This window comes from Onychomys torridus, chromosome 6 (assembly GCF_903995425.1).
Source record: "Onychomys torridus chromosome 6, mOncTor1.1, whole genome shotgun sequence".
Lineage (NCBI taxonomy): Eukaryota > Metazoa > Chordata > Mammalia > Rodentia > Cricetidae > Onychomys > Onychomys torridus.
The window spans coordinates 77,603,044-77,720,861 of NC_050448.1; the positions used below are offsets into that span (position 1 = coordinate 77,603,044).

Here is a 117,818-nt window from a genome sequence, read left to right on the forward strand (position 1 = left end):
TGATCCTTTACTTTCTAATAGGAATTTTCATGGTTTAGCAAATTCCTCACCACCACTGTGCTCCTCAGTGCTAATGCTGGAACCATTCATGTGGGGTTTGCATTCCTAAAGGCTACCTTTTTAGAGTGTTGCTCAGTCATCTTCCTGAAACTGCTGAGGCCATCTCCTTGGCATGTTTTGTTTTAATGTTTGTGTGACTGGTGATGTATACCTAAAAGGTCTATTAAACTTAGTGTCCAGTTAGGGAGAAAGTTACTCCTCTTGGCTGCTTTTGATCATATCTCTTGTATGTATATGTCTATAGCTGTTCTGAGCACAGAAGTACATACACATTGAGCCAATTCAGGTTTCAGATGTTCTTGGTAGCTTATGTCCCACAGGGTATGGATTTTTGCACAACAGTGACAGACTTAAAAGCTGAGTAAGTTGAGTTGGTGTGGTATCAAAAAGTGGATTTAGAATGTGATTACTAAAGATAGTTCTGGTTTACCTCAAAATTGCAAAGCTTCTCCCTGAATTCAAGTGCCTGGCCAGCTGTCACAAATGATCGTATTCCTTTAAGGCAGTTAGTTATTTTAAGCTTTGTTCACACATTGGCAAGTATGAAAATAAATGAAGTGTTTTAAGAGCTATGAGTCTGTGTAAACCCATTAAATGCTGTTCGATGCAGCGCTTAAGAGTATGTGCGCTGGTAATGCAGTACTGTTTACTCGTGTCCCGAAAGAGTGTGAAGTGATGTGGGTTGGTTTTAGCCAACCTCCTGTAGGATCAGCCTTTGAACTGCTGTGAACTTTTCCATGACTTGAATATGGACACAGACAAAACATTATAAGGAGAAACGTTTGTTTTTCCCATTCCAGAATGTGGGAGCTTAGTCTTATTTTTGTGTTTAGTCATAAACTCTCAAGTTGGCAGCTACAACCAAGGGTCAGAAAATGGTGCATTCCACCTCATGTAATTATCTCTGCTAATTAGGAGAAGCAGAGTTAATGACAGAAAACATTTTGCTTGGGTGGTTTCTTAAAAAAAAAAAAAAAAGAGAGAGTGAGAGATGATAATTCTTAAACATTAGTTTTTATTTTTGCTATTTTTTTTTTTTTTGAGCTGGGGATCGAACCCAGGGCCTTGCGCTTGCTAGGCGAGCACTCTACCATTGAGCTAAATCCCCAACCCATATTTTTGCTATTTCTTTAAGCTGTCTGATGTGCCACAAATTTATTTTAAGGTGTTTGTTTTTTATAATAATTGTCTTAAGAGTGTTCTCATGAGATTAGTTGTAGATATTTTTCAAAATACAGCTGGGTTCTAAAAGTCTGAGTACTGCTCTAGGCAAGTATGTGAGCTCTGGAGAGAAGGGAGGTTGTGGAAGTTGTTGACTTTTGTATCTCCATGCTGTCAAATAAAGGTCAGAACATAACTGTGCATATCTGCTGTTCCAACAAGAACTGTGGCTTCTGTGGCCCTAAGTGAAGGGCTGATGTTGTAAGTTGACTGTTTTATTGTAAATTAATCCATTCTAATTTTTAAAATCTTGATTGTTTTCCTTGTGAAATAATTTTAAAAAATAAACTGGAAGTTCTTTGCTTACCTGTATTTTTCCCACCAAGGTCCTTTATAGAAAATGTATATTAATTTCAAATATTGATGTGCTATTTGGACAGTGTTGGGGGGGGTCTCAAGTTCATTTCAGCTCAATACACAGTAAGGGACCTTCTGGGTCCTTCACTGAGGCTTCTCTTTCTGTGGTTTTGTTACTCCAGGGCCCCATATGTTAAAGGAAACCTTCTTTTCTGAGTAGCAAGATGAAGTTAGACAGGGTCCCCCTCCACCCTGCCAGAACATGAATCTTCCTTTCACGCCACACTGCCACACTGTCATTACCTACTCTGGAGTCCTTTGTCTCAGTGACTGGATCAGTAGCACAGTTCACCTACAGGTTCAACGTGAGAGAAGAGTGTAGCAACACATACAGTTTATTGTGAGCTGTCAAGCTCTTACTGTGGCCACTTTACCATACCTGCATATGTGCATCTGTCCAGGAAGAAACAGTACACATACAGGGTAAAGTTTTGTGTTGCTCCCTGCAGTTGTAGGAAGACTTAGGTTCTGCCTTCCTGGGCAGATGGAGACCACTATATAAAATAAGTCAAGGTTTGCTGGGGGGCAGGAGCGGCGTTATTCAAGACTATTTGGCATACTCTCAATCATGAATAAGAAGCAAACTACTGTTGGGCCAGGATGAGGTAACACACATTTCTAATCCTAGCACCTGGGAGGTAGAGGCAGGAGGAGAAAAACAAAAGTGACAAAACACTGCTAAGTAGGACCACTCAGGAACTGCACCTAAAGAAGCTAGGTCGCTAGGGTTCAGCTCTGCAGCTCTGTCATGTGGGCTTCACCTTTGAAAACAAGCAATACTTAAGGTCATCGAAAGGCCAGTGTGGTTGCATGAGTTACTTGATACCCATAAATATGTGAAGAGAGGCCAAGAGGCTCTGCGTGATCATTTTGCAAAACTGCCTTAAGAAGGCTTTGTAATGCTTTTAAAATAACCAGGCAATAGCACGTGGTCCTTAACCTTACTGAATGAAAACCAAATTGAAGAATATACCAAAATAGATAACAAGTGTGCTTTTCAGTGTCAAAATGAATTGAAATGGTTGGCACTGAGCTGAAGCTGGCCTACAGTACTGATGATTCTTGGCTTGGAGACTTATTTCCATCACATGGATCACCATCACTTTAAATCATTTGGGAATGGGAACTAGTTACTTCTCAACCCAAAGGCAGAATCTAGTCTTTGCTTAGCAAGTATAAATTCCAGTGGCCACCACTGTAGGAGCTTTTGGGGGTGGAACTGTTCCTGATGGCTTCTAAAGCTAGAGGCAGATGCATGCCTGACTGGGGCAGATGTGGTTGGAAGCTGTCAGTTGTCAGAGAATGGGGTCTTGCCCAATTTAGAAAAAGCATTCTTCCAGAATGGTTGCTGTGGATGTGACTAAATTAACAGTGTTAGCATTTTCTGTAGGCACTTGCGAGTATGGATTATGTATGATATTTAAGTCGGAAAAAGAAAAGCCTTACACACCATTCTAAACAGTTTGGTATAAAGTCAGTTCTCCACATTTACAGCAGAGACCAAACATGCCTGATCTGGATGTTTTTTTAAGTCTATAGTAGATAGGATTTAAAGACATCTTGAAAGAGAGGTCAAGAGACCTTGTAAATGTATGCTTGTTTTGCCTGTAAAATTTGAGGAGTTTGATGTTTAACATTGAAGTTCAAAAATGAAACCCTAGCATGGCATATGAACCAAGTTAGCAAAGCCTGTGTTCCTCCCTGAGAAGAGCATCTGGGCCCTGCTGGGAAGCATGGCACAGTCCTAACTGAGTGTTCCACTTTCAGGAGAGCCCAATGCGCTTTGCTTTAGCAAGGTTCTTTTAGTGCCTGTTTTGTGCCAAGGCTCTCCTGCTTTGGACACGTGAGAGTGAGCCAGGTAATGCCCATATTTCACTGGGAACAAATAGCCAAAACAAGTTTCTTCGTTGCAATTTGGAAACTACTTCCAAAGGGCCCAGCTTCCTTAGCCTCTGGTTGGGGCTGCTGTCTTCAGGCAGTGCCCACAGTCCCCTCTGGGTTTTCTGAGGACACTGGGAACTGTCCATGATGTCCCAAATGTGGTCTAACCTCACTGCCATTTTTCTCCTTTGGGGCTTTTTGAGACAGCTGCTCTTCACCACACATCCTTTAGTCCACACAGTGATGAATGGCTCAGACCATGCATATCGGTGAGGCCCGGGTATTGGTGTGGTTTGTAGCCCTAAGGCCTGGTCCTCAAGGTAACTGGTATTGAGAGATGGTGGAATTTCTGAGCGGTAAAACCAGAGAGGAGCTAACTGGGTTATGAGGGCAGCGCCTCCAGCAGCAATTAATGCCCATCTCAAGGGAGTGAGTAAGGTGTTGAGAAACTGGACTTGCCACTGACAGAACAGGTTGTTAGAAAGTGAGGTAGCCCCACCAGATGGGCCTCTTCCTCATGCAATCCTGCCATCTTATGATGCAGCATAAGGCCCTTTGCAAACTTGTCAGACTCCCAAACAGTATATGTTCATACCTGCAGAGTGTCAGCTGCTTCCGCCAGAGCCTCAGCTCACAAACGAGCTGTTGAACAATACAGTATCATTGTATTGTATGTATTTGCCGGAGGGTGTGTGTGTGTGTGTGTGTGTGTGTGTGTGTGTGTGTGTGTGTGAGAGAGAGAGAGAGAGAGAGAGAGAGAGAGAGAGAGAGAGAGAGAGAGAGAGATGATCAGGACAATTGATATCAACATTTTTACTGTGTCTGTAGTGTGTGTTTATATGGGGGGTGTCTGTGGTGTGTATATATGTGTTTACGTGTGGGGCTCCCCTAAGTGCCTTTACTCACCATATCATCTTGTCAGTACCTCAAAAATAATAATACTGCTATTCTAAAAACTAATCAGAAATAGAATTAAATGAAGACGACTTTACATTCTTTCCATACTTAAAGAAAAGCAGGATTAATTAGAAAAGATGCAAAAGACAAAGACATCCTTTTGCTAAGGATTTCTGGGCAATTTCCCTAAAGTTGAGAGATGATAGGCCTAGGGCCTATTGTATTTTGCTTTAAAATTTAGGGCTCCCAGCACCCAAACCCCACCTTGGAGACAGGCTGGGACCTGACCTTGATTCAAGTGTAGCTAAGGCTGACCTTGAATTCTATTCTGCCCCTTCCTCTGCCAACTGCTGGGACTACAAATGTGTGCAGGGCATTTGTTTCTTACAATAGAAATAATATTTGTGCTGGGTGATGGTGGCACATACTTTAATCCCAGCACTCAGGAGGCAGAGGCAGGTGGATCTCCGTGAGTTCGAGGCCAGCCTGGTCTACAGAGCTAGTCCAGGATAGGCTTCAAAGCTACAGAGAAACCCTGTCTCAAAAAACAAAACAAGGGGCTGGAGAGATGGCTCAGAGGATAAGAGCACTGACTGCTCTTCCAGAGGTCCTGAGTTCAATTCCCAGCAACCACATGGTGGCTCGGAACCATCTGTAATGAGATCTGGTGCCCTCTTCTGGCCTGCAGTCATATATGCTGTATACATAATAAATAAATAAATCTTAAAAAAAACAAAAGTTCAACGTGGAAACCCCGGGAGGTCACTCTCCCCAGGATACCCTGGGAGGTCACTCCCCTCAGGCTCTGTCCTAGTGGCATAGGGGAGCATAGTGCTCTGCCCCGTGATGTACAGTCCCTTTCCACAACGTTGGAGATGAAGCTGGGCTTCGAGTCTGCGTCTGCATATTCCTACGACTTCTCAGAGTCCTGTGGATGATGACTGAGGAGACAAACCATGCAGGAAACAGTCTTAAATCTCGAAATCTGGGAGTGAGTCTGACGGGTTTGTTTCTAAAGTTGCTTTAGAATTTTACTTACTGAAAAAAAATGCGATAAAAATTTAAAAAAAAAAAAAAAAGGTGAGACTCACTATCAACTCACTACTCAGAAGGGTCAAGCTGTAAGTTGCCTAAGGCAGTTTTCAATGTCTTTACCATATGTAAATTAGTAACCTTTCACAAAAACAAACTTATACTACATATACATCTTTGTTATGATTTTCACTAATAAAATTCCTTGAATATTTTCCATGTTAATAATACTCATCCACACCAGCACTTGAATAGCTACTGGTATTTATTTTATAGTGTGCTGTACTTCAGTCAATCAGTTCCTTATAGAGATCATGGAGCATTCCTACTTGTTGGCTATGGTTTAACATTGTTGAAGTTGGGTGTGGTCATCACAACCAGTCCTAGCACTTGAGAGGCTGAGGACCGAGTTCGACAACAGCCTGGGCTGTATAGAGAGATCTTGTCTCAAGAAAGCAGATTCCGCCAGATCTCTGTTTAACAGCTGGCTGTCCTGGAACTCACTCTGTAGACCAGGCTGGCTTCAAACTCACAGAGATCCACCTGCCTCTGCCTCCTGAGTGCTGGGATCAAAGGCATTCACCACCATTGCCTGGCTGTTTTTGGAAAGCAAATCTGTGAGTTTGAGGCCAGCCTGGTTTACAGACCAAGTTCCAGGCCAGGCCGAGGTACATTGTCAGACCCAGTCTGTAAAAAACAAACAGTAATAACAACAAAGATAGTTCAGTCATTAAAAGCACTTATTGCTTTGCAGAGGACCCAGATTTGATTCACAGCACCCACATGGCAGCTCACAGTTTCCTATGACAGTAACACCTTTTTCTGGAGTACAGAGAAAGGCACCACCCATACACCACACATGGTGCACATTTGTATGTGCATATAAATACTCAAAATACATGAGCTAAAAATAAATCTTAAAAAAAGAGAGATGTATTTCTGACCTGCATCAGGTTTAATTTGCAAAAGGAGACTTTCTCTTGAAATGCACCCATTTATAGTTTGCTTTGATTTTAAATTTTACTTACTAATTTTTTTCTAAGGGTTTTTTTTTTTTTTTTTTTGAGCTGAGGATCAAACCCAGGGTCTTGCACTTGCTAGACAAGTGCTCTACCACTGAGCTAAATCCCCAACTCATACTTACTAATTTTTTAAAAAAGCTTTTATGTATGAGTGTTTTACCTGTTTGTATGTCTGTATGCCATGTGCGTGCCTGATGCCCTCAGAAGCCAGAAGAGACTGATCATCTGGGACTGAAATTACAAACCATTGTGCCTTCATGTGGTGCTAGGAATTAAACCCAGGTCTTCTGAAAGAGCAGCCGGTGTTTTTAACCACTGAGCCATCTCTTTAGCCCCAAGATGTGTGTGTGTGTGTGTGTGTGTGTGTGTGTGTGTGTGTGTGTGTGTGTTCATGAATACCATGTGTGTCAGTGCCCACAGAAGCCAGAAAAAGGGAAAGGTAATGGATCCCTTGGCATTGTTATTACAGGTGTTGTTAATCACGAAGTATAGGTGCTGGGAACCAAACTGTGGTCCTCTGGAAGAGCAGCAAGGGCCCTTCATTACCTAGCCACCTCCCCAGCCTGTTCCAAAGCTGGTTTGGACGAACATGGCTGGCTGACAGTGTCTAGCTGCTTCATCTTTTTTATCTGCAGATCTGAGACACTGTCTGTCGCTGCCTTCTGTGCCCCACACTCAGTGCTGAACAGAATGGGTACCGGAGGTGGGCTAAGTCTGCTCTCTGTAGGACTCTGCTAACAGGAAATCTTTTTCTGGAGAATTCCTTGCTGGCTTGGTTGGACACACTTGTCAGGGGCTCTCCTACCTACTCAGCCTTTCCATCATTTTCTCCTATGTCAGACCTGTACTAGGTGATCTGAAGGTCCTCCCAACTATTCGGCTCTCTCCCTTTTATCTGTCACAGGCCCTGCCCGCCCCCCTCCCCCAATTTCTTGGGTGTCTAATCTAACTAAGCATCACACTAAGTTACCCAGGCTTCTCTGGTTCTATAGTCCAGGTGGGCCTTGAGTTTATAATTCTCCTGCCTCAGTTCTTGAGTAGTTTGAAATACAGGCTCAAACCTGGGTTTGAGAGACAGAGAGATATACATACATGAGTGTATGCACCCAAGGAGACAAGAAGAGGGTGTCAGAGCTGGAGCTAGAGTTGCAGGGGGTTGGGAGTCATCTGCTGTGGGGGCTGGGAATCAAACTTAGGTCCCCTGCAAGCACTCTTAACCAATGGGCCATCCCTCCAGCCCCAACTGTTTTTGAGAGAGGAGTAGGTGATCTGAGAGTGCACTATGCCATTCATGGGTGGAGTCATTGAAATGTGTGCAGTATCCAAACTCCATACTAGTAACAATTCTGGGGGCCCTGAAACAGCTCAGCAGGAAAAGGAACGCGCTGCCGAGCCTGACCACCTGAGCCCCATACCTGGAACTCACATCGTAGAAGCAGAGAACTGACTCTCAAAAGTTGTCCTCTGTTTTCCATACAGCACAAATACATTTAAAAATGTAATTTCCCAGTTGGTTCCAGCTTCATCAGTCATAGCCAATATGTCCAGAACTCTCCCCCTGACTATTATCACCTCTTACACACTTTGCTTCCAATTTCACAAATAACTATTGGGTCATTGTCACCACAACAGCCAGTGTGTTTGTCATTGTGTCCCAGGTCTTCCCATGTCTGAGGGATGGCACCATAGCTCCCGATGTATAAGGGAATACATTTGCAACGTAATGGAGCTTTAGAATAAATTTTTTTTTAAAAAAAAAAAAGTAATTTCGCCGGTGGCGGCGGTGGCGCACGACTTTAATCCCAGCACTCGAGAGGCAGACCCAGGCGGATCTCTGTGAGTTCGAGGCCAGCTTGGTCTACAGGGCAAGATCCAGGACAGACACCAAAACTACACAGAGAAACCCTGTCTCGAAAAAACAAAAACAAAAATGTAATTTCAAGATTGTTTTGAGATTTGAAACAAAGTTTAATGTGTTTGTGTTGTGCCTGTGTGTATATGTGTTCTCTGTGTGTAGACTGGGTGCCCTAAGAGGCCAGAAGAGAACATTCAATCTCCTGGGGTTGAAATTCCAGAAGGTTGTGAGCTGTCATATGCAGGCCAGAAATCAAACCCAGGACCTTTGCAAGAGCAAGTGCTCTGAACCTCGGAGCCAGCTCCAGCCCCCAATTTTCTTTAAGCACTAAGGAGTGGGCTGCACCTGTCCTAAGTCACAGCATTAACTGAAAGTCGCCTTTCACCTTTAGAAATCAGTGTGTTTTGCTTTCTTCACAGTACACTATGTTAACACCTGATAACTACCTTAGAAATTTGTTTCTGAGATGGTGTTTCATGTACCTTGAGTTAACATAGTCTTAACTTGCTATGTAGCTAAGGATGGCCATGAACTTCTGATCCCGTCTCTACTTCCTGTGTGCAGGTGTACTCCATCATGCTTGGTTTGAAAAAGTGTTTTCTTGGATATTGTTTGTTAGAATTTCAGTAGGAGCTTTCTCTTCCTTGCTCACTATCTGCTACTGCCCAGGTCAGTCACAGTTAGCCATTCAAATAATGAGCCCACACAGATAGTAACAGTGTGTGGGGGTGATGTGTAAGTGTGTGGATGTGTGTGCTGAGGACTTGATGAATGTACCAGGGCATTCACCAACACAGAAATCTCTTCTGGTGTTAGGGAACCTGTTTTCAGAGCCCAGGAGACTGTGATGTAAGTGGGATTAAAAAAAAAAAAATAGATACAGGTCACATCATCTGAGAAAGCCACACTTGATGAGAAGGCATGTTGTATGGTGGGTGTTGAATTTGATTTCCGGCCACTACAGCTACCTTCTCTAAAATCCCAAGATGAAGACTGGAGGCTTCCCCTGTTTGTCACTGTCATTGCCTAAAGCTATAAATAGGTCTGAAGCTCATCTCTCCTTTTAGCAGAGAAGGGTCAGGTTACAGGGGGCAAAACAAAATAATAAAATGAGTGTCCCAGTATTTCAAAGTGCCAGTCAGTCACCCCAACGGTCCCTCTCACCTTCCTCTGCTGTGTTCTCCTACAGTCAAGGATCCCAGCCACAATGCCTCTGTTCAAACTCACAGGTAGGTGTGCAGAAAGTGTTTGGAGAACGCAGGGATTTATTTTCCACATGCAACTGTTCCTTGAAGCCGTGTCGGCTGCGGTAACTCTTTGTTTAGGTCCATGATAACTGCAGATGTGCACGGCAGAGGGAGGTAAAGCATCTTCAAGTTGGCCTTCTTTCTGGTTGTAGGAAGAGGGTTATTTTCTCCAACTATGTCTTTGAATCCCTTAGAAAGCTGAGCTGTCTATTTGACTACTCTGAGCGAAAGCTAGGGTTTTACAGACCAGAGAAGGGCTGTTTGTCTACAGTGTACGGAAGATCATGAGCAGGAACTTTAACCCAGAATGTTCCAGTGCCTAACAGGCCACACTTGCACTCAGAGGATTTAAAAAAAAAAAAAAAATCAATTGTACGTATGTTTCACTATAAAAAGCCAGGCATGTGAAATAAAAAGAATAATTACACTAAAAGTTAAAGTAATAAACCCCCAGAGAAATTAGAAAGCAGTAGCTTTAAAGGTCATATTGTCTTGCCAGTGGTTCAAGGACCCACTCAACATTTTGGAATTCAGCTTCTGCATCTGTGTCCAATGTAAAAGTAAAGATGCTTTTAAGAACACAGTTGTCTTTGCGTTGCCCCTGTGATTATATAGCCTTTGGGCAGCAGTATACTTTAGCTTACTGTTATAATGTGACATTACGTATTGATTCCAAACACTTCCTAAAACCATTTGAAATAGCTGTATGATATTCCAGTTTTCTTAATTTTTTTTTACCATATTTTATATGCATAAATGTCCCCTTGACCTTGTGCATCTAAAACTTTCTCTGTATTTCCATGGAACTGGGTCTCAGAAACGGTGGTTCAGTGGGTGCTGCCAGCTGGCTTACTAAATAAGCTGGTTTTGTGTACCTGTTCCAGCACTGTTGGAGAGTACCAGGCCGTCCTCATCAGGTTCCTCTGTTTTGTGTTCTTTTCCATTTCCACCCTACAAAAAATACCTTTAGGGGAATGTGGCTCAGTAGTGGAGTGTGAGCTTGACATTTGCATGTGCAAGGCCCCAGGTTCAACTCCCAGCACCGCAGCCCCCCGCCCCCACAAAGAAGCACTTTTTAAAAGAGTAATATGTGCTTAAATACACGTTAGTAGGAAGGGGATGAACGTATGTACCGATCTCATTTTTCCCTGTGATGTCCTTGGGCAGCACAGGGTGAGCCCGGAAGATGGGCGGGAACAGCGCTTTGCCCCACTCTTTCCGTGGAGCCATTGTGCCGTTTCCCAAAGCCCGAGTTCACGACCACGAGGGCTCAGAGTGGTTCACATGTTCTCTCTTGTTGTCTGTCTTCACACAGGTCAAGGAGAACGTGAGTATCTTGGACTGTTTTTCCTGCCACTTGCAAGTATCTGTAAAAGAAATGACAGTGTTTCTTAATTCACAAAGGTGCTTATTTCTCAGCAGTGTTTACAGATGGAACCGGCAAAAGCCAGTAGCAATGAATAACAACCACAGCCAGCAAATAGCCTTCATGGGTTCCCTAGGTTTCCAAAACACAAACACCAAATCTAAAACACCCACTATCCTTTCTCCCACTAAAGGAAACATGAGCCTGACATGATGCCGAACACCTGTAATCTCAACCCTAGGGAGGCTGAGGCAGGAGAATGGAGAGTTCAAGGCCAGCCTGGCCTACACAGGGAGACCCTGTTTTAAAATACAAAAAGCACACATTCAGATAAAGGCTACCTCCCAAGTCGCTTGTTTGCTACTGCGAAATAAAACATACAGATGAGTCAGCAGAAGTCTGCTAAACCTTGCCTTATATGATCCTCAACTCCAGTGGGGGCGGGGGGGGGGGGGGGGGGAGAGGAAAGGTTGTGAATTTTTTTGGCCAGAGAAAACATGATTTTAGATAAACTAGCTTTAGTTGTGTGTGCCACCCTCTCTCAGAGTCTACTGTTCTTTTGCTGACTGATGCAGTTCTGCCTCCAAGTTCCTGTAAGATGAGATGTGGGAGGCCTGCAAGCTGGCCTTCCCCACACACGGATAACTGCTGGAAAATAAACCTGGGTTTCTGGGTCGGCCGCTCGGGTGTGGAGACAAGCATGGAGACCTTTTGCTCGGGAAGCTGTGTACTTCCTGATTAGTAATCCCAAATGTTAGGGAGAGCATCTGCAGAGTTAAATCCGTCATGCATGACCTCCAGAGCAGCGTTCTGGGGCTGACTTCTTACTAACGTTCCCCTTTTATGATGATGAACCTGAGGCTCCTAGTGACTGTGGCTTGCCCCAGGCTACCCAGATGTCATGGACACTCTTTCTCACCTTGATCCGGTGCCCTGGTTTGTTCTTTCTCCTATTTGTCCTGATGAAGATGTCCTGCCCCCCGACACCACCCTCAGATGTCCCATGATCTCCCACAACATGCTCAGAAGGAGTCAGCAGTTATCTAAACAAGCCTGAGGAGATAGATCATTTCTCCTTCCTGATTTGGGTTGTCTTCACATTTTATCTACTTACTTTTAAAGTACTAGTTCCATTTTTACTTCCCACAGCCACCATGCCCTGAGGTAGTTGGAATGGCAAAGCTCCTGAATTAGAGATCAAATTTCAGCTGTGCTAGCATGGAGTCAAAACAGCTGTTTAATTCTGTGGAACCAAATATCAACCGTATCATTTTGGTCATCATGTAAGCTACTTAAGATTATAACGTTTACTTTCAACTGTTGTAGTGGTTTAGAGAGATACACCCTTAGTAAAAGATTATGTGTGTGTGTTATGTATATTATGCATATATATATGTATGTATATATATATATATATATATATATGTATGTATATGAGACACATGGAAACGAACAGTCCCAGATAACAAAGGCTGCTCTAGAAGATTTCGTTTCTGTCCTTCCTGAGGTCTTCAGAAGCACTGCCACAGACCCAGCACGACAAGCCACGGCATTGTCCCCTCCTTATCATCATCATAACTGACTGGCCTGTTTCCATTTGCCCTTCAGGAAGCATGAAGTGTCTTCTAACTTCTGCCTGCCACTCAGCTCTGAGGTGCCAGTGATGTGATGGGAGGAAGGATGCTATTTCTAGGGATCAGCTGGTGGCGGGCTGGGGGCATGCTCAGCCATCACTTCTATCTACTCAGTGTTCCATTTGTTGTATTATGGACCGATGTGCTTGCCAAAGAACCACTAATAACATCCAAGCATGCTTCTCGGTTTCAGGAGGTGTTTGTGCTTAACAGGGCAAACAGATGCTCGAGGTTCAGGCGACGTAGTCTCTGCCCTGTTAACTCCACCATCGCCAGCCGGGATTTGAAGCTAGCTTACCTGGCAGCATTGGTGAAGTTAGGAGTCACTTGCTAGCATTGCTAATGCATGCTTCATCCCTTACCGTCATAACGTCATATCATCCTTAATGGCCCAAAGCTAAAGCAACTGTCTGCTTGCCCAATGCTGCCAAATTACCTCATCCGGTTTAATCTGATGCTTTGTTTTTCTGGAAGGGTTTCCACGCACATTATCTCACTCATTATGTCACAACAGGCTTGCAAGTGAGGTTAGGTAGGCATTAGTGCCCCCACTTAACACACAAGGGAACTGAAACAGAGGAGGGTGAAGGAGTTGATAAGCGCAGGGCAGAAGCTCGCCACTTATTAGATCATGAAATCAGGCAGGAAATAATCACCATTTGGAGGCCTGCAGAGACGCTGGCCACAGAGGGTGGTTCTCTGTGTGGTGTGCTCTGCCGTTTCTCTGGCAAGTTTCTGTATCAGTGTTGCTCCAGCGGCTAGCTGTTTGCTGTCCTCATTCCTCATTGGCTCTCTTCTGGAAGCACCAAGAGGCTGGTAGAAGTGTTGCAAGTGTGGGGTGTGAGGTGGCTAATAAGGTGTGAGCTGAGCATGTGGAGAAGACAGGGGAACCCAACAAAAACCAGACACGCGTTGACCGTCAATACCTCATATGATGAAACCGGGTCTCACGTCCTGGAGGTTTGGGGATTATCCGTTGCCAGGCTAGTAGAGGTTATCCTTGTTTCTTCTTTTTAAGGATGGGAAAACTTGGACTGGATCCAGTCCCTGGAACCCACCCACATGGCACCCAAGGTGCTCTCTCTCTCTCTCTCTCTCTCTCTCTCTCTCTCTCTCTCTCTCTCACACACACACACACACACACACACACACACACACACACACACGGGATGGAGGAGAGAATAGAATGAGAAAACTTAGGGGCAACAGTGGGTTGGTTTTCTAAGTCACTCGTTGTCAAAGGTCATGCCCACAAGGAATGGACCCCCACCACATGGTCCTACGTTCTGGAAGCTTCCTTTCACCACATAACACCGAATCACAGTTGTTAGGTTTTTAAAAATGGAGGTTGTTATGTGAGAGAAACTTTCCTTAGAAGGGGCTCTCGGGGCCACATTCATTTCCTGTATCTGATTTCTCAGTGATAAGCTCCAGGGATCAGCCGTCCCTCTATTGTGTCTTTTAAACCACCAGGAAGACCCAGATAACCCAGTGGAAAGGACTCTGTTGTGGATGACTATGATATCAAACTTGGCTCTGCCAGGAACAAGTAATCTAACTTTAAGAGTTTGTCCTGTAAGAGTCTAGCTGCATCTTTAGTGCCCTCCAGGAGTGTGCTTCATACACAGAACTCCACCAATGTGAGAGCAGACCTGAGCTCTGGGTGAAGGTTAGCTAAGCCACGGAGCCAACACAAATTATCCCAACCCTTGCGCCTGATACCCAGAGACTCCTGGATGGCTTTTGGACGAGAATGTCAACTAATATGTGAAAAACTTCTTCTAGAAATCGATGATGCAATGCGTAGCTTTGCCGAAAAAGTGTTTGCCTCTGAAGTCAAAGATGAGGGAGGTCGGCATGAGATCTCCCCCTTCGATGTGGATGAGATCTGCCCAATCTCCCTTCATGAGATGCAAGCACACATATTCCACATGGAGAGTCTGTCCACGTCCATGGATGGCAGGAGGTAAGTGGTCAAGGCGAATGTGCAGCTCCTTGGGAGAAAAGGCAGGTCCTGGTGAAGGTCTGTCTGCAGGTCACATGGAAAGGAAGGACTCTGCCAGGCTTCCGGTACTTCCTCCTTTCACTGCCTCTGACCAAAGATGGAAAAAGAAGAGAGCAGTGGGGCCCCTAACCTCATCTACATCTCCTCGAGCTAAATAAAGCCTTTCTGTCTGCCCCAGGGGGACAGAGCCTCCAAAGTGGGCTGACAGCTGCAGCAAACACTGTCAACATAGACACAGCCTGCGGGCAAACTGCAACTCCAATGCCTTCATCTTCACACAAGCCCCTAGTCGACAGCAGTATTCTCCGTTGTGAATCCCTCTCCGGCCAGTCTGAGGGTACCTTGGCCTTGAAGGGACACTTCCTCCCTGCCCATAGTACACCTGTTATCCATGCTCCCCTTCCTCCAGGAGTTATCAGAGATCTTTCATGAAAAGAATTAATTATTCCCCTTTATTTCTAGAACTCCCTAGAGCTTGTTACCACACAGTCTGCAAACCTTTCAGGCCTCCCTGATCCTGCCAGCCTCAGCCTGCTGTCTTTCTCTGGGCTTGTGTCTCTTCAAAGTAGAAACTCAAAAACAACAACAACAAAAATGTCCATATAAGAAAACAGTATCAACCAGGCATGGTGATGCACGCCTTTAATCCTAGCACTAGGGAGGCAGACGCAGGCAGATCTCTGAGTTTAAGGTCAGCCTGGTCTATAGAGGGAGTTCCAGGACAGCCAGGGTTACACTAAGAAACCCTGTCTCAAGCGCTCCACTCCCCACCCACACACACACCCTCAAAATGAAGAAAAAGAAAAGAAAAAAAGAAAGAAAACAATATTAATAAAGTTTCTAATACTGTGCAAGCCATTCTATATACATTAAATCTCACAGAAATCCAATAAGGTAGCTAGCTGTGTGACAAAATACCCAAGACAGATGAACTTAAGGGGAAAAGGCTTATTTGGGTCTGAGTTTCAGAGTTTTCAGTCTGTGATCAGTGGACCCTGTTGCTTTGGCCTGTGATGAGGGGGACATTGTGGAAGGGAATTCATGATAGAACAAAGCTGATGTGTTGCTTTATGGTAGGAGAAGGGAGGAGAGAGACTTGGGGTCTCATGTCCCCCTCAAGAGCATGCACCTGCTGGCTGCTCTCACTCCTTTCCACCAGACCACTTCAAAGCAGTGTGTCTCCACCCTAGTAGTGCCACAGACTGGTGAGCAAGCTGCCAGCACATGTGGGAGGGATTTCAGGTGGAGCCATACCAGAATTATACTAAGCCGTGGTTCTAAGCTGTGGCTCTAATCTATGGTTCTAAGCTATGACTCTAAGCTGTGGTTCTAAACTGTGGCACTAAGCTGTGGTTCTAAGCTGTGGTACTAAGCTGTGGCTCTGTACTACTGGGGGAATGGAAGCTCAGAATTTAAGGAACATGAATAAAATGACACAGGACACAGCTGCCATTACCTGTGTTCACTGTAATAGCTGGATTGCCTATTCTATTCCTGCTAGGCCGTTGGGAAAGAAGGGTGTCATGGTGAAGGTCTTCTAGTATATTCCCTCAGGTATCCTGCTCTAAAAGAAGCTGTCATATTTGTTCAGTACTTTCTTCTCCCATTATGGTGATACCTTGTTTCTGACACCCAATTCATATTTTAGTTCTTACTTTTTTTTGCCTCAAAATAAACTGGCATGGTGAAAACCCATCTATTACAATGACACTTCTGAGGGAGAGCAAACGAATGCCTTTTGTTTGTTAATTTCAAGGAAAAGGCGCTTCCAAGGACGGAAGACTGTTAATTTGTCCATTCCACAAAGTGAAACATCTTCTACCAAACTGTCCCACATCGAAGAATTTATTTCTTCATCCCCGACCTACGAGAGTGTGCCTGACTTCCAGAGGGTGCAGATCACTGGTGACTACGCCTCTGGGGTGAGTGTGCTTGCCACGCCCGACACTTGTAGCTCCGTGCCACCCTCCTTCCTGTGCAGGCAGAGGGAGCCTACCTCCTTTGCCATGCTTCATCCCCATGGCAGAACCAATGCTGAACGTCATGCTTCTGTGCTGCTCACTCATCCCACACAGCACTGTGGGTGGCCCAGGCCACAGGGGACAGACTGGGCAAAAGGACCAAAGAGAGCAGTGACAAACAGCAGTTTGTTCTTGTGGACAGCATCATAAAGAAGAACAGAGGCAAGGGGATGAGGGGGCATTGCAAGATAGCTGAGAAGGCGAAGGTGCTTGATACCAAGGCTGAAACCCAGAGTTCAGTCCCCAGGCCCCATATGGTGGAAAGAGAGAACCAGCCCCTGTAATTGTCTCTGACTTCCACGAGCACCATGGCACATGCACAAAACAAACAAACAAAGGGAAATCTAACGGGCGGGCGGGGTGCTGGAGAAATGGCTTGCAATGGGGAGCACTTGTTGCTGCGGCAGAGGACCTAAGTTCACTTCCCAGCACCCACGTGGCGGCTCATACTGTCTGGAGCTCCAGTTCCAGGGGATCTGACACCTTCTTTTGACCTCTGTGCACACAACTGTGGTGCACACACATGTATGCACGCAAAACATTCACACATAATAAACATTTTAAAAAGGAAAATTCCAATGAGACCGTTGTCTTTAGGCCAGATAAAGTCTCTGGGTTCATTACAGTTGCTTACACCGCAGATGTTGCTCGGAATGGATTCCAGTATGTCACGGAGAGACTGAACTCATGTTACTAACAATTTGTCCTGCTTGTCAATTAATAAATCTCTGCCACGCAGACTTGCAGTATCAGCATCATATTGGTGAAACTGCTATCGAGCCCTCAGTCTGCTCCAAATATAGAATCAATACTGAGCCCCTTTCTCATGTAACGGACCTGGGCAGGGCAAGGCCTAAGACACTCCCAAGGCTCAGGGCGCTGAGATGCAAGTCATTCTTATTTATTTTCTTCAGTATGGTAACCAGGGTGCTGGGCGAACGGCAGGGCAGGGGCACACATTAAAGAATGGATGTGAGGGGCTGGGGATTTAGCTCAGTGGTAGAGCACTTGCCTAGCAAGCACAAGGCCCTGGGTTCGATCCTTAGCTCAAAAAAAAAAAAAAAAAAGAACTGATGGGAAATGTTTAATGAAATGGTACATACGTGAGAAGCACAGACTTCATGGGCTTCAAAGGGCTTAAAAATCAGGAGCAAAGGTAGACATGAGAACAGAAACAGAAAGGGAGATGATTTACAGAAGTCAGGGAAGTGACCCACATCGGAAACATGGGTCCAGGGTCTGGTTGCTTCACTTTGCAGCTGAATACGGCTAAGCTGCTGAGCACTGTTCCACAGGGCTGTGCTCTGTAGCTAACAGGGGCATCCTTGAAATATAAACAGAGATGGAGAGGGTTGTCTCAGGGCTAAAGTCCAGGGCCTTTAGAACCTGATGAACAATTGACTCAATTTAATTGGCCCTTATTGAGGCCAATTGCTAAGGCCTTGAATGCTAAAATGCTAAGGGCTGGGGACACGGTGGGGTGGGGGTGGGGTGGGGGTGGGGTGGGTGAGTGGGGAGGGTGGTGGTGGGAGTGGGTGGTGGTGGTGGTGGTGCATGAGCTTCTTGGCCTGTGAGGAGCTGATCGGCCACTGGTCTACCAGGGCTCCACATGGCAGCAGAATCAGTGTCATTGGAAGCTGACCCCGAGATTTAGCACCTACCCCAGGCTCTTTGGGCTAAAGCTAGCGTCTATCTTTCAAAGCAGACTAACAGGACGTAAGCTGTCTGGCTGTGACTTCTGCCATCCTGCTGATTGCCAGGGTTCGTTTGCCAATCTGGCTGGCTGGCTGGCTGGGGTCTCCTTCCTTACCAGCTCCATATGTGTGCGTCATTCCCTAAGTTACACACTCAGTGTAAGAGGATCTGCCACAGAGGAGCATCCCTCTACAGACAAGGGTGTACAGCAGCTGCACTCCCCCACAGGATTCCAAATGAGCTCTCAAACAGACGGACTGCTCAGGATCTGCCATCTGTATCTCCAGCCTTTGGGATCAGGCTTGTGATGTGTTTCAGAGACAAAGTCTTTGGGGTCTGATAATACAGGAGGTGAGGCAGGGAATCCCCAGCTGCTCAAACCAAGTTTTATTCTAGAAGCTCTCTCTCTTTTTAGACAGAGATAAATTTCTCTAAGGCTATCTAAAAGAAGCTTGGTATGGGAACACATGCCTGTAATTCTAGGACTCGGAAAGATGAGACAGGAATTTGAGGCCATCCTGGGCTACATAGTGAGTTAAAGGCCAGCCAGGGCTACAAAGTGAGACAGTCTCAAAACACTTTTTTTTTTTTTTTTTAAGATAGGCATGTTGGCCAGCAGTGGTGGCTCACATCTTTAACCCCAGCATGCAGAAGGCAGAGACAGGAGGATTTTTCTGAGTTCAGGCCAGCCTGGTCCACAGAGTGATTTCCAGGACAGGCTCCAAAGCTACAGAGAAACCCTCTCTTGAACACCTCCCCCACAAAAAAAGATAGGCATGTTGTCTCAGACCTATACCCACAGCACTTGGGTGGTAGAGGTAGGGGGATAAGGAATTTGGGGCTATCCTTGGCTACATAGTAAGTTGGAGGCCTGCCTGGCTACATGAGACCTTGTCTCTAAGGCAAGAAGATAAAAAGTTGGGAAGTCAAGCCTTAGCTATAAAGTGAGTCCCTGACTTGACTCAACAACTGCTGACCCCTTGTCAATGTATTTTGACAGTCCTAGATACTGGACTCCATTTACATTTTATTTTATTGTTTTGTTTTGTTTTGAGACAAGACCTTGACGTATAGTGCTGGCTGTCTTGGCATGTCTGTGCAGATCAGGCTGGCCTTGAAATTACAGTGCTCCTCCAGCCCCAGCCTCCTAAGTGCTGGGACTAGAGACTTGTGCCATCACACCCAATTTCAGAGGTTTGCACTTTCAATGTGCAAATGTCATGTGAAGGGAAGAATGCATATACAGTGTTAGAATGGGTTCTTCTTAAAAAACAAAATCACAGGGCTTTGGGGCAGGCTCAGTAAGACCACTTAAAGCGAAAGAGGAAGGAACTGAGCTCAAATACCCAGCACCCTTATAAAAGCTGGACATGGCCACACTTGCCTGTAACCCCAATGCTGGGGGTAGCAGAGACAGGAGGGTCTCTGGGTCCCACTGGCTGCCAGACTAGCTCCAGGTTCAGTGAAAGAACCTCTCTCCAGGGATAAGGCAGAGAGTGATGGATACCCTGTGTCCTCCTTGGACACATATACCTGTATGTAACATATGTACCTATTACCCCCCAACACACTATCAATTGTGAAATCTTGACATTTTCAGAAGAGATGCAAATAGAAATCATTATGTTAAGTGCAATAAACCAGACTCATAAAGACAAATATACCATATTTTCTTACAGAAATGCAGAACCTAGATTTAAAATTGTGTGTGACAAAACCAGAAATTGGGAAAGGGACCATGAAATGGGGGAAGAGATCTTAAGAGAAGTGGAGAGGAGAGGACATGCAATAGGAAAGCAGAGGGGGACTAACTGGGTGGGAAAGGGGCACAGCTGTGGGAAGAGGGGGCATGGGAGAGGGCAACAGGCAAAGGAAACGGATAATAAAATATATTGACACATATGAAGACGCCATGATGAAACCCACTACTTCATGGGATAAGCTAAAAATCAAAAACAAAAACAGTGATAAAAAAGTTCTTTTAATCACATTTTTTTTATTTAGATAATCACCGTTATGTAGCAAAAACCAAAATAGAGATTTGGCCTTGGATTTTGAGTCTTAGAACCAAAAACCTCAGAAACAAATGCAAAATTCATAGGAAAGATTCCTATCGCCGGTAAGGTATGGTAGAGTACTAAAAGAGATAGAAAAACTCCAGGAGTCGGTCCTGGAGAGAGTCCCAGGGTCCTGGTCCAGAAGGAAGCAGCCAGGTAGTCAGGAGAGCTCAGCAGGGCTATAGCACACATGACAGAGCTCAGCCTGACCACTTCCCAGGCTCTCACATGCTCCCCTCTGACACTTTCTTGCTAGGTAACAGTTGAGGACTTTGAGGTGGTCTGTAAAGGTCTCTATCGAGCGTTGTGTATACGGGAGAAATACATGCAGAAGTCATTCCAGAGGTTCCCCAAGACGCCCTCCAAGTACCTGAGGAACATCGACGGCGAAGCCTTGGTAGCAAACCAGAGCTTCTATCCAGGTGACCTATTTGCTCATGAATGTGAGGAATACAGCTTTCGGCTTCCCTGCTCAATACGAATTTTAACCTAGGTTCTTGGATTATCAGTGACCCAGCCTTAAAGGTATCATAGTTGCCATTGGCCCCGACCTGTGGCCCATATGTCAATCACTGATTCTGTCCCTACAAGGTCTCAATCTGTTCTTTTTTTAGTGGCTTCAAATGCCAGCTTAGGCCAGTGTGTTTCGGTGGTTCAGTCGTTGTGAAAGTGTCCTAATTCTTTGGCTATGATTCGGTCTCACCATCTTTTGCTTCGCCCTCATTTCTATGTTGGTTATTAAAACACAGATCCAAGCATGTTATTTTCCTGATAAAAACCTTCCGCTGCTCTCCATCTCCTACAGAGCCAGTCCGTATCACCTGCCTCCATCCAAAGGGCATGGCAGCCATTCAGGTTCCTACTTGCTCACTTTACCTGTTTCTACATTGATGATCTCTGCTCCATCCTTGTTAGTCTTTATTATGGATGGGAGTGATCTGTAGCTGAGGATATCCTTGACTCTTAGTGTCCTGTCTTACTCTCTCAAGTTCAGGCACTACAGGCATCTCAACCTCAGCTTTAGTTGGAAGCCTTCCAAGACCGCTGTGTAGCTAAATCAGCACGTCTAGAGTCAGCCTAAGCTTTCAGGGTGCAGCCCATATTCCATCATTTCTTACCTGCCTCTGGCCTCTATATAAAGGGAATCTACAGGGCTGGGGAAATGGTTTGGTGGGTACAGGGGACCTTCTGCTGAGCCTAACGACCTGAGTTTGATCCCCAGACCCACAAGGTGGGAAGAGAAAACTGACTCTCACAAGATGTCCTCACATGTGCTATGGCACACACACACACACACACACACACACACACACACACACACACACATATGAATAGATGTAAAAATAAATAAATTAAATGTAAAAAATAATCTAATGTCCTGACTTTCCTCAGCAGGTCTGTTTCATATAATTACAAAATTTAATAATCAGATTCCAACAATTTTAAGTATTTCTGTTGTATAATTGTATCACAATTAGTTTAGTCAATTCCTATTTTTAGGCATTTAGATTTATAACTTTTTTTTTTTTTGGCTTTGGGCTCATGTAGCCCAGACTGGCCTCAAACTTGTTAATATAGCCAAGATGACCTTAAATTCCTGATCATTTTGCCTTCACCTCCCAAATGCCAGGGTTAGAAAGTGTAATGCCACCAGGTGGTGGTGGCGTACGCCTTTAGTCCCAGCACTCGGGAGGCAGAGCCAGGTGGATCTCTGTGAGTTTGAGGCCAGCCTGGTCTACAGAGAGAGAACCAGGACAGGTACCAAAACTACACAGAGAAACCCTGTCTTGAAAAACCAAAACAAACAAACAAATAAACAACACAAAATAGACCGTCTTGCCAGGGATGGATACATACCTGAAATCTCAGCATTTAGAAGGCTGAAGCAAAGGAAGGCTTGAGGGCAGCCCGAGCAGCAGAGCAAGACCCTGGCACAAAACAAAACAGTTAAGACTCATAAAGGACCTTGTTTTTTTTTTTTTGTTTTTTTTTTTTTTAAAAGTAAATCCTATTTTAAACCTGACTTTATCAGTACTTTATAAGCCAATAAGCTGCTCTAAGCAGAAAGCCTGTGCTGACCAAAAAATATCCATCACCAGTTATGATGACACCCACCTGGAGTTCCAGCACTTGAAGGTAGAAGTGAGAAATCAGGAGTATCCTTAGCTACAGAACGAGTTAGAGACCAGTGTGGGCTGTGAGACTCAGTCTCATAAATCTGACCCCACTCCATCTCCAAAGCTAACTATCTAAATAAACACACACATGAGTAAGTAGAAATAAGAAGTGGCTGCACACACCTGTAATCCCAGCACTGAGGAGGCAGAGGCAGGTGGATCTCTGTGAGTTCTAGGCCAGCCTCGTCTACATTGCAAGTGCCAGGCCAGCCAAGATAATATAATGAGACCTTGTCTCAAAAATAAATTTTAAAAATGTATTTGTAAGTAGTATATTAATTACATTACATAAGTACTACTTCTAAATAACTTGAAACCCATTCTTACTCTAGGTAAAATATTAACAGTTATTTATACTACCCACTTAGTCACTTTTGAAAAAAATCAGTGTGTAAATAAGCTTCATTTAAGAACAAGTCAGGCTAGGCTCCGTGGCACACATCTTTAGTCCTAGCACTCAGGAGGCAGAGGCAAGAGGATCGTTGTGAGTTTGAGGCCAGCCTGATCTACAGAGTGAGATCCAGGACAGCCAGGGCTATATAGTGAGACCCTGTCTTTAAAAAAAAAAGACAAGTTAATAAAGCTGTATAATTATAACTGATGAATCTGAGATGGCAAACTAATGAGATATCACAATATTTCTTATTTGGGTTGTGTTTCCATGGTCCTTTGTCCTACATGCTGATATATTACTCTGTGTTTTATTGAAAAAGTCTTTACCCCTCCTCCGAAGAAGGGAGAAGACCCCTTCCGCACAGATGACCTTCCTGCAAACCTGGGCTACCACCTCAAGATGAAGGGTGGTGTGATTTACATCTACCCTGATGAAGCAGCAGCCAGCAGAGATGAGCCTAAGCCCTACCCTTACCCAAATCTGGATGACTTCCTGGATGACATGAATTTTTTGCTTGCTCTAATTGCACAAGGGCCTGTGTAAGTGTTCACTGAGATCTGAACATCAGCAACCAGTGTTATTGATGATTGTAAGAATGCCATCACATGCTCACTATGTTCAAATACTACATTAAAATCCTTTATTCCTTGTGATGGCCTTATGCAACACATCTGTCTATTTTCTTTCTTTCTTCCTTCCTTTCTTTCTTTCTTTCTATCTATCTATCTATTATCTATCTATCTATCTATCTATCTATCATCTATCTATCCATTATCTGTTTATTTATTTGAAGTGTCTCAAACAGCCCGGGCTAACATTAAACTTGCTATGTAGTCCTGGCTGACCTTGAACTTCTATCCCTCTGCCTTTACCTCCTAAGTGCTGGTACAGGCTTGCACCATCATACTCAATTTATGCAGTGCTGTGGATGGAACACAAGATTTCTTACATGCTAGGCAGGCACTCTATCAATTGAGCTATAGCCCTACTCTGATATACTCTCTTTTTCTTTTAGATTTATTTCATTACTTAATAATATTAATTTGTTTATTAATTAATATTGTTTTGAGGCAGGGTTTCTCTGTGTAGCCCTGGCTGTCCTGGAACTCACTCTGTAGACCAGGCTGGCCTCGAACTCATAGAGATCCGCCTGGCTCTGCCTCCCGAGTGCTGGGACTAAAGGCGTGCGCCACCACCACCCGGCTTATTTTTTTAATTACATGTATATGCAAGTGTCTGTGTGGGGGTATGTGCATGTGAGTGCAGCCCCCATGGTGGCCAGAGGCATCAGATCCCCTGTCCTGGTAGTAACAGTAGAGTCGTGAGATGCCAGAGTTGGGTTCTAGGAACCAAACTCAGGTCTTCTTAACCACTGAGGCATGTCCCCACCCCCACCATACCCTGAGATACTTTAATTACAGTTTAACAAGCTGAAGCATCTGAGAGTTGAGGACTTGAGTAACCAACTCTGTCACACAGTGCTGAAGCAGGATGGTGCCCAGGTCTACTGGCTCCACAGTCAGGGACCTAGCCTTTGACCTAGATGGTCCCCTTAGATTTTTAAACACTTTCCCAGGTCTCCCTCAGTATTATGTCCAGTTTTGCTGAAAAGCTGGGTACTTTAAGCTGGACTAATTGTGGAGGAATAAACAGTATTTCTTCCCACAACTGTTTCCTCCTGGAAGCTTTGAAACTGTTATTTTCCTTATCTGTCTGGAAAGATTTAAGAATACTGTGCATTTATTTTTCACAGCAAGACTTATGCTCACCGGCGTCTGAAGTTCCTCTCCTCCAAGTTCCAGGTCCATCAGATGCTGAACGAGATGGACGAGCTGAAGGAGCTGAAGAACAACCCCCATCGGGACTTCTACAACTGCAGGAAGGTGAGTGCGCCCAGAGCAGAGCTCCTCAGGGAACCGCGACTTCTGATTTCTTCAGGGCAAGAAGCTGTTCGCTGATGAACGCGCGGCTTGTGCATTTTGCAAGGACTGTAGTGAAGGCAGGTAGATCACATCCAGGAGATTTAAAGTGCCATCCTGTTGTTTGCTCAAAAGGAAAAGAAAATGTCACTTGACAGGGGAAAATTATAATTAAGAAGAAGCAGCTCAGTGGCAGAGCAATTGCCCAATCTGAGGTGTGCAAGGTCCTGGGTTTGGGGCCAGTGCTGCAAAAATAAATCATAACTGTTGTCAACAAGAATAAAAAACAAGGGTTGGGGATTTAGCTCAGTGGTAGAGCGCTCGCCTAGCAAGTGCAAGGCCCTGGGTTCAATCCTCATCTCAAAAAAAAAAAAAAAAAGAATAAAAAACAAAAAACAAGCCGGGCGGCAGTGGCGCACTTTAGTCCCAGTACTCGGGAGGCAGAGCCAAGCGGATCTCTGTGAGTTGGAGGCCAGCCAGGACAGGCACCAAAACTATACAGAAAAACCCTGTCTTAAAAAACCAAAATAAGAATAAAACCCAAAGCTTTCAAGAGTTACTTCAAGCTTGGGAAAGCATCCTTCTCACTGTCTTCTGCTACCTGACTATCGAACTTGGGGTGAAGAATTAAATAGCATTTGAGTTCCAGTGTTTTGATTTGTAAAGCTGAGGAATAGGTTTGCTCAACAGAATGCCAGAACATATATGCTCTGATCTTGCAAATGATTTCAAGGAAGTAGAAGTGGAAATATCTAAGCCATGTTTCAGGCTCAAGTCTTGCTTAGCTACCGTCAAATTTTGAGCAAATACTTAGTCTATCAAAAATAAGTTTATTAATAGATTTTTATTTTATTTTTTAAAAAATTCTTCCTTTAAATTTCTTAACTTTATTTAAAGTTGTATGTGAGTGTGTACTTAGGCAAGGGAGAGGGGAGAGATATATACACTGAGGGCAGGTACTCTCAGGGTCTACAGTATGGGATCCCCTGGAAATGGAGTTACAGGCAGCTGTGCACTACAATATGCAGGGAACTGAACTCAGGTCCTCTGCAAGAGGAATAAGCGCTCTCAACTGCTGAGCTATCTCTCCAGCCTTACCTATTGATTTTTGAGACGTGGTCACGTGCAGCCCTGGTTGGCCTGGAACTCGTTATATATACCAGGCTGCCTTCCAGCTCACAGTGATCCTCCTGCCTCTGCCTCCTGAATGCTGGGATTACAGCAAACTGGGCGTGATAAACTAAGTGTGGTGGTCCATCTTTAATCCCAGTACTGGGGAGGCAATGGCAGTGGATCTCTGTGAGTTCAAGGCCAGTCTGATTTACAGTAAAAGTCTGTCTCTAAATAAATACATAAAAATAAATAAATAATGACATGGACTACAGACCTGAAATTCCAGCCCTAGGGAGGTAAAAGCAGGAGTTTGTAATCATCTTCAACTACATATTAAGTCAGGGCCAGCCTGGGCTACATGAGATTGCCTGAAACAGACAGATAATATTATATTTATAAATTATGTTTTTACCTCATCATCATTATCCCAAGACAGTTTTCAGGAGTCAGCTCTCTGCGGACATCAGGGTTGGTGTCAAATGCTTTTACCTGCTGAGTCATCTTCCTGCTCTAACTTTGTTTTGTTTTGAAGCCAGGTCTCATGTAGCTCAGTTTGGCTCAAACTTGATGTATAGTTGAAGATGACTCCTGATCCTCCTGCCTCCTCCTCCCCAGGATTATAGGCATGTGCCAGTGTAGCCAACAAGCCTCATAATTTCAATCTTAATTTCTTTGGGTGCAAAAGCTATGATAGTTACATTGCTTCTCATTGTATTTATGAAGTAGAGACTGAGCTACAAGAATTATGTTTCAGCCGAGGGGGCAGTGCTGCATGCATTTAGTCCCAGCACTTGGGAGGCAGAGCCAGGCGGATCTCTGTGAGTTTGAGGCCAGCCTGGTCTACAGAGGGAGATCCAGGACGGGCTCCAAAACTACATGGAGAAACCCTGTGTCGAAAAACAAAACAAAACAAAAAATAAAAGAAAAGCAAAAAGAATTTTGTTTCAAATGTAGGAAGCACATTGGGTGTGCTGATGTTCGGGAGGAGCAAACATCATCCCTGCACCCAGCTAAACCACTCACACTCTTGCACAGATGCAGAGAGGACACAAACAGGTCTTGACTCCTGGGCCACGTCCATCAGCCATCAGTTCACATCACTATCTGTTCCTTCTCTTTCCTCAGGGGGATCTTCAGGCACTGTGGCCACTAACGGTGGTATAAAGCTATATCTATATCTATATGTATAACTATACACATATATATGTGTATATATATGTATTAGTATATGTAGTGGTATAAAATCTATATATTGCTGGTTTTTCTTTCTCTGAATGTGTACATAGGTGGATACTCACATCCATGCAGCTGCCTGCATGAACCAGAAGCATCTGCTGCGCTTTATTAAGAAGTCTTACCAGACTGATGCTGACAGAGTGGTCCACAGCACTAAAGAAAAGGATCTGACCCTAAAGGAACTTTTTGCTCAATTAAATATGCATCCATATGACCTGACTGTTGACTCCCTGGACGTTCATGCTGTAGGTTGGGAAGATGCTAGCTTTACTTGCTCTAATGACAAGAACCCCAAATGTCCCCATCCATCCCTCCTTTAGCATAGCCCTCTTAACTGCCTTGGCTACTGGGATGAGTGAAGGCACCCCTGATGAGTTTCGAGGTTTACCCACTGTCACTCACCGAACAGAGCCCCTCCTCTTCCCCTGAGATCAGCCCCTGCTCCACCTTGTCATTCCCAGGACTCTGTCCAGGAAGCTCTGGTAATCAGGCCCTTGTTTCCTGATTCAGGGGCGCCAGACATTCCAGCGTTTTGATAAATTCAATGACAAATACAACCCCGTGGGCGCGAGCGAGCTTCGAGACCTCTACCTAAAGACAGACAATTACATTAACGGGGAGTATTTTGCCACTATCATCAAGGTGAGTGAAAAATACTTAGCATGGCTCATGAATAGGGGAGAAGGGAAGGCAGGAAAGAAGGAAGAGGCAGAAAGGGAGGGAGGGAGAGAGAGAGGAAGTATCTCTGGGAAAATGCCTCTGTTTCTAGGGGAGAGAAGTTAAAGTGTGATTTAGGGGGTAAGAACCTGGCCTTTGCGGTTTTGGCAGAGCTAGGAGCATCCCTTGTGATGCTGTGTTTTAAGAAGCAAGGGTAGCATGTGCGGCCAGGGTTTGTGTCCTGGGGGTGGGGGTATACACAGCTGTACTTGTCTTGCAGGCCCCATGGCTACCTCATCATCCTTAGCCTGACCCTTCCCCGGTCTCTGTCACCTCTTCTGAGTCTTTGTCCTCACTAGAGTCTCCTCTGCTCCCTTCCGTCTTTGATACTTCTTGTCTCACCCACCTTCACATTTCCACAGCTCTTTTGAGGATACATTTCCTCTCCCTACATCCCACTGGTCTAGACCTCTGGGAGGACTTGTGGGAATTCCAGGCCTCAGATCCTTCCCTTGGCTTTACAGGAGGTGGGTGCAGACCTGGTGGAGGCCAAGTACCAGCATGCCGAGCCCCGCTTGTCCATCTATGGTCGCAGTCCTGATGAGTGGAGCAAACTCTCCTCTTGGTTTGTCTGCAACCGCATCTATTGCCCCAACATGACATGGATGATCCAAGTCCCCAGGATCTAGTATGTATTTGCCCCTGCCCATGGTGGGGGCGGGCTCTCAAGCCTGTTCTCCTCTGAACCGGAACCAGAAAGCTATAGATCATTTAAATAAATATCAGCTTTCCTGAAGGGGCTATACTGGGAACTAGCTCCCAAATCTCTCTCTCTCCTCTCTCCCCTCTCCCCCGACCATAGCTCTTGGTTATGTAGCCCAGGCTGACCTCAAACTTGAAATCCTCCTGCCTCTGCCATGTAAGTGCAGGAATTATAGGTATGCACCACCAAACCCAATTTAGTTTGATTTTCAAATTAAAAGTAAAGATCTAGTATGTATTTCCACCAGGGGCAAATACTTAGTTCTTACTCTAAGGAAGAACTAAACTAGAATAAAAACCATGTACATAACATCAGTCTTGTCTGTTAGAATAAGAACCATGTACATCACACATTGGTCTTCTCTGAGTCCTTCTGTTCATTCTTTGTCACGTTCGCCTGTACTGGCATATAACTTTATTTTAATTTTTGATACAGAATCTCCCTATATATCCTGGTTGGCCTAGAACTTGCTATGTAGACCAGGCTGGCTTCCAACTTGTATCTACTGCCTCTGCCTCCTTTGTGCTGGGAGGAAAGGCCTATACCACAATACCTGGCCTTTTAAGTTTTCAGACAGGGCCTCACTATATAGCCCAGGCTAGACTTGAACTCATAATCCACCTGTTTCTGTCTCCTGAATGCTGGGATTACAGAATTGTGCCACCATGTCAGAATCCAATTATAGGTGTCTGGTATCCGAAACTTTACCACTACTGGCTGATTCACCCACAAGAGCCTAAGTTCTTTGTCATCAGTATTTGTCAGTAGGGCTGCTGAGGAAGTGTACTCCCTCCCATGGTATGTACAGTCACTCCCTGCCTGCAGGGGTGGCTTCTCTCCTGTGTGCAGTATCATTGATCTTTTATCTAACTTACATGCTTACATGGTCTCTGGCAAGCTGCTTATGTGCCCTATGGCAATGCAAGGTTTCGTTCTTTGGGACTGGAGAGATGGCTCAGCTGGCAAAGTGTTTGCCCCACAGCCCTGAAGCTCGGATCATGAGTTCCGATATCTCAAAATACCTCAAATGGGACCTAATGTATTGAGCTATTATGAGGATTAATGTAGCTAATATTTTGGGCTATTTAGAAAAGTTTCTAGGAGGTGGTGGCACAAGCCTTTAATCACAGCAGAGGCAGAAATCTCTGAGTTCGAGGCCAGCCTGGTCTACAGAGTGAGTTCCAAGATGGCCAGGGCTACACAGAGAATCCCCATCTTAAAAAACAAACAAACAAACAAACAAAAAACAAGAAAAAAAAGTTCCTGGCAAATATAAAGTGGTATAATTTATTGTTACCACAGATGAAGTGTGTGTGTGTGTGTGAGAGAGAGAGACAGAGACAGAGACAGAGACAGAGAGAGAGAGACAGAAAAAGAGAGAGAGAGAGAGAGAGAGAGAGAGAGAGAGAGAGAGAGAGAGACTCTCCCAGAATTATCAAATTCCAGGCATGAGACACCCTTTTTGTCTGGTTTGTGGGGTTCAGGGGATTGAACCCAAGGCTTGGTGCACATTAGGCAAGCACTCTATCAACTGGGCCACATCCCCATGCCCGGAGAGGAACTCTTGATAGCAGCTTCCTGTTTACTGTCTTGTGACCACACATAGATTTGATGGATAAGCTCCCTATGGCACAATTACCATATTCCTCATAGCTGGACTCAGTTGTAAAGGTTGAGTTTTCTTGCCACAGGGAGTTTGTAGAAGAGCTAGGGTACATGGTCCAATGCCCAGCCCAACCCAAACTCCTCTTCATGTGTACGCAAGGAGAATATCTGGGCATGGGTGCAGGATGAACACACTAGGTCCTTTTCTGACACATGACATCTCTGGCTCCCACACAGTGGGTCCTACTACACTTCCTCTCCTCCTAAAGTTCCCTTCCCTCTTGCCTTTAGCGATGTGTTCCGATCCAAGAATTTCCTGCCACACTTTGGAAAGATGCTGGAGAATATTTTCCTTCCCGTGTTTGAGGCCACCGTCAACCCCCAAGCTCATCCAGTCCTCAGTGTCTTTCTCAAGCATGTAAGTATGACCCTTTGGGCTCCTCTGCTCCTTCTCATGGGCCAGCTGTCCTTGCTGGCCACCACTGTCTCTCTGATCTTTATACTGACCTCCCCTTCGGGCCATGGCATGGCTCCCTCTTCTGACAGATCACTGGCTTTGACAGTGTGGATGATGAATCCAAACATAGTGGTCACATGTTTTCCTCCAAGAGTCCCAAGCCTGAGGAGTGGACGATGGAAAACAACCCGTCTTATACTTACTATGCATATTACATGTATGCAAACATCACAGTGCTCAACAGTCTGAGGAAGTAAGTACAGGAGAGACCGGGCTGGAGGACTGTCTTTTGATACATCTGCCTGTGAGTGTATGAATCAGTGTGTGTGTTGGCGCCAGAGAGCAACCGGGGAAGCCAGAGGACAACTTTGGGTGTTGGTTCCCTCTCTCCAAGTTACTGAGGCAGGGCCTCTCTTGTCCCTGGCAGGTCTTGTCTCAGCTTTCCTCCTCACCTCAGGAGTCCTGGGATCTCAGATGCACATCACTGCCTCTTGCTTTTTTTTTTTTTTAATTTAATTCCTTTTAAAGATTTAATTATTTTTATTTTATGTGTATGAGTGTTTTGCCTGCATGTATGTCTATGGACCAGGTGTGTGCTGGTATCCAGGGAGGCAAGCTCTGAAACCAAAGATGTCCCTGCATGGGGTACTCCAGTACTCCATTCTCCATTGCCTCAGTTCCCAACATATCCTCTGCTGCCTCATTTTCTTTAAAAAAAAAAAAAAAAAAAAGCAGGTCTGGAGAGATGGCTCAGAGGTTAAGAGCACCCCAACTGCTCTTCCAGAGGTCCTGAGTTCAATTCCCAGCAACCACATGGTGGCTCACAACCATCTGTAATGAGATCTGGCGCCCTCTTCTGTATACATAATAAAAAAAAAATTAAAAAAAAATTTAAAAAAAAAAAAGCTTGTATTTAGTAAGAATTACAATGAGGTTTGCCGTGATGTTTTGCTGGATCTGTCTGGTGGCAGTTCCCTTCCGAAGTATTAACTCTGCCAATGGATGCTCTTGTAAATCTCTCTACCCAGAACCTGGGTTCCCACAGCACTTTCTTTTTCACAGGGAACGAGGCATGAATACGTTTCTGTTCCGCCCTCACTGTGGGGAGGCAGGAGCTCTCACCCACCTCATGACAGCCTTTATGATAGCAGACAATATTTCTCACGGCCTGAATTTAAAGAAGGTGAGTTCGATGCTTTTTTAATTTAATTTAATTTTGAGACAGGGTGTCATGTAGCCCAGGCTGGACTTGAATTTGCTATGTAGCTAAAGATGATTTTGACTTCTGACTGCTGGGATTTGGGATTACAGGTCAGTGCCAGCATATCTGGCTTAGAGTCTTTTCTTTTTTTGAGACAGGGTTTCTCTGTGTAACAGTCCTGGCTATACTGGAATTCACTCTGTACACAGGCTGGCCTCGAACTCACAGAGACCGGCCTACCTCTGGGATTAAAGGCGTGCGACACCATGCCTGGCCAGAGTATTTTCTTAATAGTAATAACAATTCAATTCCATATTAGAGCCTGTATCAGATAAATCATTAGGGTCCATTTCCAGTCTGAGCTGTACTTTAAGCCCATCAGGGAATCAAGGGTAAGGAGGAAGCATTCCACCCATCTTCTCTAGCTACCAGCTGGCATCTAATAGCCTGAATGCTCTGCACTTCCTCCTTAGGGTTGAAAAGCCCAAGGTATCAGGAGAGAGGAGGGGTGGGCAGACTCAGGCCCCAGGAGGAGGGGGAACTTGGGTTGGGACTGTGCTAGACTACTGGGAACGACCCGGAACTCCTTGGAGAACCCGCGACACACAGGGAGCAGGACAGTTTCATGACCAGGGACTATGGGAACCGCTGCTTCCCAGCAGCCACTGCTGCTCTTTCTCTGGGTTCTTACCCAGCTTTGCAAGGCTGGAACATGAACAATGTCGACTTTGCTACTCTGAGTCTTCAGCACCCTTACTATGAAACGAGGCTATTGAGCACCAAACATTTTGGGGGTTCCTTAGGGAGCTCATTCTATGAGGGTTGCAAAGGGTTTTTCTCAAGGTTACCTTGCTAGTTGCCCTTGGAGATGAATGAACACACACCTCCTGACTTCCATCTTAGAACTCTGACAGGTAAAGTCAGAGCATTTGGCTTCCCTGTAGCTCCTTCTTGCCAGGTTTCTTGTGGTAGCTTGCGTTAAAATGTCTCTTGTGATAGTCATAACTTTCATGTAACAACAAAAAAAAAAAAAAAAAAAAAAAAAGCTGGTTTCGGAGAGACTTTCTTGAGCTATAATTGCCCAGATCATACCATCTAACTTTGATAACTTAATACTCTGGTTAAAAGAACTGACTTTGCCCAGTGCTTCTGAAAGCAATACCAGAACATTTAATTTTAAGTACTTACATTGAAAAACTACAATCAGCCTGGTTAAGAGCAGTGGCTGCTTTTCCAGAGGACCTGGGTTCAATTCCCGGCACCCACATGGCAGCTCACAACTGTCTGTAACTCCAGTTCCAGGGAATTGGCACCCTCATACAGCTATACATGCAGGCAAAACACCAATGCACATTTACAAAAAGAAGAAGAGGAGGAGGAGGAGGAGAAAAGAAAGAAAGAAAAGAAAGATTATAATCACTTTCTAGGAGATTTAAGATAGCTTTGTTGAAAGCTAAAGCCTAAGGTTGCCCATGGGATTTTTAAGGTTTCTAGTGTCTGTTCCCTTTCACTGTCCTCATTGTTACTTTTACTTTCTTTTCAGAGTCCTGTGTTACAGTACTTGTTTTTCTTAGCCCAGATTCCCATCGCCATGTCACCATTAAGTAACAACAGCCTGTTTCTCGAATACGCAAAAAATCCTTTCTTGGATTTCCTCCAGAAAGGCCTGATGATCTCACTGTCAACCGATGACCCCATGCAGTTCCATTTCACCAAGGTACACATGGGAGCCTGTGCCACACGAGTGTGCCTGCTGAGCTGGGAGCCTGTGCAACATGAGTGTGCCTGCTGAGCTGGGAGCCTGTGCCACAAGTGTGCCTGCTGAGCTGGGAGCCTGTGCAACACAGGTGTGCCTGCTGAGCTATCACTCCCACCCGGAAACCGAGAGTCAGACCGAGGCACTTCTTTACTCTCTTTATGTAGGATGTGCACTGCTGCTTTACTAATGCACCCCCTCTCCTTACCTACACTGATAACTACAGGAGCCCCTGATGGAAGAATATGCCATTGCTGCCCAAGTCTTCAAGCTGAGCACCTGCGACATGTGTGAAGTGGCGAGGAACAGTGTTCTGCAGTGTGGGATTTCTCACGAGGTAGACTTGAGTTCTAGACTCTGGCCTTGTCTCTCAGGAATAATATACATTTGATTTCTCGGGAACCATGCACACAGAGGCACTCAATGAACAGGCCGCTGTTTTTCCTTTGGTTTATGAGTGACATGAGGATTACAGTGGGGGTGGTGGTGGTGCAATCACTGTCTAGCTCGGTGTGAAAAGAGACATTGAACATTCTCCTCCTATTGTCTTATAGGAAAAAGCAAAGTTTCTGGGCAACAATTACCTCGAGGAAGGCCCTGTTGGAAATGATATCCGGAGGACAAATGTTGCTCAGATTCGCATGGCCTATCGTTATGAAACTTGGTGTTATGAACTCAATTTAATTGCTGAGGGTCTTAAACCAACAGAATAAATAAAGTAAATAAACTGAATAACACTGTGAGTGGGATTTTCATTGAGAGTTTGAATCCTATAGTACTAATTAAAATAAGCCAAGCACCGTACTGAGCGCTTCACTGATATTTCATCTACTCAGTTCCTTTCCCACCTTTGTACAGTAGATATCATTTCTGTTTTGGTGATAATGAGCAAATGTAAGTTAGCTAGGTAATGTCCTCAAGATAGTCTTCGTGAGGGGCAGCGGTGGGGACATAAATCTGTGTGAGTCCAGAGCCTGCACGACTTTCAGGCAGGACAGTTATCAGAGGTAGCCAAGGACACAAGCCAGTGACTCAATGCTGAGAGAAGAGAAGGTTATTTGCCAAGAACCTGATTTTATGCTGGCTTCCTAATCACCAAAGTAATACAAATCACTAAATATTTTAGCTTCGGTAAGGCACCTGGCCCCATTTTAAAGTTCTTTGACAAAGCTTATGTCAATAGGGGAGTTCTTAGGCAAAGTCAGACCAGTTATGTGAAAGTTGAGAAAATTGGCACTTGTGAATAGTACTGAGGGAAGATTTAGCAGGGGATGCTTGCTGAAGCAGGAGACCTATGGGATTTGTTAGAAATATGCCCGCTAGGTACAGTGGTGCATGCCTTCAGTCCCAACACTCTGGAGGCAGAGGCAGGCACATCTCTATGAGTTCAAACAAGCCTGGTTTACATGGTGAATTTCAGGACAGCCAAAGCTACAAAGGCTCTTGTCTACAGAGAGAGAGAGAGAGACAGACACAAAGATGTAGTTGGAGTTTTTCTGTCTGGCCCAGTCAGGACAAATCTCTCTTACCCACCAGTCCCACAGTCGCTCAGACCCAACCAAGAAAGCATATAAAAACTTATATTGCTTACAAACTGTGTGGCCGTGGCAGGCTGTTTGTTATCTACCTTTTCTATCTTAAATTAACCCATTTCTGTTAGTCTATATTGCTCTGTATAAATAAAGTTCTGATTGGCCAGTGGCCAGGCAGGAAGTATAGACGGGACAAGAGAGAAGAGAATTCTGGGAAGTAGAAGGCTGGGGAGACACTGCCAGCCGCCGCCATGAAAAGCAACATGTAAAAACACTGGTAAGCCACAAGCCATGTGGCAAAGTATAGACTAACAGAAATGGGTTAATTTAAGATAGAAAAGGTAGATAACAAACAGCCTGCCACGGCCACACAGTTTGTAAGCAATATAAGTTTTTGTATGCTTTCTGGGTTGGGTCTGAGCGACTGTGGGACTGGCGGGTAAGAGATTTGTCCTGACTGGGCCAGGCAGGAAAACTCTAGCTACACAAAGACACAGAGAGGATAGAGATGACAGGTACTTCAGGTCAGGAGATGCTCTGGTCACCTAGATTACATTTGTTCACACACACTGTGTTGCCATCTAGTGGTTCAGTTAATATTTCACTCAGGTAATTTTAAAAAGTGGTTATAGATCAAATGTAAACTATCAGATACCACCTTAGATACCAAAAGCAAAAAGATGATTTTCCTTACTCCTGGTCACCTTGTTCACCCTTGAGGCTATAAGAGGTGTGAAAAAGGGAACTCCTCAAGACATCTCAGAACGTAATGAGAGCAAATTCTTGCATGTTTTCACTTTTTTCCCAGGCAGCCGTGAGCTTAGGTGTGTCCCTCAGGACATGTCTGTACCAGCTGTGGTGTAAGACTCCTCTTCCTGATTTCCGAAGTTAAAAATTCTGTTTGAGGAGTATTTATTTGCCAAGACCTTATTTTATGCTGGCTTCCTAATCACCAAAGTAATACAAATCACTAAATATTCTTCGCAGACTTAAACAATAGTAGAACACTCACTATTAGATCCAGCTCCCTCTTACCATGAGAGGGCAGTGGAATACACATGCGAACTAATTTATCCCACTCAGCTGGAATCCTAGTCTCCTTCATTCTGCTAAAGAATCTTCCTGGATGCAAAGGTCAAAACAGAAATTTCAAAAATTCTGTCTTAGTCCCAAATTTCATCTTGTACAACTCATCTGGGATACTTTCCAAACAGATTAGATTAAAAGCCAGTTGTGATAGCTCATGCCTATGCTGGCAATCCAGAGGCAAGGGTAGGAGGATAGGAAGTTTGAGGCAGGCCAGCTTGGGCTACATTGTGAGACCCTGTCTATAAAAAACAATAACACACACATCTATGTATAAAGACATACACTTGCCGGGTGGTGGTGGCTCACGCCTTGGGTGGATCTCTGTGAGTTCGAGGCCAGCCTGGTCTACAGGGTGAGATCCTGGACAGGCTCCAAAGCTACACAGAGAAACCCTGTCTCGAAACAACAACAAAAGACGTACACTTTAGGTAAGGGAGCAATGGAATTCAGAAAGACCAATGCCTACAATTTATTCCAAACAAGATTCACATTTATTTCCTCACTAGAGGTTTTTTGTTTTGTTTTTTGTTTTTTTTTTAAGGCTCTGTTATTACTTCTCTCTCACCATAGAAAGTAATCCTTTTATTGTCCCTATCTCATGGCTTCACAGCGGATTGGGACATGCTGCTTTTTTTATTTTTTTGTCTTAGTTAAGTTGGTGGTGACAGTCCTCTGAGATGTGTAATCAAACACCTCTCTGTGGCAGGCTTCTATTTTGGTACCTCTGTGTGAATAAGCGAAGGAAACTTGGTTACCAGACACAAAGTCGGATGGGGTGGGTGGGGTGGAGTGAGGCAGGGAGAGGTGGGGTGGAGCGGTTAGATAGTACTGGGAACTAGGCTCCACTCGTCCCAGTCTCGCAGAGTGAAACTGGGCTACTCTTGCAGCAGGCACAGAGCCATGTGCATACCTGAGCAAGTTCGTGTTGCAGGCGGGAGCGCTTAAGCGTGAGTCTCAACCGGGTGTGGCGACCGAGTCGGCACCGGGAGTGGGCATCAAAGGCATCTGGCTCGGGATTCCAGACCCGGGGCCAGGTGCGTTATTGGCATCTCTCTACTAACTAACATTCCCGAGGAATGTTTGCTCCTTGAGCTGCTTTATGGTTTTATTAAAGAAGGCACTGTTTGGTTCCTGATTCAACTAGGCTCTCCCTTGCGATGCGGGTCTGTGGCGTGGGGTCGGTCCGACTGCAGATTCGGAAATAGAGCTTTGGATCCAGGCTTGGGCCAAGGTCGCAGCGTGGAACCAACGTGCACTCTCGCGCACCAGAGCCGGGGGCCGGGAGACCGCCAGGCGTGGGTTCTGGGCAGTGAGGAGAGACCTGGGAGGGGCGGGGCCTACTGGAAGGGCTTGGGGGCGTGGCCAGACCGAGAAAGGGGCGTGTCAGAGGGCGGGGACTGCGGACCTGCGGGGGCGGGACGAAGAGGCCAGAGCTGGATCCAGAGGCCACGGACGCGAGTGTCCCATCCCTGCGAGAGGCGGTGTCGCGGCCCAGGCAGGTAGGCGACGGGATGCGGCCGGGGAGTGAGGCAGTGGGTCCTCGGTCGCTCAGCTGTTGGCGTCGCCCCAGGGGCGTCCCGCGTGTCCGTGGTCGGCCGGGAGCTGGGCATTTCGGACCAAGGGAAGGCGGGTGTCAGCCTCCTTGCGAGCGGCAGGCGCGGGCCGGGGCGGGGGCCGAGGAGCCGGGGCGCTCGCCGTGGGGAGGAAACGCGCCTTTCAGGCGGTCTTGAACTTGGACGTGCCCGAACGGAGCACTTCCAACAGCCGGGAAGTGTGTAAGCGCGCACTTTGCCTCCAAACAGCCTGGCAAGCTCAACAGTGGAAGTCGTCAAGTAGTTTTTTTAAGTTAAAAATCCAGGAGTGGACCTGGAAGCACGACTATGGAGTAATCAGGAGAGAAGATGATGGTTAGATTATGAGCCAAAAGGCTCCACTCTGGAGCTCAGACCCGCAAACAAAACGTCGCACCTCTGCCAGGGTAACTTTTCCCAGCTCGTTTTCCCCTAAGTGTAAAACTGGGACGCCCATGACTGTTCTCACGGTCAAAAGAGAGGCGTGACAGCGTTCTGCAAATGTCAGGCATTGTTGTTTGATACACATGCACCCAGGAGCGTGTACAGTCTGTAAAACTACTAAGTGCCTAGCACACAGTAGGTGCCCTGTAAACTTTTATCTCAAAGCTACTGATTCGCCTTCAGTATGTTAGATAAAGTCCTAACTTCTATCTACTATGTGAATAAGTTATTCAAGCTTCTTTTCCACACAATCACCATTGTTTGAAGAGCGAATCTATTCTTAACTGAGTCATGAACTTTTCTAAAATAGCATACTATCTGTACATTGTTGTGGAATCATGTGCCATGAAGTTTGTACCAATCAGAAAATCTTACTTGGCCTTAGATAAGTAGTCAAAGCTGAAAATATCTGATAAAGTGAGCTGAGAGTATTGTAAATTGAAGGGCTGCTTATTGGAAGATCTGAGTTTTCTAAAACAGTTAATATGTGGCTGTGGGGTTTGTATAGTTTTTATTATATACATTTGTGTCCTTTACTTGTGGGTGTGTGTGTATGAATTTTAGGGGGAGATGGGAAATTTAAAAAAGGAATAACAGCCTGTAACCAGGAGGTTTCTACTAGGGATACTTAAGGGTGATCTGGAGTCATTTCAAAGGCAGAAACCAGGAACTGTAGTAATTGTGTCTCATGGCCTTTCATTAGTCTGTTGAATGTGGCAATAGACTTTTTTTAGATGCAGAAATATCAGTGTTTTTGATTGAGAGCAGTAGGCAGTCTTTCCCTTTTCTTATTTAAAATTAGGGATGTGGATGTAGCTGTTGTTGGTATGTTTGCCTACCATGAACAGAGTCCTGGGTGCAATCCCAGTATTTCGTAAACTGGGCATGGAGGTTCATGCCTGCCACCTCCCCCACCTTCCCACTCCCCCACCCCCCTCATATAAGAGGTGCAAGCTGGGGTTCAGAACTTCAGGTCACTCCTTACTATATAGTGAGTTTGAGGCCAGCCTGGAATACATGTGACTCCATAACAAAGCTAAACAAAACAAAGTAAAATAACTCCCCATATTGCCTGACTAGAGAGATGACTTGGGGGCGTAAGAGCATTTGCTGCCAAGTCTGAAGACCTGAGTTCAATCCCCAGGACCTGTAGGAGAGAACCAGCTCATGCAGATTGCCCTCTGACTCCAAATGTGTCCCAACACATTGCCTTCCCCCACAGATTAATAAATGTAATAACATTTATTTATTATGTGTGTGGGCAAACAGGTCACACACACAGGGTGTGTGTATGGAGGTCAGAAGACAATTTGTGAGACTTAATTTTCTCCTTCCATCCTATGGGTTCTGGGGATTGAACTCAGGCTCAGTGGTGAGCTATCTCATTGGCCCTTCTTTTCTCTTGCTTTGTAGTGTCTCTGACTACTAGACAAGTGCTCTACCACTGAGCCACACCCACAGCCAGAAATCCTATTACTTTTAAGTTATCTGTAGTGATCCTTATGCTATAGACAAGGACTTTGGAGTACTGTACAACACAGTGGAATTTAGTGGAGGACTAGAGGGGAAATGAGTAGGAGTAAATAATTTTGTGCTCTTTTTAGAGTTGTATTTTTGAGGCTAGAGAGAAGGCCCGACCCAGTGGTTAAGAGTACTTGATGCTCTTCCAGAGGACCTGAGTTGAGTTCCCAGCACCTATGTCTGGTAGTTTACAACTGCCTGTAACTCCAGCTTTACGGGATCTGACACCCTCTTTTGCCTTCCAAGAACAACCACATATATGCAACATATGCTCACATAGACATACATACATACATACATACATACATACATGTAAATAAGAATAAATCTTCAGCCTAGTGTAATGTGGCATGCCTTTAATCTCATCACATGGGAGGCAGAGGCAAGTGGATCTCTATGAGGTCAAGGCCTACATAGTGAGTTTCAGGCTAACCAAGCTATATAGTGAGACCCTGTTTCAAAAAAAAAACCAAAAAACAAAAAAAAACCCACTTACAGAAAAAGAGTTTTATTTAAACATTTTCAACAATTCAGTGGGAGAATAGATGTTTTGAAACTTTTTTTTTTGAGACAGGATCTTGCTCTATAACCTAGGTTACATAGCTCAGGCTGGCCACTAACCTGTAGTAATTCTATCTAGGTCTGAGTGCTAGGATTGCAGTGTTTGCCCCTGTGCGTGTTTAAAACTATTTTAAAAACCAACTTCAAGCATATACTGCATAATGAAGTCACTGAAAATTTATTTGTTGATCTTACAACCTTTGTCTAACTAACACTTCACACTCGTCCTACTTACTGAGCAACTATCAAGGCCTAGTTTAGAACCTACACTGTAGGCATGCATGGGAAGGATGCCCTCCTACCTAGGAGAGTATGCGTTCCTTCTACTGAGTGCGCTAAATAAGTACTGAAAAGCTATTTGGAAAGCTCAGTGCAGTGTCCTGAATTCATTTGTGTATTAGCTTTTTAGCCCTCACTAAAGGCACCACTGAGGGATGCTTCATCACTAGCTGCTCACTGAGAGGCATAGAGAAACTAAGTAACCTGCTTGCCGCCAGTTCAAGTAGCAGAGGTGCCAGGCTGCCAGGCTGCAATAACACTGAGCTCAGCCCTCAATCTCTGCCCTATATGAGTTTCAAATTCTGTAAGACACAGTGAAATTCAAGAGGTATGAAAAGACAGAGGTTTTATGAACTTCAAATGAGACAGATAGACAGACACACACACACACAGAGAGAGAGAGAGAGAGAGAGAGAGAGAGAAGAGAGAGAGAGAGGAGAAAGGAGGAGGAGGAGGAGGGAGAGACAGAAAAACTGGTATTACAAGATATAGAGGCACGTCCAAGCTACAATTTAATTATACTTTGTAAGTAAAACTTTTTTTTCCTCTGGTGAATGACATGGGATTCTTCTTGTTTTTAAACTCCCAGCCTCATAGGGCATTATCTTAGCAATATAAGATGTGTCTATTTTTTCAATAAGAAGTTTAAAATACCTGTTCTCAAACGGTGACTGAAATGTTACATGCAAGAGAAATGTACCGTCTTGGTGGAATATACCTACAGTCCCGGCACTTGGAAGTCTAAGACTGAGGCTGGTGGCCGTGAAATTCTGTAGACTTGCTTGGGCTAAGTAGGGAAATCTGTCCCAAAACAAAACAAATAAAGTCACTATAGTTTTAGTATGATAATAGAGGTGTAAACAAATTCAATGGGAAACAATGATGAGAAACAATTATTCTACATGTGGTAGGGAGGAGGGTTGTAGAAAAGATTGAATCAAATACTATATTTGAATTGGATTTTGAAGGATGACTGGAGTTTGCCAAGCTGGGGGAAGGTATGAATGAGAGCCAGGAATCTGTGTGACTCTACGGTAAGTTTGAGAAATGTGTTCTAGTTACTAAAGTCAGAGGTCCAGAGATGGGTGGTTGGGCTAAAAATAATCTAGAAAAAGAAAATTGCAGAGCACAAGTGTTTGTTACATTAGATCACTGCAATTTGCTAGGTAAGCGTGGGGGTTCAGGGCCCTGGCTTGGAATAAAGAAATGAGTGATTTAAGTTCAGTTCGGCAAAATCTTTCACTGGAGAATATGGTATTGAAGGCATTTTTAATACTTTGAAGTAGCATGTAATTTTTTTTTGAATTCTCTAGAACACTTTATTTCATGAAGCACATTCTTTTTTTTTTTTTTTTTCTGAGACAGGGTTTCTCTGTGTAGCTTTGGAGCCTGTCCTGGAACTTGCTTTGTAGACCAGGCTGCCCTCGAACTCAGAGATCTGCCTGCCTCTGCCTCGGAGTGCTGGGATTACAGGCCTGCGCTACCACTGCCCGGCGAAGCACATTCTTTAAGCTAATATGGTCTCACTGTTCCTTCTATCTTCATGTCTGCAAACTCAGCCATCTTTGCAAAGTCTGCAGTAGCAATGTCCGCATCAAGGCAAGGCTAACATGCGGACTCCAATTTTGAGGTCAACCTCTCTAATTTAGAGGTGTGCTCCATGTGTCTGATGTCTGTCGACTTTGGTCTCGTGAAAAGTGGACATATTTCATCACTCTCCAGTGGAGCCAGGAGACTGTCTTCCAGTGGGAGAAGTTTGGGGTATCTGTCTTTCTCAGTCTCTTCTCTGAAGTAGCATGTATTTTTAACAAATACCCAGTGTAAAGCTATGATTGGGGGGGTGGGATGAGTCTGTTGACACCAGTTATGGGAAAGAATCTGTGTGTAAGGACTCTGCAACCGAGTCTAGAGACAACGGAGAGCCAGAGAAGGGTTGGAAGTAATTAGACAAGATTACACCGTGATGGTGCTGGGTGGTGGCCGCATTGAATGAAGCCAGGCAAAAGGCAGCGGGAAGAGTTTGGAGGTTGATCAGATAGGTAGGCCAAGCTTGCTATTGAGGTACTCCTGATGGAGCAGATGTGAAGAGGAGAGGGCAGCCAGGAAGGTAGGGCTTGGGAGTGCTCCAGGATCCGTTAGCTGCAAAAAAAGGCAATGAGTTTGTTTCCTAGCTTGGAAAACTCAGTGAATGCAGACTCTGGCTTTATTGCTTTTATGTGATGGGGTGATAATTGTCTCTGTTCTGAACCTGTTGGGTTTGAAATGTCTATACAGTAATGAGATGCAGATGTTTGGCAGGATCCAGAGCCTAGGATGAGGGTGATTGGTGATGTAGGTCTCAGAGATAACCAGCTGTGATTCACATCAGTACACCGACTCAGGAAGAGATCCTGTTGATTGTAGTCATAAAGCCTCCAGAAAGTTTTAATGAAGAGTACAGCTTTCAGGCTGAGATGTAGCCTGGTTGGTAGAATGCCTGTATCACTTGCTTGAAGCCCTGTGATCAGCCTCCACCATCACATTCGACTAGGTGTGGTGGTCCTCGCCTAGATTCTTAGCACCAGGAAGCAGAGGCAGGGGAATCAGAAATTTAAGGTCTTCCTGGACTGTATAGGAGTTTGAGGCCAGCTTGAGCCTTACCCTAGCCCTTGGTTATTTTTTGTTTTTAAAAAAGAAGCCCTGCCAGGCGGTGGTGGTAAACACCTTTAATCCCAGCACTCAGGAAGCAGAGCCAGGCAGATCTCTGTGAGTTCGAGGCCAGCCTGGGCTACAGAGTGAGTTCCAGGAAAGGCACAAAACTAAAAAAAAAAGAATACAGAAACCCTGTCTCGAAGAAAAAAAAAAAAAAAAAAAAAAACAACCAAAACAAACAAAAATAAACCCCCCAAAAAAAACAAAAACAAAAAACCCTGAAAAACAAGCCCTTTCAAGTGTTTTTCAAGAGGGGCTGGGTGTAGCTCAGTTGGTAGAGTGCTCACCTAGCATGTGAGAGACTTTGGATTTGATCCCAGATTCACATAAGCTGGATGTGGTGGTAAAAGTCTGTGCCCCTAGAATGTGGTAGATGGAGGTAGGGGGGTCAGGAGCTCCAGGCCGCCTTCAGCTGTACAGTGAGCTCACAGCCAGTCTGGACTACCCTGTCTCATAGACAAAGACACTGGGGCTGGAGGGATTATTGTTCAGGGGTTAGAAATACTTGTGTTGGGCGTTGGTGGAGCACACCTTTAATCCCAGCACTCCGGAGGCAGAGGCAGGCAGATCTCTGTGAGTTCGAGGCCAGCCTGGGCTACAGAGTGAGTTCCAGGAAAGGCGCAAAACTAAAAAAAAAGAATACTTGTTGCTCTTGCAGGAAGCCCTGGCTTCAGTTTCCAGCACTGGCCTGACACAGTCCAGGGAATCTGATGCCCTCTGCTGGCCTCTCAGGGCACTGCATACACGTGCCACATTAATATACATGCAGGCAAAACACTCATACACATAAAAATAAGTCTTTTAAAACCCTAAGTAAACAGATATTTTCAAAGAAAAATAAAAAAGACTTAATTTACTGCTCTTCTATGTATTTAAGGGCAGTTTTGAGGACGAGCCATTATTGGTTAATATGGCTTAAAAGCTTGACCTTGCCAGCCTTAGTGGCACACACTTCTAATCTCATCAGAGGAAGATGTGTTTCTTTGTTCAAGGTTAGCCTAGTTTACAAAGGGCCAACCAGGGATATACAGTAAGACCCTGTCTTAAAAAGAAATGATTCCTTTCCCATCACATTAGCAGGTACCTTGAAGGTTTGTTCCAGAAGACATTAGATTCTTGAAGTTTGTTCTTTTTATTTATTTTTTATTTTTTATTTTTTTTCCCAGAGCTGAGGACTGAACCCAGGGCCTTGCGCTTGCTAGGCAAGCGCTCTACCACTGAGCTAAATCCCCAACCCCTGAGGTTTGTTCTTTATTTACCCTGAAGAATGATGTCATGACTTTTTTGTATTAAGACTAAAAAACTTCCATTACTAAGTGTGTTGCTATTTTTACTGCTCACGGCAGCTCATTGTTTCAGCTGGGATTTTCAACCCTTATCCAATTAAATGCAAAAGAATGAACCAGACTCCTAAGTGAACCTGATAAGCACATAGTAGCATTGACCATGTGTTTTCCAGACTGGAATTAGGAAAAGTTTTTATATCATTATGGTGAATCTTCCCTAATTTTAATTTTACATTATTTATGTGGGAATTGAAAACAATGATAAGATAATATTTGATCTAAACTTTATGCTGTACTTTATCTTATATGGTGATGAAAGTTACTGTTTTGTGAACCGTGTGTGTGTGTGTGTGTGTGTGTGTGTGTGTGTGTGTGTGTAAAACCACACTAGCATTCTCTTCAGCGGTTGCTGCTTTTAGGCAACTTTCCTTTGATTCTCCCCACCCTCCATCATGGCCGCCCACTGTCTTCCCCCCCCCCCATCATGACCGACCACTGTCTTCCCCCCCCCCCATCATGGCCGCCCACTGTCTTCCCCCACCCCCATCATGGCCGCCCACTGTCTTCCCCCACCCTCTACCATGGCCGCCCACTGTCTTCCCCCACCCCCACCATGGCTGCCCACTGCCATCTCCCACCGCACAAGAACAGAGTCAACTGACTTGGTCTCACGGTACGCGTATTTCCTCATCTTCCCTCCCGTAAGAACTGTCACTGTCCTCAAATGCATTAGTATCTTTCCTTCATGAGACTTACCTTTATCCCCCTTTCTTACAAGTTCTTTCTTTCCCTCCCTCCTCTCCTTTGGCCTGCCCCTAAAGCAGTGGTTCTCAACCTGTGGGCCATGACCCTTTGGGGGTGGGGGCCAAATGACCTTTTCACAGGGGACCCTAGGACCATTGGAAAACAACAACCTACATTATGATTTATAACAGTAGCAAAATTACAGTTATGAACTAGCAACAAAATAATTTTGTGTAGCCGGGCGGCGGTGGCGCACGCCTTTAATCCCAGCACTCGGGAGGCAGAGGCAGGCGGATCTCTATGAGTTCGAGGCCAGCCTGGTCTACAGAGTGAGTTCCAGGAAAGGGTCAAAGCTACAGAGAAACCCTGTCTCAAAAAACAAACAAACAAACAAAAAATGTAGTTGGGGTCAGCACAGCATGAGGAACTGTATTAAGGGGTCATGCAAAAGGAAGGTTGAGAACCACTGCACTAGAGTTTCCAAAAACGTAAGATTTTCCCTCCAACTTTCAAGTGTTCTATGTGAAGTTGTTCCCTGATGTTTGTTTTCATATCTCTTTTCCTGACCTTTAGATAAATGTCATACTTAGACTTTGCCATCGTCTTCAGAGTTTGCTGTCCCCAGTCCAGATCCTCTATCTGCGTTAGTTACTTTTCTCACTGCTGGGACCAGATCCCAGACCAGAAGCACTGGGTGAGGTGTTTCAGCTCCCAGACTTCAGGGATACAGTCCACCATGCTCCGGTAGGCATGGCTGCCAAAACGTGAGGCAGGTGGTCACATATGTCTGCCAGCAGGAAGCAGAGACGACAGGAAGTCGAGCCAGGCTTAGCAAACATAAGGCCGGCCTCCAGTGACTCACTTCCTCCAGCGAGGCTCCACCTCCTAAGGCCTCCATAATCTCCCAAAACAGCGCGACCATCTGGGATTAAGTGTCCAAACATTTGAGCATGTGGGGGACAGTTCACATTTAAATCACACCATGATCCTTTTGAAAACCTGTATTGTATTCCCTGTGGCCACATGCAGGGACCCTACCTCAATGACGCTTAGCTGTGTGACGTGAGTCTGCCATTTACTTCCTTTTAGGACCTGTCCTCCTGTGATGGCTGCCCTGTCTGTTCTAGCTGGTGGGTTCTAATTTGTGAGAGATAGTCCCAGAGATCCCAACTTCTGTCATTTAAAGTCCTCTGCAGGGCTGGGGCTGTAGTCAGGGTAGAGCACTTGTATAGCATGTGTGAAGCCCTGGGTTCAAGCCCTAGTACTTCCAGAAAAAAAAAAAGCCCCCCTGTGCCAAGGGAACCCATGTGCTTTTGTGTTTTGTGTTTTGTGTTTTGTTTTTTTCCACAAAGCGTGATTGAAATACTCATTGCTCTCTAAGCCTTGGCTTCCCTCTCTCCTCTCTCAGCAGACCGTCTTGCTTATTATTCAAAGCAAAGAAAACCCCTCCACTAGAACTTCATCATCGTGTAGCTCCTAAGCCTGCCAATCTGCCTGCACTCCTTGTCCTTGGTTTGTCTGTACTGTCCCAGCGGAAGAACGGAAGAGCACCCCGCTCCTGGGCACTGCTCACCCTCCACGTCCCTCTGGAGGTTCCTGCCTTCTCTCCCTTCTGGGCTTCTGTTCTCTACCCTTGTTTCTAACCCCTTCCTTCCTGACGCCTTCCCACCCAGGTTTAAATATAACTTCTTTCCTGTCTTAAAGAGAAAAGCTCTCCTGCACCCAATGTTCCTTCCCAGCTCTCACTGTATTGTCCACACGCTGCCTAGGGTTAACTCCTTGAAGGGTCGTTTACAAAGTTGCTGCTCCAGATCTCCACGGCCCCAACTTCTCAGTCCACTGCCATCTCTCCTTCAGTCTCCTCCTTGCCACTTAGCCTGCTCCTGCCCAGGTCCTGATCACCAACAGACACTCAAGTCTTGGTCTTCCTGGCTTCTTGGCTTCCATGATTCCAAACACTCCTGGTATCTCTCCTGTCTTTTGTCTACTTTTGTGATTGAGTTACCATCTATGATACATGTTCATTGACTCAGAATGTCTGAGAACTGGCTTGTTCTGAACTGGCAGTGTTTCTGGAATTTATGAGTTACTAATTTCGACAGAGCGATGGCTTATAAAACTAATTAAAAATAATCATATTTGTATAGCAATGAAGAATGAATAAGTTTGAGCCAGATGTGACAGCATGCACATATAATACCAGCTACTTTATAGATACTGAGGCAGGAAGATTACAAGTTCAAGGCCAGCCAGGCCTGTATACTGAGGCCTCATCTCAATAAACAAATACAAAATAAAGAAACGAGGTTGAGAAGTTTCCTTGGAAACCATGCAATGCCATTGTGTAGCAGAGGGCCTGGAGCTCAAAGACAACAGTGTAAGTGGCGGCGAGATAAGGAGGGACTAGATTCCTATTTGCTGGCGAGAGTGTAATTTGGTCCAACCGCTTTGGAAAAGTACTTGTCAGTGTATTTTAGTAATAGATCCAAACTCATAACATAGCAATTCTAGATAATACCAAAAATATGATTATGTCTATCAAAGATATATGTAAGATGTTGATAACAGCTTTTTTATTTTGTGATGCCAGGAGCCAAACCAGTGTATGGCACGTGCTAGGCACGTAAGTGTTCTACAATGAGCTCTACCCCAGCCCTCCTTATTCAGCATAGGCCAAATCTGCAGTGCACACACTTCAGCAGGAGACTTGAAAAAGTAAATGCTGGTATTTTTACCATTAAATAGAATTTTATACAGCAACAAAAAAGGTAAAACCCTCCTAATTACAGCAAAGTAAACCATATAGATACTTTTTTGGACGAAAGAAACTACGCATAAGAAAATACATACGGGTTGGGGATTTAGAAGGCCCTGGGTTCAATTCTCAGCTACCCCCCCCCAAAAAAAAAGAAAGAAAAGAAAATATATACTGCTGCTGGAGAGATGGTTAAGAGCATGCACTGCTCTTAAGGAGCATCAGAGTTTGATTCCTAGCACCATATCAGGTGGCTCACAATTACGTGTAGCTTCAGCTCCATGACAGTCTGGCACCTCTAGCTCCTTTGGGCACCCACATATAATCACACACACACACACACACACACACACACACACACACACACACACATATACACACACTTACACGAAATTAAAAATAATCCTTAAAAAAAAAGATGACATGCTGTATTTATTTATTTATTTGTTTGTTTGTTTGTTTTCAAGACAGGCTTTCTGTGTGTAGCTTTGACGCCTTTCCTGGAACTCACTCTGTAGACCAGGCTGGCCTCAAACTCACAGAGATCTGCCTGGCTCTGCCTCCCTTGTGCTGGGATTAAAGGTGTGTGCCACCAATACCCGGTAGGAATGTATAAATCTTGATTATCAGACATTACTTATTTATCAAGCATATGTTACTTATCTAAATTTTCTAGCAGCTTGGTGTTAACTTGTGGGGGAATTGGCGAAGTTGTCATGCTATATGGTTTCATGGTGGCAGGGATTTTTTTTCCAAATAACTATTTTGTTTAAAGAGGCTGCCATTTGGTACATTTTCATCCTTCAAGGCCTGCAAAAAAATTTCCCAAATGCATAAGGGAACTATTGTAACACATAGTGAGAATTGTTAAAAATAAAGGTAAAAGGTGCCGAAGGATTGAGATCTCAAAGTCAAAATGCTGGAACTTTGTCGAGCAGCAATAGTCTTCATGAGGTCCACGCTGGTTACACTGATGGCTCAGCAGTTAAGAGCATGCCTGCTTTTGCTGAGGACCTGGGCGGATGACAGCCATTTGTATGGGTGACCCCACACTCTTCTGGCCTCCACAGGCATTGCATGCACATGGTACACACACATATCCATGCAGGCAAACACTCATTCACATGAAATAAAAAATAAGTAAACCTAAGAAATGGCTGGTAGTATGAAAAGTACTAACACGAGGGTAATAAAACTAAGCCACAGCTGACTGCGGACTGAACTGCAGAGGCCACACGATTATGGTGGGCTCACTGAGTCATCATTCTCTTCTCCACTCTGAAGAAAATGAGAGCTTCACCCCTCACCATTGAGGAGACTGGACAGAGGATAGGTGTTGGCTGTAATGGCATCTTAGTTCACATTAGTGGGGGTTAAGTAGATAGACGCATGTATATCCTTAGAAAACAAAGTCTAGAGGCTGGAGAGATAGATGCTCAGCGGTTAAGAGCATTGACTGCTCTTCCAGAGGTCCTGAGTTCAACTCCCAGCAACCACATGGTGGCTCACAACCATCTGTAATGAGATCTGGTGCTCTCTTCTGGCCTGCAAGCATACATGTAGGCAGAACACTGTATACGTAATAACTAAATAAATCTTTTTTTTAAAAAAAGAAAAGAAAAAAGAAAACAAAGTCTATAGGAAAGGATCTGAGTAGAGAAATGGTTTTCCCTGGCTTTTATCCTTTTGTATTTGCGTATCCACATCGGCACACAGATCTCGAACTCCTCCCTCTTAGGAGCTGTGTAGTGCTCAGTCAGGTGCTGTTGCTTGCTAACTGTGTTGGCACACAGAAAACTGCACGAGAGGCTGAGAAGCACTGGACAGTGTTCTACCCTGCACACTCTGTGATAGCTCACACCACATCAGTCAGCCCACGTGGTACACACCCTCTTCATTCTCTTCTGGCTCCAACAGCCCAGGCTGGAGCATCCTTTCTGGGAATATCACTGCTTCTGCTCAAGGGACCAACCATCTCTTGTATGCAAAGGCTTTCCCCACCCTTCTCTGGTGTGTCTAGGATGGGGATCTGCCTTCTCCACTCTATCTGATGGTTTTAGGGCTCCACTGTTCAGGGAGAGAAATACTTTTAGTAACAATAATAACTGTAGCCAGGCAGCAGTAGCACACACCTTTAATCCCAGCACTTGGGAGGCAGAGGCAGGTGGATCTCTGTGAGTTCGAGGCCAGCCTGGGCTACAGGGCAAGTTCCAGGATAGGCACCAAAGCTACACAGAGAAACCCTGTCTCCAAAAAACAAAACAAAACAACAAAAAGGACAAAAACAAACAAACAAACAAACAAACAACAAACAAACAAACAAAAAAACCAAAAAACAAACCAGCACACCAAGTGAGATGAAATATACAAAGACTATATTGTTTGGGAATGTGAGTTGAAAACTGAGAACTCTGTCTTCCTGCTTTTAGCTTAGAGCAAGACAGGAAGTCACATGTTATAACGGATGTAGATTCATGTGTTGGGGTGAGCCCGTTGTGTCTGCAGTTCAGAACTCTTGAAAATTGTCATCCTTTTAGGTATCTTTAAAATAAAAAATAAGAAGATACAGTTACAAATCCATTCTATTTACAGCTACATAAAAACACTCTCATAAAAAAAGACCAGGAGGAAACACTAAAATATACCAGTGATTATGTAGGCGGGGTAGACGTACAGCTGTTCCCCGGCCTTCAGTACTTTCAAAACTTCTAAAAATAACATTAGTGTTACTTTATGACTTTAAAAGACGTCATGCTTTATTTACTTATTTATTTGTCCGAGGACACCCTGTCCAGGGGCTCTGATGAGGTGGTCGGGCTTGGTGGCAAGCGTCTTTACCTGCCTGGCATCTCAGCAGTCATAGTTGGGCTTCTAAAATTTGCTAAGTTGTGTCTCCGGGTGTCTGGGGAAAGCTGCAGCCTTTGAACACTGGTGGAGGGAAGGCTTTCTTGGCTTTCTGGTGCTGTGTTAAGTGGCCATGTTCCAGTTCAGGGCAGTTAGTGCTGGCTTCAGAGAAGATTTCTTAGGGTAATTAAGATACAAAGATTAAGATTTGTTTAATTCTCTTTTCTAATATTGAGTTAATGTAATGAAAAGCTTTGTGGTATTAAAGTTTCTTTATATATAATTTTCCACATTGTAGTAGTTTGTAAAACTTCCCGTTTGCGAAACTTCATTTTCTTGTTTTACCTAAGACGAGTTTTGTTTATTCATTTGTTTTATTTTGAGATAGAGTCTTGCTATGTAGCCCTGGGTCACCTCAGACTTGAAATCCTCCTGCCTTAGACATTTTTGTGCTAGGGTTACAGGTATGTGCCACCATGCCTAGCTTACCTAAGCCATTATTGAGATTTTATTTTTATTTATGTGTATGCCATGTGTGTGAAAGTGCCCCAGACACCCAAAAGGGTCATTGGATCCTCTATGGCTGGAGTGACAGGCAGTTGTGAGCCTCTCAATGCAGGTGCTGGGAACCAGACACTGGAAGAGCAGCAGTGCTCTCAACCACGGAGCTGCCCCCAGCCCCAGCACTTATTTATTTACTTATTTACTTATTTACGTATGTATGTATGTATGTATGTATGTATCTATGTATCTATGTATCTATCTATCTATCTATTTTGAGCTTTTGAGGTAGGGTTTTTCTGTGTATTCCTGGCTGTCCTGGAACTTGCTCTGTAGACTGGATTGGACTGGATTGGCCTTGAACTCTGCCTCTTGAATGCTGGGATTAAAGGCATGCACCACCACTGCCAGGCTAGTCCCCATGTTTTTAAAATTTAGCTATGAATCAGCTGTTTTCTTCTAGGAAGGTGTCAGATATCAGGTCCTCCTACTTACACATTTCTGGGACCCTAGTTAAGTACTGTTATCTTGAGGCTCCCTCAAGGGTTCCTGACAAGGGTTCCCCACCCCTTGTACCTTTAAGAGCTTCACTGTTGTCCCTTGAGATTATTCCAGTTAGTCAACACACACCCTTGAGAAGGATGTGAAATGTGTCTGCAGAGTCAGCTTTGTGCTGGTCTTAGATGTGGGGCATTTGACTCCTGTTGTTTGGATTTAGACAGCAGAGACCCAGCTGAGAAGACAGGATAAGCTGCATGTAACATCCTGTTACAGTATCTGGTATTGTTATGTCTACAGCCAGCAACACGTAGGTAGTGGTTAAGTACAGGAGCCCGGCCTTCTTTTAACCAGTTCAGGCAGCTTTTGCTTTCCTGGCAAAAAAGAGAACCAACAGAGACTGAGAAATAAGATTACGCAGAGAGCAGGGGGCTGTGTGCTGGGGAAATCCCCATCATCAGATTCCTGCGTCAGGAGAAGAGAAGGTGCTCCCTACCACTCTTGCCTCTGGACTTTAGAAATAGCAATACTTAGCAGGAGACATCCTACTTTACACAGTGTGCTCTCATAGGCAAGATATCCTAAATAGCTAGCTCATCTACAGGATGGTGGGCCATTACTTAAATCACTAATAATCTGCCTTTTTGAAAAGCAATTTAGTTAGCTTTTTAAAACTTGAAAATTTATTTTCCTTAATAAGACAACTATGAAAGGTAATCATTGTCTCAAGACAGTTGTAAGAATTAAATGCAGCAATGACAGTAGGTGCTTAGAATAGTGTTTGGTACACATAGCCCTATACATGATACTATTATCACTTAAATATATTGCTATACAAACATACTTCTTTCAATCTTGGATTTCTTTCTTTTTTTGGTATAACTTTTAAAAGATTTATTTATGTATGTATATGAATACTCTGTCTGCACAACAGAAAAGAGCATCAGATCCCATTATGTATGGTTGTGAACAACCATGTGGTTGCTTAGAATCAAACTCAGATCCTCTAGAACAGTCAATGCTCTTAGCTGCTGATCCATCCAGCCCCCAATCGATCTTGGGTTTTCTCTGTTTACATTTTATTTGCTGAGAATTATGGGACTGTGGCCGTTGTTTCATTGCTGACTAGAAATCTTGTATGTTAGTCCGAGCACTTGGTGCTACAAGAGGACACTACTCTGTAGCCTTCTTTATGGGTGAGGGATAAATAATGTGGGTAATCAATTGTATGGTGTTAGCTGGACACAGCTTTAAACTTTGGGAGGTTTTTTCTGGTGATGTATGGAGCTCAGGTGGTCAAGTACTAGAGCCCTGGCTTGGATCCTCAGCATCACTCAGAACTGGGCCTGGTGGGAGGTAGAGGGGAGAGGATGGGAAGCTCAAAGCAGGATCATTCTTGCCTACAGAATGATGGGGAAAGACCTTGTGTCAACAAAACAACCCCCCAACAACAACAACACAACCCCCCAACAATAACAACAACAACAACAAAAACAACCGCAGGAGAATTTTTTTTTAAGTATCTTTTTAGGTATGCTTAGTTGAATGTCTTTAAAACACTGGCATTTGATAAAACGAGGCTTTATAGGCTTGTTTACTGTGTGAGTCTTTTTATCCAGTGTAATTACTATGTTTATTCCAGGGAGATGATTTAATCAGTGAATTAGCTTGTGTTATTAGCATATATAGGGCGTCTGCCTTAGACACTTAGTCTGAATTCCTTTTAACTCTTTGTTGGTTGGTTTCAGATGGGTCTTACAATGTAGGCTTGGCTGTCTTGGAATTTACAGAGATCCCCTTGCCTCTGCCTGCTGGGATCAAAGGTGTGCACCACCAAAACCTGTGTAGTTTGCATCCTTTTATAAATTCTCACCAGCAGGAAGAAGCACCTCAGAAGGTAACCCAATGGCTTGGAAAACCAGTGGGATATTCTATTTGAGTAGTAGCTAATCATCTTGGGAGCTATTATGGTACCTTGACTGTAGGGTGCTCACTGTGTAAATTAAGCTGTCTCATGCTATTCCTTTTATTTCTAAGATAGGTATCTCATTTTCCATGAATGAAAGTTTTTCTTACACCTTTTCACATCACAAATGGAGTATGTAATGTAACTAAAGAAATCCCTTCATTTGTGAAAGAGACCAAGGATGGCAAGAGTGGTCGGAGCATCTTCTCGGGCGGGCGATGGTGCCTTCCCAGCACACAAAGTCCTCTGGGTTCCCATGAATCCAGTTCTGCATCTCTGTTGGGCTCTAGGTTCCAGCGCAACGTTAGAAACCAGAATTGTCTTCCATCAGCAGTTAGACGAAGAGCCGGTTCACAGTCCTGGGGGTTTGAAGGGTTTTCCTTTGGTTTCTGTTTCGCAGATGCTGGAGGGTGAGCCCATGGCGTCACGTGCATGTGCTGCTGAGCTGTGTCCCATCTTAGAACTCTAGATCGGGGCCTGGTTACTGATGAAGCACGGCTGTTGATGTGTTTTCTGGTGTCCCTGTTATGTGGACTGAGAGGAATGTCTTTATAAATACCATTAATGGACACAAGAGAGAGCTCAGCAGTTAGGAGCACTGGCCACATGGAACCCACATGGCAGTTCACAGCCATCTGTAATTCCCGTCCCAGGGGAATCTAACTCTCTCTTCTGGTCTCCACAGGCCGCGGTGCACAGACACGCATGCAGGCAAAGCACATAACAAACAAACAAACAAACACACTTCCTCTAACCTCTGGTGATTGTCTCTTTTATTTTAAAGCTTTTGTTAGCCTACAAACTAATGGGTTTCCTTGTGACATTTTCATACTTACATATCATTATACCTTTTAAAGATTCTTTGTGTGGGTGCGTGTGTGTGTGTGTGTGTGTGTGTGTGTGTGTGTGTGTGTGTACATGAACTCACAGGTAGCATGCACCCACATGTGGGCCAGAAGAAGGTGTCAAATCCCCTGGAGCCAGAGTTGATTGTGAAGTGCCCAACACCAAAGTCAGCTCCTCTTTAAGAACGACAGGCACTCACTCTTAGGCTCTGAGCCCCTTCCAGCCCCTTCCCTAAGAATTTCGAGCTTTGAATGAAATTGTGCATCTGCTGTGTGGCAGACAGTAAGTATAGACAATTTGTTCTTATTATTCTGTGCTAATTTTTGGTATTATGTGTACTAAAATATTCTAGGATGTTTTCTCATTAGTATTAGTGATTTTTCTATTGCTGTGATAAACACCACAATCACCACAATATGTAGAAGAGAGAGTTTATTTTGGACTTGGAGTTCTAGAGGGTTAAAGTCCAAGATTGATAGCAGAGGTGGCAGGTGACTAGAGCAGTTCATATCTCACAAACAGAAGGCAGAGAAAACTGGGAATGAAACCAGTCTTTTGAAGCCCCGCCCCCAGTGACATACTTCCTCCAGCAAGCCCACACCCCCTCGGCCCTCCCGGCATTCTTCCACCATGTGGGCCCCAGGGGTCAAACTCAGCCCGTAGGCTTCCCAGCTGGTGCCTTTAACACCGAGTCATCTAACTGGCCCCCAACTTATTTAGAACAGTTTACATTTGTTTATTGTGTGAGTGTGCTCTCACAAGTGTGTAAGTGTATGCCATAGTGTGTGGGTGTCTGAGGAAGCCCAAAGAGGGCGCCAGACCCCCTGTTGCTGGAGTTAGAGACAGTTATGAGTTACCCAGTATAGGTGCTGGGAACCAGACTTGGGTCTTCTGGAAGAGCAGCAAGTGTTCTTAACCATGGAGTCATCTCACCAGCCCCAGAACTTTACTTACAAGGTTATTTACTGGTTTTGTTTGTTTGTTTGTGACAAGGTCTTACCATGTAACTCTGGCTGGCTTGCTTGGGATTACCTATATGGAACAAGTTGGAATCTAACTCACAGAGATCTGCTTGCCTGTGCCTCCTGAGTGCCAGGATTAAAGGCATGTGTCAGTAGGCCTGGCCTAAGTTATTGTTATTGCATATGTTTGTATATATGTATATGTATATATAATGTATATATATGTATATGTTAAGTGTGAGTGTAGGTGCACAAGTGCTACAGCATGCATGCAGAAGTCAGAGAGGGCTCTTGGGGGTTGGTTCTCTTTGTCCACCATGGGCTGTGGGGAGTATTCTTAGATCACTTTCCTTTTTTTTTTTTTTTGGAGCTGAGGATCGAACCCAGGGCCTTGTGCTTACTAGGCAAGTGCTCTACCACTGAGCTAAATCCCCAACCCCTTTAGATCACTTTCAAGGCAAGCACTTTTCCCTGCTGTCTCAGTTAAGAGTTTCTGTTGCCGTGAAGGGACATCATGACCATGACACCTCTAATAAAAGAAAACACGTCACTGGGGCTGGCTTCAGTTCAGAGGTTCAGTCCATTGTCATCACGGAGGGAAGCAAGGCGGCATGCAGGCAACATGGTGCTGGAGAGGGAGCTGAGAGGTCTATCCTCAAAGCCCATCCCTAGTGATGCGCTTCCTCCAACAAGCCACACCTACTACTCCAACAAGGCCACACCTCCTAATGGTGTCATTCCCTATAAACCTAAAGGGGCCATTTTTTATTCAAATCATCACATTCTACTACCTGGCCCCCAAAGACTTGTAGCTATAACATACTGCAGAAATGCATTTAGTCCAGCTTCAAAAGTCCCCATAGTCTATAACAGTCTCAAACTTGTTTAAAAGTCCAAATTCAAAGACTCTTCTGAGATTCATACAATTTCTTAACTGTAATCCCCTATAAAATTAAAATAAAAAAACAGATCACTTCTTTCCAACATATAATGACACAGGATATATGTTACCATTTCCAAAGGGGATATAGTGAGAAAATACAAAGCAAGACTGAAAACCAGCGGCAAACTCCAAACTCTGCATCTCCGTGTCTGATGTCAAAGCTCTCTTCAGATCTCCAACTTCTTTCAGCTTTGCTGACTGCAACACACTTCTTTCTCTTGGACCGGTTCCATTCCCTGTTGGTAGCTTTTCCTCCCATGACTCTGGCATCTCCAGCATCTTGCAGTTACCAAGGCAATCCAGGCGTCACCTTCACAGCTTCATGCAACATGGCCTTTCTAGGCCTCCATGTAGGGACACCCCAACACATTCCTGGCCCCAGAGGCTTTCCTTAATTACAGAGGAAGATTTCATACCCCCTTTACTTCTGTATCCTTCATAACTCTAAAGCCAGAACCACAAAGGCTGAAGCTGCCAAGTTCTGCTGCTTGCTGGTGCTGGAACATGGCCCCCGGGTTCAAGTACATCTTCACCAGCTTTCTGTTTTCAATAGTTTCCTTTACTGCCTAAGGTCCACTCTCCTGAAATTCTCCCTGTAGACCTGACTGGCCAAGAACTTAGAAATCACCCTGACAGTTCATGCTACCTCCTTTTCATCTCATCACTGCTTTCCCTTTTTTTTTTTTTTTTTCTCATTATCCCCAGCAAGAAAAGACTCCAGCCGGGCGGTGGTGGCGCACGCCTTTAATCCCAGCACTGGGAGGCAGAGCCAGGTGGAATCTCTGTGAGCTTGAAGCCAACCTGGGCTACAAAGCCAGTTCCAGGAAAGGTGCAAAGCTACACAGAGAAACCCTGTCTCAAAAAACCAAAAAAAAAAAAAAAAAAAAAAAAGTGTAAGAAAAGACTCCAGTGGGTAAAGGTTCCTAAGATCACAGAAAAGATATACAATTTGCTGTAAAGAATAATTCAAGGCCCTGGGCGGTGGTGGCACACTACTTTAATTCCAGCACTTGGGAGGCAGATTGAAGCCAATCTGTCTACTAAGTGAGTTACAGGACAGCCAGAGTTGTTACACAGAGAAACCTTGTCTCAAAAAAGCAAAACAAGGGCTGGAGAGATGGCTCAGAGGTTAAGAGAACTGACTACTCTTCCAGAGGTCCTGAGTTCAATTCCCAGCACCCACATGGTGGCTCACAACCATCTGTAATGAGATCTGGCGCCCTCTTCTGTGTACTAAATAAATCGGGGGTGGGGGGGACCGGGTGGTGGTGGCACACGCCTTTAATCCCAGCACTTGGGAGGCAGAGGCAGGTGGATCTTTGTGAGTTTGAGGCCAGCCTGGTCTACCAAGCGAGATCCAGGGAAGGCACAAAGCTACACAGAGAAACCCTGTCTCAAAAAACAAAAAAACAAACAAAAAACAAACAAACAAACAAACAAAAAAGCAAAACAAAACCAAACCAGACCAAAAAAAAAAATAAACAAAAAGGAGAATTTAAATTTGGGAGGGAGCCATAGTGTGGTGATATGTACAGGAAGCACAGGCTTGATTAATATTGGATTAAGTAAGGCTTCACGGAAACACTTTCCAGCTGCTCTGGAGTATACATATTGCATGGTGACATTAAAAGACTGTTGGTATGGCTCAGGTTGAGCGTTTGCTTAGCTTTTGCAAAGCCCTAGGTTCAATCCCTACGATAGCCAAAAATTACAACAATGTGAAAAAGGTAGAATCTCATGAAGAAATTAATAGGTTCTGTTATTTACTGAGCAGTTATTTATATCCTAGGCACTGCACAGTATTTATACCTCACATTTAAATGCACACATTATAAAAATTTGAACAATCTGTATCTCTAGTGGCAAGGGTGCTGAAAAGTGTTGACCTCTTCATGCCTGTGTTCCCGTCTGCAAATGGGTCTTCCAGCAGTACCTAGCTTTGTTGTTAAGCAGGTGGAGGCAGACTGGGAAAGGCGCTCAGTGGTAGATTGCTTGCCCAGCACTAAAAAAATAAAAACAAACGGATATTGCTAGAGTAGAACTGTGCGTAGCTCCTAATGAATGCTCAGCGTATTTATGCTGCCCTCATTGTGAGCATCCTCTAGATAAGGAAGCAGAACTTATTTAGAAGGATGTTTCGAGTGTAGATGACTTACTCAGCTGAAGGCCAGATCTGCTGGTAGGTGAACTCTGCCTGAGCTGTAGCTGTGTACTAGTAGTACCTGCAGATGACTCGGTATGACCAGTTATGAGTAGCTGAGGAACGCCAATGGCAGGAGGAAGTCAGAGTTAGAAGCTGACCGTCTTTGTTGTGTTAAAGAATATGAACTTGCTCTTACTTGTACCGCATCAGGGAATAAGTACACATGTTAGTTTATCATTTAAACCAGGAGCTGTTTTGTATTTGTTTATTTATTTTGTATGGCTGTGTGTGTTTGTGAACATTTGCATGTGTGCTTGCTCCCACAGAGGTCAGAGGGCAACCTGCAGGAGGCAGTTCTCTGTGAGTTTTGGAGGTCAAACTTAGGTTGTCAGACTTGGTAGCAAGCACTTTTACCCACCGAACCATCTTGCCGGTCCCAGAAACTGTCTTTAAAAGTAGTAAAACCATGACCCTCTTCTATGTATGTAGTATAAAACAGGTGTGTTTTAAAAGCTTTGAAATTGTGTATGATTGACAGACAGATAGACTATGGATATGTATGTACATGTGAGTGCAGTGTGCAGAGGCCAGAAGAGGGCGTTAGATCCCCTGGAGCGGACTTACAGCTGGTGTGAGCCACCTGAACTTGGGTTCACGCAAGAGCAGTGAATGCTCTTAACTGCTAAGCCTTCTCCTCAGCCCTGCTTTTGCCAATTTTAAAATATTTGTTAGGTGTATTTCTGATTTTGTGATTATTATGTTAGTGTTGCCTTGTACCTTGAGTAATAGTAAGGGTCAAACAATTAGATTTGTTTAGCAATAAGTTAATAGAGTCATCCCTAGCATCATGGGATTTGTTTCAGGACCACTGCATGGATACCCAAATCTGTGGCTGCTCAAGATCTTTCTATAAAGTGGTGCAGTGCCTCCTGTGGTCGCCCTCGTGTGTGTGGTGAGTCCACTCTGGGTGACTCAGAGCAGCTAATATAATATGAGTGAGGACAGTTGGCATCATTTTTTACTGTGCTGGTTAGGGGAGAAGGACACAGGACCACTGTACATTTAGTACAGACACATTTCCCCCTGAGTGTTTTCAGTCCACAGTTGGGTAAGTCCAGAGATGGAAAACCCATAGATACAGAAAGAACTTAAGATCAGATGAGTAAATATTGATAGAGTGGAGCCGTTCCTGTTTCATATTAATTGAGGGAATTAAGTCCCCTAACTTAATTTATGTCATATACCAGAGATGATTGGGAGGTATTAATTCAATTTTGATAGCAGAACCTTGGTTCACTTCTAAAAAAATCTGCTGCTCCTTGGAAGTGTTGTCGACTTGTGGAGCTTCCCTTGACCAGTGGTTCCCAACCTTCCTAACACTGCAACGCTTTTGTACAGTTCCTCAGGTTGTGGGGACCCCAACCTTACAGTTATTTTGTTACTACTTCATAACTAGGATTTTGCTACTGTTATGAAAACAAGGTAAATATCTGATATGCAGATGGTCTTAGGTGACCCCTGTGAAGAGGTCATTCTACCCTCAAGGGGTCATAACCCACAGGTTGAGAACAGCTGCCTTAGAGTGTGGTTTGATAGGATCGGAGCTTTAGAAATAGCTGCCTGGCAACATTGAGTGGGTGGGGCTGAGACAGAGGGCGGGTAGCCCAGATAGGGTTGGAGAGAAGCAGTTTAAGGGCATGCATTAAGGTCATCATCCTAAGAGAAAAAAGAGCGAGACCACTCATCAGGATGTGTACTGGCTCAGCCCCATAGACTCTGTAGGTGACTTTCTATAATAATATAATAACCTTCATCACATACTTCCTATGAGATGCTTTACATATTACTCCAGTGTCCTCCATTGTACTGTACTGACAAGTCTTATTCCCTTGTTCTAAGTGAAAAAGTTAAGGCTCTTGAGAGGCTAGAAGAGTCAGTGCTGCTAGGTGAATTAGAGAGGACTCCATCCAGACGTCTGTACTGCGTGCCATGCGCCCTCACCCACGGAATAACATGACCCTACTGGAGGTACAGCACACTTTCTTCTGTGGCTCATCGCCTTCATTGCTGAAGCGAGTGACTTATTCTGTTCCCTGAGAAACAGGTTACAGTCAGGAATCTTCTTGTCTCTCCACTCTTTAAAAAAACAAAAAAACAAAAAAGAAAAAGATATTTTATTTATTTATTTATTTTTCCTGAAACAGGGTTTCTCTATATAATAGTCCTGGCTGTCCTGGAACTCACTCTGTAGACCAGGCTGGCCTCAAACTCACAGAGATCCACCTGCCTCTGCCTCTCAAGTGCTGGGATTAAAAGTCCCACCACATCCAGCTTATATAATTATTTTTACTGTTTCTTTAAAAAATACTTATTTTTACTTTATGTATATGAGTGTTTTCCTGGCTGCATGTATGTGTAACATGTGCAAGCAGTGTCCAAGGAAGTTAGAAGAGAGTGGTATTTCCCCTGGAACTGCCACCGTGTGGGTGCTGGGAATTGAACCCAGCTCTTCTCCAAGAACAAGTGGTCTTAACTGCTGAGCCATCTCATGGCTCTAAAAAGAGATCTTAAAGTATGGGCCATCAAAATGGCCAGAGGTCAGGGTACTTACTGCAAGCCTATGATCTACACACACATACACACACACACACACACACACACACACACACACACACACACACACACACACACACACACGAAGGTAAGGGCTGGAGAAGGGAGAAAGTATGAATAAAGGAACGATAATCTTAAAAACTAAGGAAGGAGGCCAGGCAGTGTTGGTGCACGCCTTTAATCCTAGCACTTGGGAGGCAGAGGCAAATGGATATCTATGAGTTCAAGGCCAGCCTGGTCTACAGAGTGAGTTCCAGGACAGCCAGGTATATACAGAGAAACCCTGTCTCAAAAGCCAAAACAAACAAACAAAAAAACCAGGACAATCTGAGGAGGGGCTGGAGAGATGGCTCAGTGGTTAAGAGCACTGACTGATTTTCCAGTGGACTCAGGTTCGATTCCCAGCACTCACATGATGGTTCACAATTGCCTGTGACTCCAGTTCCAGGGGACCTGATATCCTCTTCTGACTTCTTTGGGAAGCGGACATATGATGTACAGATATACATACAAACAACCCCCCTCCCCTACACAAACACAAAATGAAGGGAAAATATTACCAGTTCAGAATCCTGTGTCCAGCAAAACTATTTCCCTTCAGGTTCCTGCTTTTGTGCCGTGACAGCAGTGTTGGGGCCAAATGTAGATGTAACTGTCTTATTAAATAAGCAACACAGAGCCAATTGCAGAGTTAAAAGCCAAGAGGTCAGAGCAATAGCTGAGAGCTGAAAACCTTACCCTTCACTGCTGCTCTGTCTTTCCTCTCCACAAGAGAGCTACTTCCTATGTTGTCCTGTCTTTTATATAGACTTTCTGTTCTGTTTTCTCATTGGTTGTAAACCCAGCCACATGACCTCCTCGTCACTGCCTGTTTGTACAGACCTCCAGGTTTTCTATGGTTGATAATCGAGATTAAAGGCGTGTGCTACCACTGCCTATCCTCATGTTTAATATTGTGGCCGTCCTGTTCTCTGACCCCAGATAAGTTTATTTCGGGGAACACACAATATTTCAGGGAACACAATACCACCACATTTCCAAACATTTCAGAGACAGAAATACCTCTGGATCTCTGAGTTCAAGGCCATATTAGAAAGAGCCAGGCATGGAGACACTGCCTTTAATCCCAGAAATCCAGCCTTTAATCCCAGGGAGTGACGGCAGAAAGTAGAAAGGTATATAAGGCGAGAAGACCAGAAACTAGAAGCATTTGGCTGGTTAAGCATTCAGGTTTTCAAGCAGCAGTTCAGCTGAGAGCCATTGGGATGAGGACACAGAGGCTTCCAGCCTGAGGAAACAGGATCACCCAAGGAACTAGCAAGGTGAGCTAGCTGTGGCTTGTTCTGCCTCTCTGATCTTCCAGCATTCACCCCAATACCTGGCCTCAGGTTTGATTTTATTAATAAGAACTTCTAACAATTCTGCTACAACTGATGGGGAAGCAAGTAGAGTCAGCACATTCATGTTTGGACCCAGGGCCACCAGTTCTAGGGCCTTTGCTCTTCACTGGGGGGGGGGGGGGAGTCATTTATCTGTCTCCATCACAGTGACAAATGTGGCAGGGAGAGATTAACACATACCTGATGACCAGGGAAGTTTGTTAAAGTGCCACACACACACAGGACATGGAATACATATTCTCTCTCTTCACCATGCCATGCTGCTTTTTAAAAGTCATTAATGGGGGCTGCCTTTTTTCCCCCAGAGATTTTTATCTCTTATCTTTTTCCTGAAATGCCATCCTCAGGACACCAACAACAATCCTCTTTCCATTTGGCTGTGTTCCTTCAAGTAGCTAAGTAGCTGGCAGCTGCTTTCTTCAGATAAACAGTTACTTTGGCTCTAAACATAAAACAAGTGTTATTAAAATAGCCTCTACGCCCAATTCCCCACTTTCCCCACGACCAAAGAAGAACAAGAGCTTAGGTAAGCATGGTGGATGGTGTAATGAATGTGTGTGTTCTTCTGGAACTGGAGGCCCCCCCCTCCCCCGTTAGAACTTACATACAAGGCCATGGGTTCAACTCCAGCTATGTAGAGGAGGAATCATCCAAGTTTCTCTGTTCTGTGGTCACTTATGTAACTCCCCACTCTATCAACACATCTTTTTTTTTTTTTTTTTTGTCACTACAGAAAATTCCCTCATAGTCTTCTGGCCTTTGGCAGCCACACTGACCTGTTTTATCCCTGTGGATATCAGTTTTGACTGTTATGAACTCTGATTTAATTGGTATCGTGTAGTATAAATATAAGAAATCTTTTTCAACTTTTAGGACAGTAGATCTGCAGTAATAAAGTATTTTGAATTAAAAGAGGGGGCAATTTTTCTTCTTTAAAGTTTTTTCTCCTGGTCTTTGTTTATAAAGTTTATAGTTTTCATTCTTAATGCTTAGGTTTATGAGGCACTCCAGTTCATCCCTGAAGTGCTGTGGGTAAGAGTGAGTCCCGTGTGGGCACACATTGGCCCCAGGGCCACTTCAAGGGCTTTCTTTCCCTGCTTTGTGAAAGCCCAGCCAGACTCTTCCACTTGTCCGGCTGCTGGTGTGCATCATCAGGATTACTGTAGCTGTGTTATCTCATTTCAACTTGTATCTGTATAGGTATTTTGCCAGTGTGTTGTAGCATGAATCATGAAAAGTCTTACTAATAAAAACAAACCTGGAGCCAGGTGTTGGGGTGAATGCTGGAAGATCAGAGAAGCAGAACAAGCCACAGCTAACCTCACCTCGACAGTTCCTCAGCTGATCCTGTTTCCTCAGACTGGAAGCCTCTGAGTCCTCATCCAAATGGATGTCAGCTGAACTGTTACTCAGAAGCCTAAAAGCTTAACCAACTCTAGTTCCTGGTCCTCATGCCTTATATAACTTTTTGCTTTCAGCCATCACTCCCTGGAATTAAAGGCGTGAGTCACCATGCCTGGCTGTTTCCAGTGTGGCTTTCAACTCACAGAGATCCAGATGGATCTCTGCCTCTGGAATGCTAGCATTAAAGGCGTGTGTGCCACCATTTTCTGGCCTCTATATCTAGTGGCTGTTCTGTTCTCTGACCCCAGATAAGTTTATTAGGGTGCACAATATTTTGGGGAACACAATACCACCACAGTGTGACAGTGTGTATGTCTGTGCACTGTGTGTGTATGTGTGCATGTGTGCGTGCGTGCGTGCGTGTGTGCGTGCGTGTGTGTGTGTGTGTGTGTGTGTGTGTGTGTGGTGCCTATAGAGGCCAGAAGAGGCATCAGATCCCCTACTGAAACTGGGGTTACAAATAGTTGTGAGCAGCCATGTGGGGGCTTGGAATCGAACCTGGGTCTTTGGAAGAGCAGCCAGTGCTCTAACCACTGAGCCATGCCTAGTCTATTACTGTAGCTTTGTAATGATCTTCCATAGTCACCGTTCTTGTCCCCGGAGCTCATTCTTTTATTTCTGACAGTCACTTAGGCCGTTATACCCCCCTTACACTTTCTGTTCAAAGTTAAATCAATTGTTGATTTCTGCAATGACATCTGCTTGATTCAGATTGGGAGTGTTTCAAATCTAGGGAATCAATTTGAGAGAATTTGATGTCTTAACAAAGCTGAATCTTCCAGTTCATTAGTGTATAATAGCTAATTTTTATTTTTTCTTAGCATTATCTTGTCATTTTGTCCTTCCTGTTTTTCTCTCTTTTTCTTTTGTTCTCGTCTTTTCTTATCTGCCCCTCTCCCCTGCCTCTGCTCCCCGTTCCCTCCCACATAGCCCAGGCTAGCCTTAAACTCAAGATCCTTCTGGTTTAGTCTTCTGAGTGCTGGTGTTAAAGGCATGCACCACTACAACTTTCCTAGGTCATTCTTGAAATCTGGCCATGAGCTGGCTGCCACCCTCCAAGGAGGTAGGCACCAGTCCCCAGGATTCTCCACTTCCTTGTTAAATGTAGCACTGAGTACTTAGCTGGATTTGTGGTTTTCTCCTTTAATACTAGTGCAGTTCCTGTGTGGTGTGTGTGTGCATGCACACGCCATAGGTCAGCGTTGTGTATCTTACCCTATTGCTTTCAGTTTTAGTTTAATTATTTATTTGTTTAAGACTGGGATTCTCTGTGCAGCCCTGGCTGTCCTGGAACTCTGTAGACCAGGCTGGCTTCAAACTCAGAGATCCGCCTGCCTCTGCTCGCTGGAATTAAAGGCGCACACCACAGCTGTCCCACTCTCTCAGTTTTGTTTTTTGAACTATTTTTACCTTGTATGTGTTTGGGTGTTTTGCCTACATGTATGTCTGTGTACTACATGCATGCTTTGTATCCCTGGAGGTCAGAAGTAGAGTTATAGATGGTGGTGAACCACCTTGTGGGTACTGGGAATTGAATCCAGGTCCACTGGAAGAGCAGCCAGTGCTTTTAACCACTGAGCCTTTTCTCCAGCCACTCAGTCTTATTTTTTGAAACAGGGCCTGTCATTGAACTTGGAGCTCACTGATACAGCTGGGGTGGCTATCAAGTCAGCCAGCCATCTCCAGGAATTCTCCTGTTTCTGCTTGCCCGGTGCTGGGATTGTATGTGTGCACTGCAGTGCTCACCCTGCCCAGTGCTGGGATTGTGCGTGTGCACTGCAGTGCTCAGCTTTCATTTTTAAGTTGAAAGTGCTGGGGATCAAACTCATGTCCTCATGCTTGTTTGACAGGTGTTTTTCTGACTAAAGCCCAGGCCCATGTCTTCCATTTCTCCCTCTCTCTCTCTCTCTCTCTCCCTCTCCCTCTCCCTCTCCCTCTCTCCCTCCCTCCCTCCCTCCCTCCCTCTCTTTCTTTCTTTCTTTTTTTCTGATACAGGGTTTCTCTGTGTAGTTTTGGTGGCTGTCCTGCAACTCACTCTATCGCCTAGGCTGGCCTTGAACTCACAGAGATCCACCTGGCTCTGCCTCCCGAGTGCTAGGACTAAAAGCATGCACCACCACTGCCGGCTTGTTCTTCCATTTTCAGTTATGTCACTTTTTGAAAAAATAATTAATAGATTTTATAATAGCTGACATGGAGTCTTTGCTAACTGCCATGTCTGTTGCTTTTTTCTTTTTTTAAATTTTATGTTTTGGCAGTGAATATAATCAACATTAATACTACAAATATGACTCGACTTGGCGTTTTAAAAAGATTTATTTTATTTTAAATTATGAGTATGTATATGGGTAGTGTATATGAGTGCAGCTGCCCAAGGAAGCCAGAGACATGGGATCCCCCCGAGCTGAAGTTCCAGGTACTTTTGAATTGCCATGTGGGTGCTGGGAACTGAACTTGAGTTCTCTGCAAGAGCAGTATTTGCTCTTAGCCACTGAGGCATCTCTCTAGCCTTGTCTGTCTGTGAAATATGAACCTTTCCTGCGCCTATGTGAACTGTGGTCAGCTTATAGTTCCCTTCTGGTTGGTCTTTGCCTATGAGTTGTTGACTGCCCAGCCACATAGTATTTCCTCTCCATTTACAGCTCAATGCTTAGCCAAGGCTTCATGTAAATGTAAATGGTGTAAATTGTTGGCTCTCCCGAATCCCTTCTTTTTCTGGTAACCTTTCCTGGAAAGCTCTGTTTGCTTTTAGCTTTTTCAGACTTGAGTCTCTTTATCTTCATTTTAGCAAGGTCACCACACCCTGTAGGGCTCCCCAGCTCAGTGCTGTGTTCTGGAATGCCTCCAGGCAGAAAGTGAGGCCCAGCTTCCTTCAGGTATCACAGTCCTGTGTGCCTGTATAAAATATAGAAAGCATTTATCTTCTGTACAGTTGTGTAGCTGAACAAGCAAGGCGAGTCCAATCTATCATCTATCATGGCTACAGGTGAGTTTTCATTAGTTAGTCTCTCTCTCTCTCTCTCTCTCTCTCTCTCTCTCTCTCTCTCTCCTTCTCACTCTCTCTCTCCTTCCTGCCTCCATCTCTGTGGTTCTTTGGTTTTTCAAGACAGGGTTTCTCTGTATAACAGCCCTGGCTGTCCTGGAACTTGCTTTGTAGACCAGGCTGGCCTCGAACTCACAGAGGTCCTCCTACCTCTGAATCCCAGATGCTTGGATTAAAGGCGTGCACCACCACTACCAAGCCATTGGTTTCTTTGTAATTAAGGTGAAATTTATATATCATAAAATTGACCATTTTGTCTCTTTATCACTTAGTGAGCCAGCTTTTAGGATGATCTAAATTGGAGCTTAAAAGGTGGCTCCAGGGTCAAGTGCTTGTCACCAGTACCCATGGAAATGCTGGGCAGGTATGGCATCCAGCCTGTATTTCCAGTACTTAGGAGGTGGAGAGAGGGGATCCCTGGAACAAGTGAGCAAGCTAGACTGCTGAGTGGGTAGACTAGCCGAATGGGTTGAGCTCCAAGTTCAAGGGGGAAACTGCCACAGTAAATACTGAAGCAGAGAGCAGATGAGGAAGAGTCCAGGTGTCAGCCACTGGCCTCTGCTCTACAAATGTACACATGTAAAAAAGAAGAAAAGAAGAAAGAATGATCTGAATTATTACGACAAGTTCATCCATTTAATTAGATAGTTGGAAAGGATCTGAAGAAACTTGCTCGGTATGAGACTTTGGTAAATTGAGCATCCATAGTCTCTTGTCCAAAGAGAATTTGTTACCTGACTGGATCACATTGCTTCCTGTAATATGGTGAACACATGTGACATTTTAAATTGATAACTGCATTTTATGTATTTACTTGATCTATGTAAATTCATTGGAGAGCAACAGAAAATAAAAGCAAAGAAGCCTGGTTTAAAATTCCCTTTGAGGGCTGGAGAGACGGCTCAGCAGGAGGACCGAGTTCAGTTTCCAACGCCCACATGGCAGCTCACAGCTGTCTGTAACTCCAGTCCTAGGGTAACACCAATATACGTGAAATAAATTAGTTTTTTTTTTTTAAGTGCACTAAAATCCCCTTTGAGCTTTCTGTTTTCTACTTTAACTTGAGAGTTAGTTTGCTGTTTCTGCTCTCCTGGGGTCCTGCCCACTGTCGCTGTGCCTCCTGCTGTGACCACCCCCTGTGACCCAACACGTTCCCCCTCTGCCCTCCTTTGAGGCCTACCTGACTTCAGAGGTCTTTTGTAGCCACAGAAGTCCTTTGGTTCCTGTGGTTTAAACTGTGAGATGTTTGCAGTGGTGTGCTTGCAAGAACTCTGAGCAAGTCTGAAAAGGCAATCTGTGGTAAATGTGAATAAGGTGACTTCACTTAGGGAGTTTTTAAAAAGATAAAGGTTGGAAAAGACCTTGAAAACTGACCAGCATTTAAGGGGCAGAGAAAGGGTCTGTTCATAGTAGAGGTCAAGACAGGAGGCGGGGGATCAGGCGAGGGGTTTGAAGGTTCTTTTAAGCCAGGAGAGACATGGAGACGAGGTACTGGGGAGAATATGAGATCTCTGAGGCAAGTTTGTTTGACAAGTTAGTTATTGTTGTTAGTGAGACCATATTAGGCAAGTCATATTATAAAAGGAATGTATTAATTTGGAAACCAGGTAGGTGGCTTGCACCTGCAATCCCGGTCTAAGCCGCCTGGGCTATAGAATGAGACCTTGTCTCAAAAAGCAAACAAAAAGAAAAATATAGAACCTTCAGTTTTGCAAAAAACTATTGGAACTGTGAAATTAGCTATAAAGGGTTTGTTGTTTGTATTATCAGTGCAGTCATAAATGTGGTTAAAAGGCATCAGAGCTTGTGTGCTTTATTTTGAGACAGGATCTCTTTCTATACTTCAGAGATTGGCTTCAAATTCACAATCCTTCTGCCTCAGCCTGAGTGCTGGGACTGTAGGCATCGTATCACTACAACTTGGCTTTAAACTTGATTCACTTTTGAAAGCATACAATGAGAACAAGTAAGATTTCTCTCCTGTAGCTAAGCTGCCTGCTGCTACTTGACCACCACTAGTATACAGTTTATATTTGGGTGGAATGCTACAGATTTAGCCATTTGTTGCCAGTTAAATTTTCAGGTTTAAATAATTTTTGGGGGAGGTTTTTGTTTGTTTGTTTGTTTGTTTGAGACAGGGTTTCTCTGTGTAGTTTTGGAGCCTGTCCTGGATCTCACTCTGTAGACCAGGGTGGCCTCGAACTCACAGAGATTCGCCTGCCTCTGCCTCCTGAGTGCTGAGATTACAGGCGTGCGTCACCACTGCCCAGCTTAAATAATTTTTGTAGTTTTCAAAATTTCTGTAAGTTTTCACTTCCCCTCAGTTTTCCCCGAGCAGACGAGGGGAAAGCTCTGTTAACATGACTGGAAGCCTTCGGAAGTCAGTCCATCCTGTCTGTAATGAAGAAAACCCTAGTATCAGAGACACTCGAAAGTATCAGGAGCAAGAAAAGATGTTTGCAGTCCTGAACAGTGGTGGCTGAACGCGGTGTCCTGCTTCGGTGTTACTCTTTCATCAGGGGCACTTGCTGGGTGCAGTTATCCAGTGTTCTAGAGGCTGGAACAGGATTGTGGACTACTCTGAGGCCAGTCTGGGCTCCAGAGTGAGATTTAGCCTCAGGAAAACAAAAAACAAGCACAAGTGCCTGCACACACGCACGCACGCACGCACGCACGCACGCACGCACACACACACACACACACACACACACTTTCTTCAGGTTTTAGTGTGATTTTTCTCATCCATATGAGTTTAATTTCCTAATTTAAAGAAGAAATAATTTTGAATTAGACCAGAGTTTCTTTTCTGGCAAAGCTAAATTTCCTACCAACTTGTAGGAATGCCCACAAAGACAAACATCACATGACTTCCTTAATGTGGAAGCTAGAGGAGAAAAGGAGGGCGTGAAACTGAAGTCGGGAGGTGGGGGTGCAAATGAGAAAGAGTGGTAGAGGGAATGTGGGAGTCAGGTGCTTTATAAGTGTGCATGGAAATGCCACAGAAAACTCCTCTGTGTAGTGAACATACTGTGGAAAGATGGTTTTGAAAACTTGTAGACATGTTTAATGAAAGCTGTGGCAGTTCTGAAGAGCAGTTTCTTTGGCAAGAAATAAATCTCTCTCTCTCTCTCTCTCTCTCTCTCTCTCTCTCTCTCTCTCTCTCTCTCTCTCTCTCTCTGTGTGTGTGTGTGTGTGTGTGTGTGTGTGTGTGTGTGTGTACACGTACCTGTCCAGTTTGGTCAGCTGTACTGACAGGGCCAGGCTAAGATAGTTTCCTGCTTGTTAATGGGGACCACGCAGATGAAGCAGGAGGAAGGACGACCCTACCTCGAGAAGTTCTGAATCGATGCTATTTATAACACTGTGCAGCGGAACTTGAAGGCAGCTCTCTGCTTACTGGCAGGAAAAGTTTCAGCCAGCCTTCACATTTGAGGAAGTGGTTTATGGAGCTGGCTGAGTGAAGCCTCTGTGAAAGGAAGGATGAGCAAGGTGACTGTGCTGATCTGAGTCTAGGGTGTGGTGACAGATGTGGGAAATGCAGCTGGGACAAGATAGTGGGGCCTTTGGATTGAGTCTCTTCAGCAGCCTGTGTGAAATCCTGGGCTGCTAACAGTTCAGCTGAAATAAGAGTATGTGACGGGCTAGTAGATGTAGCAGCAGAAGACAGGATGTGTTTGTGAATTGGTTCCTGTCTAGATGTGTAAATGCACTTTTTAATTACTGGATGCAATTCTGCTTCTGTGTGCTTTTTGTTTGTTTTGAAACAGGGTCTCACTATATAGCCCTGGCTGTCCTGTAGCTATGTAGACCAGGCTGCCCTCGAACTCACAGAGCTCCTCTGCCTCTGCCTCCATTAAAGGCCTGCATCACTATGCCCAGCCTTACGTGTGATTTCTGTAATGTTACATTGGTCCTTGTTTCATTAAGAGAGAGTTTCATAAAGAATAGATTTATGAGCTGGGGGTGTGTGTTACTCAGTGATAGAGTGCTTCCCTAGCTTGCATCAGGCTCTAGCACCACATACACACAAAAAGTTGACTCATATTACAGAATAATGTATGTATTTTGCAAAATATTAAATATAACAGAGTATGAAAGCTGACAGCTGGAAATAGCATCAGGAATATTTTCTTAGTAGGACTGGCTTCATGGAGTTGAATTACAGGCACATTTTTTACAAATTCAATATAAATGAATTATTTAGTGCTAGGTGAGCAGTGTTCAGTGGAGTTTAAAGAAAGAAATCATGAAACTATGTTACTATTCCTGTCTCATTTTAATAGGACCATTCACGATACAGCAGGAGCTGTTTTCAACAAAGATCAGTGATGAAAATTGTTGTTTTTAACAAGATACCTCCAAGTTAAACATGAAAGAAAAATACTGGAATCATTTCTGTGCTGACAAGATAAGGAGTACACATTTTGCAGCTAATGTGTAATGGCAGCTTTCTGAGATTGTCCATTGTCATGCACCCCACCGGGAACATGGATGTTGGCTTTACTCGGTCCTCTGTTCAGACCCTGTCCCGAAGCCACTGCAAAAACATCAAGCAAAAGATTTCCCAGTGGGAAGGGCGGGCCAACGGTGTAGCTAAGCCAGCTAGGTTTCTCCCCAAGGACTTTGGAGTGAGGTATAATAACTGCCACCCAGAGGTTCCTCCTCATAAACGTCCCTCTAGTGACGCAAAGAGCAACTCTCAGAATGGGGGTTTACCCAGGAGTGCAGATGCCAACAGCCATGATCAAAGTGAACGTGAAGGCGAGCAGCGAAACTGTCAAGACTCCCACCCCTCAGAAACTGGACCAGACTCCAACCGGGTGTGTGCTCGGGTCAAACAGATTGAAAGCCAGAGAGAGGTCGCTGTGGATCCAGAGGCTTCGTTACCTCCAGGAAACTTCTATACCTCACAGATACTGTGGAAAAGGTTAGAAGCACTTCCCCCAGATAAAGTCTTGAATTTGGCTTTAGCCCCTTGTGACTCTACAGAGAAAGAACTGAATTTCAGTTCTTATGGGATGACCAAGAGCTTGGAAAATATTTATTGTGAACCCGAGGGGCAGGAATGCGGACCCTCTATAAATCCTTTGCCCAAACCCCGTCGGACATTCAGGTATTTATCTGAATCTGGCAGTGTGCCATATAAAGAAAGAAACTGTGACCAGAAGTACTGTGAAAAGAATTCCTGTGTGGAGTCTTCTGTGCCTTCTTCTCAGGATCCTGAGCCAAAGAAATATGGTGGGAAGATCAGAGGGAGATCCAAAAGGTGTGTCTTCTTCATCCAGCAGGTGGTGATTTGTAGTACGTGATTCTTGAGTGCTTCCCCGAGATCCAAGTTTCCTTCCCCACTGTGGAATCCAGGCTTCAGTTGAGCGTGGGGATGCTGACAGCCTGGAGGGGAGGGGGAGGGGGAAGGAGAAGGGCAGAGGTACAGCTACCTCCTACCACCCAGGAGCATCGAGTGCCGTCTTCAAGAACTCCTAAGGCTGGGTCGGATAGATCGTACTGTATTTCCATTACCAGGAAGGCTGAGGCAGGAGGATCACCACAACTTTGAGGCTAGCCTGAGCTACATACATAGTGACTTAGAAACCAGCTTGGCCTCCATAGCAAGACATTGTCTTATCCCCCTTGCCCAACCCTAAAAGAGCTTTTAGATAAGCAGGTCCATTCTTTTTACTTTATTTAGGACATGGTGGCCTCAGCCTCACTTTTAATTAAGGAGTAATTCTTGGAGCTGGAGAGATGGTTCAGCAGGTAAGAGTACTGGCTGCTCTTCCAGAGGACCTAGGTTTTATTCCCAGCACCCACATGGCCTCTCAGAACCATCTGTAACTCCAGCTCCAGGGGATGCAACACCCTGTTCTGGCATTTATGGGCACCAGGCACACAAGTGTTGTACAGACATGCATGTAGGCAGAACATATAAAGTAAAAATAGTTACTTTAATCAATTAATTAGTTTATTTATTTATGAATCTTTGAGACAGGGTTTCTCTGTATAGCTTTGGCTGTACTGGCCTCAAACTCACAGAGATTTGCCTGCCTCTGCCTCCTGAGTGCTGGGATTAAAGGCGTGTACCACCATACTGGACCATTTTTGTAATTTTACACACAAAGTCTTTAAAAATTCTGTCTTCTCTTATTATTTAGAGATCACAGTTTTTGAAGGTGTAACTTTAAAATCCCCTTTCTTAAGGAAATCCTTTGAATTTGAAGATATTCAGCACTTTCGGAACTCACGGAAGATTCATGAAGAACTTGGGAGAAATGCTGGTTCAGCACTTTATTACACACAGTCTGAGGATAATATCTACGAGGATATTCTATGTAGGTGTCCATGCTTTGCAGTTAAATTTAATGCGTATTTGGTGATGCCTCTCATTGCACAGTGGTCTTTGTTTTACAATCAAACATCTTGTTTTAACTTTGTTTTTCTAATATGGAAACATTGGTGTATAGTTTTTCATCATTAATGAGTTTTACAACTAGTATAATGGATGACTCAGTTGAGAAGTAAATGTTTACAGTATATTGTTTTGAAAGTTCTTTAGCTTGGTTGAACATTGGAGTGATGTGTAAACTTAAAATGCCATTGCTCTACGGCCTTACATCTATCTCCACAAGAATGTAGTTGTTCCTTACCGATAGCCACTGTTCCCACTCATATAAGTGTTCTTCTAAGCAGTGTTCATGTGGTTTTTAAAGATCCAGCCAAGGAAAATCCCTATGAAGATATCCCAGTGCAGTCTTTCCCCATTTGGAGATCCCCTTCAGCATGGAGGCTTCCACCTGCTAAGACGGCCTTCAGAGCACCCAAGGTATACCGACAGACCGGAGGCTTCCCCAAAGAACACAGGAGAGCCTGTGCATGATCCATAGAAAAGGTGGCGGTGGTTGAACTGGGGCCCAAACTAGGGAGGCACTGAGATGTAGATTTTGTTGTCTGTGGGGGTGTTTTGTTTGTTTTAAAGATTAGGTATGCAAGTTTCTTTTAAAAATTTTCTTTGCTTTGCTATTGGTTGCTTAATCTTAGTGTTTCAAAAATAATTTAATATAAATAAGTTTAGACTAGAGCTTTCTAAACTTTTCTGCTTGCAACCCCTTTTCACCCAAGGGGAAAAAACTGTTTTGAGACAGGGTCTTACTATGTAACCCCAGCTGTTCTGGAACTCACTATGTAGACCAGGCTAGCTGTGAACCCACAGAGATTGCCTGCCTCTGCCTCCAGAGTGCCCAGATTAAAGTTCTGCGCCACCACACCCATCCACCCAAGAAATTTTTACATGACCACAGATGTGTAGGTATGTAATCTGTATACAGATTAAACCTTTGTTGACAATAAGTCATAAAGAAATATATTTTACAACAGTTTTTTGTATATATAGCATGTAATTTTGCCATTTATTAAAGACAGAAGCAAATGTGCATGCTACTGAGATGGGTGTGCTTATTTTTACATAAGTGATTGAATCCTGGCTGGGTGTGTGGGAGGTGGATCTCTGTGCATTTGAGGTCAGCTTGGCTTGTATAGTGAACTCCAGAACAGCCAAGGTTGCCTAGTGAAACTCTGTCCTAACCCTGCCCCCTTCCCCCACTGCAAAGGATTGAATCTTGGCTGCATACTTGATGCTGTAGTACAAAATGACAGAAGTTCATGGCTATTACAGACATTGGAAGTTCTGTCCTAATCCAAAACCAAAATTCATTTAATGATGTTTAAATGTTATTATTTTGTGTATGGGTGTGCATCATCTGCCTGTGGATATGTGCATATGAATGCAGGTGCCCTTGAATGCCTGCACGATCTGATTCCTAGGAACTGAGTTACAGAGGTTGTGAGCTGCCTAACGTCGGCGCTGGGACGTGAACTCAGATTCTCTGGAGAGCAACAGCACTCTTAAAAATTGAGGAATTTCTCCAGTCTCATCATTTAATTTTTTTTCTTTTCTTTTTGATTTTTTTTGTGACAGGGTTTCTCTGTATATCCCTGGCTGTCCTGGAACTAGGCTCTGCAGTTCAGGCTGGCCTTGAACTCAGAGTTCCACCTGCCTCTGCCTCTCAAGTGCTGGGATGAAAGGCATATGCCACCACTGCCCAGCTTCATTTAATGACCTTTATGAAACTCAAATTATCGACTCAAGTAGCAATTTTAAAATCAACCATTCTAACACAATGAAAATCCACTAACTTCACACATGCTGAGGCACAAGAGCGGGGAAATATGGATATCTTTGCTTAAACCATCGTGTTTGCAAAGACGGAAAGGACACTGAGCATGTGAGATGTAAACGTTGCCGTTTATAACATGCAGTAGTCTCAGATCTGACCCAAGCGTGCAGTGGTGGCGTGTGACATGAAGCAGGCGAGTGCCAAGGACATGTGTTTGGTGTTCAGAGCTGAGGCTGCAGGGAAGTCACACCGTGCAGACACGTGAGCACTGCCAAAACCACCTCAGTTCTTCATGGCCTGGACTTAATTAATTTCTGGTCGTTGGTGTTCAGAAACCTTTCTCTGTTGTGAATTTCTTAGGACTCCCCCATTCAGTTATCAAGTCAGCAACGCCTGGTTTAAGTAGCTGTGCGTTAGACATCATGAACTTTTCAGTTCTCTGTAGTTCCCAGTGCTCTGTAGTATGTTCACATCAGCCTGTGGCCTCAGTTATCCACCACTCCCTGCAAGCTTTGAGACCGTTGTTTGAGTTGGTAGAGATGATAGACTGTTATCGCTTGGGAATTTGATTGTATCACAGGCCTTGAGCTTTGGATTAGGAAACGGAGAAGATACTTACGAGATGAGGAGGAATTGCAGAATCCCCATTTGCGATGGGTTTCAAGGAAAGATAAGCATTTTTCAGGGTAGCGTTGACTCGGTCGAAAACACGGGCATTACTAGAAACGATCTTTTCTTACCAGTATATCTCCTGTTCCAGCTTCCTCCGAAGCCCCAGTTCCTTCAGCGGAAGACTATGGAGCTGAAGAGCTCTCAAGCTTACTTGCGATCGAAGCTCACCAAGGACACCACTTTGCCTGTCACGTTAACCGAATGGAAGCTTTTCCGAGCTGGAGAAGTGGTTAACAGAAAAAAGAGAAACCTCCCAAGGGTGAGGAGTCCAGAACATTCATTCTTGAAATTTTACCCCAGCTTTTTAATAAGGGAGAATAAATAAGCGTTAGAATGAGCGGAATAATAGGTTAGACCTTACCTGCTGGAGTTAGATCTGGAAAGCAACCTGGAGTTTTGAATTTTTGCTCATTCAAGAAATGACACAGATGGCTTTTGTCGTTGGAGACTTGATGTCAGGGCTTCCCTGGAGACGTCTTAGCTCTTGTTGAAAATCAGCTGTCGCCAGCCTCAAACAAAAGGAGAGTCTGTTGGTTCATTCTTGTGCCAGAGTTTACAGATTGTCAGTAATGATGAAGTATATGCTATTTATTAGGATTCAAATGGCCATTCAGAGGTGGGGAAAAGAAAACCAGACTATAACTTGGTACTAGACATTATCAAAAACATAGGAAATAAATGAAAGACCTTGCCCTCAAGGGAGGGGAAAGATAGTAAGTGCCCCTCCACCATTTTGACCAGAACTGCTAATAAGCAGAATATTTTTTAAATGAGATTACTTGTAGCCATATCTTCTTTTAGGAGAGACATTTATAAGGTTGTGTGAAAATATTTTTAAACTCTGTTTAATTAAGGATTGATAAAGTAGCAGATAATATGCAGCATAACGAAGAAATCAGATCACTGAAATATTTTTCCTTCCATAACGCCAGGTGGATTAGCTATATATTCATTTAGCACATGGATTTTGTACCTGACTTTAACAATAAACAAAAGTCACAGCTGTTTCTTGGTTAGTGGCCACTGATTGGTTCCTTGGAAAATCTTGTGTTCCAGAGTTAATTTAATTCTTCTGGTCTGTTTCCTGCCCTTACTCTTGGGCAGGCATCCTGCTGGAGCTTTCTCTCCAGGAAGATCTCTCTGGCACTCCCGGAAGCCTCTCCTGTGACTCCAGAACAGCAGCAGATCATGTGTTTCTAGAGCAAAGATACAGACTCCTAAGGGATTCTGCTTGGGAGTTCTAACCCTTGAAATGGCATTAGCAGCTGTTCAGGAATTTCGGACACTGGGGTTAAATGAGGGAGAGCTGGGGTGTGGCTCAGTGTTAAAGCTGTTCATTAGTGTGAGGCTCTGAATTCAGTCCTCTGTTCCACAAAAGAACAAGCATGGGACAGCAGGGGAGAGTCAGCTGCGGCGCTTCCTGCCAATCACCTTCCTGTTTGGGCTACTTTATGTGCTTCTGATATCGGGAGGTGATTCACTTTCTGATAACTGGATAGGACCAACTTTTCCTTTTCTTAAAAAAAAAAAGGAGGAGGAGGAGGAGGAAGAAGAGGAAGAAGTAATTGATACAAGGTCTCATATATCTCAGGCTGGTCTTGAAATCACACTCTGTAGCTGAAGATGATCTTGAACTTTGGGGGATAGGGAGCTTTGTTTTTTTAGGACAGGGTTTCTCTGTGCATCCCTGATTCTGCTGGAACTCACTTTGTAGACCAGGCTGGCCTCGAACTCACAGAGATCTATCTGCCTCTGCCTCAAGTGCTGGGATTAAAGTCATGCACCACCATCTGGCTATATCCCCAGATCTGTGTCATAGAATTTTCCCCAAAGTTTTTTTTGGAAAATGAAGAAAAAGAAAATGGCGTTGCCTTTTTATTTTTTTGACCCAGGTTGGCTTTGAACTGCCATCCTCCTGCTTCGGCCTCTGTAGCTCATTGGTGAGATTATAAGCAGGTGTCTCCTCATCCCCAAGCTGGTGATGTACTTTTGATTGCTGGCAGAAACAAGTCATTAACACTACCTATGACTCTCTAGAGTAAATCCCTTTAAGGGGCTGGAGAGATGGCTCTGCAGTTGGGAGCCATATTCCTCTTTTCAGAGGCCCCAAGTTCACGTCCCAGTACCCACAGTGTGCAGATCATAACCACCTGTAATTCCACCTGCAGAGGATTTAACACCTCTGGCCTCCTTAGGTAGCTGCACTCACATGCACAAACCCACAAGTGCTTGCACACATACATTTAAAAATAATAAAAATAAACCTTACAAAAAGATTTTAAGTCCTTTTAGGGTGTCCCAGATTTCAGTACAAATTTTGGTGTTGTTTGTTTGTTTAGTGTATTCAGGGACATACCTTAAGAAAAGCAGTTTTCATTTATGTCCTCCTCTCTGATGACTCCAGCTGTCCCTGGAAGGGACATTGCTTTTGATCTAGTCCACATGCCAGGTCCCCACCCTTCCTTCCTTTCCCTGCTGCGGACGCCTTTGTGGGATTGCCAGTGCCGTCCCTGCTGCTTCATTGTTTGTGGCTGCAAGTAAGGCAGCTGCTGTCCTTCCTGTGGATCCAGTGTTGCTGCAATGCAAAGGAGAGGTCCGAGCTCAGAACCAAATCTTAGGTTCACTTAATCTGCTGTCCCAGAACAGTAGTTTCCTTCCAAATACGTGGGCATGCTTGCTTCTACTTTGTAAGGCCACGTTAATATTTCCACTGTCCTAGGTGGTTCTGCACCTAAAACTTGTTTGCTGTCCTGAATCTTTTCTGTAGTCCATAGAAATACCTTTTTCGTTTGGATTCTCCTGCTTGCTTTTTTGTAAAAAAAAAAAAAAAAAAAGCACTGGTGAACACTGGCGAGTTTTCGCTTGATCGGCAGCTCTAGAAATCCTCCAAGAGCAAGTTCGTATAGAGATGTGAAGACCTACACGTGTTTCTCCCTGCTTTTGTACTGGACTGAACTGGCCGCCTTAGGGACTGCCAAGTGCACAAGGACCAGTGAAAACATGAGCGTTCTCCTCAACAGTCTCGACCCCGCTGCACTGTGCGCTCTCTGTTCTGTCTAGGCCGATAAAGTAAGATGAATACGTAAGCTTGGAACCTTAAGAAAAGAGAAAAGTAGGCATGGAAAAGCTAATCAGCTCCTCGTTTTAAAATGTCAGTTGATGTCATGGCTCTGACCCTTTCTTCTTTCCACCTCAGTCTGTGCCTCTCTCTGTCTGACTCTCCACACACTCACCTTTTCCCCAGTATTAGGAAAGAATTCTGAGTAATGCTTACTAAGTAGAAGCAGCTATAAAACAATTTAAAAATAAATGATCTGATTGCAGTTCTTGAGGTGTAGATTGATGAGTGGAGAGAGGGAAGGCATAGTTTTGTATGGAGTAATTTGAGAGTTTCCCATTTTTATGACATCTCCAAAATAAGTTGCAGCATTTGTACCCACAGTGGCAAAGAGTGTGCTCCTTTTGACAAAAGCTCCAGAAGCTTGATTATCTCCTCTTGGGAGAAACTCCTGGGAGCAGAAAAAGCTAAGCCCCACCCTGCAGTGGGTGACTGTTCCCCTTCCTGCTCTGAGCAAGTGAAAACTTGAGCAGAGTCTTAATCACCGTAGGCAGTGCAGGAGCACATTCCCTGCGTGTTGTGACATGGAGTGACACAGGGTCTCTTCAGGAAGCTGTATGGGGTTCATATGAAAGGGCAGGGTCCTCCACACTTTCCTTCCCTGCTTGTAGACCTTCTGAAAACACTCATCGTTTCAGGATACCATTTTAATGCAAAATTGAAAAACATGAAGGGTTTATTATTCAAAGAGGTTTTACATTAAAAAAACATTTACTGTATTAATGCCAGTCATCAATGCCACCTTGGTGGTGGCTATGACCACCGTCTTTGTAATTTTGTAATTACACCAGCTTCGTAATTTTCTTGCCTTTTTTTCCAGCTCGTTTTGAAAATAAATGATACGTTTGACTCTAAACGAGGGAAGAAGAGGGTAAAGTTGCAGCCTTACACTGGCAAAGAGGCAGCCTCCTCCAAAGGTGAGAGCCGGTTTTGTTCATCTGTGTGTGACTTTACTGTGCTTGCTCGTTTCCTGCTCCTGTGACGGGGTGTCTGGCAGGCATGAGTTAACGATGGGGAGATTTGTTTGGCTCTCTATGTTGACCAAGCTGGCCTCAAACTCCTAGGCTTAAACAATACATCTTGTGTGGTCTCTAGAATGTTCTGGACTACAGGCATCCCATACCTGCTCAGGACAAAGTTCTGAAGAGTCACATTTTGCTTTTTAAAAACTTGTATCATTGGCAAAAAAAAATTTCTTCTGTATCATAAATTGCCAACTCCTTGCACCAAAAACAAAAAATAATCAAAATTGAACAGTCCCTAGACGTTCCTTGTCAAGCTTGGTTTCCTTGGTAGCTTGAAGACAGTGTTGCCTGGCTTCTGAGATAGCCCCTCCAGTGAACCGGAGGAGGCTTTCATCTCTCTCTGCTTTTGTCTGGATGTCAGCAATGCCTATAGGCCTGGATGATCACGTATGCCCGCACCGCACACACTTCAGCCCTGGGTCTACTTGACTACTCCAAACTGAGCATTACCTAACTTCAGTCTCGGCTGTTACAAAGGACACCGCCTTCTTCAACTTCGTCATTATAATTTCCTGTGTTGAAATCGAAGAGAGACAATCCAGGTTTTTCATGCTCCTTCAATCTCAACAGGTTTTATTTTTAAGCTGGGTGATATGACTCATGCCTTTGATCCCAGCACTCAGCAGGCAGAGGCAGGCGGATCTCTATGAGTTTTAGGCCAGCCTGGTCTACGGAGTGAGTTCCACGACAGCCAGAGCTATATAGTGAGACCCTGTCTCAAAAAGCCAACAACAACAACAACAACAAAGAAAGATTTTATTTTAATTATGTGTATGTGTGCCACATATGTCCAGCTTCCTAAGGAGGCCAGAGTGAATGTAAGTTCCTCTGCAGCTGGAGTAACAGGTGGTTGTGAGTCCCCTGACATGGGCACTTGGAATCTAATCAAACTCGATCCTTAGGAAGAGCAGAGAGTGCTCTTAATCATTGAGCCACCTCTCCACCCCCTCATGACCTTTTCTGTATAAGGAGCCTCATATTATTCAGATTTTATCCTGTGGTTTTCTTTTAAAAAGACTTAATTAATGCACCTCAAAATTCTTTCCATATCAACATGTAGAGACCCTGTAAGCTCTGCTGTATTTCATGATACAGAAATGAACGTCCCAATTCTGGATTCTTATGCTGATCAGTAAGACCCTCAGTCCATCCCCAGCACCTCAGTGTTTTCCAATCTAGTTGGTAGATGTTTTGGTTGTTTCTAACATACTTAACCTATGGAGAGGAACAGTCCATAAAGATTTACACATATATTCAAAGAACATCGCAGTGCTCATGTTTTACTTGTATTTGTGTGTTATGTTTGTGAACTAAGGTCCTTGTAGTAGACTCACTTGATCAAAGAATATATGGACTTGAAACAGTTCTAGTACTTGAGAGACTAAGGCCAGAGAATTCTGTGAATTCAAGGCCACCCTGGGTTATGTGGTGAGTTCCAGAACAGCCTGAGCTGCAGAGTGAGGCCCTATCTCAAAAAACTGAAATCAAACATTTTTATAGCTGTTGCCAAATTTTCTGGCAAACAGCTGGTAGCATCCTGTTTCTGCAAACAACATTTGAATATGCTTTCCCACGATCTTCATCAAGTAGGTTAATAGTTTTTTGTCAATGGTTAAAATGTATTATTTTATTTATTTTCATTATGAACTTGGGAAAGTTTTCACATTTATCCGTATTTTGTATATCTTTTCTATGGATTGCCTATTCCTAACCATTTATCATTTTTTTCTGCCATGTGCTCTTTTTCTTATGTGTGTGTATGTTCCAGACTTTATTTTTAGGGGGGCCACCAAGCAGCTCCCAGATCATGACATAGAGACTTACGTTTTGAATGCTCAGCCTAGCTTAGGCTTGTTTCTGGCTAGCTCTTTTAACTTAATTAACCTGTTTCTCTTTATCTCTGTCTTTGCCTCAGAGCTTTTGACCTTTCCTTCTGTCTGTCTGCTTTCACTACGTCTGCTGTCTGCTGGCGGCGCCTGGCTGCCCTCGGGGTTTCCTCTTCTTTTGTCTCCTTCTCTTGTTTTTCCTGAGCTTAAATTTCTCCTCCTGTTTATTCTCTCTGCCCGACAGCCCCGCCTGTCCTTTTCCTGCTTAGCTATTGGCTGTTCAGCTCTTTATTAAACCCATCAGCTGCCTTAGGCAGGCAAGGTTAGACAAATCCAACACATCTTTACATAGTTAAACACACATCCTCACATTGTTAAACAAATGCAGCATAAACAAAAGTAACACACCTTTACACAGTTCAAGTCATATTCTGCAGCATACACAAATGAACACATCTTTGCACAGTTAAAGTAATATTCCACAACATATGTATGTACATGTGTGCATGTTTGTGTGTATGTGTGAACATTGGTGTACATAGATGTGGAGGCCAGGCGGTTCAGTCTACCTTGTGTTTTGAGACAAAGTTTTGGACTGGCCTAGACCTCACTGAGTAGGCGATGCTGGCTGGCTAGTGAGTCCCAGGGGATTATAAACACATATGCTATAGCTGGTTTTTTTACGGGGACTCTGGGAATCAAACTCAGCTCCCTGTTTGTGCTGCATGAATTTTATGAACGGATTCTTCCTAGCCCCTGTGCTTTTTTTCCATTTGGTTTGTAATGGCTAATCAAATATTAAGAAACTTAGTTTTGATTCAAACATAGTGGCTCATGCTTTTAATCCCAGCACTTAGAAGGCAGAGGCAGGAGGATCTCTATGGGTTGAGGCTAGAATGGTCTAGAACAGAGATACTCTGACTCAAAAAAAAAAAACAAACAAAAAAACAAAAAACAAAAAACAAAAGAAAAGAAACAGTTTTAAGCTACGAGACATGGTGGTACTTATCCATCATTGCAGCATTTGGAAGGCTGAAGAAAGAGGGCTGTCCCCAGTGCCAGGCCAGTTTGTACTGCACAGTGAGTCCATGCTGTCTGGGCTACAGAGTGAGACCCTCTCTTTAAAAACACAATAGAGAAGAGAAAAGGTCTGTGTCTTCGGTACACTTACAAATATTCTCCCAATTTATTTTTCAGTTTTTGAATTTACTACTGAGTTTTGTATTAGATAGAAAAATTGCAGTTTTTTTCTTTCCGGTTTTTGAAACAGAGTGTCCTGCAGCTCAGGTTGTCCTAGAACTATATATAGCTGGAGCTGCATTAAACCCTTGATCGTCTTGTCTCTCAAGTGCTAGGTTACAGGTGTGGCCAACAGGCCTGACTACATTTTAACATGTTATATAATCAAATTTACAAATATTTTTGACCTATGAATGTTAGCCTCTGATTTTCCCAATATAGTTAAAGATTTTTCTCTTGTTTTGCAGTATTTAGTTGGCTTTAATTTATTAGATCTAATCTAGAAGTTCCTAAAAAATTTTATTACATTTTGTTTGTTGTTGTTGTTGTTACTGTTGTGTGTGTATGTGGTGTGTAAGTGCCCTGGTGTGAATTTAGAGGTCAGAGGACAATTTTTGAGAGTTGGTTGTCCATGTGGCGCTAGGATTAAACTTAGCAGCTTTTCTTCCCTCTCTTTTTTGAGAAACCTCACTATGTACCCCCCTGCCTGGCCTGAAACTCCCTATGTAGACCAGGCTGGCCTCAAATTCACAGAGTTGTATCTGCCTCTGCCTCCCAAGTGCCAGGGCTAAGGGCAAGAACCATCATACCCAGTGAAGTGTTTTGTTTTGTTTTTATATTTATCTATTAAATTTTTTTCATTTTACATACCAACCCCAGCTCCCCCTCCTTCCCCTTCTCCCACCTCCTCACCTCCCTCCCACTCTACCCCCCATCCACTCCTCAGAGTGGGTAAGGCCTCCCATGGTAGTCAACAAAGTCTGACATACCAAGTTGAAGGAGAGCCTAGTCCCTCCCCATTGTATCAAGGCTGAGCAAGGTATCCCACCATAGGGAATGGGTTCCAAAGTCAGTTCGTGCACCTGGGATAAGTCCTGGTCCTGCTGCCAGGGACCCCACAAACAGATCAAGCCACACAACTGTCACCCACATTCAGCGGGCCTAGTTCAGTCCCATGCAGGTTCCCGAGCTGTCAGTCCAGAGTCAGTGAGCTCCAACTAGCACTGGTCAGCTGTCTCTGTGGGTTTCTCCATCATGATCTCCTCCTCCTCCTCCTCCTCCTCCTCCTCTTCCTCCTCTTCTTCTTTTTGAATTCCGTTTATTGAAGGAGGGAGGAGGTCTTAAGTACAGGCTTACAGCACAATGGGAGAACCCTGGAGGACAGAAGTTTGCTTCTGACCCAATGAAGTGTTTTAATGTGCTTATTTACGAGCCATTTCTGAGGAGCTGCACACACTATGTGAGAGTGATGCTCTTTCTCTGAGTCCCCAGCCTTTTTTTTTTTTTTTTTTTTGGCTTTTTCAAGACTGGGTTTCTCTGTAGTTTTGGTGCCTGTCCTGGATCTTGCTCTGTAGACCAAGCTGGCCTCAAACTCACAGAGATCCTCCTGGCTCTGCCTCCCGAGTGCTGGGATTACGGGTGTGCGCCACCACCGCCCGGCCCTAGCCATTTTAAAAATCTTTTTCACTTTTCTATCTTTTGGTAAGTTATATTTTCAGAATTAATGGTATAGAACACTCCATTGGTAGCCAGGGTGCACAGCCCCTTCATTCAGTCATTTGTAACACACACACCCTAACTCCCTTATGAGAAGAGCGTAGCCCCTAAAATATGAGTGGGGAAAATAAGAACCGTTTAAAGCACTGCTGGGACTGTAGACTCAGAGCAGAGGAGCAGGCGGTGTGATTGCAGTGGTTACCGGAACCTAGAAAAGGTGGTGTCACCTCCTAAACTCCCTGGTCTCACAGTGACCACATTTCATATTCTAAATCCATGCTATTCAGAGTGTGCTCTTCATCCTAGTGTTAGTGCTTTAGTTAAAGCTGTGCAGTTATTTGAATGAAAAATAGATCTCACTCTGAACTAGACTGAGAATTATCTGGAAAGCTGGTTAAGAGCAGCTGAGGCAAGCCTGGAGGGAGATAGAGGTGAGTTTCCTCGTGACCTTTTACATTAGTCCCTCCTCACCGCTTCCGGGGTCACTTTCTGTAGCTGCAGTTATCAGCTGAGATGTGAAAGTATCCAATGGAAAATTCCAGAGAAACTCTGAAAAGCTTCAGGATGAGCACTGCTCTGAGCTGCATGGTGGAGGTGCCATCTGTCCTGCTGCTTCTTGCCCAGGATGTGAGTCAGCCCTTTGTCCTGTGTGCTCTCTCTGTGTGCCATCTACCTGCCAGTAGCCATGCCAGCCTTCAGCTGAACTTCACTGAATCACACAGTGCTTGTGTTCAAGCCTTCCTTCCACAGGAGCCCAGTGCATCATAGTGCCTCCATCATAGTGCCTCCATCATCTCACTTCCACAGGAGCCTGGTCCATCATAGTGCCTCCATCATCTCACTTCCATAGGAGTCTGGTGTATTATAGTGCCTCCATCATAGTGCCTCCATCATCTCACTTCCACAGAAGCCTGGTCCATCATAGTGCCTCCATCATCTCACTTCCACAGAAGCCCGGTACATCATAGTGCCTCCATCATCTCACTTCCACAGAAGCCCGGTACATCATAGTGCCTCCATCATCTCACTTCCACAGGAGCCCAGTGCATCATAGTGCCTCCATCATCTCACTTCCACAGGAGCCCAGTGCATCATAGTGCCTCCATCATCTCACTTCCACAGGAGCCCAGTGCATCATAGTGCCTCCATCATCTCACTTCATTTCAATACATAGGCCCCAGTCCCAGATGTCACCCCAAGAACTAGGTTAAATACAATGTTAAAATATTGGGAGAGTTCTCATATTCACATAACTTTCATTTATGTATTATTATAATTGCCATATTCTGAAATCAGTTGTTAATCTTTTACTATGTTTAATTTATAAATAATTTCACAGACTCCCATACAGCAAAATCCCCCTAGTTATGTGGGGTTCAGTACTGTCTGTTTCAGGTCTTCTGCAGACAAGGAGGATCTCCTGGTTTGTCCTGTGCTCTCTTTCAACAGCTCTGCTAATGTAACCTCTACTAACTTGACCCTCATCCCTCATTGGAGGCCCAGACGGTAGCAGTTTCCCCTTGTCCTCATCCTCATCCCCTTCCTACTAGTAGACAATACAAACGGAAACTCTGCCTTCCCTTTTCCAGGTGAAGCCAGCGGGAATGAGAGTGACGCGGAGTACCTGCCAAAGAGTGAGTGAGTCAGCAGGCTGCTCCCTTCCGTGATCCTGGCTCCGGGCGGAGCAGTGCCTGCCTTTGTGATTAAGCATGTTTTTCCCCATGTGAAGTTCACTCCATAGACCATTGCTTCATTCTCAGACCCTGTTGAGATTTGCGGAGCTAAATAGTCCATTCAGCTGTTTGACAACATGACAAATCCCTCCTAGTGGAGTGAGGTAAACCAGGATGGTTCTGAGGACGAATTCTGGAGGGAGCAGGGTAGCAGCGCATGTCCAGACGTGTGCAGTTTGTAGCAGCCAACAGTGTGTGAGTCATCCCCACCAATAAGTACTCAGCCCCAAATAGCTGATTTTTCCTCTAGTAACCCAAGCGTAAGTGTCAAGTGCATTTTCTGTCTCTACCATTAAGGAAGGACATAGATATTTACATGTAGGTACCTCTATTCCAAAAAATCTGTAGTTCCTATCAGGATTCAGAATCCATGCATTTCTGGCTCCTCCTTGTACAAGCACGTAATGTGCTCTGTATCTTCCTCAGACAATTGTCACAGCAGGTTTTGTTTTATTTTGTTGTTTAACTGGCTGACATACAGCAACACTTTTAAAGAGCAGGAGTCACAAGTTATCAAAGCCGAGCAGAGGGCAACCCCGACACCAGTCTCATGAGTAATAGCCTTGTGCTTTTCTGCTGGCCTAAATTGCTCCAGGTTTTGGATGTTGTAGCCTGACTAAAGATGAAACTTAATAGTGTCATGGGGTTCAGCATTGATGTGTAAGGATGACTAATTGATTGCAGTTGCTAATGAGATGTGTGTCTTGACTTGAACTCAGCCCTGTGGAGGGTCAGCACACCTTTTCCCACAACATCCAGGAAACAGGGTATTTCTAGGGAAACATTCGTGGTTGTGTTTTTAAAGAGTTCTTAACATTTTGATCCACAGTGGCAAAAGTCATGACATCTGCGGGAGGGGATGACAGTCCCAATATGGTTGTGATTTGCATGTTTCTGATGGCCAACAATGTTGAGCATTCTGTCACATACTTTTTTTTGGCCCTATGTATCTCTTAGTTTGAAAAGTGTCTGTTTGGTCTGTTGCTTAACAGCTGAGCTATTATCTCTTTGGTTGTTTTGTGTGTTCTAGGTAGTAATCTTCTGTCAGATGGATACTGGGCAGGGCTTTTCTGGTCAGTGTCTGTTCTTTGCTTTTTCTTTGGCTGCTCAGACGCTGTTCTTGTAATCCTTTTATCCATTCTTGCTCTTCCTTTCTAAGCTGTCTGTGTCCTATTCAAAAGTCATTGTCTGTCTGTATTTTGAAGTGTTTCCTGTGAATTCGTCCTGCAGGTTCAGAGTGTCTTATATTAAGGCCTTTGATCCATTTGAATCATTTTTTTTATGGAGTGATAGGGGTCTAGTTGCGGCCTTTCCTATGTGGTGGATATCCAGTTTTCTTGGCATCATTTATTAAAGAGGCTGGTCTCCACCTCCCACCCCCACATGTCCATTTTAGTTCCTTTGTCAAGAATCAGGTGGTTGTAGCTTCTTGGCTTTATTCTTAGTTCTTCTGTTCCAGAGGTGTACATGTTTAGGGTTTTGTTTTGTTTTGTTTTGTTTTTGAGACAGGGTTTCTCTGTGTAGTTTTGGTGTCTGTCCTCGCTCTGTAGCCCAGGTTGGCCTGAAACTCACAGAGATCCGCCTGGCTCTGCCTCCCGAGGGCTGGGATTACAGGTGTGCACCACCACCACCCGGGGAAATTTATTATTTTTAATTATGTGTTATCAGTGTGGGAGCATGTGCATGTGAGTTCAGGTACCTTGCAGAGGCTAGAGGTGTCAGGTGCCCCTGGAGCTGGAGTTACAGGCAGTTATGAGCCACCTAATGTGTTGGGAACAGGACATGCTCTTACCCACTGAGCCATCTTTTATTAGTAATCCATGCCTAGAAGGAGAAGGAAGAGGATGAGGTCTTGAATGTGAGGCTGGCTTTGGTTTTGATTTTCCCTGCCTGCACTTGGTCTCTGTGTAGGACTCGGTTCTTCTATGAAGTCCTCTCCTCTTCCATGCCAAATGGCACCTTTTGTCAGTCTAGTATTTTTCCTAGATATTTTGTATGTGTCCTGGCGCACTGCCATGAAGGACATGTGTAACACAGACATAGAGTGTGTTATACATACACAGTAGTAGACAGTCAATTAGGATGTCAGCCCCACCTCTGCCGGGGTGGAAGAGGACCCTAGCATTTCCCCAAACAGGAGTATCCGTGCCTTCATCTAACATGGGACCTCAGAGGCTCCTCCCTGTGAGTGCCATGACTTGTGGGGCTAGAGGGAAGGGCACCGGGAACCTGAAATGTGACCTCATTCCTTGCAGATCGCCACAAGCGCTTAGCACAGCTGCAGCAGTCCTCCAAGAGGAACCCCCACTACCAGACCTTGGAGCGGGATCTGATCGAACTGCAGGAGCAGCAGCTCTTTGAACTCTTCGTGGTGGTGTCTCTGCAGAAGAAGCCATCGGGGACAAACTACATTCCCCAGGTCATACAGCAATTCCCTAGCAAGGTAGGTGCAAGGTGGACAGTGAAGCGTCCAGAAGGTTCCTGTTTGCTCCTCATGTGCATTTCCTCTTGTTTACTGTTGGCTCTGCCAGTTTTTAACCAACACTGAGCCATGATCTTACCCAAGTTCTCCTTGAATGGACAGCCCCCCTGCTTCAGCTTCCCACGTGCTGGGAGCCGCCAAGCCCAGCCTGGCTGTCACACTGTTCTGTGGGTTTGCTCTGCCTGCCTCACAAAGGCAATTGCTCATCTAGTCACCTGTTACAGCACTTGCAGTCTGTGGGTCTGCACTTGACCCTTTGAATCCTGGGCAGTGGGACATTGAATAGCAAATAAAACCCATTGCGGGTTCACAGGCCACACATGAAAGGAAGTAGGTTTACATTTTAATTTTTACATTTGGTATTCTCCCCACCCCCGACAGGTTTTCTCTGTGTATTCCTGACTGTCCTGGAACTAGCTCTGTACACCAGGCTGGCCTTGAACTCATAGAGATCCACCTGCCTCTGCCTCCCAAGTGCTGGGATTAAAGGTGTGCACCATTATTGCCTGGCTATTTGGTATTCTTTTTTTTTTTTTTTTTTAAGATTTATTTATTTATTATGTATACAGCAGAGGGCACCAGATCTCATTTTAGATGGTTGTGAGCCACCATGTGGTTGCTGGGAATTGAACTCTCGGGACCTCTGGGAGAGCAGTTCGGTGCTCTTAACCTCTGAGCCATCTCTCCAGCCCTGTTTGGTATTCTTTTAGTCTGTTTAGTTTTGTTGGTTTCTTGTTTGTTTGCCTGGCTTGAGGAGACTTTTTATTGTCTGTTTTTGAGGTGAGAGTTAGTTCTCTTCTATCTTGTGGTTTCTACGGATCAACTTTGGGTCATCAGACTTGGCAGTAGATACCTTTATCTGCTGAGCCGCCTCACTGGCCCCCTGAATTTATTTTGTATTTTCTGTTTACTTTTCCTCACTGTTGCACAAAGAACCTGTTCTCTGTGAATCATGTACTCAGTGTGGATGCGGAGGGACTCTTTGGAGCATTTGCTTGCCTTCTCTTTTGTTACTTACACCGGATCACTTCTTAGGGTTTTTAGAGACAAAGTTTTGTTGTGTCGCCCAGGCTGGCTTGGAGCTCTGTAGCTTAGGCTGGCCTCATGCCACAACCTCCCATGAGCCTTCATGGCCAGGTAACACCTCTTATTCAGGGTAAGCACTTGGTCACCCCAGGACTGTGGATCTGTGACCCTGTATTGCATGTTTCACCGGAGCCGCTAAAGCACAACTGTACTGGGATCTAAGATGTTTCCTGCATGTGTTCCCATTTTTAAATGGCCTCAGCGCATCGAGGTGTGGTGATATGCCTGTAATCCCAGCACTTAGGAGGTCGAGGCAGGACCATCAAGAGCTTGAGGCCAGCCTGGGCTATGTAGTAAGACTTATTTCAAAGAAGAACCTGTGGAAGGGAAGGGAAGAACCTTAGAAACACCCCAACACGGCTAGAGAGATGGCTTGTAGTTGGAGTTTTCCTGCCTGGCCCACAGTCAGGACAAATCTCTCTCACCCACCAGGCCCATAGACACTCAGACCCAACCAAGTAAACACACAGAAACTTACATTGTTTACGAACTGTATGGCCGTGGCAGGCTTCTTGTTATCTACTCTTTTTATCCTAAACTAACCCATTTTTGCTAGTCTATACTTTGCCACATGGCTTGTGGCTTACCGGTGTCTTTACATGTTGCTTCTCATGGCTGGCAGTGTCTCCTCAGCCTTCCGGCTTCCCAGAATTCTCTTCTCTCTTGTCCCTCCTATACTTCCTGCCTGGCCACTGTCCAAACAGCATTTTATTTATACAGAGCGATATCCACAGCAATGGCTCAGAGGTTAAGAGCACTGGCTGTTCTTCCAGAGATCCCGAGTTCAATTCCCAGCAACCACATGGTGGTTTATAACCATCTAGAATGATATCTGGCGCCCTCTTCTGGCTTGTAGGCATATATGCAGGCAGAACACTATATGTAAGAAGTAAATAAATCTTAACCAAAAAAAAGAAAGAAGAAACATCTCAATAGTAACTATGTAAATCAAATTTCCACAAAAAAATTTTAATGTCACGTAGGAATGCTATTTCTCAGCAATTCATGGTGAAATGATACTACCGTAGTCTAAATAAATATCCTTGAGTAATCTTTCTAGAGGAGCTTTGTTTCCCTTTTAGACATTCTTTCACTGTAGTCTAGGGTTAGTCTTCAGCTCGATGTGTGTCTCAGGCTGGCTCTAACCTCATGACCCTCTGCCTCAGCCTCTCAAGTATTAGGATTACAGACATGTGCCACTATGCCTTGCTTAGGAAGACCTACACACACACACACACACACACACACACACACACACAGAGAGAGAGAGAGAGAGAGAGAGAGAGAGAGAGAGAGAGAGAGAGAGAGAAGAGAGTTTTAATTAATTTTACAGCAAAGCTAAGCTTAGATTAATAGGGATAGCACCAGAGAAGGGCACACACTGACTTCAGCAGATGAATCAAGAATGCCTCCAGTGGGCCTGGAAATTGGCTCAGTAGTTAATCACTACTCTTGCAGAGGACCAGAGTTCAGTTCCCAGCACCCATGTCAGATGGCTCACAAACACCTCTTGATCCAGAATCCAGTTGTCCAGTGCCCTCTTCTGGCCTCTACAGACAACTGCAGTCATATGCATATACTCACACAGGGATACACAGGCATACACATAGTTAAAAGTAAAATAAGTAAATAAATAAAAAAAGAAGGCCCCCAAGTAAATGGCTTGCTGTTTTGTGCCTCAGATGCCCATCAGTTAGTGGGATGAAGCGAGCCCTGTGGAGCCCTGTCTGGACTGGTATGGAACACCTTGGCTGAAGATTGGGAACACACCATGTTAGAGCTAACAACATGTGTGAGGTGCTTTTTTTCACATCCAGTGCTGGGGTCAATGCCGCCTCTATGCTAGGCAGGCGCACTGGAAGCTGCACTCCCCATTTCTGATGCTGTCCTGTTGTTTTTAGAGAGGAACATCCCAGTGACGTAGAATACGTGCATCTTGTTGTTTTCTTTTTCAAGACAGGGTCTCACTATGTAGCTCTGGTTGTCCTAGAACTCACACTGTAGCCCAGGCTGGCCTCCAACTCAAAAAAGATCCGCCAGCCTCTGCCTCCCGGGTGCTGGGATTAAAGGCGTGTGCCACCACTGCCCGGTTTAGCATATTTTTTATATTTTTAGTTGTGAGCCTAGACTGTAATGGCTGAGCCATCTCTCTAGCCCTGGTGCATATTTTTTAAAGAAATGTACAGAGAACTTTGGTTAATTCTCTTAAAAGCACTATGCTAATGAGACTTTTGTGCTGGTTTTATAGCTGAATGTCTTGTCATTGAACTAAATTTAGACTACATTTTGAAATACAGTACCTGTTTGTTTGTTTGTTGTTATTTTGGAGCAGGGTCTTACATAGTCCAGGCTGACTTGAGTTCTCTGTGTAGCCAAGGTTGGCCTTGCATTCCTCATTCTCTTGCCTCTATCTCCCAAGAGCCAGGGTTCCAGGTGGGCGGCATCAGGCCTGGCTTAACCACACTTTTGTAAGAGTCTTCCATGCTAAAATTTTACAGGAAGTTGTAAACCTGTAATTAGGTAACAAAGCTAAAGGAATGATTATATACAGAGTAACATTTAAAAATAGCATCTTTCTAAATAACATTCATCTGCCTTTTTAAAGTTCCTTGATTAGGAATCAGAGAATGCTTTGAGCTGCCTAGGTTTTTGTTGTGTATTTATCTTAAATTCCATGATTCATAAAATACTGCATCGCACTAGTGTGAGAATCTTGAGTCTAGATTCTCCCTGGCTGAAAGCTCTTTGGCGTGGCTCCCTTACTCTGAATAGATATAGTCTTCACCAGCGTCTTCACAGGTTCGCTGCTGTGTCAGATGGATTCTTTGTTCTCAGCAGCTGCCCTCCCTCCATGCACAGTCATGGATTTTCAGCCTTCTCCTTCCTTCCCTACTGTTCAGCAGTACAAAGCCACACTGCGGGAAACCTCTACATGAACCATCAGGCTTCCCCAAGACCAGACTGAGGAGTTTTGTTTCTAACTCCTGTTACCTGTTTTCATAGGTTGATGTTCTGTGCTATCTTTTTCAGGGTGATCATGGCTATAAGCAATCCAGAGACACCGAAGAGAGACTCAAAGTCATCCCCAAATTTTGTTTTCCTGATTCAAAGGACTGGGTGCCAACCTCAGAACTCAAGAGGTAGATGGGCTCCTTCTGATTTCAGTTTGCTGGAACTGTGCATCGAATCAGTTTGTGCCGAATGGGTAGAGTCGGGAGGAGAGCTCCAGGAGTGAACAGGAGCAGGCCTAGCTGCGGTGGGCCGGGTGGGGAAGAGATAGAACATTTCCTACGAGAGCTCAGCAAACCCAGAACACAAGTTTGTGCATCTCCTTAGCTCAGCAGTTCTGCAGAGCAAGTTGGGGCCACATCACCTGCCCAGAAATGGCCCAGAGTAGGTGGGGGGCGGGGATGGACGCGGGGGCAGTGACTACACCTGTAGCTCAGGGGTTAACCTAGAAAGAGCAGAACAGAACAATTGTCATTGTCTTGTTTCTCCTTCAAGCTGGTAGACGAAGCCATAGCCTGGATTCTGTGTTCCCTCATGGGCCCTGTACAGAGGGAGACTCCAGCTTGATGATAGGTGTGGGTAACCGACGCATTAAAGAATTGCGTGGGGCTGCAGGGATGGCAGATGTCCCAGTAGTTAAGAGCAAGTGCTACTCTTGCCGAGGACCTGAGTTTGGTTCCCAGTACCTATGGCCCAGCGCCTCACAGCTCCCTGTAATCCCAGCACCAAGGGGATCCCATGCCTCTATTCTCTAAGGGCATCCATACTCATGTGTGCACACTTAAAAATAATAAAAAGAAATCCAAAAGAAGGAATTTAGTTAAGGTATCTAGAGGAAAATGCCAATTTTAGTTTCTTTTTCTTTAAGTTTTTTTTTTTTTTTTTGTGGAGCTGAGGATTGAACCCAGGGCCTTGCGCTTGCTAGGCAAGTGCTCTATCACTGAGCTAAATCTCCAATCCCTTAAGATTTATTTATTTATTACAAATACAGTGTTCTGTCTACATGCCAGAAGAGGGAACCAGATCTCATTACAGGTGGTTTGTGAGCTACCATGTGGTTGCTGGGAATTGAACTCAGGACCTCTGAAAGAACAGCTAGTGCTCTTAACCTCTGAGCCACCTCTCCAGCTCCCCCCCCCCCCCAATTTTAGTTTCTAAAACCATTATCACTTCCAAATCACGCTTTTTGGTTTTTTGTTTTTTGTTTTGTTTTTTGTTTTGTTTTGTTTTTGAGACCAAAAATGTAGCCCTGCCTGGCCCAGAACTTGATATGAAGACCAGAGTGGTTTCAGACTCACAGAGATTCACTGGCCTATGCCTCCCGAGTGCTGGGATTAGAGGTGTGCTCTGCCAATCGGTGCCTTCTTTACACCGTAATCGGGGTGTATTAAAATACGTCTGTACTCACAGTTACTCAGGTCCTAAGACAAGAGTCACTTGAGGCAAGGTTGAAGGCCAGTCCGGGAAGCAGTGAGACTTTGTGCAAAAAACAAACCAGTAAGGGCCAGAAGAGGGATAGCTCAGTGGTTAAGACCACAGCGCTCAGCTCTCAGCTGCCAGCATTGCTGCTCTGTGTTGTCACTTGCATGGCTAGCTTGTGCACTCTCTCCCGTTGGCCTGCTCTGGTTGGCTTCCTCCTGCGTTGAGTCTGTTCTAGAATGTTTAGGAAATGCAGAAGAGTAAGTCGAAAGCAAAGGCGGTGACTGCTCAGGAGTCACCACTGTAAATGCTCCTTTCCAATAATTTTTTACCGTATTTGAGTACAGATCCTCAGTGCGCATAGATGGCTTAGAGGGAAAAGCGCTGGCTGCTCTTGAGCAGGACTAGGTTTGGTTCCCGCACCATGGAGCAGCTCACAACCAGCTGAAATTGGGGCTCGGAGGACCTAAGGCTCCCTTTGGTCTCTGTGGGCACTGTACATAGTGGTGCGCAGATGTATACGCAGGCAAAACACTCATACACAGAAAATAAGTTTAAATAGTGATTCACTATTCAAATTGGAGGTTCTTTGCTCATTAAATGAGTATCTTTTGGGAGCATCTTTGGGTATTTTGTGAGGTTTTTTATTTTGTTTTTTTTGGGGGTTTTTTGTTTTGTTTTGGTTTTTTGAGATAGGGTTTCTCTGTGTAGCCTTAGCTGTTCCAGAACTTGCTTTATACATCAGGCTTGAACTCACAGAGATCCTCCTGCCTCTGCCTCCCAAGTGCTGGGATTAAAGGCATGTGCCACCACTCCCAGCTGTGCTGTTCATTTTTGGCTCATATTTAGAATGAGGAGTTAATATTTTTCCTATTGATTTGTATATATCAAGGATATAATCTAGCAGGGCAGTGGTGGTGCACGCCTTTGATCGCAGCACTTGGGAGGTACAGGCAGATGGATCTCTGTGAGCTCAACAGAGTGAGTTCCAGGACAATAAGGGCTATACAGAGAAACCCTGTCTGAAACATCAAGGAAAAGGGTGTAATCTTTTTCCCATCCCTGTGTGTGGATGAGAAAGAGAATGGCGTGCATATTCATGTAAGAGGTTAAAGGACAGCATTGTTCAGCCCCTGCCTCTGCCTTGTCTGAGACAAGGTCTCTTACTCTCTGCTGTTTATGGCAAGCTAGCTGGCCTTGGAACTTCTAGGGTTCCCCTGTCTCTGCCTCCCATCTCACTGCAGGAATGCTAAGATTGCAGATGCATGCTATTGCATCCAGCTTTGTGTAGACATGTGGGTCTGTACCCAGGCCATGCTGTGCAGCAAACACTCTCTCCACTGAGCCATCTCTCCAGCCCAGGATCTAGACTTTCTTCTGTCACTGTTCATATGGCCACTCAGAACCAAACACAGAAGAATTCACAAGGGAGAAATATGTTACCAAAATCCTCTATAGCTTGATTACCCATATGTTTGGCTAAACTAGATATTCAACAAAAGGAGACAATACCAACAGCTTATCCTGTACCCACTCACTCACCCTGGACAAGGCCGGCGTGCTCTGTGGGAATGTGACTTGAAATAAATGGGTATTTCTGCTTCCTCTTAGATCACAAAGGGACTCCTTGGTCTGTGAGTAATGTCTTAAGCAGCTGTTTTTGTTTTCAGTGAAACATTCTCCTTCGTGTTGACTGGTGAAGATGGAAGTCGGTGGTTTGGTTACTGTAAGAAGCTTTTGGTGAGTACCAGATTGGTGCCAGAGTCGGCTAAGGGACAAGAAAGGCCGACTAGGAACTTGAGGAGCATTGTCTCTCTATGACTTTAAGGGCTATTTAATTATGTGCACATCCAGGAAGCTGCATTAGGCTTGGCAAGGCTCAGTGGTTAAGAACACTGATTGGTCTTCCAGAGGACCCAGATTCGACACCCAGCACCCATGGGGAGTGTGGCTCACAGCAGACTCCAGTCTCCGGGGATCCGATGCCCTCTTGTGGCACTTCACGGGCACTGCACACACATGGTGCACAGCCTTACATGCAGCAAACACCTATATACATAAAACAAAGATGGAGTTTTTAAAAAAGAAGCTATGCAGGGTTGGGGATTTAGCTCAGTGGTAGATTACTTGCCTACCAAACGCAAGGTCCTGGGTTCGATCCTCAGCCCCCCCAAAAAAGAAGCTATGCTATGTTAGTTTACATAGCAAGAGTGAGGTGAAGGTCAGAATAGAAAGGCTGTGGGTTTCACTGAGTTGTTTCTTTGCAGTAGAGAAAGGAATTCCTGGCAGAGATTGAATGTCAGTGTGGCACACTCAAGAATGCTGTCCAGAGAGCCAGTGGGAGAGGCTGAGGTCCTCCCAACCTGTCTCAGGTGTCATGTCGTTTAGGCCATAAGCCTGAGGAAATCATGCCTTCCTCCTTAGTACTTCCCCCACCTTGAAGTGCTCACTGAGCAGGAAAGCCTCACTCCTGCTGACTGAACAGTATTGAAAGACGCCTGTGCACACCTGCAGTTCATCAACTTTGGTGTCTGAAGAGCATCGCTTGAGTCGGGAAGTTTGGGACAAGCACCTGCCACATAGAAGGGGCCTGTTAAGTGAATATTAATAGTTAAGGTGGTAAACCCTTGCTCTGCTTGGTTTGTGTTTCCAGCCGGAAGGCAAAGGCAAGCGGCTCCCCGAGGTATACTGCATGGTCAGTCGTTTAGGTTGCTTCAACCTCTTCTCAAAGGTGAGTGAAGCGTGGGCTCTGGGAAGAGCCTCTCGGTCTGAGGTCATCTTTATTGCTGGTGATTTCACCGGAGAATATTGAGTGGCATAGACTTTAATATACTCCTTGAGAAAGCTCGCCCACAATGAGTTACAAGCCACAGACTCAGACTCTTCAGATGGCTCAGCAGGTCAAGGCAGGGTCCCTCAAGGCTGACGACCTGAATTTGACTCTTGGAACCCACATGGTGGGAGGAAAGAAATGAGCCACAAGCTGTCCTCTGGCCTACACATCTGTGCTGTGACAATTGATGTCCCTCCCCAATGAGTTGTTTTTTAACATAATTCTTTATTGATTCTTAGGGAATTTAATATCATCCTCCCCAATTCTGCTCATCTCCTAGTCCCTCCATACCCTGCCCCTCACCCCTGCAGTGTATTCCCCAAAAGAACCCCCCCCCAAAAAAAATCTTAATTAAAAACAAAACAACAACAAAAAACCCACCTTGCTCCTCTGTCTTTCCAATACCTCTTCATCCTGGTGGTATTGGGAGCTGCAGTGTGTCATACAGTACACTCTTTTGTCCACTCAGCCCCACCTGCAGAATGTTCACTGCAGTGAGTCATTGGTCTGGTCCAAGGCCTCTGGCATATAGTCATCCCCCCAGTGAATTTAAAAATGAAAAAAAAAAACAACCCATAAGCTTGAAGGTAAACTTAGACCCCTGATCAGGTTGCAGTTGCTGCTCTGTTATGGTTTTGGTCTGCTCAAACTCCCAGCTTAAAGGAATAAATAATTAAAGATTTATTTGTTTATTTTGTGTGTATGGTGTTTTGCCTGCACACGTGCCTGTGTAGAACATGTATGCATGGTGCCTGTGGGCCCAGAAGAAGGTGTCAGATCCCCTGGAAGTCGAGTTACAGCTGGTTATGAGCTTCTGTGTGGGTACTGGGAATTGGATCCAGGCCTACAAGAGTAACAAGTGCTCTTAATTAACCACTGAGTCAACTCTCCCGCCCCCAAACCCCACACTGAAGCATATCTTGCCTCTTGATTTTCCAGACCCAACTTGTAGGATATCACTGTCAGTGTTTATATGTTTTGCCCTTTATTGAAATGAAAATGGTCTCCAGTTTGGGTGAGATGGCTGTGTGGTAAAGGCACTTGCCACCAAGCCTGAAAACCAGACTTCAGTCCCCAGGACCACACAGTGGAGGAAGAGAACTAAGACCCCCCACAAGTTGTCTTCTGACTTCCACACTGAGCATGGCATGTGCGCATGCGCGCGCGCACACACACACACACACACACACACACACACACACACACAAAAGGAGTACAAATTATTATTTTTTTTAAAGTAGTTTCTAAACATAAGCTGACTTGAGTAACTTTCGGGGTGTAAAGATAGCCTCACCATGTACTTTGAGCTTTTTTGAGTTGCAGAGCCTGTTTGTCTGAATCTACTGTTGTTATTTATTTATAGTAGGGTTTCCTTATGTTTCTGGACTGAGGTCTTAGTAAATTACTGTGGGGTTTGTTTGTTTGTTTGTTTGTGTCCCCATGCAGATTCTGGATGAAGTAGAGAAGAGAAGAGAAATGTCTCCAGCCCTTGTTTACCCATTCATGCGAAGTGTCATGGAAGCCCCTTTCCCAGCTCCCGGACGCACCATCACGGTTAAGAGCTACCTCCCTGGGGCTGGAGATGGGGTAAGTTAATTCATCTCACCACGGTCTAGTAACCACCTAAAAGCAAACCTTGTACTATTGCAGGCACTGTAGACAGATTTTTCTTTGGGTTGCGAGCTCATAAATAATGACACAGAGACTTCTTATTAATTATGAAAGCTCAGCCTGTAGCTTAGGCTTGTTCCTAACTAGCTCTTAGAACTTAAATTAACGTGTTTATATTAATCTTCGTCCTGTTGCATGGCATTACCTCTCTTCCATCTTGCACCTCCTGTTTCCTCTCTGTGTCTCCTGGCTCCTCCTTCTTCTTCTCCCTCTGACCAGAAATCTTGCCTATACCTCCTGTCTAGCTATTAGACAGTCAGCTCTTTTAAACCAATCACAGCGGTGGTGGCGCACGCCTTTAATCCCAACACTTGGGAGGCAGAGCCAGGCGGATCTCTGTGAGTTCAAGGCCAGCCTGGGCTACCAAGTGAGTTCCAGGAAAGGCACAAAGCTACACAGAGAAACCCTGTCTCGAAAAACCAAAATAAAAAAAAAAAAAAAAAAAAACAACAACCAATCACAGCAATATATCTTCACACAGTGTACAAATATCCCACAGCAAGGCACAGTTTCCAGAAGCCCGTGCATGGGGAGGAATAGTTTTACCTTTTCAAGGCAATATGTTTTATTTCCTTGAAACTCTGATGAAACACTGAATATGTGAGGTAGTTGATCCTCAGCCCTGGGTTTCCTACCTGACATAGATTGGGTCCCGTTACAGTGCCGTGTCAATATGATAAATGACAGACATGTGTATGTGTATACATAATGTATGTATGTTTATATTTGTCAGATGGAATGATTTTCCCCGGACTTTACGGCATCTTCATAAACTCTTTGCAGCAGACTTTTTCCTTTTCCCCAAACAGGATATCACTATGTTGCCCTAGCTGGCCTTGAACTCAGGGATACGCCTGCTTCTAGCTCCTGAGTACTAACTAGGATTAAAGATGTGTGCCACCACACCTGACCCAAGTAGCAGACCTTTTTCAGACTAGAGAAGGAGCGAGAAGTTCTTCTGTTAATGCTGCCGTTAGAGGTGCTGTCCAACCTCGGCTCTCCTGGTTTTCTCTTGCGTTTCAGTCCATTGAACTCTGCCGACCGCTGGATTCACGCCTGGAGCATGTGGATTTTGAATGTCTTTTCAAGTGCTTGAGTGTGTGCCGTCTCGTCCGGGTCTGTGCCTCTCTTCTCTTAGAGCGGAGGGTGATCTTTGTTGCCAACAGCCTGAGGTAAGAAATGAGTGGAATCTGATACTTCATGCTGGTGTTTGGCTTGCATTTATTTATTTATTTTACAGTGGGCCTATATTTAAAATACCTAGAACTGGAGCTGGAGAGCTGGCTCAGTATGAGAGCACTTGTTGGTCTTGCAAAGGACCCAGGTTCAGTTCCTGTGACCCAGATGGAGAAGACAGAAATTGTAAAGGCTTGTGTGTAAAATTACAAAGATGGCTAGTTTTGGTGGTGCACACCTTTAATCCCAATACTCAGGAAGCAGAGGCAGGCAGAGCTCTGTGAGTTCAAGGCCAGACAAGGCTACAGAGATCCTGTCTTCAAACAAACAAACAAACAAACAAAAAAAACCCAGCCAACTAAACAACAAAACAGAAAGAAAGTTTTTAAAAAAAATGGTATTGCTTTCCGGGCTGAGTGGTTCACACCAGTGTCCCATCTACTCAGGAGACCTGAGACAGAAGAATCACTTGAACCCAGAAATGCAAGGACAGCCTGGGCAATGTAGTGAGATTCTCCCACATATTTTAAAAAATATCAGTATTGATTTTCTATGGGAACATTGGTGGGGTTTTTTGTTTGTTTGTTTTGATTTTGGGTTTTTGGTTGTTGTTATTGGTTTTGGTTTTTTGAGACAGGGTTTCCCTGTGTTGCCCTGGATGTCCTGGAACTTTCTTTGTAGACCAGGCTGGCCTCACAGAGATCCGCCTTCCTCAGCCTCCTGAGTGCTGGGATTAAAGGCTTGTGCCACCACTGCCTGGTGAACATTGGTTTTTTAGTATAATAAATTGTGCTGAACCAGACTGAGATGAATCTGCTAGCAATTAGTACATATTCACAGGGTTATTGATCTGTGAAGGCCAGTGAGGTCACTGTATAATTCTTTAGCATAATATTTGAAATATGTTCCATGTGCTGTTCCATCTGTGACATGTGCTTCTCCTCTGTCTAGCACCCTGTCAAAATGTGGCCATGCTGTCGTAGCTACACTCTATCCATTCACCTGGCAGCACACCTACATCCCAGTATTACCAGTGTCCATGATTGACATAGTGTGCTCTCCCACTCCATTCCTTATTGGAATCTTGTCTTGTTCCCTACCCCAACTCCAGGACCTTCCCATTGAAGAGGTAAGATGGAAAACATTCGGGAAATGTGAGAACATTGGCAAAGGAAACCAAATGATCTTTTAAGAGGGGTAGAATTGTTATTAATAAAATAATTTTATCATTTGGGCTTCAGAAATGTCTCAGCAGTTAAGACATTTTGTTCTTACAGAGGACCCAGATTCAATTCTGAGTAACCTCTTGGTGATTCACAACTACCCATAACTCCAATTCCAGGAGTTCACATGATAACAGACAGACATATGAGCAAAACACTCATACACATGAAATAAAATAAATAAATCTAAACATTTTAAGTATTACAATAATTGATCATTTGTTACATTGTCATATTTTATATCTTAAAGAGAAAACAATTCCATGGTACATTTGCATCCTGATGCTCACTTTACAGTAGTGAGCGGTGGACCCATCTATGTATAAAAAGGAGGGTTTCTTTTTCCTTTTTTTTTTTTTGAGGCAGGGTTTCTCTGTGTAGTCCTGGCTGTCCTGGAACTTGCTGGCCTTGAACTCAGAGATCCACCTGCCTCTGCCTTCCAAGTGCGGGGATTAAAGATGTGCGACCACCATCTGGCTTGGTCTTCTTTTTTAAAAAAACACTTGTGTGTGTGGGGGGGTGGGGGGTGGGGTGCCATGGCACACATGTGGAGGTCAGAGGACAATTTTGTTGGTCAGTTCTCTCCTTCACTTTAAAATAGAATTGTTTTTAAATTGTTCCTTTTTATTTATTTGTGTGCATTGGTGTTTTGCCTGCATGTATGTCTGTGTGATGGTGTTAGATCCCCTGGAACTGAGTTACAGATAGTTGTGAGCTCTGGAAGTGCTCTCAACCTCTGAGCCATCCATCTTTCCAGCCCCTCTCCTTCACTTTTCTGTGGGCAACAGGGATGAAGAGCAGGTCATCCAGCTTGATATTGCTGGCACTTGTTTTCTTTTAAATCAATACAAAATTTCTCAGGGTTGACTTAAAAAAATTGTTCCAGATATAGCACATGTAAAGATATTTAACCTAAACAAACAGAATATACACCTTAGTGAAGTATTATTACAAAGTGACTATTTATATAATACAGGATTGGATTGTAACGGGCATCACAGCGAAAGATTCAATCTCTAATCTCGTGGTCCCTTCCCCACTCCCCAGAAAAGCTCACTACCGTCTTGACTCTTATAGTAGCCATCTGTTTGTATTTCTTTATAATTTTATCTCCAAAAATGCATGGTGGCTCAGCAGGTGAATGTGCTTGCGGGAACCTGGCATCCCGAGTTCCACCCAAAGGCAGAGGAAGAAAATTCACTTCTACAAATCGTCCTCCGTACACCATGGCACACCAGGACTTTGTGCATCACACACACACACACACACACACACACACACACACACAGAGTGATAAATAAATTATAATAACAGTGTTATCCTGTGTCCTCAGTTTTGAAACTTGGTATAAAAGAGGAATGTAGCTTTTCTCTGTTAGGGATGTGTGTTAAGATTCATCTGTATAGGTTTACTAATAGTTGGATGCTTCTGATCACCTAGAATATGCCATTGTGTGAGTGTACCACAATTTTCTTACCCATTCTGCAGTTGATAAATGTCTGGGCTATCTCCAGCTTGAGGTTTTTATGAATAATCCTGTTGTAAATGTTTTTATGCATCATACTCGGTCCCTACATGCTTGGGTTCTGTGGGTATGTGCTCAGGTGGAATTCTGAGTGATAGGATAAAAGCACATCTTCAACTTCAGTGAGTGAACTCGAACTTCTTCGAAGGAATGCCAATTAAACTTCTCCCAGCAGCACAGGAGAGGGGCCGTTGTCCACACGTCACCAGCTGTGTGGTTTAGCTGCCCTGGCTGGTGACTGTGGAGCTGTACATTTGCCCATTGCAGTGGAATTTGTGTTCCTTGATTGCTTTTGAGGTGTGTTTACCAGTCATTGAATATCATTTATTGTAAATCATATTCTATATTCACCCAGGGTTATTTATCCTCCATGATTTGTAAGATGTCTTGTTTTTCTGTTTGGTTTTGTTTTTATGGTGCTGGGGATCAAACCCAGAGTACCTACCTAGATGAGTGCTCTAACTCTGAACAACAGCCCAACCCCAAAGCCTCTTTTTTTTATTAGTTTTTTTCTTTTCTTTTCTTTTTTTTCTTTTTTCTTTTTTTGGATGGGGGTGTCTTCTTTTGGAGGTCTTTTTATCGAGGTTTATGGTCTCTGGAAGCCCAGGCTGGCCTCAAATGCACTTTGTAGTTATGCATGAGTTTGAACTTCTGACTGCCCACCCTCGTTCCCCCCAGTTCTGGGGTTACAGGCATAACACCTGATGTATTCAGTGCAAAGGACCAAATTGTGGGCTTTGTTCATGCGAGGCAAGCGTTCTGCTGACTGGGCTACATCACCAGCCCTTGAGACTTGGCTTTTCATTTTCTAAAACCGTGTTCTGAACTCATTTTCTGGTGTGTGTGTTTTGTTGGGTGTTAGGGTGGAGGCCATTTGTTCATTTTTTGATGCAGGGTCTCCCTCTGTCTCCAGGCTGGGTGGGACTTGTCAACAGTCCTGTCAGAGCCTCCAGACTGCTGGTAGTTTATCTTGCATCACCACACCCAGCCTAAAATGACACTTTTTAATGGAGGAGAGTTGTTCATTTGTATGTGGTTAAGATGCCAATGTTTTCATTTAAGATTGATGTTTTCATGGGCTGCTTACATTTTCACATGAATGTCCTCCTCTGTTATCTCCCTATATTTGCCTTTTTTCTTACTCCACCTAGTACTTCATTTGTTTGCAAATAGTGTGGTGTAGACCATTTGGGGATTTTCCCTCTTTGTAGCTACCCACCTCCTCAGTATTGCTTGTTGAATAGGCTGCTCTCCCCACTGTTCTCCCACACGCATCTGGTAAATCTCTGTCATATGCAGTGTATACATCTTTTTCCTTTTCCAATTCATTTGTTGTTTTGATGGATTAACTTTTAAATTGGCTGCAACTCTGAGTTAATTTTGTTGAAACTGTTCCCATGGCCTGAAAGAATCAAAGTGCCCATCCCGGTCCAGCAGTACCTGGTGTGTCTGTGGATGTCTCTGGTTGAACCTGCCTGTCTCCTTATTCCTCAGGTGCTGATAGTTGATCTGTGTGCAGACAAGTTCCTGCAGGAGGTGAGTGACAAAGGAGAGGCTTACATAATGTTTGGGGACATAGGTGTCTCTATAGGCACTTAGACAGAAAATATCTGGAAGTGCTTAGAGAACATGACTCAGAGAGAACTTCTGGTTCATACCCATTTCTGAGTTGACACTGGAGCTAACCATACAAGATTGGGCCTGAAAACTTTGGCTTGAGTTTATGGGTGTCCATCCCAAAGGAGGAAGGAGGAAACAGCATCAATGTCATTCTCAAGAGAAGTAACCAACTCCAGGAGGGTTGACATATAAGCCTCTAAGTTAAATTTATTGGCTGAGGATGTGGCTTGCTGGTAGTGTACCCATCTAGATACCTAAGCACACAGTTCAGCACACAGAAAGAAAGGACAAGCACTTAACTCTGGTTGTGTAGCTTCTCGGTTAGGAGTGAACTTCTAAGGATGATATTAAGCCAGCGGTCTCGTAGACTGAGGGCAGTGGGTGTTCATGGAATGCTTTAGAGGCGGCTTTCTAGCAATCCTAACAAGTGGTCCTTTCTGTCGGATGCTGGGGGATGGGGAATGGATAGACAGCGGTGAGTCTCAGAGCAGCTCTCTGGGTGTAAGCTGAGTGTGGAAACCAGATCTTTCTTCCAAAGCAGTTAGCTCTTCACATATGAACTACCATTTATAGAGCCATGGCTTTAGAGATAAAAAATGAAACTTGTAGATGAGCGATTTTGTAAAAAAAAAAAAAAAAGGGGGGGGGGGCTGGAGAGATGGCTCAGAGGTTAACAGCACTGGCTGCTCTTCCAGAGGTCCTGAGTTCAATTCCCAGCAACCACATGGTGGCTCACAACCATCTGCAATGAGATCTGGTGCCTCTTCTGTGTACATGATAAATAAATAAATCTTTAAAAAGAAGTCAAGTTAAGGTAGAGTGTCCACAAAGCACCTGTGGGATGGGGGCTGTTAGCTAGTGCATGTGTGAACTCCTGAAGGCTCACGCAGTGTGCTTCTCTCCAGGTGTCTGATGAGGATGAAATCCTGCCACCCAAACTTCAAGCTGCCTTGGTACAGATTTTAGAAGACCGCAATGAAGTCTTGGGCCAGGAACAGCGGTTTTCACAAGGTGTGAGACTTGGGCTTAGGACTTCAGGTTAAAGCCGGGAACACACTAAGATCAGCACTCAGCTAAGGGCTGGGCCGACCTAGCGCACCTTGAAAATCTCACACCCTTTCTTACAGACCCCCAAAGTGCCAACCCCACACCTGTCCAAGGGCCTTTGAAAAGTGACATTTATAGAATGCTTTCTTCCTATAGGTCTATCTCATAGGTCATTTTCTCTTTAAGTTCTTCATCCTGTCTTTTAAAAATTGCCCCTTCTCCCCAGGATTTTTGACTTCTCCCCCTCTCCTCCCCATGACACATACCTTTAATCTCAGCACTTAGAAGGCAGAGTCTTTGGATTTTAAGAGTTCGAGGCCAGCCTGGGCTACACAGTGCCAGGCCAGCAAAGGCTACATAATGAGACTTTGTCTCAGAAAACAAAACAAGAAGAAACAGGGTCATCCTGGACTTGTCGGCTGGGAAACCAAGGCTGTTTACTGATAGGAACAGGTGGAAGGGAGGGAGCTAGAGAGGGATAAAGCGTTGTTTTGAGGCAGGGTGTGGTACCATGTGCCTTCAATGGCAGCATTCTGAGGCAGAGGCAGGTGGAGCTACATAGTGAGTTCCAGGCCAGCCTGGAGAACCTTGTCTTTAAAAACAGACAAACAAAAAACCCATCACAACCTGAAGTATTTTCAGGCACAGTAGTTCACCTCTGTAGTCTCAGCACATGGGAGGTAGTAAAAGATCCGAAGTTTGAGACCAGCCTGGGTGACTTTAGAAAGATCCTAAAGAGGGAGTAAAAGATGGACAGACGGATGGACAGTCAGAGAGCAGTGGAAGCGTATCTGATTATTGTCTTTGTAAGAGTATTTGGTGTAGTGCCTGACATGTACTTAGTACTCAATAAATTATTTTTATTAAAATAAGTCATGGTGCAATATTAGGTGAGAAAGTTGAGGAGGAGGCAAGTGATATATAGAAGAATATAGTGCATTTGTGTTTTGACATATCTTATTTTAATTGGCCCATAGCCTACCAAGTTTTGTAAAGGATCTGATATGGTGACTTACAGACAAATGGAATTTATGAACTTTATAAATTAGGCAATTTATAATGGCACAGCCAAATAATGACTGCCATTGACAGCCTGAGAACGAAAGGGTGAAATACTGGTCTGGAGACTTGAATTGCGTAGCCAGCTCTGTCTCTGTGCCAGCTGGCTTTGGCTGCTGCTGCTGCAGACAGGATCTCATGGAGCCCAGACTGGCCTCAGAGCTCACTATATGTCTGAGGGTGATCTTGAATTCCTGATTCTCCTGCCTGCATCTCCCAAGTGCAGGGATTACAGGTGTGAGCCATCAGACCTGGCTGCCGGTTAGCTTTTTAAAGAATAGACTGCTGCTGAAGAGAAGTGGTCCAAGGACCATATTCAGGGGAGGATGAGGGGCAAGAGAAAACCGAATTGTCAGTCACACAGGAGAGACGGGAATCAGGAGGCCAGGGCAGCAGAGAGGTGCAGATGCAGCACGGATGCCGGGAAGGGGAAGAGGGGACAGCAGAAAGACAGGTTGCATTTGCATGAGTGATGAAGCCACAGTGTGGAAGCCAGGCCACATGATGCAGTAAGAGTACTGTGGGAGGACTTTTTGTGGCTTTTTGCATGCCATGGGGCTGTGCAGCAAGCTAATAAGGCATATTCCTACATTGGTTTTTCATGACTCTTTAGACATGGCTTCCATAACTAATGTTAGTATTCATTCCTACACTCACAAAACTTAGCTTTTTCTCTTTATTTCATTTTGAAACAGATGTGACACTCAATTCTCTGGTGTCTGAAGCATTTGTAAGGTTTTTTGTGGAGCTTGTGGGACATTATTCTCTGAATATGACTGTCACAGAGCGTGGGGAACGTGTGTTCCAGAGGGAGCCATTCCGAAAGTCACACACTTCCCGAAGTGTCCGCCATTTTCTAGATCTCTTCATGGAGACGCAGATGTTTGCAGGGTTTGTTCAGGACCGGGAGCTTCGGCAGAGCGGAGTTAAAGGTGGGCTCTAGCATAAACCAGTCCCTCCTTAGTTGAATTCTTAGAAGGGTTGAATAATGGACACAATGTGTAGACTTACAAGGGCATGTCTGAGTTACTATGGGGATTGTTTAACTGTACAATAAAACACTGCTAATAACAGGATTAGGGCTGGGGAGATAGGTCATCTGGTAAAGGCATTTGTTAACCGTGACAACTCAAGTTCTATCCCTGGCTCAATATGATGGAGGGAGAGATCAGACACCCACAAGGTAACCTCTGACCTCTATATGTGTGTTGTGGCATGCACATGCCAACCCCACATACATACATTAAAGCATGAACATACACAAAGTTAAGTAAATAAGTAAGAAAGAGGTATAGCTCAGTAGTTCAGCACGCCTAGCATGTGCAAAGACCTGAGTCCGCCCACAGCACTGCCCAAAATCAAAAGAAAAAGGAATGTCTTATTTAATTGGTTTCCAGGGTGGAGTGTTGGACAGTCTCACCAATGTCTTCTTCTTAGGTTTATTTGAAGTCCGCGCTCTCCAGTATTTGGAAACAATTCCTGAGTCAGAACCCAGTGGGGTGAATAGAATTTTGCGGAGTCTTGGTGAGTTGCTTTTATCTCTGTTAGATAAAATAAAATAAAATAGCTTTGTAGTAAACAAACTTCATCCCCAAGACTCATAATCCAGTCAGCAATGCAACATCAAGCTGGCTGACTGGACACTGTGACCCTGGCTCCTAATGTTTCAGAAAGCCAGTCACCTCAAACGCTGGGGCTTCCCTACTAGTGAAACCCCTAATTAGCCTGATGGTGTAAGTTTCCATTTCATGATCACGAAGCTTTTCTAGGTTACATCCTTTGAGGGTGCTTTTTTAAAAAGTGGTCCTATTTACCAGAAAAATGCATACAGATAAATTTTACATATAGTTTTAGAGGGTCTATGGACCCCTGACTTGTGTGCATGGACTTCGGACTTTAAAAATACCTGATTTGAGGGACTGGAAGGCAGGGCAGATGCCTCATTTTGCATTTCTTTATGATTTTTAAAGTCCAGTATTACATGAGAACAAGGATGTGCCTATTCCCAAACAGTGATCTTACACTCTGAGCTTCAGGATATACACTCCTGATTAGACCCTGTCCTTCCCTAGCAAAGTGTGCCGCAAGCTATGATTTCATCTGTGCCTTGGGGTTGGATTAGATCAGATGATAATCTTTAGAGACTTTAAACAAGTTTTCTTCGGGCTCCCCAGTGTGTAAGCCAGGTAATTGGAGACTCCAGTTTAGCTGAAAACCACGTGTAATAGATTACATCTTGAGCTCTTTTCCGCCTCTGCAATTAGACACTCGTGGGTTCTTAGTGGCTAAACACATCAGCTGATAACTTTCCATTAGGGCAACAGAATGCTTAAGATGATAAGAATGAGGCCTTAGACTCTAGACACCTGGTTGGGCTCCTAGTTTGGGAGTTTCAGCCCATGGCTGAGTGGCCCTGATGCTTTTGGGCCTGTGGCAAGGTAATACATCATGGCAAGACGTGGGTAGAAGCAGCTGCTTGTGTGATGACTGCCCGGAAGCAGAGACAGGAAGGGGCCAGGTACCTGCAAGGGCACACTGGTGACCAGACCTTCTCCCTGGAGGCCCCTCCTCTTTAAGGGCCCGCTAGCTACTTTCAATAGTACCACATGCTGGGGACCAAGCTTTTACACGTAGGACTTTGGGGGACACTTAGCCACACCACAGCACTTGACAAGGCAGCTAGCTACTCGGAGTGCCTCTGAACGGCTAGGCTGTTGGTGCCTTGCTGCAGTGGGACAGCAGGGGAAGGTAAACAAGGCACTCATACTCTTCTCCCCCTTCCAGGAAGCAAAATGAGATTTCTCCACAAGAAGTGACTCTGCCTTCATCCTAAACGTACCTGAAAGTGCCAGAGAGCATCTCTCCAAGGGTCCGGGTCCTGGAGTCAGTCCCACGGAGTCCTTGAGAGTATGCAAGGGGAAAGGCGTCAGAGGAGGCCTCTCCTGCTGCTGCAGGCAAGCTGGGAGCAGGCTAGAACCAGTGTGCTCTCTTCTGCTTAGATCTGGGGACTTTTCATTTGGTTGGTTGGTTGGTTTAGGGTTTTTTTTTGGTTTGTTTTTTTGTTTTTGTTTTCTGAGACAGGGTCTCTCTCTGTGTAGCCCTGGCTGTCCTGGAACTCACCCTGTAGACCAGGCTGGCCTTAAACTCAGAGATCTGCCTGCCTCTGCCTCCCGAGTGTTGGGATTAAAGGCAGGTATCACCACTCCTGGCCAAGTTGTTTTTACTGTGGTGTTTTGTCTTTGGTTATTGGTGGTTACAAGAAGCTCTATTTTGTTATGAAAGCAGTTGTCTTTTATGAGGAAAAAGACTCAGAAATACTTGGTGTTGCATGTTTTTTTTTGTTTGTTTGTTTGGTTTGGTTGGTTTTTTTCGAGACAGGGTTTCTCTGTGTAGCTTTGGAGCCTTTCCTGGATTTCACTCTGTAGACCAGGCTGGCCTCGAACTCACAGAGATCCGCCTGCCTCTGCCTCCTGAGCGATGGGATTAAAGGCGTGCGCCACCACCGCCCGGCTAGTGTTGCATATTTTGAAAACAATGCAAAGATGAGGACAATGAGAGAAATGCTGAGTGTCAGGTACTAGAGAGGCTCTGGAGAGATGGAGAACACTATGATACCACCTTACATGACTCTCAGCTCGACAGCGTCCAGTGGCTTTAATTCCAGTGTTTTCACCATTGACATCACCCTTTTCCCCACCGCCTGTCTTAGAGAATGTCACTCATGTTAGTACCGTAAGAAAGCAGAGCCCATGCCGGTCCTCCCGGAATGTGTCCTGCTGGAATAGCTGACCTCTCACCTCTCAACATCACTACGCTTGGTGGGATACAGCCAATATGAAAATGTCCTCTTAAGGACACAAGCTACCTGTTTGTTGGCTTTTGGTGCCAAGTTTGCTGCACTGTGATACATTTGCATATGTCATTTTCTTCAAGCTTTCCATCAGCTTCATAATATTTTGCAAGAAACTGGAGTTCAGAGAGGTTAAGTAAGTTGGCCAGTTATACACTCAAGGTAGAACCACTTGACTTAGGAACACAGAGGAAGCTAGTTAGTCCTGCAGGGGAAAGCTTGGGCTCTTTAGTATTATAGCAGTGTTTAAAGGTCTCCGTGGAGTGTAGCAGAGCCACCTCCAGGCTTTGATGAGACTTCAAGCTCTGCGTGTCTAGATGAGACCCTGCTTCCCTTGTTTTGTTTTGGGTGCTGGGAATGGAACCCAGGGCCTTATGTGTGCTCTGCCACCCTAATTATTTTTCCGTTGTTGTGAGTTTTTATTCTAATTAGACTCAGAGTATTTCCTAAGCTTATACCTCTTCATCAACCAGATGCTGAAAATCTAATGTGTGAGTAGTGCCTGGGAAAAAGGAGTTTTGTCAGTGAAGGTGCAATTTTCATTGATAAATGGTAAATGATGTGCAAATGTTTTCTTTAAGCTTTGCTAATGTAAAAGATTGAGACTTAGAAAGTGTTGCACATTGTATTGGGATACATTTGACTGACTTGTACAGTACTGTCATTATTACCCATTCAAGTGTGTCTGGATGAATCCATGGAAGACTGGTGCTGTGCAATATAGTTCCCAGATGTGGGTCCAGGGAAGAAGAGAACTGAGCCTGCGTCTTAAAGTGTTGCTGCCGCTTACCACAGTGGCCCTCTTCTCAGACATCTCCCCATTTGGTCTCTTGTCACACTCCAACCCCAAGGAACAATTCGTATCGGTTGTTTATAAGATGGGAACAGCAGTGCTTACTGTGGTTGGTCATGGCTGTTCCTCTGCAGGGAGACTGTCCTTTGGGGGATGAGAGGCTTACCTTCTTACAATCTAAAGCTGCTTCCTTTCCTTGAGTCTGTTGTATTTTATTTTGTAAAATATTGTGAATTCTGGATATGTTTGTAAAAAGAACTGTTCAAGATTTCTATCAAATGTTTACAGGTCTTTTAATGAATAAAGGCATTTTAAAAATCCCACTGATCTCTTGGAGAATTTAAAATAAATCCACTTAAGATGTGTATTAGTTACTTTTCTGTTGCAGTGATAAAATCAAGCAACTTAAAGAAGAAAGCTTATTTACCTTACAGGTCCAGGGGGTAAGAGTCCCATCATGGTGAGAAAGCATGGCGCCAAGCCAAAGGCATGGAGGCAGGGGTGGGGAGCTGAGAGCTCACATCTTCAAACAGCAGTTTGGAAGCAGAGCGCAAAAGCGCTGTGAGGATTTAAACTCACCTCCACCTCCAGTGACTTACTTGCTCCAGCCAGGTGACAGGCACCTCCTAAACCACCTCAACAGCGCCACCAGCTGGAGGCCGAGTGTTCAAATACCGAAGCCTCGGAGAGGCGGTTCTCTCCAAGCCACAAATGGAGAAGCTGTCACTCAAACCGATAGGTAGCACATTTACATAATGTAAAATCACAAACACCTATATCCATCTTAGACCAACCAGGCGTATAACTGAGACCCACTTTTCCACAGCTCTTAAAAGATAAGCCTTGGTTGAATGCACATTAGGCAGGATGTATAGTCCAACAATCTTTTTTGCATTTACCTCTTAGTCTAGGAGATGCTTAACAGAAAATGTATACTGGCTACAGCCTGAGGGGTTGAGAGCCAATGAGAATCACTATTAACACAAATCCTAGAAACAAAACGACTGGTTTTTATGTATGCTCCAAAGACAAAAAAATGGCAGAGCTTTTTAAACGAGGCATCCCGTAGATGTAAGTCCAGTCCTGGAAGGGATATAGTGTTTGTCTGCGGTGCTGGTGATTGAAATGGGGCTTTACCACTGATCTACACCCCCAGATCTGAAAACTATCATTTTCATTAGAAACAGGCTCCCATTTGTGGTGTCTATAATATAAAGAGCATTCTTAAAGGACCCGATGTGACATGAAAATAAAGCAAGGAGAGTGAGAAGACCAACACTATATGAGAGTTCGAAAGTGAAAGGTTAAAGGGTGTGGGAAATATATTTCTCCCCTCCAGTTAAGTCCAACAACCGCCTCTTCCCAAGACCCCACACCCCAAATGCTCTGGCCGTTCTCACTCTTTTAAACCCCTCTCCCTTCTGCTATGCGGCTGCTAATCTCACCTGCATTGCTAACCTCTGTGCCTAACTCAAAAGGCCTGGTTTCTCTGGAAAAGCAGTCAGTGCTCTCAACCTCAGCCACCTTTCCAGAGGTCCTGAGTTCAATTCCCACATGGTGGCTCACAACCATCCGTAATGAGATCTGGTGTCCTCTGCTGGCCGGCAGGCACACATGCAGACAGAACACTGTATACATAATGAATAAATCTTTAAAAGCCGGGGAGGACCATGGGTTCCTCTCTCCCCCATGTCTTGCCTCCTGTCTGCCCTATTGTTTTTCTCTTAAACTCGAATAAAATTGTCCTCGGAGCTTCAGAAAAAAACACGGTACCCACGAAAAGACAAGCAAGGTTGCAAGGTAACAGGCCTACTGAGACATCAGTGCGTGAGGCCTCGTCCATCCCCCCCTCCCCAAAAAACGAGTCCCTAAGCGCTAGCGGCTACACAATTAACAGCCGAGCATGCGCCCGAGTCGAAGAGCCGGCGGCGTGTGTGACGTCAGCGCCGGGCGCAGGCGCAGTGGTATGGAGCTGAGCCCCGCGCAGACTCGGACGGCGCCCGTGGAGCGGAGTGCTGCGCAATGGCGGGCACGGGCTTGGTAGCCGGGGAGGTGGTGGTGGATGCGCTGCCGTACTTTGATCAAGGCTACGAGGCGCCCGGCGTGCGGGAAGCGGTGAGTGCGGGGGGTGTGCGGTGGGGCCGCCCGAGGCGCGCTGCCCCTTCCCGCCGCGACCCCGGCCTGTTCTCGTCCTTAGGCTGCGGCCCTGGTGGAGGAGGAAACGCGCAGATACCGACCTACCAAGAACTACCTGAGCTACCTGACAGCCCCCGATTATTCCGCCTTTGAAGTAAGTACGGTGTCCTGAGCCCCGCGTCCCGACCAGGGTTCCTGCGGACTTAGATTTCGGATTGAGGGCTTTAGCTGTGTAAAATGGACGTCTTCCAGGCTAACTGTCGCTTGCTGCTCATATTGCATGTCATGTAGGTATCAGTGGGTTCAAAATAGCCAGATGAGCTTTCCGCAGGGTTCGTCTTACAAGAAATACTTGTTTAATAAAAATATTTTGGGTCTTTTATTTTTTTGATAGAGTCCCTAGTAAATTTCACAAAAAGACGCTTTACTCGTTATTCTAAAGTCCACTAAAAACAGGTAGTGATCACGGGATTTTAACATTTATCATCGTTACTTCCTGTGCTCTTTGCAACCACTGGAGGGAGATTTTTTACTAAAACTGAGACAGTTAGCAGGTGTATGAATGCCTGAACAAACATGTCTAACTGCATACATTTTAAATGGTTGTCCTACAAGTGCAAAATACTATTTAGGTCCTAATCAGTTATTCAGTTACAAACTTTTAAATGCTTTAATTTTTTTTTCTACCCTTTTAAAATGCAGCATGATTCCTTAATCCTTTCTTAATAGTTGTTAATGGTGTATTGGACTATCTTCCTTAGCTCAGAAAAACGGTACCATGAATTACATAGCTATTCATTTTTGTTCTTCTGTCAATTAGCATTGGTGGTTTTGAGACTGTAGCTCAGGCTAGCCTGGAACTCACTAGGACAGGTCAGCTTTGAACTTGGAATAGTCTTCCTGCACCACATCCAGCTCTTGATGTAGGAGTGTGTGTGTGTGTTTAGATAGTGTCAAGTAGCTCAGGCTGGCATTGAATTCAGCATGTTGCCTGGGATAGCCTCAAATTGCCAATCTGCTTATCTACCTCCAAGTGCTGGGATTAAAGGCATGATCACCACTCCCAGATTTGATGTAGTTTTCTTTTGCATTTTCTGCTAACTGTCTGTTCAGCTAATTTGCCTGTCTGCTTATTATGGGACTTGTCATTTGATTAGGTTTTTCCTGTTCTGTATATATCATGGACATTGATTCCTGTAAGATAAATAGCTGGCAGAGATTTCCATTCTGTGAGGTCTCTTCACTCTGGTGATTGCTTGCTTCGTTTTGCATCTCTCTCTCTCTCTCTCTCTCTCTCTCTCTCTCTCTCTCACACACACACACACACACACACACACACACACACACACACACACACACACGGTTTCTCTGTAATAGCCTGGCTGTCCTGGAACTCTCTTTGTAGACCAGGCTGGCCTCAAACTCACAGAGCTCCCAAGTGCTGGGATTAAAGGGGTGTACTTGAGAAGCAGAGGCAGGTGGAGCTCTGAGTTTGAGGCCAGCCTGGTCTACAGAAGGAGTTCCAGGACAGCCAGACTACACAGAGATGCAATGGCAACTGGGTGGCTGTCATACATTAATTAGATGATTGAGAAAGGCTGAGACTGCTCCCTGTGCAGGTTAGTTGAGATAGCTTCCTCATCTAGAACCCAGGTTCTTACACTGTGTTGTGACCCCTCATGGGGGTCTTATAACTCAGTGTGGTTAATTAAGAAATCAAGTCCCAAATCCAAGGTTCTGCAGTGCTGGTACGTGTTGCAGCGTTCATTGAAGTCGGGGGTTTTAAACTGGAGCACGCGGGATTTACACTGTGTCAGACCACACGGCACCAGAGACTCCGAAACATTTGTGGTGAAATACAGTGTGGCGTGTGGCCGCGGTTAAAGTTGTCTTCAGAGCTCCACAGCTGATCGCAGTGTGTCAAAACTGCTGGTTTAGAGTTAATCCTTGGCACATGGGTTCTTCTGTGTCTGCCTCCCTTTTGTGCCTCAGCAGAATACAGGATTAAAGTGTGTTTCTGTTTCTAGAAACCCTAGATAGAATTGAACTCAGAACAAAACTCTGAGATGACGAGAGTTTAGCATCGTGTTAGGACATGTGCAAGACCCTGGGTTCAGATATTGGTGTCCTTGGGGGGTGGGTAATTGAGAAGCAAGGAGATCCATTATAATGTAGTATAAATTATAAAATCTCAGCATTATTTCCAGCATGATCCTGGTGCTAATTCTTTGTATTGTTTGTGCATCAGACTGACATAATGAGAAATGAATTTGAAAGACTGGCTGCCCGACAACCAATCGAGTTACTCAGCATGAAAAGGTAAGTGAGGTTAGGCTTGGTGACTCAGCAGTAATGGCTGAGTGTTGGCAGCTGTGTGTGGACAGTGGGATTAGAAGAGAGTGCTGGGTGTTGTAATGTGATTAGAGCTTTTTTTTTTTTAAAACAAAAATGTTAGCGTGTGTGTGTGTGTGTGTGTGTGTGTGTGTGTGTGTGTGTGTGTGTGTTGGTTTTTTTCAAGACAGGGTTTCTCTGTGTAGCTTTTGAGCCTTTCCTGGAACTTACTTTGTAGACCAGGCTGGCCTCAAATTCATAGAGATCCACCTGCCTCTGCCTCCGAGTGCTGGTATAAAAGGCATGTGCCACCACTGCCCGGATTTTTAAAAAGTTGATAAGGCAGACTTTACCCAAGAGGGGATTACATGGTGACAATTAGGGACAGGAGACGTCAGAGTCTCTGTGACTGTTAAAGGTTACTTAACTAATTCACATTTATGGAAGTAGTTTTTGTTACAGTATACAGCTGTGTTTATTTGTAAATTAGTTTCTAGGGCAGTAGGTTTCTTCTACTGCCTCAGTCATTTTGTGCATGGGTGGGTGGGGTTTGGTAATTTGTTTCTTTGTCTTTATACAGTGGGCAGATAGCCATGGGGGTTCTGTTGGAAGGAGTGGTTAAGGCTTGGCAAGATATGTTGGTTTATTTGTTGTATAATTTCAGATATGAACTTCCAGCCCCTTCCTCGGGTCAGAAAAATGACATTACTGCATGGCAAGAGTGTGTAAACAATTCCATGGCCCAGTTAGAGCATCAGGCAGTTCGAATTGAGAATCTGGAACTGATGTCCCAGCATGGGTGTAATGCCTGGAAAGTGTATAACGAGTAAGAAGCATTGGTCGGTCCTCCCCCTTCCCTTATCCTGTCCCATCCAGAGTTTTCTCTTAAGACTGATATTCAGCCCAGCACTCCGGGAGGCAGGGACAGGTGGATCTCTGTGAGTTTGAGGCCAGCTTGGCCTACAGAGCGAGATCCAGGACAGTTAGGACTGTTACACAGAGAAACTCTGTCTTGAGAAGTTGAAAGAGAAAACAGTGTGGTATGTACATACTTAGAATCTCAGCACGTGGGAAGCGTAGGCAGGGGGGCTGCCACAAACTCAGGGTCTGCCTAGTTTATATATTGAGTTTGAGGTCATCCTAGGCTTATATAGCAAAACCCTGTATCCAGAACAACAACAACTGCTAGATTTGACTTGGGAATGTATCAGAACTACACCAATGAAAGGCTTGAGAACTACCTTAGAATTGGCAGGTGCTAAGCTAGCCTACATTCACATAACTAACCATGTGTTCGCTGTACAGTATAAGAAAATGAGCTTGGAGGGTGATTGACAATGCGATCCAGTTCTCTCATTCACATATTGTGTTCTTTAAAGTCCTGGCCAGGATGGTTGTTCACCTGTAGTCCAGCAATGAAGGCCAAGGTAGGGGGCTCACCGTGACTTCCCAGCCAGCTTGGGCTATAGAGTGAGATCTTAACCTCAAAAAAATAAAACAATATCCAGGCAGTGGTGACATGATCCTTTAATCCCAGAACTTGGGAGGCAGAGGCAGGCATATCTCAGAGTTTGAGGCCAGCCTGGTCTACAGAATGAGTTCCAGGAAAGGCAGAGCTGCACAGGGAAACCTTATCTATTTAAAAAAAATTTTTTTTTAGAAACAATTAAAAGGTGAAGGGGGGGCTGGAGAGATGGCTCAGAGGTTAAGAGCATTGGCTGCTCTTCCAGAGGTCCTGAGTTCAATTCCCAGCAACCACATGGTGGCTCACAACCACCTGTAATGAGTTCTGGCGCCCTCTTCTGGCCTGCGGGCATGCGTGCAGACAGAACACTGTATACATAATAAATAAATAAATCTTAAAAAAAAAAAAAAAAAAGGTGAAGTGGCCCTTGTGTAGCCTTCGCAACAGGTCAGCAACCCAAACTGTTCACTGCTGTGCACGTGTTTGTGAACTGCTGCACATAGTAACAGTAGCTTAGGCAAGCTTAGCAGTTTAGTGGTGTAGAGTTT

The 117,818-nt window shown here is 44.6% G+C and overlaps 3 protein-coding genes and 2 non-coding genes across 7 annotated transcripts in view; 4 read left to right on the forward strand and 1 right to left on the reverse strand.

The window, feature by feature from the left end:
* The first annotated feature begins 5,187 nt into the window (after positions 1–5,187).
* Positions 5,188–5,387, forward strand: LOC118586439. The gene has a single exon (XR_004945326.1). It is a non-coding gene; the product is annotated as a small nucleolar RNA SNORA73 family (small nucleolar RNA).
* Positions 5,388–9,388: 4,001 nt separating this feature from the next.
* On the forward strand, positions 9,389–34,363 carry Ampd1 (adenosine monophosphate deaminase 1). 2 transcript variants are annotated; one of them, XM_036190929.1, is made up of 16 exons: positions 9,455–9,554; positions 10,888–10,899; positions 14,358–14,538; positions 16,334–16,499; positions 20,607–20,772; positions 23,241–23,460; positions 24,675–24,804; positions 27,240–27,434; positions 27,700–27,831; positions 28,371–28,534; positions 30,506–30,632; positions 30,761–30,924; positions 31,734–31,854; positions 33,416–33,589; positions 33,855–33,965; positions 34,183–34,363. In XM_036190929.1, exons 1-16 carry the CDS (start codon positions 9,533–9,535, stop codon positions 34,339–34,341), a joined length of 2,244 nt encoding a protein of 747 aa, XP_036046822.1. In that variant the 5' UTR covers positions 9,455–9,532; the 3' UTR covers positions 34,342–34,363. The 2 variants fall into 2 exon arrangements, with proteins under 2 accessions (XP_036046823.1, XP_036046822.1); XM_036190930.1 differs by lacking the exon at positions 10,888–10,899 and having other exon boundaries at positions 9,389–9,554; positions 34,183–34,351.
* Positions 34,364–37,669: 3,306 nt separating this feature from the next.
* On the forward strand, positions 37,670–109,698 carry Dennd2c (DENN domain containing 2C). Its single transcript, XM_036190815.1, has 19 exons — positions 37,670–37,748; positions 71,548–72,530; positions 73,463–73,593; positions 73,972–74,084; positions 76,196–76,366; positions 80,046–80,142; positions 86,402–86,446; positions 88,801–88,988; positions 93,144–93,253; positions 96,212–96,281; positions 97,195–97,272; positions 98,821–98,961; positions 100,069–100,217; positions 101,173–101,350; positions 104,464–104,505; positions 105,495–105,600; positions 107,391–107,627; positions 108,133–108,219; positions 109,480–109,698. Exons 2-19 carry the CDS (start codon positions 71,698–71,700, stop codon positions 109,509–109,511), a joined length of 2,808 nt encoding a protein of 935 aa, XP_036046708.1. The 5' UTR covers positions 37,670–37,748; positions 71,548–71,697; the 3' UTR covers positions 109,512–109,698.
* Trnat-agu lies at positions 56,082–56,154 on the reverse strand. The gene has a single exon. It is a non-coding gene; the product is annotated as a tRNA-Thr (tRNA).
* Positions 109,699–113,292: 3,594 nt separating the features above from the next.
* The window catches only part of Bcas2 (BCAS2 pre-mRNA processing factor), a 10,457-nt gene continuing 5,931 nt past the window's right edge, over positions 113,293–117,818 (forward strand). Inside the window, exons 1-4 of one of the 2 annotated variants that reach the window (XM_036191151.1) lie at positions 113,293–113,453; positions 113,536–113,628; positions 115,723–115,793; positions 116,470–116,631. In XM_036191151.1, the coding sequence (XP_036047044.1) occupies positions 113,361–113,453; positions 113,536–113,628; positions 115,723–115,793; positions 116,470–116,631 (419 nt within the window). In that variant the 5' untranslated portion in view covers positions 113,293–113,360. The remainder of the gene's footprint in view (positions 113,454–113,535; positions 113,629–115,722; positions 115,794–116,469; positions 116,632–117,818) is intronic. The other variant, XM_036191152.1, reaches the window with a different exon arrangement.

Excerpts from the sequence above, each read along its gene's own strand:
- Ampd1 (XM_036190929.1), top strand. The coding sequence starts at position 9,533 with ATGCCTCTGTTCAAACTCACAG. Across the intron at positions 23,461-24,674 it reads CTAATTGCACAAGGGCCTGT|CAAGACTTATGCTCACCGGC; the intron begins GTAAGTGTTCAC and ends TATTTTTCACAG. Across the intron at positions 27,832-28,370 it reads ATTTTGCCACTATCATCAAG|GAGGTGGGTGCAGACCTGGT; the intron begins GTGAGTGAAAAA and ends TTGGCTTTACAG.
- Dennd2c (XM_036190815.1), top strand. The coding sequence starts at position 71,698 with ATGTGTAATGGCAGCTTTCTGAGATTGTCCATTGTCATGCACCCCACC. Across the intron at positions 72,531-73,462 it reads ATCAGAGGGAGATCCAAAAG|GAAATCCTTTGAATTTGAAG; the intron begins GTGTGTCTTCTT and ends CCCTTTCTTAAG. Across the intron at positions 74,085-76,195 it reads CGGCCTTCAGAGCACCCAAG|CTTCCTCCGAAGCCCCAGTT; the intron begins GTATACCGACAG and ends CTCCTGTTCCAG.